Here is a 117199-nt window from a genome sequence, read left to right on the forward strand (position 1 = left end):
TCATTTTAAAGCTAAACTTTTTTTTTCTTTGAAAAGTCTTAAGCTAAACTCTTATCACTTCGCTAACACCTCCGATATATTATCAAAAATATTAATTCATAAATATAAAAATGATATTTTTTTACAATAAAATAACATAAAATTACAATCTTAATTAATAGTTTAAGTTCTTCAATTAATATAAAATATGAGAAGGTCTTCTAAAAAAAAGAGAAGATAATCATAAATATTAATGAGATAATATTTTTTTAGCTTGAGATAAACTCATTTGAATTAATCAAAAGATATTTAAAAGTTTTAGTAAAAAAAATTAAAAAAATAAATAAATTTAAAAGTTAATGATATAAATTTTATATTTCACTAATATAATACTAAATTAGTTGGAGTTTGTTCTAGACTTCTAGACCGGAACATATGTGGTTAAGTTAGTTGGTGGAGTTTGTTAATATTTAATTTGGTAGTTGATTTCTCTACATATAGAGAGATCTCCTTGAATTAATTTTTGGGAAATTCTATGGTGAAGTTGTTAAAATGACTTTTTTGGTAAAGTCATTAGAATGACCAATCATAATACATTTGTGTATTTAATGAATGCCACATTAAATTATATTGTGCATTGTACTTTTATTCATATGGTGTATCACTATATTTTTACTTATTGCAATTGTGTCATTGATTAAATCAAAATTAAACATTTTACTTATGTTTTATTCTTTTTACTTATTGCAATTCATGCCATTTTCCCCATCGGACAAATTCAGCTTCATCAAAATTCCAGATTTCTTCCTCCCTTTCTCTCCAAAATTTCAGATCGATATCTTCCTCCCTTTCTCTCCAAATTTCCTTAGTAAAACTTATGCATCAAAACATCAAAATCAAATAGTAAAATTAAAACCAGATATGAAAATTTGTTCATCTTCATCTTCCTTTAGGGTTTGCTTATCATACCGATTCCAGACCTTTGAAATTGTTCTTTAGGGTTCGCAAATCATACCAGTTCCAGACCATCAAAATTATTCCTCAGGGTTCGTAAATCTTTCGAATCCCTTTCATTCATCTGCTCCAAGAAACCTTCGCAGCTACTTCGGAACCGAATTATTTGCTAAACATAAGGTAAGATTGATTACTTATTATTTGCAGCTACTTCAGAATGTTTCATCTGCTCGTTTTAGAGGGAAAAATTGTTCCTTTTCACCATGTTGGTTTAGTTTAGGTTATGCTTTTTTGTTTTGATAAAAAGGGTTTTTTGAATTTTGTTTTTATTGTTGTTTGGTAGAGAGGGTGAAATTATGTTGTACTATGTTTCAGATATGACCTCTTTTGCAAGGGAAAGCATAACCCTTCTAGAATAAATAGTTGTGTATGCAAAACGCCACCTTCTTTTTGTATTGGTGTATTTGGAAGTGACTTTGGTGAAGGTATTGGTGATGTCAATGATCAACGAGGTACCATCATATTGTAGATTATGATTAATAGAGATGGTGGTATTTTACTAAAGCTTTAGAGAATGAGAAGAAATATCTAGTTTGAGGAAAGGACTAGGAAAGAACTTCATTTGTGAGTTACCTGATTGAATTTTTTTTTCACATTATAATTATGGTTTAGCATTTGATGATATTCATAAATTTGACATGTTTGTTAGAGGTTAGCATATTTGATCATATTTATAAATTTGATAATATTTATGCCTACATTCTGGAATATTTATGTTCTTACGGTTTGATAGGCCAGGTTTTACTGTGTTTGCCAATGTTTTGCTGGATTTATCTGTCCCAAACTGAGCATAACAGCTTTAGGAGTGGTTTTAAAATAGAAACAGAAATGTTACAATTTTAGCATTCTTGTTAAATTATATTGTCTTGTTGATTAGATTAGAATACTCAATTACTGATTATTAGGATTAGGATATAGTTTATTGAAAGAGAGGTTCATAGATAGCTGACAGTGTGTAAGCTATCATATTACTTCCTTCAAGTAAACAATTCATGAAAAAGAGGTCCACTACATCTTATATGTCACACCAGGAACCCAAGCTATTACTTCCTTAATGTTTGGTCTTTCCACCTTCTCAATCAAAGTTCACTTCTTATATAATGAATGGAAGTAATATAACACCTTTGTTAATTAGATAGCTGCAAGCAACTTGAACTATCTTGTTAATAGCAGAAATAAGTTCTCTAATGACAGCAGGTGTTGTAACAACAGTGCAGTGGGCGCTACTTTGGCCTGGGGGTTTTGGTTTTGTTTCCATTTTGTGTGTTGCTGTTTATGTGTACATTTGGGTGGCCCTGTATAATATACGCTGGAGTTTTTGTTTGTTTTCCTAGCACCTTCTTTCTTGTCTTAAGAAGATGGTTTTGCTTGCAATAATATATTGGCTATTGTTTTAAACAAAAGTATACATTAAAGATGGTTTTGCACCTTCTTTCTTTATGTTTTTGTTGTTACCTAATTTGGTCAAAGTTGGTTTTGCTTGCAATAATATATTGGCTATTTTAAGGTTGTCATGGAACACCACAAAGATTGTTTGGATGTTGATTCCAGTGAAGTAGAATACACAGATGATTTAATAGAGGATGAAGAACATCATAGTTCGTTTGATGCTGAAGATGATGTTGATGGTAATGCTGATGATGATGTTCATGATGAATCAGTTCAACTAGAGGGTTCAATCAGCGATGCTTTAGCAGGCGACAGGTTTGTGAATGTAAATTCCATTGCCTCTGATGAAATTCTTAAACTTGAATTTGGTCCTGCTGATGAAGCGTATGAATTTTATTATCGTTATGGAAAATGCAAAGGTTTTTCCATTAGGAAAGGTGATGTTAGGCGCAATAGTAGTGGAATAATTACAATGAGGGAGTTTGTCTGCAACAAGAATGGGTTAAGAGACAAGAAGCACTTATCTAGGAATGATAGGAAAAGAGATCATAGACGTCTCACCCGAACAAATTGCGAAGCAAGGCTTCGTGTGCATTACAAAGCCAAAAAAGGGAGATATGTAGTGTCTAGGTTTGAAGAGGGGCATAACCATGAAGTAACCCCTCCTAAATTTACACACTTGCACCCACTGTATCGTAAAATCTCTGAAGCAGACAGGGCCCAACTTGATGCTCTTCAATCACATGGAATCAGAAAATGCCATATAATGGGATATATGGTTGCTCAGAAGGGTGGATATGCTGATGTAGGTTTTACTAAGAAAGATTTGTATAACTATTTTGATAAAAAGATGCGTGGTGTCATTAAAGACGGTGATGTTGCTGCTGCTCTAAAGTATCTTAATGTGAAGTCTTCCACCGATCCAATGTTATATGCTGAATACGATGTCAACAATGATGGAAGAATGAAAAGTCTGTTTTGGGCTGATGGGAGTAGTAGGTCTGATTATTTTTGTTTTGGCGACGTTTTGGCGTTTGACACAACGTACAAGAAGAACAAATACAATTATCCGTTGTGTATATTTTCTGGGTGTAACCACCATTCACAGACCATTATATTTGGTGTTGCGTTGTTGGAGGACGAAACAATTGAGTCATATAAGTGGGTCTTGAACCGTTTTTTAGAATGCATGGAAAATAAATTCCCAAAAGCAGTGGTAACAGATGGAGATGGATCAATGAGGGAAGCTATTAAACAAGTATTCCCTGATGCATCTCATCGGTTATGTGCCTGGCATCTGCACAAGAATGCGCAAGAAAATATAAAGAAAACACCATTTCTGGAGGGTTTTAGAAAAGCAATGTACTCAAATTTTACACCGGAGCAATTTGAGGATTTTTGGTCAGAGTTGATTCAGAAGAATGAACTTGAAGGAAATGCTTGGGTTATTAAGACATACGCGAACAAGTCACTGTGGGCAACCGCATATTTACGTGATAAGTTCTTTGGACGTATTAGAACCACATCTCAATGTGAAGCTATCAATGCAATTGTCAAGACATATTCCAGAGCCAAAGGCAAAATTTTTGAATTTATGCATAATTTTGAACAGGTTTTGAGAGGTTACAGAAACAATGAGCTTGTTGCTGACTTTAAATCAAAATTCACAGAACCTGTGTTGTCAACTCACCTGCGTTTGATTGAGATTGATGCTGCCAGAATTTACACGGCAGAGATCTTTAAAGAAGTTAAAGATGAAATTATTGATTCTGGTGCAATACGTCTCGAGGACAAAAAATGTGTGGGGGATTCCATGGTTTATACATTGCGAAAATATCGTGACAAAGGCATTGAAAGAGAGGTTGTATACAATGCTGCAAGTTTAGAATTTCAGTGTTCGTGTAGACTATTTGAGTCACGTGGGATTCCATGTTGTCATGTCTTTTTTGTGATGAAGGAAGAGGACGTTGATCACATACCAAAATGTTTGGTTATGACACGTTGGACAAAGAACGCAAAAGGTGAGTTTCTGAACAGCGATTCGAATGGGGAAATAGATGCTAATATGATTGAACTTGCTCGATTTGGTGCGTACTGTTCTGCTTTTACTACGTTCTGTAAAGAAGCCTCAAAAAAGAATGGTGTTTTTAGGGACATAATGGATGAAATCTTGAATCTTCAAAAAAAGTATTGTGATGTTGAAGACTCTACTCGGTCTAAAAGTTTTACAGATGATCAGGTAGGTGATCCAGTCACTGTGAAAAGCAAAGGTGCTCCAAAGAAGAAGAAGAACGCAGCAAAAAGTGTCAGACACTGTTCAAGATGCAAAAGTACAAGTCATACCGCAAGGCATTGTTCGGTAATTTATCTATATATGATCTGATGAATAATATGTCCATGAATTAAGAATTATAATGTGCATGATAAAATACTTAAGCATTTTTTTTTTTTTGCAGGATACACACAACTCTGAACTTCAATATAATGAAGAATTGGTCTCTATCTCTATGGAAGATTCTTTAAGCCAAAAAGAGAAGGTATATTTGTTTGTTATGCCTTTTATGCAACAATATTAGATCACAACAATTAGTGTATTAACTTATATGGCATTCACAGAAAAAGAAAAGAAAACCTAATGGCAATGCTAGCACAAGCAAGCAAAAGAAATGTGAAGAGGCAACAAAAGTCCCAGAGATTCCAGAGACAGCTGATTCGCCAGTTACAAATGCAGTTCAACCTCCTGTGAATGTGTTGCAGCCTGGTATAATTCCAATGCAAATGCAAGCAATTTACCCCAACTATGGACTTCATGGTGGTGAATCATCAACTTCCTGTGTTGGGCTCTTGGCACAAGTCATGAATGTTGCTGGTTATGGACAACAACAGTCATCGCAGTCTTGTTTCTACTCTGCTCAAACTAGTTGAATCTGGCTGCTGATATATTTAGTTTCCTATTGTCTTATAATTTTTGGCTAGCTAATTTAAGACTCAATTGGGAAAGTTCTCTCTGTTGAACAAAATGTTTTTGAACAAAAAGTTCTCTGATATTTTAATTTGCATTTTACAGATACAATTTATGTAGCATTTTATTTGTTTGTACTTTAGTCATTGTATTTGGATGTTTGATCACATAGGGTTACAATTGAAGATTTGGTGCTGAATTGACTTTTTATTTAACTTATGAAAGTGAATGGTTCCGTTTGAGTGTTACTTATATTGTCATATGTTATCAACATCACCATGGCAGGGTAGATTGAGTTTACTTTCCATCTAAATTGTATCCCATGGTAGCCACAATACTTGGTTCAATTACGAGTATTTAATACGCTATTAATACTTGGAAATTTCTATAAATGAATATTTTGAATTTTTTAATCACGCAAATTTTTAAGTTTGGTGTTATGAATTTTTTTTATAGTAGCTATTAACTTGGATGCTATGAGTTTGTTCGCAAATTCATCCTTTACGTTTTTAGTGGTGTTCAATGATGTAATCTCTCGATTTGAATGAATGAATATCATTTTATTTTCACATAGATCTAGTTTTTTTTTTTTACATATTTACTGTTTATTTTTATAAACAATCTATAAAAAGAAGATATTTTTTTAAACCAAAAAATAAAATAATTTATGTTTTATATTCATGATCTTGGACAAAATATTTTCACTTTACAATACTATATATGAAAGTCATGAAGATAATTGGTTTCATAATATAGATCAATGTTTGTCATTGCTAAATAGGAAAAAACACGAGAGAAATGTTTGTCATTGATACATAAGAAAAAAAATACAAGACTAATATTTGATCCTGATACATAAAATACTTTGTTAGTGAAAAATATTAAAAAAGCAAAACACAAAAATTCATCCTTGGTTTAGGGTTTAGGGTTTAAAAAAGCAAAGCACAAGACATGTATTTTCCTTAAAAAAAACAAACTACTTTAGGGTTTAGGGTTTAACCTGAGAGCCTTGAAGTTTCGTCTGACAATGTTCATCATTCACTGTATTGTATTATTTAAGGATACGAAATAAAGAATAAAATTGTAACATTGCATTTATTTAGAGGTTGGTCCAATCAATTGAATGAATATATGTATCTTCTGTAAAAAAAAAACGAACTACTTTAGGGTTTAAGGTTTAACCTGAGAGCAAGTTTTATCTTACAATGTTCATCCTTCACCGTAGTGCACTAGATAGATTTTTATTTGGAAATGATAAATTAATTATTTAATTTAATCATTATTAAAAAGTATTTTCTTTGTCCCCAAGTTTTGCTAAAATATTTTAGAACGCAAGCTAGAATATTTTGGAACACAATCTGAAATATTTTGGTAGGCAATCTAATGTATTTTAGTGCTCGATCTAAAATATATTTTGATACTCAGTAATGTATTTATGTACTGAATAACATATTTATGTACTGAATAATATATTTTTGTACTCAATATGATATATTTTGGTACACAATTGAAATATTTTTGTACTAGATCTGATATGTGAATTACTTGCTCGTAAAGTTTCTCTTTTTATTAGTTGTGAATTTTCTCTATAAATAGAGAGCTCACACAATGCATTCTGGACACTTAAATTCACAGTTGATGCTTCCTGTGTTTTTTCTCTCTTCTCCCTCCTTCAACTTTTGTTGACGAATTTTTCTTCTTTTTATACTCTTTTCTGTCCCTTTCAGTTTCAAGGTATTTTAAATTTTTTCTTTTTGTTTCGTTTTAGGTCGTCCATTCTTTTTATTATTTATTTATTTTCGTAATTTTTATTTCAATTATATTAATTATTAATTTACACTTAGGTTTAGGAAGTGGTAACATCAAAAATCACAAAAATATTTAAGATACCAAATATTTATTTAGAAGTTGGTCCAATCAATTGAATAAATAGGTTTTCCAATAACTAAAAGAAATATACATTTTCTTGAAATTATTAATAGAATTTCTACATTGGTCTTGATGGTAAAAGAATTGTGTTGCTATTCTTACGCTGCAAGTTCGAATCTAAGCAATGCTATTTTTTTAATTAAATTCAGTTTCTTTGGTTACTCATAAAACAACAGAGAAAATATAATTTTTTTTTTTTGGTTACTCATATGGTAATAACATAATGATATCTTTCAAATTCCGTAATTTTTGCATAATTGCATCAAGAGTTTAATACGGTGTATGGTAAAAACATAATGATATCTTTCAAACTCCTTAATATTTGCAGAATTGCATCAAAAATCGTATGGCAATATCTTCCAAATCCCTTAATATTTGCATCAACGTAATTCTGAATAAATACACCTGCATCAAAATAAAAAAAAATAAAAAAAGCATCAGTGCAAAACATTTCTACAATTCCTAACCAGTTCTAAAAACAAACTTCAGGGCACATCATATCTTCTTGCCGCTATTATGGAGAAAGCTTCCTGCAAGAGATGCAGGTCACAGCAGTCACATGACTTCAAGTCTGAGTTAGTTATCCTTTCATCTAGGTAATCATTTTAAATATGCTGGATAATCATTTTTTTATTGAATTCGCATATTGAGTGTTAGTTTTGGTTATAATTTGTATATAAGAGGTGCATTCCAATAGTTTTGGTTATGATTTGTATCTTTTGGTAAAGTTCTTACACCTTTTTATGGTTTTAATTGGTAATAGTCAAAGTAGCCATGATGAGAGCGAAGATGAAAAGGTACAAAACTATGATTCTACGGCTTCAACGCCAGAAGTTTTGAGGAAAGTAGTTCATGAAGCTGCAAAAACCGAAAGGAAAGCCTCCAAGACTAATTCTACTGCTGATCTTGGAACCAATTCAGCACCTCCACACGTTAAGACTAATTCTCTGCCTGATTTGGAACTGACTCGGGTTAAGAAAAACCCTTTTTGCAAACCTGAAGAGGAAGATGATAACGACCTTTACCTGAACTATCATCCAGGTCATACGAGGGGATATGAAGGTTATGATGCTCCTTTTGAAATTCCTTCAGTAAGTAATCATTCAACCCTAAAGCATTAACTTCAACTCAATCTGACCGTTGCCTAATTTTTGACATGTTAAAACTTGTTTGACAGTGGATGCCATTTACATTCAGACCACCACCAGCAATGAAGCTTAATGAAATTTGTGCCTACATAGCTGCATATGTTTTTATGCCTGATGCTTATTTAAATGGGTAAAACATATCCTAAGCAATTTGAATATCATTTTTTTAGTTTTGTTTATATCAGTTTAGCTGATGGTTTTATCTATCTTCATTATAGGGAGGAAGAACTGATTCGCTCAACTAAAGAAGTGTCTGGATATAGGAAAACCCTAAAGTCACTGATGCCAAGGATTTTTGTGGATCAGGAGGTAATTTGAATATGATAATAACTACTTAAAACATCACACTGTATTATGATAGTATATGTTTATAATATTTAATATTACATTATACAGGTTATTAATTTGGTTGTTTCGCGCCAAAACTGGGTGATGGATTCATTATCCAAAACCAATCCCAGAAGAGTATGGTATCTCCCCACATCATTTGCGGTATTCACCACTACTGATCTTACTAGAAGTTTTTATTTATTTGTACTATTATTAAAATCAATTATGTTTGTGTTACTTATGCAGCAAATCGCACTCGGCTGTCGACACACTCCGCAAGAAGTGCGGAAAATCTTTCAAAAGGATTTCATACCAAAGGTTCAATCACCTTCAAAGGTTGTTTTGTGTTGATTCTGTTTGTATGATTATTGCCGTATCAAAATTAAAGCATCAACTGAATTATTTTTATTTTTTTCTTTCTTTCAGATTTTCGTTCCTATTAACGATCAGGGGGTGCACTGGTATCTCATGGTCGTCGACTTTTCAGAAAGAAAGTTGGTGGTGTTAGACTCTTTGCCTTGTCTTGAAAGAAATTACATAAGACAACGGGAGGTTTTGAAGCTGGTATGTATCCTACATGTTTGTTACTTTATAACTTATTATTATGCTTATGTTACTAAGGTTTGTAACTTATTGCAGGCTATATTTATTGAGGAGATATTGAGTATTGATTCTGTTGTTGATAATGTGGATTCAACCAACTCATTATCAAACTTTTGTTTAATTTCACCTAGAGCCTTTCCAACACAGCGCACCGGATCGTATATCTCATTCATTATACTTTGTTTATTTCTATTTTTAATCTATGGTTGTTGTCAGAGTCACTAATGTACTACTATTTTACACAGAAATGATTGTGGAGTGTGGGTTGCAAAATGGATGATTGAATGTCCATTCAGCAGTGAATATCAGAAAACCAATGTAAGTTTATTCCATGTCACTATCTTAATTACTTTCACAAGTTATCCTTTATAACTACCATGGAAGAATTTATAATTCTTACTATTTTTTTCAGGTTGTCACAGCCAGTAGGATGAAACTTGCACTTCATTTGGTCAATTCTGATAACAATACGTTGTTCAACTCTGTTGTATTGCCAAAGGCTGCAGATTATTGGAAGGTTCAGGAAAAGAATAGGAAAGCTTTGGTGAAAGTTTGATGCTGTCTGCTTGAGGACAATTTTACAATTTCTCCATGTTTTGTTTTTTTTCTACTTTGAGACAATTTTATAATTTCTGCATGTTTTGTTACCGCCTAATTCAAGACAATTAATTTTACAATTTTCCGCATGTTTTGTTTCTACGTGGATAATTGTGATTTCTTTTGGATAACTTGATGGATAGAGAATCTAGACTATGTTTGGATAATCCTAATGTAGTTTGTGCTTGTGCTTGTGGCTGTGTAATTGTAGTGAACAAATAATGTACAAATAATGAATACCTGAACATTAGGCTGTCTTTGGCTTAATTCTCTTCATTCTGGAAAATAGGAAAACACCATAAAAAGCTAGACCAGATCCTGCAGAGGATTAATAAGCACATAAATTTTTTAGTTTAAACAAGAGATATCTATGGCTAAAAAGAAGGAAGGAATTTTATTTTAGTACCTAATACGTTAATTGGTGAGACAGGTGTTCGCTAATAACATTACGAGATTGATTCGTTAAGAGCCATTGCACTCAAAAACCCTTTTCTATTAAATATTGCAAGGAAAAAAAAGCCATGTATTAGAATCCAATTGACAAAATGGTTCTTTTCATAATTGCATTTCTATCCTTCTCTTCCCATACAAGGAACACTCACCAATTGAAAGAGGCCTCTGTAGCACCTATTAACACCGACCCCTACTTCAAGAGACAAAAATTAGGCCTGTTCTCTAATGCAACTCAGACAATAAGAAAAACAACCTAAACCTGATGATCAAAATAATAGTGAATCAGATGATAAACAGAACAACCGTAGCTACTGATGCCATTAAAGAAACAGGATCAACAGTTTATCTCACAGAATGACCCGTGTCTCGGGTAAATAAAAGCTTATAGAATGCGTTCTCAATGCAGCATAAAACATTAAGTTCACTTGGTGTTAAGAACCAAAATTGTAGTTAATTTATTTATATGAAGAGGTATGAAACATGTGTTTGGTCCCCCATCGGCCCATCCTTTGCAAGGCCAAAGTCTGAAAGCTTTGCATTGAAATCCTGCAGATTTATGCCTCAATGTTTAGATAGCTGAAACCTATGCAATCTTTACTTTTATAAAAAGGATGAATTATGATGCTATTGAGTAGGACAGACAACTTTTCTTCTTCTGCTTGATAAATTTAATATTCTACTGGAGGTTGAAAGTCGATAAATATGGTTTTCGGGGATAAGATTCCTCCAAAAAAAATTCAAGACAACGCCAACTACATGACAGCAGAAAGACATATTAACGAAGCAAAGCTCAGCAAACTCTCTACAGTTGACAGTAATAACAATTAGCTGAGACCATAAAGATACTAAAATAAACTTCATCGACTGTTAACCTGACAAAATAGGTGACTGTTCTTTAAAAAAATCTGAAACAATTATGTTCTTGTAATGACAAGATAAACTCCTAATGACAAGATAAACTCCCTATCTAATGACAAAAGAAAGTTATGCTCTTGTAAGCTGTTTAGAATGGCTGCAGTTTGTTGGTCATATTTTGATCAAGAGTGTGAGAATTTTAGCAATAGAAACAACCCTCCAAGGTTCACCTTAATCTTATCTTGACTTGCAATTATGTGTTTCAATGATAGGCAAATTAAATAGTATTTTTAATTTTACAATTAGGGATGCATACACAGAAGTGATTGCCCACAAAATTGACCTAGATCAAGAACAGAAGCAATTGATGCATACACAGAAGTGATTGTCAAGTGCTTCTATTAATCATGCAATCCCAGGAGAATTTCATTTTTAGTTTGGCTACATCAAATGCAGTAGTATTTATTAGAAGCAGAAATGCAGCGGCACATGAATTAGGCATACACTCTGGAAATCAGTAATCAACTATGTCAAGACAGCTAAAACAGGGTAAGCCAATCTTACCAGGCAAAATTGCAGGCACTATCAACTATCAAATACGCTCAGAACTACAAACACAATCAAGGACAGATATTACGAACAAAAATTCAAAAACATAACAAAGATAAACAAAGGTTTGACATCACAAAACTGTCTTGTAAATCAAATGCAGTTACAACATTCCTCAGCAGCAAAATTAAGATGTAAAACCTTTTAAAACCCCAAAAAATCTACACAAAAAAATTAACTAACTGAAGGAACAAACAAACTAGAATAAACAAACTGAACCTCACCTCAATCTTTGTGATTTGAGAACAATTTGGGAACAAGGGCGGAGTGAATGATACGAAAAGCACTTACCCATCATCACCACTACAACAACGAAAAGAGAATCTCTGCGGCGAGCTTCGGCGAAAGCTTCTTCACCCCATGGATACCAATCAACCTTCAATTAAATATAAACAAATATTTCGATTAAGAAAGTGCTTTTGGTAATGATATAACAAGGGAGGACTGAATGATACGAACCGGTTCAAAGCGGAATTGCATTTCGATTTCAAACCGCATGGAAGAACATGATTTCGATTTTGAATGGAAGAATTGAATTTCAAATGGATTTCGATTTTGAGATGAGGAACTCAAGATTTTGAATGGATTTCAATTTCGATTTCGATTTTTGAATTGGGTTAAGAATGATTTTTGTGTGATGGTCATGTCTTCCATTTTGGGAAGAAGATGAAGAAAAATGAATAATATGCAGAGAACGTGAAAAAAGTTGAATAAATTGAAAAGATAAAGAATAAAAAATGATTTTATTATTGTAGAGATTTTAAATAAAATAAGTTAATAAATCAATTAATATTTTGTATGAGGACTGATTTGTAATAAAAAATAAAATTTAGTGTTACAGTGGTCCATCACAAAGACACTAGCTGACATGGCATGAACAACTATGCTATTGGTTAAACAAAATGACTTTTTTAAAAAAGTCATTTTTTTGACTGCACCGTAGAAGCTCCCTTAATTTTTTAATCTTTCATCAAAAAGATTCCTTATGAGTTTTATTCTCATTCAAGCTTTCAAAGCTCTTTTCACTAAATTTCTCACAAAATCTTCATAATTCTAATACCGATTGAAATTTAAAATATAAAAGTTTACACCCTTTATTCTCAAAACAGCAGCATTTTTCATTCTTGAATGGTTTGTGGAGCTTCAATTGTTAACAGTTAAGCATCCGTCATTTTGTGAAGAAGTGCCACCCAGTTTTGTGACAACATAGCCTTTTGGGAGATGTACTTTTCTTGTTAACATTAACCCATGCAACTCAATTATAGGACTCTTATTTATGCTAAATTATTCAGTTCCATGCATATATACAACACTTATTAAAGGCCTTTTTTCTTTAATTACAGGCATAGAAAAAGGACCTGAAAGCAACAATCAGCTCCCACATATGAAAACTCATTTACATGGTGATGTACATCCAAAAAGAATATTGACACACTGCTTCTATGCAATCTCCGTTAGTCACATCATGAACTACACAATCTTGTTGGGTTTATGTTATAATTTAGTGAAGTTGTGCCCTATTTATAACCACTATATTATACCACTTATCAATGTGGAGGCTAAACTCTGATTTCACCTTATAATCCAAACTTTAGACTTAATTCAATCTCAAATGTTAGCTCTTAAACTAGTGTTGCATCTATTTACAATCATTATTTCAATCATATCCTAATGAAAAATCATATTCAAAAGACCAAAATTAACCAGCTATTTGCTAGCCAGAGAGCCAAGCCTCCCTGATTCACATATTTCTCCTAGTAGATTACAACTCATGAGTATGATATTTATCCAAATTAAGGGAATGTTGACATACTAATTAGTTAGTCACATCATGAACTACACATATCATCTAATTTTATCATTATTGCTTTCCACACCACCCCATCTTCATCAAGCCAACCCATTATAAGTCACAGACTACAGTAAGACTTACCAACAACCTGGACCTTTCTTTTCATAGAAAAACAGCACAAAATTCCAACCCTATTGAAATAACTTGTCCCCCAAGATTGATATTGACCCTTAGAATAAGTGTGTTACCTTCATTGGTTTAGCATTGTAGCTAGGCCTATCTCAATGATTCAAATTTCACCATAACTATTTAACTAGGACCCATTATTACTTAATATCATTACATCAAACCCTAAGGTCCACAAATATTAGTTATGATAATAATAAGAATCTTATCTTTGATACTTTCTTCTTTAAGATAAGATGAAATATTTTCCATCAAAATGAGACATAATTTGACAAGCTTAGAAGGCACATGCTTGAACAAGCTAAGCTCACTTCCTCATTATGATTTAAGAGGGTCAATGATGATGTGCTCACGTGAAGTTTGTTGGAATTATACCAAATTTTGTGCTATAAAACAAGTCTTCACATGTGTCCCTCATTTGAACTACTTAGAAGCATATATGTTAATGAGGCCCCTAAGGTTTTGAAATGATAAATGATGTGAGGTTTACGCACTATTTAAGATAAGTATGACATTTTTTTTGTACTTGTTAATCACTTTTAAAAGAAGGGACAGCCACTAATTGCCGGCATGATTTAACTGAAAACTATGCATTTAAGATGAAATTTGGAAATATAGAAAGCACGTGTATTTGTGTCAAATATAATAACAAGTGGAGCCTTGGCATTGGATATGAGGAATTCATGGATGGAAATTTCAAATGTGGATTCAATAATCACGTTGTTTCCTACCATGAGATTTTTTATCTTCAATAAATTGTGTGCCAAGGGTTACTAGTTTGAGCAATTTTAGAGACTCAAACAAAAATGATGGGATGCATGAGTAAAAGATTTGCCAAGTGGAGAAGAATGGTGAGGCAACAACAAGGGAAGATTTATATTATGAGGATTTGCATCACTATGCTTCTTAATTGGCATAAGTATGCTTAGTCATAAGCACTTTTTTTAGTATTCTCCTAATCAGCGTTTAGTTTTAGGTGTTATATATATTATCTACCTAGATAGCTCAATGGATTGTACTATTTGACTGTTGAGCATAGTCACTATAGCATATAGTAGTACTAGTAAATGAATTTGTGTATGTAATAACATTAAGTGGTTGAAAACCAACCTAGAAATGTAAAATCTCCTCCTCATTATCTCTCTCTCTCTCATATATATATCACCACCCCCCAGCAGTTCTTTGTTTTAGTATTTGTTGTTTGTGTGTTCTCAAAAACATAATCAAACGTATCTGTTATGGCATAATTCTTTCCTTCTGTCATGTCTCACATCTTGAATGTTTTTTTAAACCAATTAATTCCAATAGAAATTACTTTTTACTTAGACAGGATTATCAATAATAATTAGAAGTCAATTACCTTTATCTAAATGGTATAATTAGAAACTTAGTTAGTTAGCACCATTAATTGGTATGTAATTATGTATGCTATTACTTGGTAAATTAATTCAACATTTCAATTCTTGATTTTCACTAGTACACGATACATTACTTCATCTTCTATAAAGTTATTAGTCACAACTCACAGGTTAACTAAAGCTAAGGTTGTTTCTCTATCACAGGTGAAATCCTTGCTGAACTATGATACATAAAATATATTTGGCTTGGCCATATCGAAAATATCTATCTAAGATACTTGTTTTTGAATATTCTACAAATTAAGTTAAAGGGGTAGATAACATTATAGGGTAATAAGGACAAGGTTGGCCACTCTTATTAGGATGTATTGCAGAAGGTCCCTTTCTTGGATGATATGGCAACAAGGACAGTGTGATATAGACCACTTTGGCATCTACGATTCCATTATCAGGCCGTTATCAAGTCACCAATTATATACTCTTCTATATATATAAAAATCATATCAAGTTCTAAGGAGCTAAAAAAAACATTTTTGTTGTCTAGGCTTTATTTGGCAGGACACTTCTTCTCAATGAAATTTTCAAAGTCTCAGTTATGCAAAAGGTGGTCAAGGCAATTAAGGGAGCAGAAAACAAGATTTTATATCATGTGGAGGTGTATGGTCATTCTTCTAATGTGGCAACAGTGACCTTGATGATACTTAAAGAGTAAGAAATCAAGAGTGACCGACAAAATCAAGGTAATATAACTTTTACCAAAGTTACAATGGTCCATCGTGATTCTACCAAACTTACCGTCAATAAAAACATATATGTACTCTTGTAGATAACTTCCTAGTATGTTTGGAATCACGTTGAAGAATCGCCTTCAAGAATGTTTTGACTCTCTCTAACGTGTAGCTTCTTTATGAGATGCTACACACTTTATTTTAGTGGTAGACAGACAGGTATGAAAATCATGGCTCTAGTTTGATTTCTCTTTTTGTTTTTGTTTAGACACTTGAGTCTAACTTGTAATTGTGAATTTTGTTTTATTCAATGAGAAAACTTATGATCATTGTCAACATGTACGTATTTGAGAAAATCTATGCATAATCCTTTTTCTTTTCTAATCTTCTTTCTTGTTGGGAATCGATCTAAATTTTTTCTACTCCATAACAAAAAAAAAATTCTACTCCATAACAAAAGATTTTTTCTACTCCATAACAAAAGATTTAATCAAAAGACATATACTAAATTTTTTAAAATATAAATATTGTCCTCTTCATTAAAGATAGTTATAGATTTAGTTTCTTATCTTTGTTAACAATACCCTTTTATAAATTTATTACATTATGTAAAGTTGTGTAAATGGATGATATTGAATAAATTTACTTATAAATCTTATGAAAAACATTATCACTTGGTCAAGATGTCATCACTTTTTCCGTAGCTTTGATAGACATTCACAAACTCTTATTGAGCTACTAAAAAAAAATGTATATATTATTACTTCCCTCATCTCTGCATTTTCCCTCATCATCACTCTATTGTCATAGTTTCTTGCTTCTTTAGTGTGAAATACATGGGTGTTTATTAGATAGGAAACCTAGACTTTGTACGTGTTTTTGGTTTTGCTTTCGTATGCCGCTGCCACACGTTTGAGAGAGACTAGAAGCTACTATTTGTAGCTTCTCTAGGGGCACGTTTAATATGTTTGGTAACATTCAAAAATGAGCTTTTAACTCTCAGCTTATAGCTTATAAGCTCGTTTGATAAAAAAAAGTTCTGTTTGGTAACACTTTTTTACCATGAGCTTATAAGCTATTTTTCAGAAGTTATTTTAAGTAACGTTTGAGCTTATAGCTTCTTAATTCCAGTTTTACCCTTATTATTTTAACTAAATTCCATTTTTAACCCTTAATCATTTATTATATTATATAAATTAAAATACATATGTTTTCAATATGAATGCTATTTTTTTTATGAATGAAAGATCCTTTTTTTCTCAATAGAAAAAGATATTTTTTTTACCGTTACGTATAAGTTTTTTTTCGTTACAATTGTTACGTTTTTTTTTTTTACTATTTCAATATTTAATGTCACTTTTTTTTTCGCGAAATGACACGTTATTTTTGTGTGATATATCAGAATTGTAGAGAATAAGAACCAGAACAATAATTTTCTCCAACAAAAAAAATGAGAACGATATATATATATATACAAACTATATTTTATTTATTGTTACGTTTAAAATTTTTTACACTTTATATCTAAAAATTTTAGGCAAATTAAAATAAATATAAATTAACATTTAGGAATTAAAAATGAATTTAATAATAATATTAAATTAACAATTTTTAATTTTTAAATACTTTAAACATTATTATATAAACTTTATTATGAATTAAAAATGTATTTTTATGTAATTTTACATCTATCGGCGAATTGAACCGCTAATTTTATCAAACACTTCAAGTAACTTATGAGCTACTAGTCATCGGTATAAGTCATCAGCTATAAGCTATCAGTTAGCTTATCAGTTATCCGCTATTTTTACCAAACAGAGTCTATGCCTCCACCATCAAAACAAACGCTTACTTACTTTGTGTTTTTTGGACCTCTCCATCAGCCACTGGCGGCGGAGTCACGACCCAAACAGCTAAAATACATTCATCTGATAAAGTGCGGGGGGACATTAATTCGATTATGGAAAGTGCAGCAATGCTTGGATTTAAGTCTAGGTGTCACAACAAATACACTAAGCATTTGTTGGTTTCAACGTTTAAGGATCTAGACGCACGTTTTTGCTAGAGCTAGTATTATTAACTTTTTGTTTTCACGGTAAAAGGGGTCCAAACGCACGATTATGGTGACCAGATGCACGGCAAAACACTCTAATACACATACACTAGGTATATAACCCGTGCGTTGCACGGGTTTGATCAAAATATAATTTGCCCATGAACCATACCCAAACAATATTTTTAACTGGATCCACCAATTTTCCCACATTATCCATCCCACCTTGAAATATAATATTGTTTCTAATATTTTAAATGCACCATATTGTTGCCAATCAAACCAATTGCTTAAATTTCTTTATATGACTTTGTTATAACAAAGCTCTAAAATGTTCTCTCGTATTGTTATGTATAGAACCTAAAAACAAAATTAAAAGAAAAACAACGTCAATCTTGTTAAAAATAATAATGTGTTCTCTCTAAAAATAAAACACAACAACAATCTTGTTAAGAAAATAATGTGCTCTTTCAATATATAATGATACAAAATTGAAGAATATCATCCAAAAGTTGGTTGAAGAAAGTGATAATGGTGATCCAAAACCAAAACAATACCATCGAAATTTATACACAAAAGGATATGACCATAGCCCCTAATTAAAATTATAACCAACCAATTTTCAACAAAAGTGTAAAGAAGTTTGTTGTGAAATTGATATTAATAGAAGGCATGGTGGAAACATCCCGGGATTGACTGAAAATGAATGTGGCATAAGTTGTAGTTAAACGGTGAGTGGGAATTATAAAAAAATACACTTTAAATTTTTCCATTTTGTAGGTTATAATTGAAGGAATGTTAAGATACATCCAATGATGATGGTGTAAGAAATTACAGAACATTTGAATAGTTTGTAGGTGCATAAACCGTTACTATTAGATTCTTAAAATATGGCTATAGAAAAACAATGATGTTTATGCTCATTAACCCATTGTATTCTAATGCATTGTATAATTGAGTTAGCATTATTGTGAAGAAAAAAAATGTGAGAGGTTACGTATTAGATTAGTTTATTAAATAGAATGATTAGAGAATAGAAATTAAACCCTTTGTCACATAGGCACAATCCTAGCATTCGAGATAGTCAAGTTTAGTTTACAAAGAGAATAAGATATAGATAGATAGATAGGTAGATGCTCCAAAGATGCGACACTCATCTTGTTCCTTATCTCCTTAAACTTGTCATGCTTCACAAATTTTGCTGAAACGTCTGCTTCATATATAGCAGTAGGACAATGTAACGGTTGTAGTCTCCTTTTATTTACTTGATCTCGTGATTCCTTGTCTCAATGTGTTTACGGTAAAATGTCACAATATTTTTTTAGATATGTAAAGTTTCATATTGTTTAATTTAAGTTTAACAATTAGATTGGAGAAAAATATGACAACTTATAATTTTTTTCTTGATTTACATTGTATTTCAAATGGTTCAAGTAAAAAATAATAATTTATTTAAGACCTAATAGGTCTTTACCCCCTATATATGAACAATTTCTTGATTTACATTGTATTTTAAAAACGAATTTTATTTTTTTTCCAGAATTTTTTGTTTTTGTTTGGCCTATTAGGGGGTAAATCAAAAAAATAATTTTACAGGGGGTAAATCAAAAAATTTATTTTACAGGGGGAAAAAACCTATTAACCCTTTATTTAATATGGTTCCTAATCTTCACACATTCTTTCCCCATAACTTATAATATATTAAAATAGACCTCGAAATTATTTGTTTACAACTCATCAATTATACGCTACATGATTACCTCACATTCTCATTCTCCTTTTCTTTTCTTTTTTTAACTCTTTCTCGCATTTTCTACTCTCTATGACTTTTTTAATGGAGGATAAATAATAACTACAGATATATTAAGAAAGGATGATAAGTTTTGTAACTTAAACTTAGATAGAATAAGAAAGGGTGAGAAATTATTATACTATATGGGAGAATGATTTTTTAGAGGTGACGCATATGCATAATCATAGCTTAAGAATAATGAGTCATATTTAATTTATAGGAATATCTTTGAGGTACCATGTCATCACAATGCTAGATCAAGAGTAACTCAAACTTACTTTACAATATAAGTATAGAACACAAATATATAATTGATATAAACACTTATACATTCAACCTTAACCTCATACTTTCAAATATATAAAATCCATATAAACTTTCTTAAATTAAATCTAAAAATATTGCTAATAAATTTATTAAACCTTAATTAAAAGAAAACAACTAAATGGCAATAATGCCATTTAATTATCCTTAAAATAAAGTAATAATAAAACTTCCCCAAAAGAATGTGAGTATAGTTAGACAATTTCATAAGATGCACCCAAATTTACTCTTAATTGTAGGAAACTCAATTGATGGAAAGTATGAAGGTCAACCAATTCCATGATCAAAGGTTAAATTTCCATGTAAATCATCAAAACATAATTTTGACTCTCCAATTTCATGAAGATCAAGAACATTCCATTAGAATTTTGAATAGATGTGTGCTTCTACAATTAGTTACCTAGGCCTTGAATAGATGTGTGCTTCTACAATTAGTTACCTAGGATACTTGATCTTATAAGAACCTATTCAATTAAAAATATAATAAGAGTATTTTCACTTATTACAAAGACACGGATACTTGATCAAATTAAACTAACACCTATGGATAAATATTCTTACTTTCTCTTATTCGACCTTTAGGATTTTTGGTGTTGAGAGTTTTGAGTTTCTTGTAAGATCCAACCAAATCCTCCTCCATCTTATGGCAATTAGTTGAGAAGGAAAAATCTCTAATAGTTATAGCAACAACCACATGTTGGCTTGGAATAAAAATGAATAAAAAAATATTCATTTTTTATGCATTTTTAATATGTTTCCTTCCACATGTTCAGTGAACTCTTGATCTCATAACAATGTTAAATAAAAAATAATAATGAAAAAATACTTTAATTTCAATGAAAAAAATACAATCACCATTTCATATATGAAGTGTCCTTTCAACAAAACTCTCTCTTTTTCAAAACCTGTGTATTTGAAATCAAAGAAAAAATATCCATCAGAGAATACGAAAAATTATAGAAATATTAACACACACACACACATAAAGCTTGAAGAGAAAATCAAAACTATCAAAAAATGAAATGGAAGAAGAAATGAAAAGGATAACATAAGCAACATATATATAAGCTTAGAAAAAAAATGAGGAGCTTTATAGTAATAAATTTGTGTGTGTAAGAGGATTGATTAAGAATATGAATAATTTTAAAATGTAACCCCTCAATATTAATAAAATGGATTATAATGCATTCATTGTGTAACTTGCATGAAGTGAAGTAAATGGAGAGTTTTTGTAACTGATGGAAAATGAAAGATAGATAGTAAATAAAATTCATATAAGAAATAAGAATTATTGGTGAGGTGACACATAAGCAAAATGTAGCTTAGAATGAGAGAGAATGCATGTAAAGAGATAGTTAGAAAAATAGTTAGAAAAGGGATGTTGGTGAGGTGACACATAGGAAAAATGTAGGTTAGAATACATGTATATATAGATAGATAACAAAGCATAGATGATTAAAATATGAGAAATGATATTTGAACATCTATTTTGCTACAACTTTTGAGACAACTTTTTCTTTCATACTCACAATATTTTTTACTTTATCTCTCTATTACTTTGATTTTCGTGCAAATACCTATTTTTTCCTTGTAAATTATAGTTGTTCCAAAAATTGTCAACCAAATGGTTGTTCAAATAACACTTCTCTTAAAATATCAAATATTTCATTTTCTCACTTCACTACTACCAGTGCTTACTATAGAGAAACCAAATTCTTTTTTTCCCTCTTGTCGTATTCCCACATGTGTCTCGTCTTCCTTATGATTATTATTATAATATCTAATGCAGTGTTTGGATTGGCGTTTGGTCATATATTCTCGCATTTCTATGCAAGTAAAACTTGAATTTAAGATAGCAAAAAACTGTAGGATCAGACTAGACGTGCGTTTGTGGAAAATCCCGTTATTCCAGACACACTATAAATCAATGCACAATCATCCAACTTTAGTACAGCAGAAATATAATCTATACAACATTAACTCACTAATCTTGCACTACAATGCAACAAATACACATTTTTCTGCGGAGTAGTAACCCTGCCATACTTTGGCCTCTCTGGATGGTTAAAATCATGAAGAAAAAAATCATAATCATATTTTTTTTTTCTTTAAAAAAGCAACTATGCTTAAATAACCAACATCATTCAATCTATTAAATTTATATCATTCTCCGACAAGAAAATTTCTAACTAAGAAAAGCTCGTGATATTATACAATCTTATATCTGTGAGGTGAACATAACATTAATTTGTGATATTTGTAGATATATTTTGTAGAAATTTTTTTGATTCAATGAAGATGATGAAGATTCAATAGAAGAAGATGAAGATGATGAACATCTTCATCATATTTCTGGATTTTTTTTCATTTTTAATAAAAATATATTTTAAAAAAATAAAATTATGTATTTTTTAATAATAAAAAATGAGAAAAATGATGTATATGTGCTTTTATGAGAGATAAAAGACCTGAACAAAAAAAATAAAGATAAAGGACTAAAGTGTTACAAATAAATAAGATAAAAGACCTCTAATGTAATATTGTCTATAATTAAATAAAAATTAAAAGTATTAAAAATTACCTTTTGATTAAAATTGATTTTTTTTTAGAAAAAAAATGACACATTTATTCACATTTAATGTTGTCAATGTATATTACATTTTGATTGGTTGATATCATGAAAGGTAAATACCCCCTAAACAAGAGAGGGTAATGTAGAAAAAACCATATATAATTTATTTTTTTTTGTTACAAGGCTAACAATTACAACAAAAAGAAAACTGAAAAATTGAAGGAAAAAAAACGGAACTAAAGCCTTAAGAAAAGCGTTCCTACTTCATCCATTTGTAGGAAAGGGAGAAGGTTATTAAAAATTACCTTTTGATTAAAATTTAATTGATAAAAGGAAAAATTTAACTGAACATAGAAAAGGTTATTAAAAATTTCCACTTACCTCTACTATTTGAAAAATCAAATGACTACAAAATATTTATCTTATATTCACTCTGTCACAAAACAAGTGATTCATTTAACCATTTCACACTTACTGTATTAACTTAAGTAGATAAATAAAAGAGAGAATTGTATTTTTACTAAAGCAACATTATTAAATATTGGTGTATTTATCATTACTATGAATACAAATTGGAAGATGTTGAATTGAAAATGATGCAATTAGTTTAAATTAGATGATACAATTAAAAAAAAATGGTTAATGTTGTATTAAAAATTAAAATGATGAGTTATTTTTAGAAGCTTATATTTGTGTGTAATGTGGTTCTCTCATTTTTGCACACAAATAAAAGCTCTCAATTAATTAACGACCTTCCTATTGTTGCTCCATAATTTCACCAGGGGTTAATAGGTCTTTATCCCCCTGTAATATAGGGCACTTTTGGTTTTGCCCCCTGTAAAATATTTTTTTTAGATTCCGTCCTTGTAAAATGAAGATTCTTCAAGATTGCCCCTGAGCCATGTGACTCAGCAGAATCTATGATGTGGCACCTACATGGCTTTTTCTTTTTATTTTTTATTTTTTTTGCTTGCCACGTGTAAAAAATAATTTACACGTCATTTTTATTTAAAAAAATTAAAATAAAAAATAAAATTTAAAAAAACGAAAATCATTTTTTAAAAAATCTGAAAATTAATTTCCAAAATTTTAAAAAATCTGAAAAAATTTAAACTATTTTTTTAAATCGAAAAAAATTTAGATTTTTTTTCCAAAAATTAAAAAACATTTAGATTTTTTTTCCAAAATAAAAAATTGTCTTATCTTTTTCGAAATTAAAAAACATTCAGATTTTTTTCGAAATAAAAAAGTTTTTTTTTAATTTTTTGTACAAAGAATGAAAATTCTGGAAAATATTTTTATTTTTAAAAATTTGGATATAAATGTTTTTAAATTCCAACTATTTAATCTGAAAAAAATTTATTTTATTTAAATTTTTAAAATCTTAACTTCAGATATTTTTGAAAATTTTAAATTTAGAAAAAATTCTGATTTGTTTTTGAAATTTTTTGTAAAATTCAGTTTTTTTTTTTAAAATACTTCCTAATTACAGAAAAAAAAAATGATTTTATTTTTTTTTTTTAAATAAAAAATAAATTCGTAAAAATTCAAGAATATATTTTTTGAAATTTTTTCTAAATGCTAACTTAATATATTTCCCATCAATGACAGGAAAACTCATATGGTATACTGTATCCATTCTCGAACTTAATATATTTCCAAATTTTTCAAAAAAATTATACTAAATTTTAAAAAAAATCCGAATTAAATTAAAATTATAAAATTTGGAAAAAAAAAAGTATTATCCAATTTTTTTGAATTTGTAAAAAATATTTGAATTTTTTTCTAATTATTTAATTTCAAAAAAGAATTTATAAAATTTCTGGAATAAAGATTTTGAAATATAAAATATTTTTTTTATTTTAAAAATTAAATTAAAAAAATCTGCATGTTTTTTCTGATTTTAACAAAAATCTGGAACTTAATTGTTTTTTAAAAAATCTGAATTTTTAAATTTTTTTCGATTTTTTAAAAAGAATCTGAAACTTTATTTAAAAAAAAAAATTCAATTTTTTAAATTTTTGAAAAAAAAATTTCTATTTTTTTTCTTCTGATTTTTAAATTATTTTTCGTTATTTAAAAAAAAAAATATTTTTTTTTAATTTTAAATGACATGTAAATACACTTGCCATCCAAAAAAAATGCCAAAGCATAGATTCTGCTGAGTCACAAGGCTCAGGGGGCAATCTTGATGAATCTTCATTTTACAAGGACGGAATCTAAAAAAAAAAATTTACAGGGGGTAAAACCAAAAGTGCCCTATATTACAGGGGGGTAAAGACCTATTAACCCTTTCACCAGAGTAACTTTGCACTCCACATTTAACATTTCATATTTAGATTTTCTTGATGTATGTACTGGATTCAAGACTTCAAGTAAATGGATGCCTATTAAATATGGTTATTGGATATGAAAGACGCAGTCTACATTGTCATGAGTTCAGGTACAAGTCTTAATCATGAATGTGGATGCAGGCATGAACACTCAAGTTACAAGTATCCTAGACGAACCTAACCAACTACTTTTCCTTATAAACAAAATTCTGCATGAAAATTATATAGCAAGGTAACTAAAGAAACTCAAAAATGAAGAACACTGCATTATTTAGAGAGCACAGATCACCGGATGTGAATGGTCTAATTTGAACCAAGAAGACCTACTTTTTTGTGTTAACTCTCAGGTTCTCGAAGAAAGAATAATATTTGTGTTCTTGAAGCATTTTGGTGGGGTCCATAAATGCCACGTATGTATTAAGAACATTCTTCTATTTTTACTCCAATGCAAAGAACAATATTTATATTCTTAACTTATATTATATGGACCTATAATTGACCTCACATATTTTTAATAATAATATATATGTGACTTTCTTTGCATTTGTGCTTTGGCTTTTTATGTTCTACTGTTCAGTACAAATGCGCAACTTTTTGTTATGTAGAACATGTTCTTGTGGTGCAACCATTCTCCACCTTGGATGACATGTGGATGTTCTCCAATGCTGAAAAAATAACAAGAACAGATTTTGAGTGTCCTTAAATTTGTAGAACAAAGCGTTGTAGTTGCTCTAAGTACGTAATGTCTGATAAAAAATTGTTCTTTTCATAAATCGAACTCAGTTCTTCTGAACAATTCATCGTTGATATAGCTCAACAACCACTTGAGTGGGAGAGAGGTAAAGAATTTTATTTAGCATTTATTCATTAATAACTTATCAATAAGTGTGTGTGTATTTTGTTTTACAATCAAACATTTGTGGATCAAACACCCATAGCTATAATGGTAAAATATTTAGGAAACTCAGTGATTGATGTAATTAAATCACAAGAATAATAAATCGTTATTTTATACCTCCTTACTGTGGATGGATACAAGAGCTTTTAGTTGACCTCATAGCCAAATCTAGAACCTGGACAAATATTAGTGAGAAAAGGAAACACTTGAGGTGTCATTAGAATCAAACAATCAATCTATAAGTTGAGCTAAATTAATAATATGAACGGTTATTAACAATTGCTCCTTAGGCTTCTAAAATTGCTCTTGGACACCCCAAAATTACCTATTTATCCTAAACGGCATGTAAATCGATCTAAAAAGTGATTGGACCGATTAAAAAAGTGTTGAACAACACTTAACTTGGCAGGCGAGTGGCATTTAAGTGCCACTCAGCCAATGACACGTGCATAAAAGAGCAATTGTGATGCTAAAGGGCAATTTCCAAAGTTATTTAACTTAGAAAAGATAGAATGTTAATGAACCCGGTTCCGGCCAAAAGCTATGCCTTATAACTAACAATAGTTCTTGTCAAAAAAAAAAAAAAATGAACATTAGTCAACACGTAAAATGTTGGGCCACGGAAGGAGCATAAAACACCGGGGAGATCTTCAAATTGATTTAAGAGCAACTATGGCTATATGAATCCCCTTATACACTCCAAACTAAAGTATATTCTTTTATACCAAACAAGACTATATAAAGAACTTGTTATTTTATATGCCCGATACATCTTTACCCATATTTTATACATTTATGTTTCATGGAAACATCTTGAGATGATATGGTATTTTTTTTTTAAGGATTGAGATGATATTCTATTAATTGTTTTTCATGTACATTAACTATATTATCCTGATTATCCATTGAAAATGAAAGAAATATAACTCATGCAGTTAAATGCATAAACCAACCACGTCAATAATTCATATATTAGAAGGATTTGCACTTCAAAGTTCATACGTCACTTTTCCAACATTATAAGCAATCGGATAACATATTATCATTAAAAGTTGTACAATTAGCCATACAAAGCTGGTAGCAACAGGTCGTATCTACTACAAATTGCTTGAGGAATAACCTGAAATCAGAGAGGAAAAATCGACTTCATGATATTCATTGGATGCAAATATTGATGCTAAACCCTAGAAATGTGAAACATACAAAAAAAAAAAATCGCATACCTACCCAAAAAACAGGACAAAAATCACATAGAGAATGATAACAACAAACTGATTGAACAACTTGTCTAGGTTTATCGGAAGTACCTGCAAATTGTACGTTTCAAAGCCAACAAATATTACAAGTTAGACATGATTTAGGAATCAAACACAACACAACCAATGATTCAACATAAAACATACAATATACCCATAACATAACCTCTACCATCCAAGAAGCTGATTCAACAATTAGAGCTAGCAAATGCAATCAACCATGCATTATGATCACTTCAAACAAGGTATTCTACTCGGCCTAATTATATTTTTTTTATTTAACACTTTTGTTTTAATTTAATCACGAAACACTAATTGCAAGAGGTTATTAACAAATTACAGATTCTTGCCAAAAACTTGCATGTGAGTGAAATTCATCGATTGAGTTATAATACTCACTAGAACAGAAGAGTAGTGATACATTGACCATCCCATATGGCAAACCCTGCATTCTACACCTGCATGTGACATGTTTGGTGAAAGAGAGAGAAAGGGAATGATAATAGGGAAGAGGAATAAAAAATAAAAAATGTCACATGGGATAGTATATGAGTGGTATGAAAAAAAGGGTGTCAACCCATAATTATCCAACACAAGAACGGAATCACTAGAAGCTAATAGTATTATTAAAATTCCCCAAGGTCTTCACACAAAAGTGCGGAAAACCACTTCAAATTCTCTCCATTTCTACATCCACAAGCTAAGCATATAGTATTATAAGTGTAATTTTGAAAGCCCTAAAAAAGCTCTAATCCTAGTGGTTGAGGGCCAATTAGTGATTTGGTAGCGCAATAAAGATATGAAAGAACTCTTCACCATTTGAAATCGTGGCAACCAGCATGTGAAGAAGAAATGTTGACCATTTGGAATAGGGCATGCATGTGTAACTCGCAGAAGTAAATACAAACAAAACATGATAACATAAGATAAAATCGTATTAGATAATCAATATTAATAAATATTTTACGTGCAATGTGTATGTAAATTTAAAAGGGTTGATCTTAGTTCTCTTATTTTCGAAAGTGTCTTATATATGTGTTCTATAAAAGTTGTTTGCATTAAATTTTTACATGGACTAACATATTGTAGATGAGGACATTAAATTTTTTATTTAGACCTTACAAACTAGTTTTATCCAAAAAAGACTAGCTTTATCCAGCTTGTTTCCGCCCCCAATAATGGAATATAGATAGATAATCTACAAATATCACTAATAAGATTCATCAAATGCGGACTACAAATATCACTAATAATACCCCCACTAAGAACACATGCTAGATGCTACGAACAAGTGCTAGCAAAATGTTACATATATCATGCCAAAGATAAAAGAAGAAGCTAGCTGGGAAAGTAAAGACAACGTAAAAGGCCAAAATATAAGGACAACTTCCGTAAGATATGCAACAAAAAGAATTGAAAGCAATTAAATTGCAATGTTCTATACTGAATGAACTTATACAAAATTGATCAGACTAACAAGACACGTACAGATGGGAAAGCCACACTTTTTGACTTCTGAATTTAGCTAAAACATGTACACGTGCAATATAATGTTTGGAAATCTAAAAATGACCCAATTCGTTTAAAAAAGATTGAAAAACAAATAAAACAGTCCAAAAATAACTATTAGCACCGTTTTTAAGGGCAATTCTAGGGTTTATCAAAAAAAGGAAATTCTTAGGAAATCAAACACTAAGAATTTGGTGCTATTTTGGTAGAATTTTTTTTGACAAAAATAAATGATATTTATTCATTCAAATTGATAAAGTATATCGATACAAAACAAATTAAAAGTCTCTAAAAAATGATGAATCTGCGAACAAACTCATTTCATCCGTGTTAATAGCATAAAATGATAGAGTATTTATGCCTACAAATATGATTATATTGAAGTCTCCAGAATATTCATGTCTTCGGATCTACAACGTTGACGACGTCAAAGTCGTTGATTGAATTTGCACTTGCTCAAAGATAATATTTCAACCTGAATCAAATAAACATGGCATTAAGATGAGAAATCAAAAACACAGTGCACAAAGACGAGAAATCAAAACAAACAGAGTCATGTAAAGATGACGAAATCACAAAAACAAACAAAAAAAAGATTGAAAATATATGAAAAACACTTATTTAACTAAAAACAAATAATGAAAAACAATTCCAAGGGGTAATTTGTGTCAAAATTGACCCTAAATCACCCATTTTCGGTAGGTCAAGAAGAAGAAAAGTTGTTACGGCTAGGATTTGAGAAGGAGAAAAGACAACCAAATTATTGTTTGTTGTCCAAATAACATTTTGTGTGGTAGAGCCTTGGGTTGGGAAATCTTTTACAAACATTTGGAAAGAAAATATTTGAATCTCTTGTTTAGGGAAATAGATTAAGAAATGGTAGAAATTAGGGTTTCTTGTTGAAGCTAATTGTTTATAATTCTTGTAACTCTTTGTTAAAAGTTCATTGACAGTGAATTGGAGATATATATGTTCTTCCTATAGATGTAGGTCAATTTGAGATAAACTGGATATACAAACTATATTGGTATTTACTCTTCTTCCTTGTTAATTATTATTTAACTCTGTTGATAACAAAAGGATAGATTAAAAATATATTTAAGTCTTTTTTTTTTACTGGATTGAAGAGATTGAATGTTTATTAAGTAATAATTTAAAAAAAAAAATCATAAATGGATGGTGTGCATATATGCGATGCATGTAAGCACTTAAAATGCTCTTAGGAAATGATCTCATTTGCCTATACCATGACAATGGTCGTTAACATTAGACTCCATTTAGGTCTTTTATGTAGCCGAATGTGGAAAAGCAGCATCGTATATATGGCGATATGTTACACAACTACACAAGAAGTTCATTTCAACATTATAAGTTCCTTTCTCTAGAAAAAGAAAAGAAAAAACATTTAAAGTTTATAATCATATATGTGTATACAACAAAATTAGGAACGTATCATGCTACACAAAGTCGACATTGGGATCATATCTCAATCAGGCTTTAACTTTCTTATCATGATAAGAGAAGACAAAAACATATGGTAAAAGAGGACAGCTCCATAGTACTCTTTTTCTTTTCTTTGTGGCTAGCACTTTAGGTGTGTGTTCACATCGGAAAGGTTAATCCTTTCCCACCATGAGAAAATTGGATTCAATGATTAGATTAGGTGAAGAACATATTCTTAACATGCTCTCTCAACACTAGATTTTTCTTCACACTATCTTCCAATAATTTAAAAATTCTAAAAATTAATTTTCAGAAATTAAAAAAATCGAAAAAAATTCAGATAATTTTTTTTTAAAAATTCTGTAATTCATTTATTGAATGTTAGAATTTTTTTTTTTGAAAAAAATATTATTTCAATAAAATTAAAATTTTGGAAACTATGATAAGTTTTTATTTTTCTAAAAAGAATATATTTTTTTAATTTCATAATAAAATAAGATATTCTGAAAAATAAAATAAAAATCCTAAAAAAAATATTTTGAAATTAAAGTTTTTTATTTTTCTAAGAAAATAAAATTCTGGAAAATAAGGTTTTTGAAAAAATTTTGAAATAAAATTCTGAACAATTTTTTTTTTTTCATTTTTTCAAAAAAAAAATTCTAACAATCAATAAATGAATTACAGAATTTAAAAAAAATATTATCTGAATTTTTTTATATTTTTTTAATTTCTGAAAATTAATTAATTTTTAGAATTTTTAAATTGTTAGAAGATAGTGTGAAGAAAAATCTAGTGTTGAGAGAGCATGTTAAGAATATGTTCTTCACTTAAGCTAATCATTGAATCCAACTTTCCCATAGTGGGAAAAGATTAACCTTTCCCATGTGAAATGCCACCAGCATTTTATGTGTACCATGTCATACAAAGAGATTCTATATATCCATGAAAATATTGTTTTGTATTTTAGGGGGAAAAGTACAAAATTGGTTTAATTACTCAAACATGCATATAGAATTTATCCCCAAGGTTGCAACTATCATATTAGATTCATCCCAAATTTGGATTCTTATTTGGTGGTCCAAATGTTGGAGAAATAAGATAAATGTGGCAACTCCTATAAATCAAAAAAGAGAAGACAAGTGTGAGAGATAGTTGTTTGGAGACAACCAAGAGCCTGAAAAAGAGCATAACTTTATATTTTGAGGCAGGGAGAAGAGCTTATTCAACTAGTATGGTCGTTTTGTTACCCCAATATAATTCACTCATTCATTTTTCAATTTATGCTTATTGGAAAAACCTTAAATCTCATATTGAATAGTGATGAAATCTGATAAAGTGTGTAAATTTATCAGAATAAGTTAGGTTTAACATAAAAAGTCAAGTATCATATAGCATGTTTGGATCATTTACCGTTTACATTCACACACCAGATTCAACGGAAAGAAAAAAAAAAAAAAAAAAAACTCAAATCACACATTAAATAAAGATAAGATTTGAAAAAGTTTATAAGAATAAATATCTCTCACTTAAATATCATTTTTATAAGCCTAATCCTATAAAAAAAAAAAAAAAAAAAAACTAATTTTAATCACATTCTGTAAGTAGCAAATTAGGTAAAAAAATTGGTACAAATCTTGTTATGTGTTGTTGTTTTATATCTAATCAAGAGAAATTACTATTTTTTTTTAATATATGAGAAATAAAACTATGCTTTCATCCTATATGTTCATATTTAATTTTATTTGCATAAAAGCAAACTGTTTTATATGCACATCTTGTTAATAAAAGTCTCGTATTAAATATCGGTCCTCACTCTAATTACAAGTCGGATTTATAAGACCAACTACAATGAGGGTGTTGAAAGCCATATTCAATAAGCAAACCATTGGAGAGGGGGGTGTTGAAAGTGAGCTGGAGGAAAGAGATGATGAATATATTCAATAGGTTGAATTCTGACGCCGGAAGCCACGTGGCGCGCTCGGATTGGGTCTTTTTTGGCGCGTGCGTTACACGCGCCGACAAGGCGCGTCGGTTGCAGTTGGACGCGGAGAGAGAATCTGTTTTGGATAGATGCTGCCACGCGTCGCTTTCTGGTTGGCTGGCCTGGATTTTTATCTTCTTAATACTTTGGACTCAATTATTTCATTGCAAATAATTTTATTTTATTTTATTTTTTTCACCAAAATTCGTGATTTTTTTTTCTCTATAAATAGAGACTTGGATCATTTGATTTGGACACAGAAAAAAAAACCATAATTTTCACTCTCTTAATCTTATTATTAGCATTTCTTTTGAAGTTTTAGTCTTTAATTAGTGAAATGGATCCCACTAACAATCAATCCAACACCCAAAATTCTTCTGATTACCCTTTTAGCTACCAAAATCAATTTCCCAACTCACATCCTCAAAACCCAAATCAATTTCCCAACCAATATCCTCAAAACCCAAATCAATTCCTCAACCAACATCCTCAAAACCCAAATCAATTCCCCAACCAAAATCCTCAAAACATGTCTAATTTTGGTTTTGCCTCAAATTTCAATCACCCATCCTCTGTTCCAAACAACTTTAATCCATATTTTAGATCTATGATGGGATATCCATCTCAAACACCCCCATTTAATGGTTATATGCCAATGGTGAATGAAAATTTTCAGAGTGTTGATGAATATCCTGAATTTTCATCACAAATAAATCGTGGTGGAATGACACGAGATAATGAAGTTGCTCCAACTCCAGAGGATACAACTCCAAAGAGCAAGAGAAACCAACAACCATCATGGAACACTGAACAAAATTTGGTGTTAATTAGTGGGTGGATAAAATATGGAACATGCAGTGTTGTCGGAAGAAACCAGACAAGTGAATCATATTGGGGTAAAATTGCTGAGTATTGTAACGAGCATTGCTCATTCGATTCTCCGCGCGATGTAGTTGCATGCCGAAACCGTTTTAATTATATGAACAAATTAATAAATAAATGGGTTGGTGCTTATGATAGCGCTAAGCGTATGCAAGGAAGCGGTTGGTCGGAAGATGATGTTTTCAAAAAAGCTCAAGAATTATATGGATGTGGGAAGAATGTTCAATTTACTTTAATGGAAGAATGGCGCGCTCTCCGAGATCAACCACGGTATGGTAGTCAAGTGGGAGGAAATGTTGACTCAGGAAGTAGTGGATCTAAGAGATCTTACGAGGACTCTGTAGGATCTAGTGCTCGTCCAATGGGTAGGGATGCAGCTAAAAAAAAAGGTAAGAAGAAAAGCAAGGGCGAGACATTGGAGAAGGTGGAAAAGGAATGAGTTCAATTCAAAGAATTAAAAGAGCAAGAGATTGAACAATTGAAAGAGTTAACTTTGGTGAAACAACAGAAAAACAAGTTGCTGCAAGAAAAGACTCAAGCTAAAAAAATGAAAATGTATCTAAAGTTAAGGGACGAAGAGCATCTCGATGACCGGAAGAATGAGCTGTTGGGGAAGTTGGAGCGTGAGCTGTTTGAAAATTAATTTTAATCAAATATTTGTTCGTATTCAGTCAACATTATCAGTGTTGTCTAGTCCCGACTGTTTGCTTTAATATTTGTCAGTGTTGTCTAGTCCGTAGTGTTTGCTTTAATAATTATCAAAGTCTTGTGTAGTCCTCACTGTTTGCTTTAATAATTATCAGAGTGTTGTCTAGTCCTCACTGTTTGCTTTAATAATTATCAGTGTTTGCTTTAATACAATACAATAACTTATTTCGAATCCGTTAGTGTCCACCACACAATGTACTTATATATAGGGACTCATGTCTACTTCCAATATCACAAATCTCATTCCTATCTATTTCCAATATCACAAATCTCATTCCTATCTATTTCCAATATCACCAAAGACTATCAATGGATCCTTTTGATATCGAAGCCTACAAACAAAAACGTGATATTGAAGACACTTATATCGTCAACCGATTTATTCAGCGTCGAAAAGAATTAGAGGAAGGTAGTGGATCTCGTAGTAGAAAATATTTAAATAGAGATCATGCAGCGGCAAACCAAAGACTCATTGACGACTACTTTGCCAATAAGCCTACATATGACGATGCAATGTTTCGTCGTCGGTACCAGATGCAAAAGCATGTTTTCCTTCGAATCGTTGGAGACCTTTCAATTACTGATAACTACTTCACCCAGCGAGTTGATGCCGCCAACAAATAAGGTATATCACCGTTAGCAAAATGTACTACAGCAATGCGAATGTTAGCATATGGCGTGGCAGCAGATGCGGTCGATGAATACATCAAAATAGGAGGTACTACAGCATTGGAGTGCTTACGTAGATTCTGTAAAGGAATCATACGATTGTATGAGGAAGTGTACCTGAGAGCACCAAACCAAGATGACCTTCAAAGAATACTACATGTTAGTGAAATGCGGGGGTTCCCAGGGATGATCGGGAGTATTGACTGCATGCACTGGGAGTGGAAAAATTGTCCTAAAGCATGGGAAGGTCAATTCACCAGGGGGGATAAGGGAACCACCACAGTTATTCTTGAAGCAGTTGCATCTCATGATCTATGGATCTGGCGTGCCTTTTTTGGATGTCCAGGAACGTTGAACGATATCAATGTTCTAGACCGGTCACCGGTGTTTGATGATGTGGAACAGGGAAAGGCTCCACGGGTGAATTTCTTTGTGAATCAACGTCCCTATAATATGGCATACTATCTAGCTGATGGTATCTACCCTTCTTATCCAACTTTCGTCAAATCAATTAGACTTCCTCAAAGTGAACCTGATAAGTTATTCGCAAAACATCAGGAGAGCTGTCGGAAGGACATCGAACGTGCTTTTGGAGTGCTTCAAGCTCGATTTAAAATCACCCGTGAACCAGCTCGCTTGTGGGACATAGCCGATTTGGGTATCATCATGAGGTCATGCATCATATTGCATAATATGATTGTTGAGGATGAACGAGATACATATGCTCAACGTTGGACCGATTTTGAGCAATCTGAGGGAAGTGGATCTAGTACAGCACAACCATACTCGATTGAGGTGTTACCCACTTTTGCAAATCATGTGCGTGCTAGATCCGAGTTGCGTGATCCAAATGTTCATCACGAATTGCAAGCAGATCTAGTGAAGCACATATGGACAAAGTTTGGAATGTTTCACGATTGAAGATGATTTGTATCGTACTAAGTAAATTACTTGTGTGTTGTGTGCTTGTTTGTTGTCTTGCATTTTAAGCTATTTGTGTGACCCGTACTTAGTTTGTTGTATTGCATTTTATTTATGTTAAGAAAATATAAATAAATTATTTAAATAAATTTTGTTTTTACAAAAAAAAAAAAAATTGTTAAGTGTTTCTTCATTTTAATTTAATTATAATCGATAATTGTAATTTTATGTAATTATAAAAACAAAAATATAAAATTAAATAAGAATAAGAAATAAAAGGTGGTGGGGTAGGGTGTTGAATGAAAAAACCATTGGAGAGGTAAAAATTGAATGGGTGTTGAATTAAGAGAGAGAGAAAATGATGTGGAGTGTTGGGAATTGAAAAAGTGGGTGTTGAAGGTTGTTGAATGTATTTTACCATTGTAAATGGTCTAAGATTGAATTAGACTCAATCCAAAATTCTAGATGTTTTAGACTCAATTTAAGAATTATTGGTATACGTGATGTATTGGGTCATCCCTATCAAGTTACTCAAATCACGCTCTAGATGTTCAATTATGGCGTGAGGAGTGTGTTAAAGATTCACACATTAGATAAGATCTGAGGTAGTCATCACTTTTCTAACCGATTTTATAAGACTAAGTTAACCCAATCAAAAAGTATATAGCACACCTTCTAAAATTAATCAATATGTTAATAATTGATGAATAGGGATGTCAATTTACCCTGTGACCATGGAGTAAGAATCTTCTCCATTTGTCAAAGTAAAAGGAGTCTATTATATAATGGCTTTGCCATTTCGTCTATCTACCAAAAAAAAAAAAAAAAAAGAGTCTATTACAACATTATCTGAATGAAGTTTAAGAATGGTGGTGAGTATCGTGCTCCCTATCCTGCGAGGTCTTCATAGAAAATATTACCACAATATTCTGTTGAAAATGTACAAATTGTTACAAGCACAATTTCTTTTAATCATTTTACCATTTAAAAACTCGACATAATTTAAAACAACAATCTCAATAGCAAAACAAACAATGGATTTAAGGTGTGGATATAAATGATGAGTGGTTCGGAAGACGGAAATATTAAACTTTAATATCATCTTAAATTTTATATTAGGTTTAACTCACTTATAAACACATATTTTGGTCTTATCACATATAATATGAGACTCTTAACATAATAGATAAATTTATTATTATTTTCATCTCTATCTTCAGTGCTATTTCAATTTTTAAATTATCTTAGTATCATTATATATATATATATCGTATATTATTGTCTTTGGTTTGTAATGTTTCATCTATTAATCTCAATAGAAATGGCAGGCGCAGAAGAAGCATTGGCAGCAACAATTTATTGATAATATACTGCAAGTTGTAATCTATATATATAAGTCACAAATGTCACGCACAGACCTAATTGATAACCTGATATAAATTGATAATAATATCTGCTAACTGAAATGCTTATACATCACTGATCTCTCTCCACACACTTACTCAACTGATAAAAAATTAAGAATAGATACTCTATTTTTATATTACAAACTTGGAAAATTATTTATTCTATGTATGTTTGATGTGGACCAAGATGCTAATGGAATCGTGGGAAAATCATTGCTCATACTTCCTTTACCTATTTTATATATATATATATATCATATGGGATGCAAAGCCAAGACTATGCCCCCTTTATACTAAAGGTGATTTTGACCATACATGCATTGTTAATGTGTGTGTTATAAATAAATGTTTAATTCTGCTTCCTTTTTATCAATTTTTTCAACGATTACTTCTCTGATATTCTTTATTATCATTTTAGCAAATTTGTTGATTTAGTACAACCAAATTTTCCAAAACCATAAATACTCTATAGGTATGTTTGGACTGCTTACTTTTCATTTTTAAAATTATCGGTATTATTGAATGTTTTTTATATAAATTAAGTGTGATTGTAGTATTATTTGATATTTTTTATGTTATTCTCTTAAAAAAATTAAATTTAAAATATAGACTTAGTTCTTGAAATCTTTATCTCCAATATTCAACTCAAAATACCTTAAAAGGGAAAAGGTTTGGGGAATTAAAATTGTAATGCGCTTACCTTTTTAAATATGGGGTGGTGAGTGGAAGCATAAAGGAAGTTGCATGTGTGTTATATCACGCACCTTTGAGTTTCTTTTTTCTTGATTCCCAATAAACACTTTGCATAAGAATACAAAATGGAAATTTATTAATGATTTTACTCACATTAGGCATAAAACTCGTTATATAGAAAGCAATTGAACTCAAGTAATCAACTCCACAAAAAATTAAACCATTTAGAAGAATCAAAATTCAATTTGTGAGTAAAAGAATTTGTGATCATTTGATACTTACATAAGGATCGAACTTTAGATTACCACCATTTTCTTCCTTTAAAAACAAAGGGTCAACATACACACAATAAAAAAAAACTTGGTTAGCTAACAATACTACCCAAAAAAATATCACTAGGAAATGTACCCTTCATTAATTGTACGAACCGTCAAAAGATCACCACATTTTAGTTCATATGGTTTGTATTTTAAAACAAAGAAAAACCTTTTAAATACAATAATCGAACCAAACTGTGTTATTTCTACTTAACAGCGTGCGATTTTGGATTTTTTTTTAACTAAAATGCGTCAATCTATAATATTAGTACCGACTTTAAAATAACTAAAATTAACAAAGAATGATCAATTTGGATGGATGAACATGAATTAAGATGTGTGTTAAAAGATCACGCATCTAAATTAAGAATATGAGTATTGTCAACTGAGTTGAGGGAGATCATCCAAACTCAACCCCCCTTAAATTTGATTGGATAAAATATATGATCTTCAACATTCTTTTTTATTTAATTATTTTAGATTTTAAATCGACTTTAACTATAATTAAGTATGGTAGTACCAAATATATTTCCTAGTAAATATATTTAGTGGAGTACTCGAGATGTTATTAAGGTCGTTTTCATTCCCTAAAAAAAAAAAGATTTAATTGTACTTTTCACCCCTATCTTTTGCCAATTGTGCGATTTTGCACCCCATGTTTTTAAACGAGCGATTTTGCACCCCATCTTTTTCCCCCTTTCTGATTTGGAGGCCCCCATGTGTTTTAGCGATGATGTGTCTGATTTTGATGGCGTGTCTTCATTTAATGTTTGCCACATGTGTAAATGTAATTTTTATAAAACAAAAATTGATTTTGGAAATTAAAAGAAAATGCAGATCTTGTTAAATTAAAATTAAATAAAATACAAACAAAAACCAATTAAAAAATTAAAATTAAAATTAAAACAAAAATCAATTAAAAAAACCTAATTATTTATTTTAATTTTTTTCCATTTGGATTTTATTCATAGAATTATTTTTAAACAAAAAATATCGATTACCGGTTCTGTTCATGGCAGAGCTGTCAATTTTTTTCCCTTTTTATTTTTGTCACCAATTTTTTTTTTTCTGTTTCTTTTAATTTCCAAAATCAATTTTTTGTTTTTTGAAAATTACATTTACACACGTGGCAAACATTAAATGAAGACACGTCATCAAAATCAGACACATCATCACTAAAATACGTAGGGGGCCTCCAAATCAGAAAGGGGGAAAAAAATGAGGTGCAAAATCGCTCGTTTAAAAACATGGGGTGCAAAATCGCACAATTGACAAAAGATAGGAGTGAAAGATGCAATTAAGCCAAAAAAAAAATTAAGGTCATTTTCATGGTGGGAAGAGACGGAGTACGGCTTATAGTCAAGTTTAACTCAAAGTCCAATCGGAAGATTGATTAAAAGAAAATGAAATTAAAAGGGGCAAGTGACCCACCATAATTAGTGGGGCATGGGACTTATACTTCCATTCCCATCACAAATCAATCAAGTTAATTCAAACTTTTTAATTGGACCCACCCTTAATCATATGCTTAATGCAGGCGCACCACAAATTATACCCGTACGGAAGGTTTTGCAAAAAGCATAAACTTTATTTTTCTAAAATAATCAAAACTTTAATTAACTTTATTATATTTAATATTATTATGCCAAAAATATTTTTAATCATGAAAATAAATTTTCATAAACTTGAATAAAAATATGATATTAAAAAAATATTTTTTAGTACAATAAAATTAAATGAAGGTAATTCTAATAGAATTCCGTGTTTTTCCTGTAGAATTTCAGAAAATATTCTATGGGAAATCTATTTTATGCGGATTTTAACAAGAATTTAGGTTTTCATGTAATACTTTTGTGCGTAATTATTTCCTGAAGATTTTAGGATTCGTAAGAAAGAATCTTGAGGATATTAGACTTTTAGGCCAGATCAGACTTTTAAATAGGTCAGGTCAGACAAAAAAAATAGGCCTATGAAAGGCCATAGGCCATGCTCAGGCCTGCAAAATTTTTCGTAGGCCAGGCTCAGGCGTATCAAAGCCTGACCTGGCCTATTCCCAACCCTACACACACACACACACACACACACACATATATATATATATATATATATATATATATAGTTTATAGCATTAAATATATATTACATTTTATTTTTGGAAGCAGAAATATACATCACAATTATTCCAATTATTCTCTACAATTTATCATTTTTTCAAAATGATATTATTGAACTCTTGAAGTTTTTGATCAACCACATGATAGAACAATTGAACTTGTCACAAACTTTCTCCAATTTGCACTTTGACTTTTTTTTCTTCTAATTTGTAAAACCATCTATTATTAAGGCCTCAACACTATCACTATTTCTAAATAATAATATCGATCATCCTTAAAATTTCTAATGAATTTAATTAAGTATTGATCCATGATAAACCACCTATTAAGATAATCTAGCAAAGAACTTACAGTGTGCCACATGTATAAATAAATATTCTAACAATAAGTTATTTAGCAGAGTAGTAATATAAATTGATCTCTTATATATATTAACTTTGCAAGACAATGAAATGAGACAATGATTTGTCAAACATTCATGTTGTAAGTGGAAAGACTCGCGAGAGCTCTCTATATGTAGTTAGTTTTAACTTTTACATTAGGAATAGAAAAACATCAAGGGTGCATAATCTACTAGAATTATCAATTACTATGAGCCATTATATATGTAATAGAAGTAATGAACTCAATTATGTTTGGGGATCATGTAATTTTATCAAGGCTATCTCACGTAATAATATAGTTGGTAAAAATAATTTGAGTAGGCAGAAGCCCACACAACCTTGTGTGTGGCACCACCATTGGACCGAAGGAAGAATAAAATTAGTTACACAGTTGAGATAAAAAAAAAAAAAAAATAAATAAATAAATTCTAATCTTTTTTTACGGAACTAAAATTCTACTTGTAAAAAATTTAATTAATATTTATTTTTAGAATTCACCGATGTGTAAGGCTCTTAAGAAGCATTTTTACACTTTAGGTTCACCACATTAGCAAATAATTTAAAAAATGGATCGTATATGCCATGCTCCATTAATATATATTTAATTAATTTATATGCAGTACACTCCAGTATATAACAGTATTCCAATCCCTCTCCAAAAAAAAAAAAAAAAAACAGTATTCCAATCCCGATGTAACCCAAAAGAACAAAAAATACAATTTTTTTTTTCTATATAATAACCTATCAAAAAGATACCCAAATAAGAAGGAAAGTAAGACCAAAAACAATGTAGAATGCATGGTGTGTCAAGCATGTCAATTGTGCAACCTTTGTATGTAGATTCCCTGTCCCACCACCTCTAACGGATTGCCGCCGCAACAGCAGGCAATGCCAGCGACTGCGGTGGTGCAGAAAAGTTGGCAATTACATTAGTTGGCGACAAAATTCTAGAGTGGGCGTGTGTTTCACCATAGAGAAAGTTGTAGAGTATCACAAGACTTTTTGCAAGCACATGATCCTCCCACACTTCCTTACTAGTGTGTGAACCACTCCTAAGGTGCGTTTCGGTGGCATCGAGACGATGCATACTCCTTTTCCACATTCCATTTAATCGACGAATCTTCTGAACTTGTCTATTTGCAAGCGTGCAATTATTAATCTTGAGCCTGCTAATGGCAGCTTCAAGAAGCCTCTTCTTAGTTCTTTCATCCGCTGAATTTGCTTCCGCTACAAGAAAATCATGAAATTCAGGCACCCCAATAGCTCTTCGAATCCCTTTAGTATAATCACCAAAAGGGTCAAAAAATTCACGAACTTCATCAACTTGACCAGCTTCAATCATACGATCAACGCGCGATTGAAGTGAAGAATGAAGCACTGGCAATGAAACATCAACCCATAGAAAACAACACTCATACCTTAACCTAAATTCAGTACAATGGTTCACTAAGGTATCTAAGTAAGAATTTGAACCACCAGCAATAATAGGTAATCCATCTTTTTCCACAATTGAATCAATGGCTGAACAAGCATGGTAACAAAAATCATTGGCAGTGAAATTTGTGGTAGGATCAAATACACCTAAGAGATGGTGTGGGACCCCATCACACTCTTCTTCTGTCACCTTATTTGTTGTAATATCAAGACCTTTGTAAACTTGCATTTTGTCTGAATTCACAATTTCAGCTGGCTGAAAATGTTTGGCCAATTCTATGGCTAATTTGGTCTTTCCAGTTCCTGTGGCCCCCATTATCACTACCACCTTATCTTTGTTTCGGTTGTGAAATAAAGACTCCATTTTGTTGAGTCCCTTTTGGAAATTTATTAGGGATACTTCTTGTTTGCAGGCATAGGATGATGTTGCTGGCACCATAATCATTTTTCTTCTTCTTTTTTAACTATATCTGCCAAGTTGACCAAACATATTTTATATTTTTAATTAGTCACCATCATGATATAAAATCATCAATAGCACTATAGCTTTAACATCTCATAATGGGACATTAATTTAGAAACAATTTGTTACTAAAGATTTTTTTATGAATACCGTTTTACAAATCAGTTCAAAGGAAAGGGACATGCACACAACTTCACAAGTGATATGATAAAAAAAAATTGTTTTGCAAGACAATATATACATATGTAACTTTCATAGTTTAATATGGAGAAATGATATTTATACAATAAATTTGTGATAATTTTTGTACAACTTACTCATAAAGTTGTAATGATTTATGAGTTCAATATTGGTAGAGTGTAGTGTAAAGAAATTTACATTATCAACAAATCACATCCACTTATACGAGTGACTTTAAAAATAATTATTAATAAACTCAAAAGTTTTTAATGATCAAACGATTATAATTCATTAAGGTATGAAAAATATTTGCGATCACGATGTATACAAATTGAATCCATAATTTCTTACAACCAAACACAAAATAAAAAAAAAATGATATTTGTAAAATCATTTTGTAACAATTTTCTATTGCTTTGATTTTCATGTCATTATCTATATAATTTTGTATATCTTTGATCGTTCCGTAAATTATCCAAAAAATAATTAGTTCAAATAACATATCTCAAATGAAAACCAGGAGAATCTAGTAAAGGAAGTGAGTAAATTGCTAAAAACAAACGAGCTTAGTCTTTAGGCAATATGAGACTTATGTGAGATATGAAGGAATTGAAGGAAATATATTTGCTTCCATATTTACCAAAACAGAGAAGCTAAAGCAGGGGATTTTATTTTTTTTTATCAAGTAAGTAAAGTATAGTAATAATAACTTTTTTTACATGTACCCTACATATATAATTTCCATGGACCACACGATAGTTATGGATATAAATGTATATGTACGTACCGTAGTGTCAAAAAAACGTGGCGATTGAGTGAAGATATGTAAAGTGAGAGAGATCAGAGGGATGATGATTTTGTGAAGAAGAGGCTCTTAAGACATTTGTGACTGATGATCACTTGATGCAGCAAAGGAAGATTTCACTTGCTATTTATACGAAACAAAGACTATGTGGCCCACTTATGCGAATTTAAAATTCTGTTGATTCAACGGCTTGAGCTTGAAAATAGTGAACTGAGATAAAATGTTTAATTAATAATCACAATCAATTTTTATCTTTGTTTATACTTTGGCCTGGAGGCTATCTATAGGCTCTCTATTATAAAAAGTATATATTCTCAACCTTCCAATGGTACCTAGATTTTCAACAACTAATGTAAGCCAGAACTAAACTCGAAGATATAATCTTCGAGAGCTTATGGAATTATTGAAAGGATTGTGTTAACTAGTGTCTCGGGCCAACACCATCAAATTAATAAAATAATTTTGGATTTTAAAAAAATTGAACATACCACTTTTTCAAAAGATTTAATGCAAAATTTTTATATTAATCTTCTTAATTAGTATCCCGGTGGCACCAATTAACATTTCCCTTATTGAAAAACATTCTCAAGAAATGTTGAAATTGTTAGGTCGAACTCTCTAATTGGAATTTGAATATAATTTCTTCATTTATTTGTATGAGTTTTAAAATAACTATTGTTATTTCGTTTATCTAAAAAGAAAATATATTTTTTGAAGAAGCTTACATTAGCCCACCCAAATTGACAGCGGAGATAATTAAACCTGATACGTTGATGGAGAGCATACTTCAATATCTCAAGCCAACACCATCAAACCAATTCAAATGGATTCAAAAAAGAAAATATTGAACCAGATACACTTATTCACGAGTTGCAGTAAATGTGTGGTAGTTTCGTGGAATTTAGGCATGCTGGAATTAGTTGAGCAAGTGTGAGTTTTGTATGGTGATTGGAGGGAATTTCTATTTTTTATGTTGCACAAAAACAAAAGCAAAAGATAAAGAGAGAAGAGAAATAAACACACCAACAAATATTTACTTAGTTCGGTCTAACAATGACCTACTCTGAAGGAGAGAGATCTCTCCGTTCTACAATCAATGAGTTCTTTACAAAAAGATACAAAAGACTTACAAGAAATTAGTTTCGACAAGTTCATAAGGAACAAAACCTAATTTCTATTCATTTCTCAATCTCTTCCCATGAACAAGACACTGAGTGATTTTCACTCACCTAAGGTCTCCGAACCTAAGAGAACTTCTCAAGAGAACCTCACCAAAGACACTCAACCATAAAGTCACCAAGAGAACAAAACCTAATTTCTATTCATTTCTCAATTTCTGAAGATTATTATAATATCCTTGTATGTATTGATGCCACTTTATTTAATCTTTTTTAGGAAAAGAAATTAGCCGATTAAATAACCTCTTCTGTTAAAATATGAGCAACCAAATTTGCTTATCATCTATTAAACTTCACCCTAGAGATTGTGAAAAGTATCGACGGTTGCCTTGAAATCTACAACAAAATCGCCTTATCAAACCGCATATCATGAATCCACTGCATAGGGTGATATAAACCAAGGGCTTCTCCTATTGCCACGGCACATACCGGTGTGAAAGTCATAGTAGTTAAAGAAAAAAAATCGTAACAGGGAATATATCACGTGCAATCTACAGTGCACGTGCTTTAGATGCAACCTCGTACGGCCATACAAAGTTATTTTTGTCTAGCACGGCTATATAAATTCACACTCTTTAATAAAAATATTCTCCTAAATATGGATATGGAGATGGTAAAGGTGAACATAGTGTAAATGTTTTTAAGTAAAGACTTTACCATCTCAGAAAAAAATTCACACCTTTGTCAATTAACAAAACTCACATCTATTCACCTAAAGGATATGAACCCAATCATTTTGAAGGCCTTTCCGTTCATTTTTCTCTTGTCTTTTTATAGAGATGTGACTCCTTATGATTCAATTCTTGCATCCACCATATCGACTTAAAAGAGTCGGCTTAACTATTAAGGTAAGAGATATTATAGTTGTTTTTTATGTAAAACTTTCTTTCCCACCAATGCCTCTTGAATGACTGATATGTTGAAAGATCAAGATATTCAAATTATAGAAATAGAACATTAAAAAAATCATAATTAGTTTATAGAAAAAAAATATTGTTTTCAATATTTTTTATTATTATTTACTTTCTTAACTAGTGCTCTAGTAGGGGTGAGAATAGGCTATTAGTGTGCAAGTGTGAATTATATGTTCTACATCGAATAGAAAAGTAAAGGTTCAACACCTTATAAATAAGAGGACCCATAAACTCATAGCCTTAAGGTTTTGGGTAAGAATATGGTGTCTCTCTCACTTGTGCGGTTGTTCAAGCCTCGATGTGAACGGTCCCCTGATCTCCCCTCGTGACCCAACACTGGTATCAAAGCCCAGGTTCGACGAAGGGTACGACTGAGGTAGCCGGTCCGTTGCGCAGAAAGCAGCAACGACGGTACAAGCAGTGTCAGGTCTGTTTACGGAGAAACCAACAACGACGATACAAGCAAGTAAAGAGCTTCCGCTTGAAGGGGGGCATGATGAATAGATGGACTCACACTTGAGAGGGAGTGTTGGTGTGCAAGTGTGAGTTATATGTCCCACATCAGATAAAAAAGTAAAGGTTGAACACCTTATAAGTAAGAGGACCCATAACCTTAACGTTTTTGGTAAGAGTGTGGTGTCTCTCTCACTTGTGTGGTTGTTCAAGCATCGATGTGGACGGCCCACTGGGCTCCCCCGATGACCCAACATAGGCTAGGCTGTGTTAGGCTTTGGAAAGCCTAAGTATGGTATATCAATTTTTATAAGGTATGCGGCCTATCATAGACTTATTTTTTAGGCCTGAGTCAGGCCTCCTGAAAGTCTGTTGTGGTCCTGGTAGTGTGTTTAAAAGCATATTTTATATGAACATATTTAAATAAGTAACGTGATCTGAATTTGAATAGACTATCGAACTAATATATCAATGTGATTAAGCCCCCTTTTGATATTTAACATGATTATTTAGAGAATTTGACTATATATTATATCATATTTCAATTATAGTTTATAATAATACACTTAAATATGCAAAAAAATAATACTAATAGGCTTAAATTACTGAAAAGGTTAACAAATTTATAATTTAATTCAAAGTACAAAATATAACAAAATTGATATTAGTAATAAACAATATTATTATTCACATTTACTTAAGTAGGCCGGTCTGATAGGCTTAAGAGACTTTTTATAGGGCTCGTGGCTCGACTTTTTTTTAGTTAAATAAGCTTTAAAAATAAGCCTTCTATATCTAAGAAAAAAGTTTGATTTAACCTATCCTCATCCCTATATTGTACGGGAACTAGTTAATATGACTCTTAGTTTATCTCTAGACATGTTTAAAACATGATAAGAACCAGCTCCATTTTGATGTTTTTATACAACAGACATACAATTATGATTCTTTTTAAAAAATTCATTATTATAAATAATGATAATTCATTTCAGTTTGTTCCTCATTTAAAAAATTCAAAACTTTATTGTGGAGGTTTGTATGATGTTATAAACATACTTGTAAAATTTAATTCGAGAACAAAATTTTACCCGTGAGTTTGTGCTTATTCGAAACAAAATTGCAATTTTGCACGTTTTGGTAAAAAAAAAAAAATTAAAGCGTTTTAGAATACTATGAAACTTTGCATGTCTTTTCTATATACTTTTGAAGAAGTCTTTGCAAAATATCATCTCAAAATTTGATTTCTAGGTTGAAGTTTACGTTGCTTTGGTTTTTGGCACTTTCAAAATTTATAACTAATCTGTCTCTTGTTGAAAATTTCTATTTTATGTGGAAGACCTTATTTTATTGATTTTTAATTTGTTTCATTTTCTTGCAATCTCAACTCAAGATGCCGGATTTGAATATTCACATTTGAATAAGCTAAATTAGTCTACACAAATTTATACCGAAGAGAATCGAACATGAAACCTCGAGGAGGAGCACACTCTTAAGTCTCAAGCCAATGCCACCAAGCCAACCCAAATAGGTTAACTATAAAGTGGTTATTAAAATCAATTAATAATAATAATTTATCTTTTTATATATGATATTTGTTATAGAGGATTGTATCATCATCTGTTAATACTTAATACTAATACTATGTGTATAACTCTCAAATCAATATGCCTAATGCTAACTGTGAATAAGCAAATATTTGAGAAGCAAATGAGCCGCTCATTAAATGTAGTTTATAGTTTTTCATTAATTAAGCAAGTGTATCATTTATAGTTTTTTTTTCCTTAATGTATGTGAATTAAGCAAGTGAGCCACTCTTCCTTAAAAAAAAAAAAAAGTGAGCCACTCATTAGGGATTGTGTAACAACAAATTAGCAACTAGCACCAAAGAGTGCGCAAATATTCTTTTTACTAGCAACTAATTAATCTCACATTGTTTTTTGAAGGGAATTAATCTCACACTTAAAAAACAAGACAAAAAAAGATCAACATCAAGTATAAAAGTCACCAGTCTAACTGTGAATAACAAAAATAAAAATAAAAAGCACTCAAACGAATTAGTCATGATACCATTCTGATAATTCTTAGTGAGGAGAATAATATACATTATCTGTACTGGCACCAACTTGTTGTAAATAAATTGAACTTTGTGAATGAACCCTAATATTATGAAATCCAATTGTGAAAGGATTGCAGTGGTTTTAGGGGTTTTCATCCATTTTAGGTTTCTTGAATTTCAAAGTTCACGCGTATTTTAGGGTCAGGGTATTTGACTATTCACTCCAAATTTAATTCTTACTCATATTGTTTTTATTTTTTTTTTACATATTTTCTCCACTGATGATGGGTACTGTAACAAAAAAAAATTAAAAAAATGGATAACTTTTTTTTTTTTTGACGGAAAAAAATGGATAACTATTCTATTTAAAACGTGTCGGACCTTAAATATGAATGCATCTTTCAACTAAAATACAAACATTGATTTACCATATTTTAGAAGTGTAACCCTTCCACTAAACTAACTCGTTCATATTGTAATGATTATTATAACACATCAATAACAGGGTAACCATTAATCATTAACTTAGTTGGGGGCGTGAAATATACTAGTATATCATCGATTCATCATCATATCATATTTTAGATTTTAGAACATTGCTTCTCCTAAAAAAATATTCCCTCCGTCCCTTAATACTTGACACAGTTGACTTTATTACGCATGTCAATGCATAACTTTGAGCTTAAATATCTTGAATAATATATTAGGAAAAATTATGAAAATTTGATATTTTGAAAATACTCATCGAGATGAATCTAACGACATCTTATATGATGTTATTTATCTTTGTATATTAGTTGAAAAATACGATCAAAATCAGTTAAATCAAAATTAAAAAAATTCCAAATGAATCTAGTATTAAGGGACGGAGGAGTAACGTTGCAATAACCCCGCTTGATTTCTTTCTTTTTATGGGCCTCCCCCTTTGCATCATAACTACACGTGTGCAGAGACTTATATGCAGTCCTTTCTGAAGAAATAAAATAATAATTTAACCACATTTGGTGAGCAATTACATAATTTGCACATAGTCAGTGCTTTCGATATACAATTAATTTTTCTTTTCCAAGACTCCTATTATGAGATCAAATTGATGTCAATAAGAGAGATAAGAACACATAGATTGATTGAATGATGTAAAATGAAAAGTAGTTAACATTGCTATATATACAAGTGAGTGTAAATTGAGTAACTTGTGTAGCAAGTTACACAAGTTTCCAACTATAACTAACTCCTAACCATCTAAAATCAATTCAACTAGCATTGGATTAAGCTGTTGAGCTCTTCAGATGACTTGTTGTAGCCGGTTGAGACTCTGAGGGTGAATGAGTGAAGTGAGATGAAGTATGGTAAGATGAAGATCGGTAAAAATTTACCATAATCATCTCGGAATGATATAAATTTATAATTGGTTTTGTTAACGAGTGTTTTTGAGACACTCTTTAAGTATCTTCAATTTAAAAATTATTCTTTTAAGACGTTAAATATTACAAATTACAATACATTTTACCTATGTTATTGTTTTCTTTACGATGATGATCAAGATCTCATTGGAGCTTTCGATGTTTGATGATATTATCATATATGTTTTATTTTATTTTTTTCAATTGGGAAGGAACTAGAACTTATCTACTTACTTTTGCCAATTTACTAGCTTTATATGAATATATTTTTTTCTAATTTACTAGCTTTTTTATGGAGATTTTTTTTTTTTTAACAAGTTGATTATGGAATTTGAATTTTTATGTTAACTGATATTTTGCTATATGTTTGTCATTTATGATTTTTTTAATATCATTTTTAATTTTACATAAACTTATACAAATTTATGAGTCGAGTCTACGAATCGAGTCTACAAACTCTTTAAATCTGTGTAGACTCACGTGAATCTTATAATCTTAGTTACAAAGATACTCGTTAATATTTCTCACGAATAAAAAAACAAAATGATATTGAGTACTCGTGCGAAAGGCATAGTTGTCAACAATTATGTTCACAATAATTTACCGTGTAATTAGCATATTGTTGCAATGATTTCTAGCCGATCTTTTCACTAGTTCACATCCACCAAATCATAAAGCATTATGGTCATTTTTCGACTATAACTTTTGATGTTTACTACTCCTATAGTTTAATTATTACAATAATATGCAATGTATTTATAGATAACATGACCATATCATAAAAAAATAACAATGCGGCTGAATTGAAAGGCAGTCATATCATAGATTCATACTCCTATATGAGCAATTATTGAGTCAATACTCCTATTATGAATCATGATTAATGATGATAGCCCCAAAAGGCTCTACCCGTGCAAAATTCCTATTTCATATACTATGATTTAATAATAATGAATAACTTAAAGAAACAAAGCAAGGCTTAGGCATATTCATATGCAGTACTAGACTTTATTGAAGGGTCGTTTCTTGAATTTTTGAGTCACTTTCTTTGATTCCTAACGACCCCACAGGCCACAAGTGTAGTGCGTTGTTCTATTTTTGCATCGGCCATATATGCGTTTAATTAATGGTAATGTTGATTAGTATATTTAAAAGACTCAAATACAACTTGAATAAAACAATTGTAGAACCTAGTTTAACCTTAAAATAATTAATCTAGAATCCAATATGCGAACATGATATTTATAATAATTATGATTAAGGGACATGTCAATTTAAGTGCATATTCCTGAGTCTCTATTGCCTAGTTGTGTGACTTAAATATGTAGAAACTGGTTTAACCATTAATTAATTAATTAACTCATGTAGAGAACTTAGAACTCCTCAATGGTTCTTCCACTTTGAGTTATTTAAGTTGACTCCACTTATGAATGTCAAATGAAATACTTAGCAGCCGGCCCTAGTTTTTTTTAGAGATACTAGCGAAAAGACGGGACATTTACGTGACTGTTTTTCTATTTTTTTTATTACGTTAACGTTTGAAAGTTATTAATGATGTTTTTATTTTTATAAAATTTTGATTTGGATTACAGCTAAAAATACAAATGTTTGTTGCTTTTAAGTTATAAGAGACCAACCTAATCGATTATTTATTTTAATGACACCAACAATATAACAAAAAAAATTAAATTATTTTTTTTAATGACACAAACAACGATCTTTATTATAGAAAAAGTTGTTTAAGAGTATAATTGGGATAGTGAAAAAGTAAATATAAATATACTCATCTAGTTTCTTACACTTTTTAAATGATAAAGGAAAAACACTATATATATATATATATATATATATATATATATATATATCGTGTTTGTTACATTTTTTTAATATTTATATTTATTCTTATTTATTTGTTACATGTATTATTTGTATTTAAAATTGAAGCCATTTTTGGAAAGAGAAAAAGTCAGCCCAAAAGAGCTAAAATGATTTATTTTCTTTATAAATAGTATAGATAAACTTCACATTCTTTTTAAATTTTCTTTCTCCTCATCTCATCATATATAGCAGGTGGTTTGAGTAATTTTTTTGTCTAACATCACTCATGTGCATATTTGCTCTATTTCTTTAATCTAATTAAATAAGTGTTTTCCACATAAATCAAGTTTATTTTGTGTTTATTCGTGTTTTCGTCGTTTTATAAATGTTGTTTAATTTCTCGTTGTGTTGTGGTGTTTATTTGATTCTTATTGTAAAATAAACTTCAATCTATTACAAATTCAATCAATGACTTGAGCGTCAACATTATAGATCTAGATGCATGATTGTTCTGATCATTTTGATTTCATCATATTATTCATAGACATTTTATCATTGTATGCTATTAACTTGGATGTTGTAAATTTGTTTGCAAACTTATCATTTATGGTTTTAGAAATACTAGATATATGTGATTGTATTTAATGTACTATCATTTTAAATGAACCAATATCATTTTGTTTTTGTCACCTAAAATAAAAGTTGACTCCACCATATATTGCACACCACTTTTATGAATTTAATATATTATTTGCTTAATGATAGACAATCAACAACAATTCAAAATGGATTCACAAGTAATTATTATCTATATAATTTCATTAACATTTAACTATCATAGCTTTTAGTCACGGGACTACCTGACAACAAAAAAAAACTATCATAGCAAAATTCATTGTGACTTCAATATGTGCATATTCCGGCCCGAGTCTAACCTACAACTCCAGTTAATTTTTGGCCCCTATTTAAGAAGATTATTATGACCACAACAGCTTAGTAAAAGATTTAGACCAAGCAACACAACTGGATAATTTGATGCAAGACATCACCATTTAAAGCCATAATTAAAATGAGTTTTATCTCTAATATTCTCCTCATTAGCAATTCCTAACCAATATATGAAAGTCTTAATTTCTTTATTCTCCATTACTCATCGAATTCGCAACAGAAAAGCATGGAGAATAAAAGGAAATTATGGCAGACACAAGGACTTATAATTTAATAGAATCTTCTTGATGTTTGATGTGCATAATTTTTTTTATTATATTTGTCAACACCATGGTCATGTGTAAAGGGTTATAGTTAGTATACATATAAATAAGGAATCCGGTTTGCATGCAGGTTGAAATTTTAGGCAGTTATATAGTTGCTGCATTTTGATCGTCGGATTAAGATCCAACGGTTTAGACTTAAAGCTATTATTTTTATATTTAATAAAAAGAATAAAATCTGCTTTAAATTTGGACTTTAAAAATGCACCGACTTCGTGTATTGTATAGTTTATGGCTTTATTCAGCCAAAGGGCTACTTTTATTTGTAATTTTAATCAGTCACAATTTGTATTTTCACAAGGTATCGTGGGTGCATCATTATGCGCATATGCAGCGCCAATTGACGAGATAAAAAAGAAAAATGATAGTATTTTTTTATTTTATTAAAAAAAAAAAGATAGAGTAACGTTGATCAACCGTTTAAGAGACGAATGAGTGGTTGAGGACAACAGAAGTGCCATATAGCACGAGGCGTAAGCAATCGAGTGGAAATAACGGAAATCATGAGGTGGAAAGAAAAACATGGGGAGAGAGAATTCAATTAGTTAGCAGAAAGATAAATGTCCAAGGGCGATAATGAATTTGTCGCTTCTCGTACATGTATTTTGTCGTTCCATAAAGCATTGTCTCTTGACCTAAGTCATGAGTTTTAAAGAAACTAGAGTTTTCAAATGAGAGATGCTACTTAGTATTACACTAACTTTAATGAAAAAACATGTTAATTCCCAACCAGCGGAATTCAGGCGCAATGGGTCATTAAACTTTTAATGTTTGTGCCACATACTTCGTTTTGATTTTGTTTCTCGCTACGAAGGTATTCTCTTTTCAAATAGAAACCCTAATTAGATAGTTGTCATCAGAGTCTCTTGTTGATAAATTAGGATATGATTTTTATCACATGATCCTGATTGTGTCTTTAGACTTATTTGAATATGGTCTAGGACATCTCGATAACATAATATGTGGTAGCTTGCTATCTTGATGCAAACTCATTCTTTTGTTGGATTTAATTGGACTTTCGCCAAATTTAGAACAAATATCGTTTTCATTTTTGTCAAAATACACAATTTGATCACTATTATAAGTAAAAATCTATTTTTTTTTGTTCATTCAACAAATGATGTATGTGGTTTATTATAAAGACCACATACTTCATTTATTAAATGAACCTAAAAAATAGATCTTTGTTTATAATAATGACGGAAAGATGGATACAATATCTTGATTTTGTATATTTATACGCTTAATTATAACCGAATTCATGTTTACAATTTCCGCACTTGCAACTTGCAAGTTTATCTATTCTTGTACATTCCTCTAAAAAAAAAAAAAATCTATCCTCGTACATTATACTATTTTGTTAATTTGCATGGCTTAAATATATAATAATTGTCTAGTTCACCTATTGTAAAAGTTTCTAGTTGAATTTAAAGACTTCTTTATATTCAAAAGTTTCGACAACTTTTTAGCAAAGACTAATATTGATTCGGAGAATCTGTAGAGCATACAAGGTAAACTCTCCTTTCCTAATCGATTTTTCTTCATATGCAAGAGTTTAAATCGAACTCCTAACCACTTCTTTAAAGATTCCAAGTTTTTTACCACTTGATCTAATTTTTTGGGTTAAAAAACAATATAAACGCTGATTTCTTTCCTTTTTTTTTTTGTTGGTTTCAAAACACAAGAATGATCAGAACGTGGGTTTGGGATGTTAGACCTTCACTCATCTTAAGTGAATTAATTAGAATTGGGTAGGGAGGAAGAAAACAAAAAAAGAGGCCAGTTTGGGATGTTAGACCTTTCATTTTTTTGGCCTGCAATAACGCTGCGATTTGTGTCATTTGTTGTGTTGGATTTGTTTCAAACATTCACCTACTTATATCCCCAACAACTAGCAGGCCCTTTTTTCATTAAAAAAAAAAAAATTAAGGATGAAAAGATATTGTTTTCAAGACATGAAGAACACTCGTAAAAGATTTAAATTTACCTTTCTTAATGAAACTAACGAGACTTGAACTCAAAACATCAAATTTAAGACTTATTTTTTTACAGTTGGAATAACCCTTTAGAGTTAATACAAAAATTCAAACTTTAAATAACATTATGTCGTGTCTCGTATAACAAACTCAACATCAAACGACCCAACCTAAATTTTAACAGCAAATTAATGTTTTTTTTTTTTTTTGTAGATAGACGAAATGGCAAAGCCATTATAACCTCACAAATCATGGTCATGGCATCCGGCCTAACAATTTCGACATTTTTGTCAATTGAGCTAGGACTTCTGGATTACATTTTATTTGCAACAATTGAAATATATTGAAACTGGAATTACATTTTTTCTAACAGCAAGTTATATAATATTTTTTAATCGGATTTGCAAATCAACTATAAATACATGGATCCGTCAACAAAAAGAAAAACTAAAAAAACATGGAACATAATACAGCTTAAGCCTATGAAAGTTTGAACAAGTATGGAGCACATAAAATGGTTAGCTTAAAATTTATCAAATTCTATCCAATGTGTCAAAGGATAAGAAAACTATATGAACATAAAAAAATGTCAACGGAATTCGGCATAATATTATATGCTACTTCATTTGTGTCTCAAAATTTGCAACACCCTAATCTTTACATATTTTGATTATGGTGAAAAGGCCACTTTGACAATACAAAGACGTCTATATATTATGTATGTTTCATTTGCCATTAAACTCTACCGTCTAGTTGGAAAACGACTCCTGGTTTACATATTGTGACTGGAATTAACATGTTTTCTTTAGGGGCAAAAATAAAATAAAATAAGAAAACTCAATTTTTTTCTAAATATACATCACAAATAAACTATCTCTTATTTTTTTTCTAAAATAAGATATTAGATTTTCTGGGCCTGATTTTTCCACAAATAAAATATGTATTGAATAAATATACATCACAATCTTTAGCCCTTCAACAGTCCAACTAGTTACTCCATCCGTTTCAAAATACATGTCCAATTTTTGCAATGTGCACTATTCACTTGACTTACTTTGACCATACTTTTTAACTAATATATAAATACAAATATTAGCATGTAAGATGTTGTTTGATTTGTCTCGACAAATATTTTCAAAATATTAAATTTTTATAATTTTTTACTTTAGAAAATTAAAGATATTAACAGTCAAAATTATGCATTGGCATATGTGAAGTGGTTGACTTGGACATGTATTTTGAAACGGAGGGAGTATTACTGATTCAAAATCAAGGGAAGGGAACTTCGTTGTGTAATAGATGCCAAGAAGTGAGCTACTGCAATGTTCCTTTGTATTGGAGTGTGTTTTTTGTTTACGAAAAAAGTTTAAGTGAATTGGATTTCGGAAGCTCATTTAGGGTTAGGGTAAAGTGACAAACCTCAATGTATATTGGAGTATGTTTTAGGGTGAGTCAACTTCTTATTAAATAAGTCAACTTTCATTGTTGAGTCCTAAGAGTTCGCCAAGATCAATATGGTGGTTCTCATGATTTAAATAATGTTTATAGAGATACTTAGAGATCACCCACCAAAGATTAAAGATGTGGCCACGTTAGTATTAAGAGTTGAACTCACATTCTTAGGAGAAAAAATTCAACTCTTTACCAATTAAACTGACCTACATTTATGATATTTAAGCTATTTTATTACTACAATAGTTACTTTTAGTATTAAGAGTTAAACTAAAGTTTTTGGGAGGGAAAAATTCAACTCTTTACCAATTAACCTGACCTACATTTATGATATTTAAGCTATTTTATTCCCCTATGTTTCTAAATAAAGTAAAAGAAAACAATGGCGCAAGGAATTTTAAGATGTGGGGGAAAAATTCCTCATATATATAATATCAAAAGTATAATAATTTTTTAAGAGTATAATTTTTTGAAAACATTTGGAAGAACCCGACTCCCTTAAGAACGGTGACTTTGAGTTAGAAGAACCTAATGCCTTCAAATCCTTTCAAAATAGGTGTTGCTTCACTCCTCTTGGTCTTTTGTAATGCTTGGACGAGATTGAATCCATTGAACAGCCCTTGAAGCTTTAAGTCTTGCATCTCCTGATGAACTTTAGCTTCTGGTGATCTTGCTTCTGATGAGATGCTTCTGATGAACTTGCTTCTGGAAGGTTATCTTTTGGGTTGAGATGCTGGTTGTTGTTCGATGAATATATGTTGGCAGGATAGAAGGGTTGTCATGTTGATTGTATATTTTGAAAGTTTTGGGATGGTCCTTTCTTTTTCTCTTAAGTTGTTTTTGTTTGATGATTGTAGAGAGATTTTCATCCATGTTTAGTTCCTGTGTTTTAGTCGTTTTTTTCATTTTTCATCCATGTTCACTTTTCTTCACAATTCATCTCGATTTGATTTTTAATTTTCGTTTGTTCACTTTATCATTTTTCAATCTTACGGTGAACCAAATTATAATAAATTACTCAATCTTTCTTTTAGTATCTTCACAAGGGATCCCTTTCTGAGCCAAACGAGTACGTGTAGGGAGACAACCGTGAGCCACACGCCACATAAAGGAACGAACTTTGGGCAGGACTTGTTGCCGGGACATGTAGTGACGGTACACTGTTTGCTTCCAAACACGAGAATCTACAGGGTTGCGGTCATGAAGAGGAAAAGTAAGTATAGAAGCAGCGTATGAGATGGAAAAACAAGAACAGAATAAATCACCTCAAAATTCCATGTTGATAAGGTTTTGAGAACTCATATCCTCATCCATGTGTAACCTGGATGAATGAATTTGTTCTTGATAACGTTGATGTGCGATATTGCTTTTGATATATGCTGCTGTGTTTGATAAGGGAAATCGTTGACGGTAACCACTGAATTTGTTCTTGTTGGTGGTGATGTGCTTGATCGATGAAATTGTTTCTAGAAAAGAATTATAACTCAACTTATCACAAAGAAGCTAACCACATTTTCATTTCCTCTTAGTCTTCCAAAGGGAGAATTATGTGGAAGTTTTTTATTGCTAGCTTCATTCACACCTAGGACAAACATTCATTTCAATTCCTAGAGGTGCAACTCATTGTATTGTTCCCTAACTTAAAAAAAAAAAAAAAAAACTTAATTAAATCCTTTTATGTTTGACACTGTCAATTTTTACTGTTAAAAATCCTCACCAAAAACAACACTTCGCCATAACACATTAAACATTGTAATATAAGTGCACCCTCGTTTTTTTTTCCTTGCAACCGATTTAGCAAGCTTCCCGCAATTAAGGAACTATCATTTCTTTTTATTGTGATACCATCAACTCATTATTTCTCTTCTAGTTGAATATGATGCAGCCTTCCACCAGCAAGATAAAAAAAAAGTAAAACACAGACAATTGGCAACCACCACAGTCTATATACCAAAGTACAATCACCAATCCTATCTTCAACTTTCAAATGGCAATTGACAGTTTCATTCCATCGACTATAACAACAATACACACTATCATATAGTACACGCATTAAAGATGGGACGAACAAAAACTTACGCACGGTGAAGAGGGGACACGACTAGTGGTATGCATGGTCGGATATTTTTATCGACCAAACTAAATCCATATAAAAACTATTTATATGGATTTGAATTCATGCATCCATGACCATATTTTATTTAGTTAACAACACAATTGAACCAAGAGAGAAAAAAAGTTCAAAAATAAACATAAACTCAAGAAAACATTTTTAATTTTTTTTTTTGTAGTTACAATGCTTAAAAAAATCTACAACTAAATGAATATTTTGTAAAAAAATGAATACATAATTTAAAACTTCAATCCAATACAAAAATAAATGAATTCAAATAAATAAAACAACACACACTTTTCTGTATACACCTACAAATAAATAAAATATAAAACAGTCAAATTTAAAGTCAGTCGAGTTCCCCTCAGTAAAGTGAAGGTTATATGAATGCTAAAACATCTGAATAAGTTAATAAAATATTTCTAAAGTCTACTAAGGTTCACGAAGGTCGCAGAGGTGTTAGAATCGGTGAAAACTCGTTAGAACTTGATGATTGAGAATTTTATTCCATTCAATGTTTATAATGCCACTAACTTAAAAACAAAAAAAAAAACTATTGACATAGAAGCACATTATGAGAAGAGAAAACATTTGTGGATGAAGAAAATCGGGAATGACGCAAAATAAGAAAAATCAAGGCAAACAAGGGGGCGTCACATACTCTCGGCAACATAAAGAGTCATGCACCACTCACATAATTAGTCGAACAATGCTAAATTTTGTAGGCCACGAAGCTTTGGTTAAATCTAAAGGTGCTTTTCCTTTTGCCAACCAACTCTAATTCAATTACTCCTTTAAAGTGTGTTTGGATGGAGTAATTGAGAAATTTTGAAGAATTTAAAATTCTAGGTAATTCAAATGATTCAATTAAATTGCTTTCATTCCTAAATATTATTGTTTGGATGGAAAAATTAAAAAAAAAATATTGTCATAATTTTTGGGCAACTTTTATAAATTTTAATTTTTTGGGCCAAATTTGAAAAATGAAATTAGGGGTCAATTTGCAAATTTCAAAAAATTGAGGGGTCAAATTCTAATTTTTGAAAAAATTGAGGGGTCAATTTGCAATTTTTTATAAATTTATTGGGGTCAAATTGAAAATTTTGAGCACCAAAATGCAAAATTTGAAAAATTATAACAATGAAGAATTTTGAAATTCTTAACTTTTAGGTGTCATTTGAAATTCTTTAAATTTAACTTGGACAAAATACTTCATAAATTTCCATCATTTTGAAAATTCTTCAAATTCTTATCCAAACAATGGAATTCACATCAAAGTATTTGAATTCCCTCATCCAAACACACTCTAAAGGCTTCAAAGATATCAAACGTGTACGGAAACGCCACTGCCCCAAAGTAAACAATTTACACCAACTATCTTTTAATCCATATTCTTTCATCACCCAAACATCAAACTTAATAGTTTCATAATTCAAAGTTTTATGGCTCACAATCATACAAAGACACTCTCCCAAAAGTGAAACATCAATGATATATGTCTCATTAGTGATGACTCGTATTTCAGGAAGAGAAGAGGAACCTCATTGAAAATCTCTTGTGTAAGGTTAAAAGCGACAATCAAAGAAGGTTGATGATACTTATCGAGTTTCGGAATCACTGTCCAATGAAGAGAATTCTCAACAAAGACCCCCTTGGTTTGATGAGATAAAACAGCGTAAAGCATATTGGGAAGTACTTTCCATGAGTTCATTTTCAAGTTGTAGAGTCTCACTTGTGAATGGAAAGTGAGGTGGCTTAGATGGACAGTACAATCTATTCTAAGGAGTTTGTAATTATCAGTGAATGGATCGAAAGCTAAGCCGTGAACTCAAACGAGCATGGTGTCAGATTCAGAACGGTGAGAAATAGGGAGATTAGGGATGGCCCTATGTTTACGGATGTTAGGGTTCCATAAAGCGATATCGTAGAAACGGTTGGAGATGCAGAGGATACCGTTACATGAACCGAGAATAGTGATGTGGGATTTGTAACGCGTCAAAGGATGGTTGAGTGAAACTGTTGTGGTTAGATTAGGGAAATCAATTTGGTAGAATTCGGAGTTGCGGCATAAGACGAGGTTGAAATTTAAAGAGTTTTTGAGGTGAAGGTTTGTGAAGTTGTGGGAATCAATTAAGGATTTAAGCGATTTAGAAATTGATCGGAATCGGAGGAGGGTTTGTACCGGTAAGCGAGAGAGGATTTCAGTGAATAAATCCAAGAAAAGATCAGACATGGGGTTAGAGAGTGATGAAAGCCGAAAGGATTAGGGTTATTGTGGAGTTCGGTGAATATTGAATTAGGGCTTTCAGTAATTTATAAACTCCAAGTTGACCTAAACCACGGTCATCGGTGCATTGGGTTGGGATCTTGGATTGTGCATAAAATGCTTATTTAAAATTCTATACAAAAATATTACTAGCACATATCCCTCCAAAAAAAAGTACTAATTGAAAAAGAAACTTTTTTTTAGGGAAGTAGAAAAAGAAACTTGTTAGCTCGGCCCTCCATAATTAGTTGCGATTTTGGTTCCCTATTAAAAAAAATCATGGATACAGTAAGATTTTTAAAATTAAGAGGAAATGGGGTCATTGTTTAAGACGGATTTGTATGTAACAGTTTTCAAATTTTTTACTTAACTTTAGATGTGGCGGCATTTTTAAAATTAAGCAGAAATTGTGCCAATGTTTAAGACGAACTTTGTTTGTAAACTGCTTCAACATTGTTACTCTTATGTTGGGTTGATCATGTTCAACATGGTTAAACACATCTGATATATATCTTATAGTGCAATCAAATGATTGATAGTTCAAATAATTGATCGTTTGATATTTTATCAATTTAGGTTATTCTCATAATCATATGCTCCGTTCACGTACTCCTTCACACGCATCGCCAAAGTTGTTCCCATTCTCAGAAGAAGTATTCCTTGATTTTTTTGGAAACGTTTTTTTACGACAAAGAGAACAATGCTAGTGTTTTGTTGGAGTGGTCTAGATTATATATGTATCTATTACACTTACTTGGTTTATTTGCATTGTTATAATGCTTAGACTATATCAAAGAATGTCAGTAAATAAGAGTGAGGGTGTGAGTGCTATTGCACTTGTTTTAGGTTAGGGAACACATCAGTTTGGCAAAGATCGGAGTTGTGATGGAGGATGAGGTTTGAATTTGTGACTGACGATTGGGCTAAGGGATAAAAATATGATTCATAGTTTAAATCAATCTTAATAAGAAAAAAAAAAATATTAACATACCAATTAACATTTTTCTAAAAATGTGGTGGTTGAAAGCTAAAAATGTTACTTTTGCTTATGGCACTTAATGATGTAGACAATGGGAATCACTAGGGTCCGAAAATGCCTCAAATGGTAAGAGATTTCAATCTCTTAATAAAGTGATAATGAGTTTGATCTCTAATTCTTATACAACGAAACTTTGTATTTTCTCTTCGATGTGCCAGATATCGAACAGTTACAAATGAAGGATAAATTTTCGACCAAATGATTCTAGGATAATCAATGATGTAGACAATGGGAATTACTAGGGTCCGAAAATGCCTCAAAACTCAAAGAACGCATATAAATATACTTATAGAGCACCACCAAAGATGTTATCACATTGACAACAAAAATTAATCACATAACTTAACGAATAAGTGAGCTATTTACCAAACTAAAAATTTCGAGTACGTAAAAGTAGTAATCTACACTAAAACAGATTAAATAATAGGTAGGTCTTATCCAAAAAAAAAAATTCCAAAGTAAAAAAGTTGGGTTAAATAAAATACCTAAGTTTTCTTTAACTTTGTGATTAATTGATTAATACATAAGTTTGCATTTTTTTTGAGAGTATCCAAATCCAATATCCATTCCAAGTATGTCGGTTAAGGGCACATGTTATGTTCGAGTGAAACCAACGCGTATAATGAAATGAAATTACACTTCTACCCTTTCCGATCTCCTTCATCTTCTTCTTCTCCGAATCTCTGTTCTCAATAAACAAACATTTTCATATCAAAAAACAACCTTAATCAATGTCGCATCCTAAAACATAAACCTTAAAAAAAAAAACTGCATTTATTTTTCAGTTGAAGATAGAAAGAGAAAATTTCAAACCTGGCAAATCTTGGAGGATTAAGGGCTCGTTCTTCATTGAAGCAACCTTCCCTTGATTTAAACGACGACGACGAAGAGTGTCGTCCTTGGCGTCGAAGATTCACCATGGCTTTTTCCTGGGCTTCTGCCTTCAGGATCACTCTTCTTCTTCTCCTTCTTCTTGCTGTTATTGTCGCTTGTTTCACTCTTCCTATTGAAAAGGTTTGCTTTTTCTGTTACCCTTTTGGATTTTCTATTCGATTTTTATTCTGGGTCGCTGAGATTTTTAGATCAAATTTATTGATTATTATTGATGTTTTTCATGTTTTTTTGGTGTGTAGATTATGAAGGATTTTCTACTATGGGTTGATCGTGATCTTGGGGCATGGGGGCCACTTGTTTTGTAAGTCAGTTTTCATTTTTTAGCTCTAAAATTGGTGTATTGTTGGAAATTTTGGAGTTCCATAGTTGTGGGACCTTGTTTCAATCTGTGTAGTTATAAACAATTGCAATTTGTAGAATTATTTGCGAAGACTAGACGGGATAGGACTAGAAATGACCACATTAGAGAGACTTGGGGTAACACCTATAGTAGAAAAGATGGTGCAAACTAGGGTTAGGTTGTTTAGACATGTAGATGCTTTAGTAAGTAGAGTATATCTGATGGAGGATAATCATATCACTAGAGGCAAAGGAAGACCTAGGAAAACTATTAAGAAAGGTTTAGAGATGAATGAATTGGATAGAAAATGGTATATGATAAAACATTATGTCGTCATTTGATCCGTCTATCCGATACCAATTAGTGGGATAAGGCCTGATTGTTGTTGATGTTGTTGTATAGTTGTGAGACCTTGTTTCAATTTGTGAAGTTTAGTATAATTGCAATTGATGGATAGAAAATTGGTGTATAATTGCAATTATTGTTGTATAGTTGTTGTTGTTGTTGGTGTAACTTACTAGCTTGGTTGAAATATGTGTTGCTAGAGCTCTGATACTGTACCGTGGCTAACATAAGGATGTTGTAGTTCTAACATCATTTAGGTTTTATGGTAATGCTGAAGAACAATGCGATTTTTGACGTGGTTAAGTTGGCTAAGTGAAGGAGGACATTTTTTTGGTGTGTTATATCTTGTTTCTATTGATAAGTGTGATGATTCAATCTTCAATTTGTTAGGGAGCTATTCTTTTCTGCTAAGCCTATTTTGGAAGCTATTTCTTATCATATATGTTCATGTGTCTGAAATGTTACTGTATGCTTGAAGTAGAGTTATTGGTTTGTATGAATGTTGAGTTGAGCGTTCTTTAGATTGTAAGGTCCTTGTGTCATGGGTGTTGATACTTGACTGTGTTGTTCCAAATTTGGAAAGGCTTTTTTTGTAGGTTTTCTTTTTTGGAAAAAGTAGGAGGAATGTATTGTAACATATTGATCTTAATTGTGGTGCTTTGGGTTATGTGAACCAGTTGGCGCAATTCATAATTCAATATTTTTTGGTGGTTTTCAGGGCTGTTGCTTACATTCCCTTGACTGTCTTGGCAGTTCCAGCTTCAGTTCTTACTGTAAGAACTAAGAACTATTGTTTCTATGGCATTTCTTGCAAAAGTTGTTTATTTTTTGTGAAATGATATTCTCAAGTAGTAGCATAAATTGTTTATGTTTACAATGTTGCTTAGGATTGTTAGACAATTGTATCATCTTTATGCATTTTTAAATTCACAAATTGAATTCATCATGGGTTATCATGTGATAGAAAAACGGGTATCTGTAGTGATAGATTTGTAGATGCAACTATTTATTTATAACAATCTCTATACTGTTATCTCAGAACGGAGAATGAGCTATCTTACTATGCAACAAATTAGGAAATAAAACATAAGCTAAGGAAAGAGATGGTCTACTGTTGGAAGGCAATTCCTTTCCAGGAAATTCGAGAGATCTTGGTCACTCCCTCCCATAACCACTCAATGCTATCCAATCCTAAATAAATAATTCCCTATTTATTAAATTACCAATTTATAACATAACTTCCTCATATTAACATAATAACTGTCTAATTGGTTCAGACCATTCACTTTGAACCTCTAGGCTGCCTCTCGTAATGTTTACTAATAAGTGGTCTAAAATCATGATGTTGCTGAGATGTGGCACCACTGAGAGTGGGGAGTACTGACCTGCTCCCTGCCACCATCCTTACCTGTCTCTAATCCTCATCATAGGGTATTATGAGCTTACAATTTCTCCCTGTCCCTGTTCTCTGGCTTTTCACATATTTCTTTGAGCCCCTAAAATTGTCACAAGAAATAAGAAAAATAAATAACATTAACAACTATAACTGAAACTATGATCGACGATAATGCTTACCGGTACTAAAATCCACCACCAATACTTCTAAACAATCGATTGATCCAAACAAGTACTTGTTCCATAATGTATGGTTCTTATCACATGGAACTCAATGTCATTAGGATTTAAATGCTAAATGTGCTTTATCTATTCCAACAAAGCATAAATCCGTTTAAATAATGAGAACAGAGAGGGAATGGATGAGTAGTTCTACTGCAGCAGATGGTCGCTAGACAACATGAATGACCACTTCACAGCTACCATCCCTAGTATTAACTATTAAGTTCTATAAAGTCAATCATTTTTTTCAACGGTTGACCTTTGATATTTGTATTCAGTTTGTAACTCTGGATAAAGGAAGCATGCATCAACAATGATAGCAAAATAATTAATCAGAGTGATGGTTTCCCTATGCAAGGACTTGCATTTTGTCATTCTTTATAGATTTTATTCATGTTACAACTTTTTTATTGTAATTTTTATTTTCAGTTTTCACCCGTCTATTCATTTCACACTTCTATTTTCCATCTCTATTACAATGCATTTTGAATAAGAAGAAAGCTTTTATAAGCAAAGTAAAAATTCAAGTTCTATCTAGTTACACTATACTCTTTTTTCAGCTTGGTGGTGGTTATCTTTTTGGGCTTCCAGTTGGCTTTGTTGCCGACTCTATTGGTGCAACTGTTGGTGCAGGAGCTGCATTTCTTCTTGGTAGAACAGTAAGTTTTCAAGTTTAACATTTATGATTTTTGTCAAAATAATACAAAGTTTTGTCCCACTACTTGCTGCTGAATAGCTAAATGATAGGTTTTTGTTGATTTTTGCTATTTTCTTTTCATTTCGTTTGGGTTCATTGTGGATCACATCATTCTATATAAAGGTATTGTTATTTGTGTCCTGTGAGGTTACTTATTCAAATCGTTGTCAAATTTTACAGATTGGAAGGCCGTTTGTTGTTTCTAGATTGAAGGATTATCCAAAATTTAAATCAGTGGCAATTGCAATACGGAGATCTGGCTTTAAGGTTTGTATGCTTCTTATTGATTATTATTCTTGAGTCTTTTGTTGTCCCTTTCAAATTTTGTCTTGATTTTACCTTTTACTTAGGATCCTTGTTTCCGAACTCAGAACTCTAAACCGTTTTTGTGATTTTGGTGTATAATTAAGGGTTGAATACGTTAGTCCCTAGAAAATCGCAAGCTTTCAAATTAGTCCCTATTTTAATTTATTTTTTTTGCAAAATGGCTACTGTTTTAGGGACTAAACTTGAAAGCTCGTGATTTTGTAGGGGCTAAATATAATATTTAACCCTATAATTAAAGTAGCATTGTTTGATGGCCTGTTAAAACAATAACTAAGCTTAAGCCACAGTGTCACCTAAGAGCCCACTTGGGACAGTTTTTTTTTTTTTTTTGTGAAAAAAATCACTTTTTAAAACAAAATATTCACTTTAGAAGTTTTCATCCGTTACGAATTTAAAAAAAAAAAAAAATTGAGAATCTGGAAAAAATCTAAAAACTGCTTCAAATGAGATGCTGTCTTTAGTAGCTTCTCCAGAAAATCATTTTTGATAACTGCATTTTTATTTTTTAAAAAAAAAACGGGGGGTTTTCATACTGGTAAACAAACACAAAATAACTTCTGTTTTTTTTTTAAAAAATCTCTAAATTATTGAATATCAAAATCAATTTTTTTATAATCCGTTACAAACGGGTCCTAAATGGACCATTGATGCCATCTGGCAATTAAACTATCAAAAAACCGTAATCGGCTTTTAAATTAGCAAGATTACTTTCTAATTAAAGGTCATCTAGGTATGATGTTGGTTAATGTTACTGAGGCTCGCTAAACCAGAAATCATCTGTAGTGTCCCTTCTTTGGTGGCAGCACCACAGACACAGTGTATAATTTACTTTCCCTTGCATGCCCTCAATCTTGGTGTCCTGTAGACCCCACTGCACAAAATTATACTCCTATATTTTATTTGGTCATAATATTACTCAAGTCATAGATCTTAATTGCTAATAGTTATTGTTTAGCGGAACTACATATCTATTAGTCATAAAGATCCTCTGGGGGAGTAATTGGGGGAGTAATTATAACCGGCATCTGATTTGAGGCAATATAATATCTTATCCAGCTATATGATTTGGGGATTAGAGTGTATAGATGTTTAATAAGAGATTGTATTAGAATGTATAGATGTTTAATTAGAGATTGTGTCTTTCCTCTAGGTGTTCATAAAACTATTTATCCCTATTCCACTGCCAATGGCTTATTTTCTGACATTTTATTGACGTTGCTTAAGAAGTCTATTATTGTAATATTTCTTTGCTTCATTTTGGTATAATATTATTCCTATCGGTTAGTTTTTTATCATCTGATATTTTTCTTCTTTGAAAATTTTCTTATTTGTCCTTACAGATTGTATTACTGCTTCGGCTTGTTCCACTGCTACCATTTAACATGTTAAATTATCTCTTATCGGTGACTCCTGTTTCACTTGTGGAATACATGCTGGCTTCCTGGTTAGGAATGATGGTATACTCTTCTCCCTCGAGCAATTATATATCCGGGAATTTCCAAATGATAAACTTCTATTGAAACTTCTATTGTGATCTTGATACTCGTTCTACTGTTTACTAAAAGATGCATGGGCTTAGTTATGATCTTGAAACCTTTGAAATCTATCTTGAAATCTCTTAAAGCTATTAGCGTTGTTCCTTACATTTTGTACCTAACTAAAAAAGAGCCAGTGTCATATAAAAAACACATATTTCATGGATGTGCATGTCATGGCTGTGAAATCTTGTTTATTAAGATTAATCATAAAATTTAAGATTAATTACTCAAATGTCAAAAATAGCATAGATGCTTCTTTTGCATAACACTAAATTGAATTTCAATCTAAATAGCACGTCATGTAACCAAGAGTTAAAACTCCGAACTCCTAACAGGGTGAATTGTGAAAAAACAGATCACAACTTTCTAATCTCTAATCAATATAATTGTGATTTGAATTGTCAAATCATGCAATTCAGCAGACTATACAATACAAATACATATCGTGAAATGTTTTGGATTTTGCTCTACGGGGAGAGCCATAAATATAGATGAATTCTGCATATTGCCAATCCATTATAGCCAATCCATGATTGATATGACTGTGGCATAAATTTTAAGCCGATAGACGGTACATTCAATTAGCTTTTATAAGGAAGTGCATTTGCCTTTGGTATTCTTATATATGATTGTATGTTGGTTGAATTTCATTTGGGTTTGAAGAAGCGCTTTAACTTCTCTAGGCGAATAGATCTATATGAACGAGTAGAAATACAGCCATAAAATTATTATTTCTTAGTACTTTGGCTGTCATTATTCTTGTTGCATATTTGGGATTGACTCTAGAAATCAGCTAGTTTGTACTGTAAACTCACGCCATATGTTTTTACAGCTTACTGACATACCAATTACAGCTATATGTTAATACTTGATGCTGTTATTATTGCAGCCAATAACACTGGCACTTGTATATGTTGGAACGACCCTTAAAGATCTTTCTGACGTAACACATGGTTGGAATGAATTCTCGAAGTCTCGTTGGGTATGAGATACTATCGTCAATTAGATATACTAATGTCTTTCAAGTACTGTAGTTTACCTTATAATTATTGAACATCTAAGATGCTTTATAGAGACATTCTTTCAATTTTCTTAACCAGATCAACTAGGTGTTTGTTTATCTTCAGTAGATATGAATCATGATATACATTTCTTTCTCTTGTTGATGCAGGCATTTATCATTATTGGTCTCATAGTATCTGGTAAGTTACATTGTTTTGCATATTTGTTATTTTAACTTTATGTTTTCAATATACTGTTTTATTAGGCATAAATAACAAATAGTTAGTATTAAATTAATAGGTTCTGTACTCTTAAGTTGGGTTATTTTGGGTTATGTGCAGTGGTTCTTATGATATGTGTTACCAAAGTTGCTAAGTCTGCTTTGGATAAAGCCTTGGCCGAAAACGAAGATATTGATGGGGTTACATCCTCACCGGAGTTACCAATTGTTGCCGAGCCACCATCAGATCTGAACCAACCACTCATAATTAAGATAGATTCTACTGAAGACAATCATGAAAAGTAAATTCATTTTTTGTGTAAATTCTTTCTTCCTCTCCTCAGTCCTCATAGTTGTTTTTTTTTTTTTTAAAGAGATAGCTACCAGCTCCACCTATTTATTTGTGATTTGTACAGCTCCAACATTAGAAATATAGTTTGTGACAGGAGTTTTTAATCCTACAATCAAGATTACATTATTGACTATGTCGAAGAAGTTCATGATATTATCAACGATTCATGATTCTCTTAATTATTTTGCACTTTCTACGCAGCATAATGGCTTGGTGTTTCCGTTCCTTTTTTATAAGCATCCATCCCTCTGTCGTGCAACCATATCTGGACTGTTAATTTTTGCTGCACTATCCAACATAGTTTTTCATTTGAATATGAGGATTACTCAGCAACTCATATTTTGAAATTGTAGGAATTCCATCTATTTTGCCATTTAGGCTTTTAGAATATACTAATTCTGGGAGAATTTCAGCTATTATTATTGCAAAATTCTGCAAGTAGTGTGCTGAATAAAAATGTAAATAAAATAATGAATCACGTTGCTTCTTTAGGGGAACCAATTAAATGATCTTTTAACCTTATTTATTTATTTGTTTGGATAACCGGTCCTTTATACAAAATTAATGTAAGAATGAATTGTCATACTATAGAAGTATATGATACAATAATTGTACCCTTTGAAAGTGACTTGTCAATTTGCCTCCTACCAAGTTGCATACATACATGTGGCACTGTTCATTCACATGATCTTTCATTATTTATAGTGTTGTCACCAACCATGACATCACAGGAAATAACTAACCAGCTAGCAGAATGAAGTTTTTGTTTTTACATAGGCGCCTGGGTTTCAACCCTACACCATTTTGGGACTTTTATCCTGGCTAGTTGTTCTACTGTCATAGAAAAACAGTCTCATACAAGATTCCTTTTCTCTGATAAATCAGGCATGATCACAATATTATTTATGTGTGAGTGTTTAAATAATAAAAGTCTAAATTAGTAATTCCAAAATTATATTAAAAATCTGTATACCTCAACAAAAAAAAAAATATATTAAAAATCTGCAAAATTTTAAGAAAAGGATTGTTGGTGGTGGTGTGAGACAACAGTTCCATTGTTACATTTTTTTTATTTTAAGGAAGTTCCATTGTTACATGTGTAGCAAATATTGTGCAATTGGACCACTGGCCACTAGGTAATTGTCTAATGGGGAGTAGTTCAGAACAAAAAAGTTGGGTTGTCTTTAGATTTTTCTTAAAAAAAAAAAAAAAAAAACTTAATATCCGGTTCAAGACCAACTACTCAGAGAGATCAATTTCACTACCCAGTAAAGAGAGTTCAATTAAAATCAAAGTAAAACTATATAATGACTAACTCAACACATAAACTATTAACATAAAGGGATTTGAATTTAAGAAATATACTCTCCAAAGTCCTAATCCTACACCCCATGCCAATTCCTGAGGGCTGGGTTGTCGTTAGATGGCTACAAGATTTGTCCTGCCCTGATAGTGAACAGATTAGTTCACTTTGTTTCGTTAGAATAGTAAATTTCATGTGACACAAGATGCATATCATAACATGTGTGTTTGCATCATTTGCAAATCAGAATAAATATGCATGTCTGTACTTTCCTATGTTCTATGTGTATTAATTCGCATTCTATTGTAGTAGCTCACATGGTTAAAGAAAAAGAAAATCACATCAGCAATATATATGATTTCATACATTATACATAGTGAAGGTTAAACTATATTTTTGGTTATGACTCGTGACACTTGTTGTGTCCATTTTAGACTTAGTTCCCGTATATTAAAAAAATATTATTTATCTACATAATCAAATAAATGTTTTCTAACTAAGTCATTGATGTTAAATGGTTGATGACTTTCAACAAACCGTTCGATATAATCGGAGTTTCAAGTATTTATCTTCCAATTGAATTTAGGTTAATATGCTTCCTTCTTCGAAGAACCGGAAGATTAAGAAACAAAAAATATTAAGAGTTTATGGAAATAAACTAATAAACAATTTATGAAAATATCATAAATTGTTTTCACAAATAGTTCTCCAATTTGTAACTTTCATGGCACCTGTTTAATATTTTTCACTAACACTAACTACTATAATGTATAGTCCAAAAAATTTAGGAGCTCAATGCTTACCTAAGAAAATGAAAAGCGTTTCTTATTGGAGGGGAAAGTGATTTATTTTGAAACTTGAATTGAATAAAAGACGACCCTTGTGATAAAAGATGAGGCAACACCATATGCTGCGTAATCATGAATCTGTGAATCCCTTATATGAGGGTGCCAATAGCATCATTTCCTACCCCAAAAAATCAAAGAAAAATACATTTTCTTAGGAATTTTCAATTTCTTTGTCAGTGCAAGTTAAGTTAACTTTTCCACTGTTTTCTTGTGTTGAAATGAGGGGTCATAGGGTCCTACCATTTCCTTAATGGAAGGGATAAGAATTATTCTATCATAGTGAAGGAAAGGGTTCTAAAGTACACGTCTCTACATAATCTGCTTTATTTTCTTTTATGATCACAACCAGTAGAAAACACTAACCAACCACTAGAGTGAGCCACAAGAAAGAGTTAAAAGAATTTCAAAATACTAGTTTAATAACATTTTTAGTGTGACTTTTTACTTTGGTCAAAAATATATTTTAAGTAGATTTAAGTTAGAAACATAATAATACTACAGTGTTGGTGTTATTGAAAATGATAAACATGATTTGTTACAAAAATAGCGAAACCCATCTTTGCGCTACTAGTTGATAAAAAGAATATGTAATCAATTAGGGTTTAGGTTTAGTAGAAGAAGCTAGTCTTCTACAACGTAGCACATTAATGTTCAAATTCTGATAGAGATGCTCACATTTTATGTCCTTGTACGACTATGTCATATATTGGATCTAGCTAGAGTGAGTGAGGTTCTTACATTTCATGTATTGATTATGTCTTGAACAAGATTATGTCCCATAAGTTCTTCTAACTCAACCGACAAAAATGCCGAAATTGTTAGGTCATACATCATGACGGGGGTTCGAACCCTAACACTTCCACTTTGTATTCGCAAGTTTATGATAGTTTTGTCATTTCGTCTATCTACCAAAAAATATTATGAATTTATAATCTAAATTATAGTCATATTTCTTCATACTAGTATGTCATAAATATCATTAAAAAATCTGAAATAAATATTGATAAGATATGCTTGGACGTTATTATCAACAAAAATAAAACAATATGATTGGACGTTTGCTTAAAGAATTTCATATTATTGGTGCTTAGTTATTGAACTCTTATCATATTAATACATATTGACAAGTCAAAGAAATCATCTTTATTACAAGGACATGAATAATTTGATGAACCTTTATATATAGATATAAATGAAGCTTCTTTAGCACAAACTTTTCATAGGAAGCCTAAGATGACTAAAAATCAGTTGGAGTCTCTCATGGGGAAAATGAGAGGTTTGAGCCTTCAATCTCTTGGAGGTTGCTTTGATACCTGCTATGATCAGACTCAAGCCTATGGATTAGGGACAAGGATTTGGAACCTGAGTGATAGGCCAGTGGAGCTACAAATAAGGGTAGGATCAATACTGAAGAAGGTTCATATTTTGAAGCCAGGGTCTTCAAAGAGAGTGAAAAGTAAACGCATATATAAGACATATATGCCTAGTAGAAGTGGAAGTGATAATGTTGGAATGAAGAGTTTGTTGTATTACTATGATGAGACTTGTCACCCTTATATATGGATTCATGATATAGAGGGTGATTCCTTAAGGATGGTAAAGCAACAGTATATTAGCCTTGAAGATTTGAAGATGTCTTCTGAGATTAGGATCTTAAGGGATCACCACAGAGGTTGCATTTCTGTTTGTAAGAGAACTAGGCCTGATTTATGCTGAATTTGAATTTAACTCTAGTCTATCTTCTTTGTATTTCCATTATCATGCTTAATTGTGTTATAATATGAATTTTCTTAGATGTATAATAAAGGCCACATTAGATTAAATATTTAAAAATTGCATGGATTAACATTGATTAATTATTTATAACTCTGATGAACATTTATATGTTGTTTACGGACTGACATTTATGAACATCAGGTAAAGGATAGTTTTATCCTCATTTTTCTCTGAAATCTATGAAGCAGCACTGTCTAAATTGCACATATTCAAGGCTATCATAGTAGTGCTTGACAAATTATCAAATTATGCTCATTTCATACTTCTCAAACACTCTAAACATGTCATTTTTATAAGATTGTGATTTAAGATTATTTGGCTTTTGCCACATTTTTTTTTGTTGAAGAAATTGCCACAAATAATTTCTAACCCATTATTAATAGCAAGTTTTGGTAGGAAGGTAATAAAATCCAAGAGGTCATTAAAAGTTATCACCTTCTAATCACCCACCTTATCATATCATCATTTTTGCAAATGAATTATAAAGTTCGATGAACCCTAAAGCTCAGTTCATATCTTATCATAGGCCACGATCTTCCCCATCAATATATAATTTTACATTTTTACTCTTATAATTATAGAGAATTTGTAAACTAACTACCTATTTTAGTGTTGAAATTTATTTTTTCTTCTCAAATTTAGATAATATACTATACAAAAAACAAGCTAATTAAATTAAAATAAATGATAAATAAACATACTTATGAAATTAAAATAGATAAGGCAGATACACAAACACGTTAGTGCCCATCTTTCCGCTGGTCACAGCAAAGATAATTAGAAAAACTAAGATCAAATAGAGGAGAGAAGAATTGAGTGGGAGGGAGAGAGGGAAAACATTCAAGTTTTTTTTTATTAAAGAGATGGAAAATATTCAAGTTGTCAATGCTAAATCAATCCTACGCTTGCAGTAAGATATTCAAAGGAAAACCCATGGTTACTGGTTACTGTAGTGGTAAACTAAGTCCATAGATGAAGTGACTTGGGAGGATGCTCTTCTTATTCAATGCCAGTTTTTATCTAGATTTACCAATCTGAAGAACAAAACAATGGTGTTTTATTTATTTATTCATCCGATGTGGGGATTGATGAAAGAAGCTCGAAGTTTTACAAGAGAATGCACAAATTTAATGATTTGAACGAAAAAAAATGCTGAAATAAGGGTGTTTGTTCACGTAAATGTGGTCCATGGAGTACATAGCTACGTGCCTACATTTGTTGAGGGAGAGTGTCTCCCTCCCTCCCCTGCAATGAAAAGCTTATTGATTTTGGGAACTAATACTTTTTTTTTTAGCTTAGGTAGCATTCCGATAGCTACGCCCTAGTCTTCTGCCTGACCCTTACGTAAGGGCGGTGGAACTCTTAAACTTCCTTTATCCGCTATCGCTATGTCACAAAGTTGGGTAAGCAGTAGAACTCATTGCCCTTTCTTCCACGCTAGTAGTGAAAGCTGCTTGTGCATTTGAGAACTTTGTTCTCTTTTAATTTTAAGACTAAATAAATCACCCCATATTTCCATAGAATCTATGTTTTAGTGAAACAACAAAATAAAGATAAAATTGTAACTGATAATAAATAAAGTTTCAGACTTTTTTACATTATGTCCTATAGTTACTCCTTGATAGAGGGTTAAACTAAATGCTCCTTGATAGAGGGTTAAACTAAATGTAATTTTTTCCCTTAAGCATACATGGAAATCAATATTTTTTACTGTAAAAATAATAATCAAACATAAGTAGATCACCTAATCGGACTCCTTTCACAAAAGTTCAGCTACACAACAAGTTTAACTACTTCAGAACTTGTATATTACACAATACCACATCACTACATGAATCTGTATGGCAGTGCAGTGTACATATAATGCTATAGAAAGGAAAGTAAATTAAATTTATTCAAATAGGGAATTTAAATCTAGAATTGACAAAAGGATGGAAGAAGGCAGAAGCAGAAAACCCTCCAGTCCAAGCACTTGATGGATTGATTATAAAGGGCATGTCAGAAGAAAACTTGCTTTACGCGATACCGGAGACTGAGCCTCGTATGAAACAGCTGAATTACAAAGACTGACATAATTTCAAGGCTCAGTTTAATGTAGCACGAAGTTGTTTGTCTCCTTTTTCTTCTTAATGACTTCTAATCATTTTGGATATACAAATCTATAAATGAATGGAGTAGTCGTTTTAGTTTGATGTCATGTCAGGACCTCTAGGCAGGACCTGGACCCATTGCACCTGCCCGCAATCTCAACATTTCAGTCCTCTTGCTTCGTTCCATCACTTCCACAAGCCATTCTGCACTTTCCCTGATCCCCAGCCTGCAACATTTCAAAGGAAAAAGTGATGTGAACTGGAAATGTAATACAAAGAATTAGGAAAAAAAATTCCCTAGACTGCAGGACAATAACACAGAACTTCAAGGTTCTTTGCCCCCTCCCAATGGCCAAAGGCCCCGATTCACTCAAATGATTAGCGACCCTTTCAACCCCACTTATTATTTATACGCAGCATGTCTTATTTCTCCTATCACTCATTAATTAATAATAAAAAACAGACTGACTAACTAATTCCCTCCAGTAACATGCACATATCAGAATAAAGTTCATTCAGTAATTACTTCATTATGTACCTTAAAGGTTAATTTTTTTTCTTATATCAGATATCTCAATCCTTATTGAAAATGAAATGGTAATGGATTATCACAGGTTAAGATTTGAAAAGTTTATATAACCTCTCACTTACCCATCATATGCTGACACGGCTTCAAACATGTAGACTCTTTCGTCCAGCTTCTTTAAATCTAGATACCGAGCTAGTTCTTCAGATGATACTGCTTCAGGAAGATCCTGCAATAAGAAGAATGTTCAGCATGCAGCCATCACTGATACACACACCAAAGAGGGCGAAAAAAAATAGGATCACAACAAAAGAGGAAACCAAACATTTTATAGGACAGGGAGTGAATAGTTATACTCACTTGCTTGTTTGCTAATATCAAAAGAGGGGCTCCTTTGAGATCCTCATGTCGAAGCACCTTTTCTGGTAAACAGATCGGTTATTAAATTATCACTGTGCTGTTCAATTTCAACATATCTAGTACTATTGCAAACTTGCAACTGCAAGCCAACTCCTTAAAGAAGTATATATTTAGTTATTTACAAATACTAAAATCAAGTCTCACTAACCAAGTGCAGACTTTGCATCTTCAAATCGTGAAGGACAAGATGCATCTATAACAAATACAACAGCGTGTGCCTCTTCATAATATTTCTCCCAGATTGAGCGAAGACCAAGCTGATATGCAGGGAAATTAAATTAACATCTTACTATATGAAAAGGGGCATAGTGATAGCAAGATCAGTATAAAGAGGGTCAAGTATGAGAAGTGCACAAAATGATACATTCTATTCCTGCTACTACAAGTGTGCAGGCTTACATTTCAGTTAAAAATGAAGTACTGAATCAAATGTACGAGATATTGGACTAATTTTGTAAACTTCAGCCATAAATTCAAACTTCAGCCATAAAAAGGGTGAAATAGATGGTCCAAATAACATAGTTCTTATGCATTGAAGATAAAATAACAAACCTATAATTTAAAATAAAAAACACACACTAAGCTAATTAGGTTAGTGGAGTAGCCTTCCCAAAGAATTTTTTAGAGAGCAAAACAGTTTCTTGTTCTTTCATTAATTAATTGCATTTTAACTTTATAAAGAAACATAAAAAATAAGACATCGGGAACTATGTAATGCAGAGGTTTATTATATTAGCTATTGAAGTTCTAGAATGAAATGATTTTGACAAGCAGCCCATAAAGCTAGAGTTGATGAACAAAATTACTTTGCCAAATCAAATTAACAATTCATCCAAATATCATAATTATAGAATTTACAGAGATAAGTATTGACTATCTATTTCTGATACCTGACCTCCCAGGTCCCAGAACACAAGTTTTCTATTTGCCACTTCAATTCGACCAATATTCAATCCCACAGTTGGAACAATTCGATCAGGAGGAAGACCTTCTACGTTCGTGTACACTGACTTTATCTTCTCAAGTAAAGTCTACACAATTATTCATTATATAGCAATTATAAAACAACTCAGAGACAAAGTTCAGTAGTTTCTTAAAAAATATGGGATTGAAAGATATATCACCGTTTTGCCGGCCTTGTCAATCCCTAAAATGAGTACACGAAGCTCTAACTTGCTGAACATGAACTGCCAAAGTCCATAAAATAACGAAAACATCCTTATCCTGTTTAAGTTAGATCAACCTTCAAGGATAGAAGAACATGAAGTTCATGCCATATTACTTGAAAGCTCGAGCCCTATTCATCGATTCACAATTTCATAAGCATAAAAGGTTCCTACACACCAAAAAAATAAAAAATAAAAAAAAATCAGCAACCTTCATTGACTAAGAATGCCTCCTCTAATTAGAAACACACCAATTTCAATTTAAGAGTTACATCAGAAATTTCCAACATTCACTTTAATGCACAAATCTGATCAAAAAACATTATCACCATAAAAACAAGTTTTTTTTTCTCTCATTTTTAGTGTATGTTTGGTTCCACTTTTGGAGGAGCCAAGATTGATTCTAGAGGTGTAGAATTGATTTTGTCATGTTTGGTTCCTCACTTCCTCTAGAGTAGAATTCACTTTTCCTCCAGAATTGATTCTAACTTGAAGCTAGAGATTAGCTTCTTACTCTAGAATTGATATTTACACTCAAATTCATTGTTCAATTCACTTTTACGAAAATATATCCAAACATAAAATCACTTTACATTCAACTCACTTTTACATAATCAATTTACTCAAAATGATTTATTCTCACATCATGAACAAACATACGCTTATGTTTGGTTCCACGATTGGAGCATCCAAAACTGATTCTGGAGGTGTAAAATTGATTTTGACATTTTGATTCCTCTAGAGTAGAATTGGTTTTGCCTCCATAATTGATTCTAATGTGAATCTAGAAATTTTAGCTATTGATTCTAATGTGAAGCTAGACATTGTAGCTTTTGATTCTAGAATTGATTTTTCCACTCAAGTACATTGTTCAACTAACTTTTACACAACCAACTCACTCAAAATTATTTTTTATCACGGCAAAATCAAACATACACTTATAGTTAGTCTCACGTTTGGAGCACCCATAATTGATTTTGACATGTTTGGTTGCTTTCAAGTAGAATTGATTTTGCCTCCAGGATAGATTCTAACTAGCTAGGATTTGCAGCTTGAGTCCATAAATGAATTTTACACTTAAAGTTATTGTTCAACTCATTTTGACATAAACTATCCAAACATTCACATAACCCACATACATTCAACTAAAATCAATTTTACAAAATCAATTCATTCAAAATCAATGTTTGTCGAGAACCAAACTACACATAAATTTTCAATCAAGAGATTTCTGAATCGCTAGAAGCTGCACTGGATCTTAGTGTAATTCATTCAAACATTCACAATTCACATAACTACCAATATACTACATGCATGATACGAATACAGAAATACGAATCTCTAATTTCCATCAACTCGTAAGAGATATATGAAAAAGAGTGAAATTGATGAAAATATCGAATCAGAAAGTGGTGCTATCGGAAACAGTGGAAATTCGACAGAATCAATTCAGTTGCAATAGATCAGAGAATTACGTTACCGGCGGTGACGGTGGCAATGAATGGCGGTAGACGGTGGTTGAAGAAAGATCCGATGATTACGGCAGAATCGGATCGGAGGTGTTGGGCGATTTTGTCTCGAAGCTCTCTATTTTTTGCAACGCGTAACGTAAGAAAAATAAGTATGAACTTTTTTATTCCTCAAAAAAAAAAAAAATATAAACTTTTTTTATTACAAAAGGACTAAAATCCCTTATTCGTGCTTTAAAAAAAAAAAAACGTGATCATACTTAATTTATCTGACTCAAAATCATACTCACTTTTTGTTAGAATTCAAAATTACACCGTAATGTATAAACATATTTGTGAAAAGTATTTATCTTATCAATTAGTTAGTAACTAAAAAAAAATATCTTTTTTTGAAAGAAAAATAAATTATTTCTACACCTTTTCTTGATACAATTTAAATTAAAATTTGTACCCCTCTTTTTCAAAATCTATAATGTATTTTTCTTTACGTAATTTACAATCTATTTTATTAGAAATTATACTACACTTTAATCTTAATAACAAGTAATAAATTTTTATGACATAAAATAAATTCAGACACGTCGATCTTTTTATTAGAGTCTTTTTATATTGTTGATGTTATTGTGGACGAAAGACATTGAACCTATTTTTTTAAAATAATATAAAGGAATTCACTCTTTAAAAATAAGAGAATGAATGAATTGGTGAAAAATGTTGAAGGTAATTACAAAAAAGTAGTAGTACCCAAGAAAAGTATTTTCCTTTAATTAATATTTGTTTAAACAATAAAATCAAAAGGTAGTCAATTATTTAATATATTTTCTAAACAAAATAAATAAAGTGTACACTGTAAGGATTAAGGAAACTAAATAAAGGCAAAAGACGACAACAATACGTTACGCGCTTTGTTTAACCACCGAGTCGTGCTCTTTTCTTTTTTCTTTCTCATAGAAAAAAAAAAAGACTAGTCTAGGATACTTCACCGCCGTGATTTCTCACCCACCGTCACCACCACCGCATCTTGTTATTTGCACCGTTTTTTCTTCAACCATATCACACTCAAATGGGTATTACGTGGAGTAACAGAAGAAGAAACAATTTCATTCAAAACCCACCTCCACAACCACCACAACTTCCACCACCACCGCCACCACCACCTTACTATTACTCATCAGAATCACACCATCCACCACCACCACCACCACCTCAACAAAGTTACTACTATCCCCCCTCAACTACTCCTTACACCCCACAACCTCAACCACAACCCCATTCATTCTACTTCTCCAACCCTAACAATAACTATCCTCCCAATTCTACTACCAATCGTATTCAATATCATCCTTCTTATCATCTCAATCAACAACACCAACAACAACCGCAATATGCATGGCCTCCACCGCCTCCCTCTTTTTACGCTCCTGCTGCTGCTTCTTCCACCCCACCTCCTTATGTTGATCATCAAACTGCTAAAAAGATTAGAAACAATGTTAATGTTCATAAAGATACGCTTCGCCTTGAGGTTGATCAGCATAACCCTGATCATTACCTTGTTTCTTTTGTTTTCGATGCCGTCTTTGATGGAAGGTAACTCAATTTGTTTCATCCTTTTCGATGTTTTTTTAGTAGATTTAGTGTATGTTTGGATCTGCGTGGCAATAATTGATTTTGAGTGAATTTATTCTGATTAAAAGTGAATTGAAGGTAAAGTGATATGTGTTTGGATACATTAGTTGAACTAAAAAATTGAATTTGTCTGTGAAAATTAATTTAGAATTGAAAAGCTACAAATTTTAGCTTCAAGTAGGATCAGTTCTACTCGAAGGCAATCAAACATGTTGGAATCAATTCGACACCTTTAGAATCAATTTTAGCCACATTAGAAGTGGAACTGAACATACGCCATGTCTCAAGAATTAATATTAACTTGAAGCTAGGATTTGTAGCTTTTGACGATTTTTACACTCAAGTTTATTGTTCAACTCACTTTTACAAATATGTATCCAAACGTAAACCACTTTAAATTCAAATCACTTTTAACTAAAATCAATTTTGTAAATTCATTTAACATTAAATTTTTGTCACCGCACTAATAGTTTTGTAACCCTTGTGATGTGATGGAGAAATGATATGTTTCTAAGTAGTAACAAGCAACTAATTCTTATTGATTCAAAACTCTTGGAAATTGTTTATGTAATCTGCAAGGGAATGTGTAACTTAGTGTTATAAGATACTGGATAAGATGTTGATGAACAAGGGAATTTTTTGCATTTGTTTGTCAATTCATCAATTGAGTTGAGAGTTCAGAAATTACATATACTCTGTAGGTCATACTAATACCATAACTCAGTTTTTAAAATTCTTATCTGGAATCAGTGGAAAAGTTGGTGTGGAATGTATTGTAATGCACGGGGGTGGGGTATATTATATAACCATGTGAATTGTTTTGTAATTTTACATCCTCTTTAACATGTTAGGTTGTTGAAATCTTCAAATATGTCTGTCATTATAGGGATTTTTGTCTTGATCCTAAATTCAGAATGACTTCGATCTATGTCATGATTACAATTCAAAAATAGACAAGCCTTATTTCACTAGGTTGGTCAGCTACATGGATCAAACGACGTTATATTGCATTATCATATATCATATGTTTATCCAAACAATTGACCTCTAGGTCTTTCTTGATAGTTTCTCCTGTAGGTTTCTTGGTTTTCCTTTGCCTCTAGCAATGACTATCCTCGACCTGATGTATTCTCCTTTCTATAGAATCCATGGGTCTCCTACAATATACTCATTCATCTTTTCTACAACATGTGCTACCCCAACTCTCTCTAATACTATCATTTTTAATCCTATAACCTAGTATTTTCAGACATCCTGCGTAGCATTTTCATCACTGCTGCACTTAACTTACTCTTGTATTGTTATCTTACCACACAACAAATGTCTCATACAACATTGTTGGTCTTACAGCTATATAATGATCATAATAATTAGGACAAAACTTCCATTTTCTTAAACAAACATTACTCCTTTCTTGTGCGTGTGTGTGTGTTTATTATATACATCCCTGCATTATGCAGAACAGACAGGAAGTCTCTGCAAAGTCATTAACCCTAAGAGACGATCAAAGCCATATCCAAAGTCGGTCTCCGAGGTACCAAATGTACAGCCACAAGTCAGGTTTGGGTAAAACATTGTTCGTGTGTTAAGAAGTGTGAGGATCTTAATAATGAACACATGATCTGGGACTGGGTGGATATCAGTTATTTTGGCGACCATGGTATATTAATGAAATTGTGTTTTTATGTTGCTTTCATCCATGTAATTCAAAAGTGCCCTGCTGATGATGGAGGTTTTTAGAGTCCACTTAATACCTGAGATCTCTAGAGCAATTTTCAAAATAGGATATGTTACCATTCATAAGATTAGAATCTAATATCTCCATATTTTGTCTTCTCTGTGTCTAACATAGTAACATTAATACAAATATTGATACTTGTACTTCTTTGATGCTTTTGGATGAATTGCTGTAGTTCAAGATCACAGTAAAGTTATCGACTCTCCGACCACATTTACTCTTATGCTTCTACAAATGTGATATTGGGCCCGTTTGTTTTAGATTTTAAAAAAATGGATTTTTCTTTGTATTTCTAAAAATGGATTTTTTTGGAAATTTACTCAAATAGTAGAAGTTATTTCAAACTCAATTGGTATTAGTTAAAAAAGAGATTTTGATATTCACTAACTTAAATATTCATTGTTTGAGATTTTACATAGTAAAAAGCACATATTTTTTCAAAATGACATCTTTCAAAAATGATTTTTATGAAAAGCTATTTTGAATAGCTTTTTTTTTTAGAGATTTTTTCAAAATTTTAGCTAAAAAAAAATTATAACAAAATGATGAAATACTTAGAATGACATTTTAAGTTAAGCTATTCAAACGAATTTTTCATTTAAGCTTTCCTTAAAAATGTCTTTGTTAAAAAAATTATAACAAAAATCTACTTTAAAAAAAAAAACTATAACAAACGGGCCCATTATTTCTCCCTCGGTCTCTTAACTAGAACAGAATAGTTGTTGTTGTGCTGATATTTTAAGAACAAAAGGTAGCAGGATAGAAGATAAAATCATGGTTACAAAATAATTTATGCAATTATATTTCAATTTTTGAACCTACTAAGATACTATTTTATATCAATTAGCAATATGAAGAATTGATTAAATTCTTTCTGAATCTGAAACTCATACCTTTGACTCTCAACTTGAATTAAAATGGTTTGTTACTGGCAGGGACTTAGCTCCTCTAACAATAGGATGATCCATACCCCTCTAACATATCCATAAGGGACTGCGGTGCTGTTTATAGTTTGAATTTTTCTACAGTCACTGTTGAATTAGGATTTATGTCTTCCTCACCATTTTAGATTTTAGTGAAGGTGTGGTAAGCATTAATTTTAGCTGAGTTTGAAAGTTCCTAATTAGGAGTTTCGTGATATTGTATAATATACCAAGTATATGTTGGAAGAACTTTTAACTTGAATGAAGGTTGCTATGGTTGCATAAGCAAGAACTCCACTTGTTATTCTTGATTCAGTAAACTCTTGATTTAGAACCATATTGGTATCTCACCAGTCACAAAGTAACCAACTGATAGACAGTTGTGTCTAATAGACACTTTTCCTTGCACCTAAAAGCTTCTCCAGCTTTTCCATCACATGCAATATAAGCATGGTTTTATTTCTTGTGAGAGGTATTTCCTTTAAAAATTACAAGAAACATGTTTGATGCACTGAGATAACTCGTTGGTGACTTGGTGTTTATCATGATTAATCTGTTTTTTTTTTTTTTTTTTTTTTGTGAATTTAGTAGAAATTATCTTCTTGGTAGGCTATTAAATCTTAGAAAAAATAAATCCACTGCTGTTAGAATTATTGGTTGAATGAACTTGAAATGTATAAATACATATTTTAGCTGTACACTAGTTCATGTAAATATACCTTTACGTTGTTGACGTCTAAATGTAGCCATATTGGCAATTTAATAATTTATGCATCATTCATTGTAAAGAACTCGTCACAGCAACATTCTGTATAACAACTGCTTGATCTCTCAAATTAGTTTTACCTGTGTTCTGGCTATGAGCAGTTTCATGTAACTTGTAAGCTTACATTCCTAACAGAAGAGAACAAAATAGAACCACAGTTTATGGGTTGAAGTTGCAATTAGTTTGATTGGCTAATTGTATGAAATGATTGTATTTGTACTAAAATGAGACCGTTTGAAGATGGATAAAATGTATAATGGAATGTTTTTGCTTCTCTTAACTTCTTTACTCATTGTATTTGTAATTTGCAGCATTACTGTCTTTTACTTTGCGAAGGAAGAAGATAAATGTAGGTTTGTTCCACTCTTTCCTGATGCATTTGTGCCAGTCAAAGTCCCCTTCAAGAAAGGAGTTGGCCAGAAATTTGCTCAGCCTTCAGGAACGGGGATTGACCTAGGCTTCTTTGAGTTAGATGATCTTTCAAAGCCTTCACCTGGGGAAGATGTCTTTCCTCTTGTAATATGCGCCGAAACATGTTTGGAAACTCCCTCGGAAAACGAAACTCCTAAAACTCCTGATGATTCCGTGCTAGATGCATCCCCTCACATGCAAATTACTCAAGCTGTCTTGGAGAAAAGTAATGGTGGTGGTGCTTTCCAGATAAAAGTAGTTAGACAGATTCTTTGGATTGATGGTGTTCGTTATGAGTTGAGAGAACTATATGGAATAGGAAGCTCAGAAGCTGCAGGCTTTGATGACAGTGATCCTGGGAAGGAGTGTGTAATATGCATGACGGAACCAAAGGATACAGCTGTCTTACCTTGTCGACATATGGTAAGATTTTATTTCAAAGCTACTTACACTTACACATATATAGAGTAGATTATCAATTTCCTGGAATGAACGCATTTTACGGTCTTAGCACTTCTACTGCACATTATGTTTAAATATAATAATAGTCATTATGGCTCATACACATCATAGTTGTTAAATAGCGCCGTAGTGTTATAGCATAGCAGAATTTGAAGAAATCGCAATTGTTCTGGGATACGCTATTTAGTGCAAAATATTGTCAAACAACACTATAGCACTGTCAGAATTTGACCCCAGGTGCTATTTTCTGGCATATGCGAATGACAACACTAATACACGTATATAATCGCCGATGTAGCTTCAGTTGTATGGGTGGGTTAGCTTATAGAAAACCAATGTCATTGCTAATATTCCTGAAAGTGTAAAATGGATGGGGTTTGTTCCTTAATCTTTATATTACCTTCAATTTTTGCTTTCTTCATCTCCTGCGGTATAATCTTAATTTATTTTCAGCGATGGGAACTCTTTGTATGTCATGTCATCATACATGTATTGTTTGAAATCATGGGACATAAAATTGCATGTCAGAACTTATTCCACTGGCTAGTGGCGAATGCTAATTACTTAGTAGAGATCCTTGCATTACATATAATTGATATGAGATGATTGATGATCATTTCTCCATATTTCATTTTCTATTGTGACTATTCTCATATTACATCTTTGTACTTTACAGTGTTTGTGCAGTGAGTGTGCGAAAGCTCTGCGGCTTCAATCCAATAAATGCCCTATATGCCGTCAGCCAATTGAGGAACTTATGGAAATCAGGGTGAAGAGTAGCGATCCATGACAGTTTTTTCTCTCCCCATGCTAAGTTGAATTATATGACGATTCCCTTTGTAAGAAAACTTTCCTCCCCCCTTTTACATGTCTGCAGTAGGGTAATATATGGCGATTCCCTTTTCTGTGAACTGTAGCCAATAATTTGTCTATAATTTGGGTGCGTATGTGTTTGAGGGAAGATTTGGCCATGTACACTTTTGCAGTGGTTGAATGTTACGCCTGTGTCATCTATACTGTATAGGTCGTAATTTTTTGTAGTGATGTTTGAGAGATTATTTCCCTAATGGTCGCCGAACAAGGGAAGCGAACAAGGGCTAAATATAATGATACCTGGCTTGGTCCGTATTGAATTCGTGTTTGTAAATTATTGCTTATATTTAATCATGTAGTCGTTTATATTTCTAAAAATATACATGTGTAACAAGGGCAATAGTAATGGCAAGGTACCAAACCACCCAAAGATCATCTAAACTCTCTACAATCCTGAAGCCAGGGACTCAATACATTTTGGTATTTTGTGGAATCTTTTGCAAATAAAGAAGAAATTAATTAACTTAGTGCACGAACCTTAGAAAATTAAAATCTTTAGATATTTTCAGGCTGCCTTTAGCATTTGCTTCTTTACTATGTTTGGAATAATGGTAAATAATTAAAGGCATTGCTTTAGCTCTTCCAACTAGTACTTTACAAGTATATAACAGTACAAGAATCATGAATTCTCCCTTCTGGTAAAAGCTTCCCCACACCTGCACTCCATTATTAATTTCCATATTTATATAACATATGCTTAAATCTGATGCCATAAAGAACAGGCCATGTGCTAGATGCAACTACAACTGTACTCTTCTAGATGAGGCTCAATAAATACACTCCCTTCTCCTTCTCTTAATATGTGCAAAATTCTTATTCTTGGTCATCAATCACTGTCTAAATTAAGGCAATATGTTGTTGTACTCTTCTGAAGCCTTCAGTGTAAATAGCAATGGCTTTGCATGGTTACCCAAGTCATTCCTCAATAGAATCTTTAAGACAAAATGTGTAAAATCATCTCCCCAAATATGGAATGTCCTATTCAACTCAGTAAGAATTAGCCACCATTACTTCTCGTATAAGATCTATGCTATATCATAGCTGTGCCAATCATGTATGTAGCAAAGTTTAGGCTAGTGATACGACCACTATCCACCAAATACCATGTTTTAGAACCGTTAGATCAAATAGGTTTACGGATGTTATTATACATTACAAACACTAATAAATGGGAAACTCAAGCGGAAAATCACATCTTCATTGCGAAACTCGAGCGAGGAGAAGTGTGACTTATTCGCGCGGTGCGAGTCCCTAGCTCTGGCTGCAGCGACACCATTTGGTAACAAGGAGACTCAGCATACAGAAGGGGAAAATAGAAAGGAAAAATAATTTGGTAACAAAACAAGTTAGACAATAGGATTTGGTAAGACAACAAAATCTAGCAATGAAAATATAATTCATCATGGACCACTTAAAATGATGGTCCGTACCAGAATTTCCTCAAATCTATTGTTGTTATTATTATTATATTTCATTCGTGGGTTTGGTGGTGTTTGAAGGGCATACCTATTCCTTAGCATGCGATCAACCATTCCCATCTAAAAGGTGTTGCATTATTTGTACAAATTAGGCTATGAGCACCACAGGACAAGCAGACATATAATAGACATACTTGGTTTGGTTCACTTTCAACTACCCCAGTTTCAATTATAGCCTTATACTTTCAAGTACCAAAACCTCTTGAACTATACACAATTGGGTCTCATAAAGAACAAATGAACAATGCTTTATAAAATTAACTCTAATGTCTCTCTCTTTAGACCAAGGGCAAGAAAAAAATCAAGTTGTTATGGCTTCTTATTTTGCCACAAATAAAAAACTCTTTGACTAGTAACACGACATAATTTAAGCTTTGAAAAGGGCAAAAAAAAAAATCTTGGAGAAAGGGTAGATGGATAAATAAAAGGAAAAAAACAAGAAGTCTGAAAACGTGATTCATCAAAGTCCAAAGGGTTAGATAGTTTTGAAGTTGATTTTATATGTTCAATTGGTGTTAAAGCATGGCGTGCATTATTTAATCTGAAGAGCACTATTATTAGTTGTGTAACATACGACATAAATGACCAAACTCTCAATTTTCAATTCACACAAGTTTTAGTACCAATGCTTTTGAGCAAAGACCCCATAATTTCAGGTGCTCCCGCTGAATTCCGTTTTTATTTTATTTTAAAGTAATTGGACATTAATACTTCATTTGTCCATATTATGTGTCTTTTTCATTAGAGACTATATATTATAAGATTTTTATTATAATTTATAACTTAAAGGATAGTCCTTTTAACTCTTAAATGATACACACTAATAGCGGCGAACCTGGTTATGTTTTTTTTTTTTGACAAAAATAAATGATATTCATTCATTTAAATTGATAGAGTACTTGGTTATCCTTTTATATATCATTCAAATCGATAAAATGCAAATTCGCTAAAAACAAAAAGAATGAATCTGTGAACAGGCTCACAACATCCATGTTAATAGCATAAAACGGCAAGGTACAAATGCCTACACATATGACTATATTTAAATCTCCGGAATAGCCATGTCTCCGGATCTGCAACGTGGATGACGCCAAAGTCATTGATTGGATCTGCACTGGATCGAAGCTGATCTGACAATCTGAACCGATCAAATACCTGAGAGAAACAAGAAAGACAAACAACGTCGCACAAAGACGACGAACAAACCAACGTCGCACGAAGACGACGAAATCACAAAATAAAAAACGTAACAGATGTGAAAATCACTTATTTCAATAAAAGGGAAATAGAAAAACGAGTTAGAGGGGTGATTTTGGGTCAAAAATTGACCCTAAATCACCCCTCCAACGAAAAGAAGAAAGGAGTGACGGCTAGGGTTTGAGAAGGAGAGAAGAGAAAGAGAAAAAGAACCTGGTTATGTTTTTACGAGTGGATCAAATCTAAATAAATGAAATAAAATATAATTTAACTGTTTTTTGACAATTTTTTTTGCTAATTAAGCTCTCTTTTCAGTTGTCCCCGTGAGCTTAACTCAATTGGTAAGGACAATACATAATATATGTAAGGCCTGAGGTTCGAACCCCAGACACCACAAAAAAAAAGCTCTCTTTACAGTTAGTAGTTGTTTAAAAGATTAAAAGTGTTAAAATAATACGAAATATATTTATTAAACAAGTGTATATATTTTGGCTTTGCTATTTCTATTGATCTTTCTTTTGAGATATTATTATTGGGGTAATTAATTACAAAATATGCTAACTTAGTCCATAAAAAAATATTTGTTGGGGTAGCCAAAGCTACTCCTTAACTACAAATAGCTTCACCCATGTACACTATTATATTAAAGTTCAAACAAAAGTAGTCACTTTTTTTATATATGTCTTAGAGGTATCGGTTAGAATGATCCAATCTTAAAATAATGCACACATAAGGCACAGATGAAAAGAAAATGATTATTTATGTTGAATTCTAGTAAAGTAATGTATATAATCCAAGGGTTAAAACAACTAAACTATCCTTGACCTAATTATAATAGAAATCTTATTACATATTCTATAGGGTTAATTAGGTGGTATTCCTTTCAAATACTTGGGGTTATCGGCGGGGACTAGAGCTTCAAAGATATCAACATGGGAGTTGTTATTGGAGCAAATGACGCGACAACTTCACTCTTGGGGAAACAAGTTCATTAGCCTTCGTGGTAGCATTGTCCTTTTAAATTCGACGTTAAATTTGCTCCCAATTTTCTACTTATCCTTTTTGAAGATGTCGGTTAAGGCGTGGAGGAAAATTATTAAAATTCAACGAGAGTTTCTTTGGGAGGGAGTAACATGTGGTCACAAGATAAGTTGGGTCAAGTGAAGAACGGTGTGTGAACTGAAATGCGATGGAGGTCGATGGAGGTCTAGGAGTGAGGGGTGTAAGGGTGGCAAACTTAAGCTTTCTTGCAAAGTGAAGATGGAGAATAATCAAAATGATAAAGCCATTTGGAAAGATGTCCTAATTGAAAATTACGGGCATTGTATTGGTAACTTGGTGGTGGACGAGAATGGGGTATGGCCACGCTATAAATCCAGTTGGTGGAAGGATATCCTCAAGCTAAAAAAGGTAGTAGGTTCGAATTAGTTTAATTCGGAGGTGGTAAGGAAAGTGGAAAATGGGATAAGAACTAGATTTTGGAAGGACCCTTGGAGGGGGAGATCTCTTTTTGTTTAAAATATTCGAGACTTTTTGAAATTTTAAACCAAAAAGAAGCAATTGTAGAGGAGTGTAGAGGCCGGGGAGGGAGGGAGATGGCGAGTGTGGATTCTTGTGGAGGAGGAATTTATTTGTTTCCAGAGGAGGAGCTTCTTATTAATTGGATGGAGGATTTGTAGGGGTGTAGATTGAAGAATTATGAGGACATATGGGTTTGGAAAGCGGGGGAAGGGGTGTTTTCTCGGTCAAGCCGACTTACAAAAAGTTTGAAAGTTTGATGGTGTTGGAGGGTGGTAAGAGTGGTGAGGAGAGGAGAGTGTTTGATTACATTTGGTGAAGCCTGACATCGTTAAAAGTAGTGACATTTTTTTGAAAACTTCTTCTTGATTGAATTCCATCGAGATGAAACCTTGCAAGAAGGAATATTTTACTGTCGGATTTTTCTGCGGTACATGTTTTATGCCATAGGATGGAGGAATCTTCAAATTATTTTTTTCTTCATTGTAATGTGGTGAATAACATTTGGGGAGAAATATTGGGGCGGCTGGAATTTTAATCCATAACATCGTTAAACATGTTTGTTCATTGGCAGTGTTGGAGTAAAGAAGGTAGAAATAAGAGGATTCATAAGGGTTTATGATTAATTTGGCGCACGACTATTTGAGAAATTTGAAAAGCAAGAAACCATAAAATTTTCAAGATCATGGATGTGGAGACTATTGTGGAGGATATTAAAGTGTTATCTTGAAAATGGAGCTTGAGTAGGTTAAAAATTTGAACGTGTCTATATTACGAATGAATGTGGAATCCAAAGGATCGTCTCGTTAGATAACTGTTTCGATTGTCAGCGACTATATAGAGGTGGGGGCTGTTTTTGGTGGGCTGTGGAGTTCCGGCTACTATTCTGGTTGTAGCGGATCAGCATTGTAGTGGTTGAAGTTTGCAAGTTGTTGTTGGTGGCTGCAGTTTTTTTTTTTTTTTTTTTTATGGTTTTGCCTCGGTTACCCTTTTTGGTGGCAAACATTTCCTACTGCAATGTTGAGTATGGGTGTAGTTTTCATAACATACCGTGACTGTGTTTTGGCCTACGAGTGTTATAGTTTTAATTCTATTTTCATTTGCTTCTGGTTTTAGGTGGTATAGCCTAGCGTGTGTTTGGTTCGTTTGGGGTGCAATATGGGATTTGTTTGTGTGGTTATATGAGGGTTTTTTTTTTTTTTTTTTGTGGTCAAGTGTTTCGTCTATATACATAACTGTGCGTTTCCTTCTGCTTGTGCAGCCGAGTGTGTCTTACACCGGCTAGCCTTAATGAATTTCGCTGTTTAAAAAAATTTACTTCCGTCATAATTAAAGTTTCTTTGATATTGTCTCGAAGTTGAAATTTGTTTTATGAGAAGCTAAAACCCACGTATGTTTATAATACTTGTTCTTTGGTTGGAAGTCACAGCATTTTTATTGTAGTTTTTGTAATTTTTTACATTTCTTTTAATTTTTTTCTTTCTTGAATTTGGTTTATGTCTAAGAGATTTTCGCTCATTTTCCTTTTTTAGCCTAAAGAAATAATGTATTTGTTAAATAAAAATAGGTGTACCCTAGGAAAATAGTACACCATTCATTCCTTTTTCTAAACATATTGAGAAGAAAAAATTGTCTTATTATTCCCGTAAAAAAAAATTATTATTATTATTTTTGTTGTTGTATTTTTTCAGATGAAATCCTTATGAATACCATAAAGTGTTTTGGATTATGAAAAGTTAATGTTAACCATAGTGTCTTGCAAAAGAAAACATATCTTGTTTACTTTTGCATGTCTATACTTATAGTTACAATAGACACGTTATATATATGAATTCAAAATATGTAAAATTCATTGAATCCCCAATTCGGCCATTCACTTGATTGATTGAAGTAATACGTATACTTCACATACTTTGACTGAAAACATGGGAGCATAGCTTCATTTTTGGCTTTGATAAAGGGTTCACATGATGTTCCCTGATGTAGATACTAATACGAATTTTTGTCATACCATCCTTAATATATGCAAAAGAAAAACACTTTACAAAATGTGCAAAGGGAGTAATGAAAAGAGATATTTCCTCCCTAGCAAAATAAGCAAAAGTAAATGTTTCATGTTTTGCATACTTTCTCTAAAATATAAACAAGAACATCTCACGTTTTGCATACGTTAAGCAAAATAAGCAAAAGTAAAGTATATTTAGTTCAAAAATATAGACAAAGAACATTTCACATTTTGCATACTTTTTCTACAATGTAGTTATGGAAAAGTAAGTAATTTGGTTGATCTGCATTTGAAGCATTTGGAGAGCGTAATAATCGACTCTTTTTACTTTAAAAAGTTTCCTTGCAAACATATCTTGGGGTCGTTAAAGGTGAAAATTAAATGTGATCGTTAATAATTAATATATATAAGAATTGAGGTTTGAAACTCAGACACGTTATCGACCAAAAAAAAAGGTAAAAATCAAATATTTTAGTTATGACTTAGATCAATGGGCAACCTATATACAAGCTTCCTTTATTATTTTTTTTGTCATATTTCTTGAAAAAAAAATGTTGTTCGTGCAAGCCCAAAACAAAGTGTAGTTACAACTTTTCTTAATTTGTGAGACTCTTAAAAACAATTTTTCTCAATTAGTATACATTATTAATGTAAACTTATTTCAAATCAGCATCAAATGATATGACAATACATCATTAGATTTATGTATAAAAAAATTACATTGTCGGTGTACAACAATTAAATATTACTCCGTTCGTTTTAAAATGGGTGTCGTTTTAATAAAAAAAAAATTAAAATGAATGTCACTTTCAGTATTCAATATAATAATAACTTTTTCTTTTCAATTGTACCCTTCAATTAATATCTCTTTCTTTTAATTAATACATTTCTTAATATACATATGTAAAAACCTTAAACGACACTCATTTTAAAACGAATGAAGTCATATATAAACTCAAAAGTTGGCAAAAGCACCGAGCTTATCTTTTTATCACTTCATTTCATTTAATATATACATATCGAAAGCACATTAAAGTCATGAAATTAATAACTTACAACATTTATATGTATTTATTTTCTTTAATGGCCCTGAATGTAAGAAAGATATTTGTTCAAAGGAAGTAATGACGATAAATTGGTTTGTCATTTGTTGACGCGGAGTGAGTGATGGATGCTGATGGAATCTCACACCAAGTCACAGATATTCAGCAAGAGAGTTAAGATAGAAAAAGAAGAAGAAAAACTTACGAATATACTCATTCACTTTAAGTTTATCTTTTTTAAATTATTTTACACATACAATAATACTAATGAAATACTCCCTCCGTTCAAATTGTTAAAAAAAAAAATAAAAAAAAAAATCACACTTATTAAGAAAACTAAAACATAAGAATTTGGAGTATAATATTTTGTGTTTTCCTTAGAATAAATTTCATGGGAACATGTAAAAACAATTTTCATTGGCTATTAATTATGGAGAAAATGGTTAATTATAGAGAAAATTGAATGTAATTTGCATTTAATTTCATGAGAATAAACAAAAAAAATTCTTAAAAAAATGGTTAATTAAAAACACAAAATTAAATGGGATAAAAGTTATTCCCTCCGGTCACATTTATAAGCAAAAAAAGACTTTTTAGATTCATGAAATAATTAATGTATTTGATCACATTTGTAGACCAAATACATTAGTTATTTAATGAACCTAAAAAATTATGTTTTGCTTAAAATCTGACCGGAGGGATTAGTCTTTTTTGCTTACATTTTAAGACAAAGAAAGTGGGATTTTTGCTTATATTTTGGGATGGAGAGGTTACTTTTTATTGATATGTTGTTTTTTTTTTTTGTGGTGGCCGAGGTTTGAACCCTGGACTTTGCATATATTAATACATTGTCCATACCAACTGAGTTAGGTTCACGATGATTATTGATGCGTTGTTTACTCATGGTTCATTAATATTGGTGTATGTATAAAATTTTAAGGAATTACAAAATGAAATATTTTCTTGGAAATTGTGTATTATATTTTTCGAAACTTGAAATTGCTTTTAATTTTGACTTTGTCTTTTCATTTCATTTTTAACTGTTTAACTAGTGTCATGAGGCACTGGTTAACATGACCCAAAATTTATTTAGTAAATAAAGTATAAACTTCTTCTGAAAAAAAGTATAAACTTAATAAGATAAGTGTAAAATTGACAAAAGAAAGAGTTAATAAAAACTTAAAAGTTGAAACTAGGTAATAAATAAAATAATTTTTTCTTCTAAAAAATGAGAATTGAAAAGAAATAAAGAGACTATAAGCAATATATATACTTTTGACCCTATTTGTAAATTAATTTCACATTTTTTCATATATATACTGTACTTCAATTTATGTACTCCGATGTGTAAGTCGGCCCTAGTTTTCTAGTGGGAGAAACTCCAACTTCTCTCTAAACTTTCTTTCTCCTTCGTTCATCGAGGAGGGGTGGTTTTAGGTCATTTTTTGACCTAGAATCACCCCTCTACATCTTTTTTTCCCCTTTTCTTTCGATCTAAATAAGTGGTTTTCACATCTACCAAGTTTTTCCTTTTGTGTTTTCTGTGATTTCGTCGTCTAAGTGCGGCGTTATGTTGTTCGTCGTCTTGTGCGGCGTTTGATTTCGCGTTTTGTCGTGGTGTTTGTTCAATTCTTTTTGAAAGATCTACATCAGTCAATTACAAATTCAATCAATGATTTAATTTGGACGTCAACGTTGCAGATCCGGAAGCATGAGTATTTCGGTGACTTAAGTTTTATCATATTATTTGTAGGCATTTTGCCGTTGTATGCTATTAACTTGGGTGTTGTGAGTTTGTTCGCAGATTCACCTTTTACGTTTTTAGCGATCTTTATATTTGATGTACTTTATCGATTTGAATGAATGAATATCGTTTTGTTTTTGTCAACAAAAAAAAAATTATGTACTCTGATTTGAAGTATAAGTAAAAAAATCAAATGTAATTTATCTAAATTTGATTAAGTTCATTTGATTTTTTTGCTTACTTTTAAACTTTGATGGAGTATATATCTTTGGTATCTAGATTAACAAAATTATCATTTGTACATAGATGCTTCTAATAAATGTAATTAAGAAAAAAGATGCTTCTAATATTGATTTATCATCTCCCAATAATAATGATTTTAAATCTGAATTAAATACATTTCAGTTTTGCTTACTCCATCCAAATCCAAAACTGATCTGCTCCGACGTAGTATTAATGGATGGTGGTGCGACGAGCTTCACCCTCCGCACCACCAGCGTCCCTCTCCCTGTCTGTCGATGGCTAGATGGGGATATTTGAGATCGACGTTGTCGCCGGAATGAGTTTCTTGCGCCGCCATCGTTCTGCTTGTATTTGACAACAACCATCTGGTTCAGTTGTGGGTTGTTGTTTGCCGTTACGAAATGGGTCAATTGTCGTCGTCTGTGGCGGCGGTCGTCCCACTGTTTTCCTTATCAAGTGCGATTCGTTTTGGTTTTCTTGTCGTCGGGAACTCGTTGCTGTGTTGATGCTCCACCTGTCAAATTATGATTCTTCCAGACCTGTTGAGGTCTACAGTTTTCTTGGTATGGTTCGTCGACAGACACAACAAAAGTGTTTTTGGTGGTTGTACTCGTTATTGAATCCGGTTCGGTCCGTAGTGATTGAACTTGGACTGTTAGGCCAGAAATGGCTATGAATTTGTTGTGGATTATCACAACAAATGGTTGGTGATGTGGATTCGTTAACTACCGTGTTGGCGGTCGAATGCACTCCCCACTCTCAAGAATTTTGGTCTGATGCTAAGTCGACTCTAAAAGGTTAGTTCAGACTCTTTTGGACTCGAAAGAGTCGGTAATGCTTGTTGCTAATGGTGCAGGGAGCTGATGGCACGTGATCCTTTCTGTGTTGACAGCGGGTTCATTCGCCAACTTATAGGCCTAGTTGGTGCTCACAAACATTGTTTGTTAGTCTTACTAGGGTTGAATCGAGTGTATGTTCTTAACATGTTTGTAATGCCCGTTTGGGTTGGCTTGCACGTCTTTTTTTACTGGGTTAGGTTATGCCCCCCATGTTTTTTTTCTGTACTTTTTCCTTTTTTAATAATATATATGAGCATGTGACACAAGATTAGAGTATAGGTGAGATATCGCTTTCTTTTTCTTGATGTCACTCTGCTCTGGCCTTATCAAAAAAAAAAATATTGACAATTATTTTACCCATGAAAGTATTTATTGCAAATATGATTTTTTTTTCTTAAAATATTTAGTGACATTTTTTGAGAGGAACTTATAATTATGAACAAATTAAATACGACTTTTAATTAATGTAAATTTTCTAAGGATTTCATTAAATTTATATGAAACCCAATTTAATGAGTTCCTCTCATTCAACAATGAAGACTACATTTAAAAAGTGTGTGAGAGAGTATCTCTTCCAAGTACTCAATACTCATGTCAATCTAGTTAAAAATTCATCTCACTTTATATGTCATCCTAGGATGTTAATAAAATATAGTTTTTATAAAGAGAAATGATATTTGAACATCCATTTGTGACAATTTTTGTGACAACTTTTTCTCTCATACTCATATCATTTTTACTTTATCTCTCTATTGTTTTGGTTTTTGTGCAAATACTTCTTTTTCTTTGTAAATTATGATTGTTGCATAAGTTATCAACCAAATTGGTTGTTCAAATAACACTCATCTTCTATAAATGTCTGATAGATATAATTTAATGAATGTACATGGTTTGAGGAACACCGGATGTAACCAAAAAGTCACAAAAAAAAAGCTCACCATACCTCGAGAAAACTAAACATATGTAACTAGATCAAGAGAGGTTCTTATCTTTTAAATGACAAATATTAATAATTAGTTGTTAGATTAATTTTTTTCTTCTTCGTTCAAATTTGAACACATGATTTCCAACTTCTTAAAGAGATCTCACTTTTTCTTAAAGTGGAATCTTCTATCTTATGTTAAGTCTCATTGAACCCACAAAAAGAACGATTTGAATCATACAAAGCATAGATATTTTACTAACATAAATGTAATGTGAAATATATTGAATTGGGAGTGATGAAAATAGTATTAATTAGAATTATAAAGGGAAAAAGTAATTAATATTATAATAACTCAGTTATTTTGAGACTTTTTTTTTTTTGCAAATGACTCAGTTATTATGGAACGGAGGGAGTATTTTTTAATCATTATCTTCTCTCGTGGCATATAGAAAGAGAAAAACCAAGTGTATATTTGATTTCACTTTTAAAGAGACCAATAATTCTTAAGGTGTAAAATTGATCTTGAAATCTTTGATTACTCTCAAATTGAATTGATATTTCCTCCAAAATTGATTTTATCTGAAGTTAGATATGTGAGTTTTTTATTCTATAATTGATTCTAATATGCAAATCGTTTGTTCAACCAACTTTTACATAAATTTATCCAAAAATAAATCACTTTACCTCCAACTCACTTTTAGCATAATGAATATAACTTAATCAATTCGCTCAAAATCCGTTTTCATCAATACAGAACCAAACATACACTAATGTTATTCCAGCTAGTTTTTGTTTTAGCTCGAAATCATGTCAGGTATTTCTCGTTTATGTAGTGTTAGTTTGGTTCTACTTTTAGAGGGGGCAAAATTAATTATAGATGCAAATTTGATTTTGACATGTTTTATTTCTTTTGAGTATAATGGACTCTACTTGAAGTTGTGATTTCTCCTTTTTGATTTTAGAATTGATTTTTACATTCAAACTTTTTTTTGTTGCTACATTCATATTTTTGGTTCAATTTACTTTTGCATAAATGTATCCAAACACAAATTATTCTACCTTCAAATCACTTTTAAACAGAATTAATTCACTCAAATTCAATTCATATCATCGCAGAGTAAAATATACAAGCAGAATCTTCGTGTTGTAGCTTCTAGCACGACAACAATACAATTGTGCATGAGTTTTGGGATTCAAATGCCAAAATAAACACACACTAAATCAAGTGTGTTTTGTATTATACTCCCTTCGTCCTGGATTAACTCAGTCATTTGCTCATTCCACACATATTAATAAAAAATGTATAAATGAAGGAGAGCGCAAAATATTTTAAGTGCTCTTGTTAAGTACTGATGCATTCTCCACTATCATAAATGCAAAGTGGAATATATTGAATTGAAAATGATGAAGATAGTATTAATTAGAGTTATAAAAGGAAAAAAGTAATTAATATTGTATTTAAAAGTGAAATGATTCAGTTATTTTAAGATATTTTTTTTTGCAAATGACTCCGTTATTATAAAAGGAAGAGAGTACTCCCTTCGATCACTATTGTAAGCAAAAATCAACTTTTTAAGTTCATTCATTAAATGATGTATTTGATCAATAATATAGGCCAAATACTTATAATTGTGATAGATAGAAGGGAGTATAAGTATTGTGCCCCATTTTGTGGGTCCAAATAACACGAAAGTTTGTTAGATTGTGTATTAGAAAGCTTCTCATAGAATATCAGTCAAACCAAAAGTTAACATGCCACATGGCATAGTTAAAATAGGGTGTTAGAAAAGATAGAAGTCTCTGAAGACACCCATGGTTGCCAAATACCCCCCTGATATACTTTCCCCTTTTTGTTCATATTCTTGCTCATGTCACATTTATCATATTTCTCTCCCTATTTCTCTCCAACTCCAAGCCTTCTTCTTCACACTCCCTTTCTCTTGCTTATATTCACACACCCTTCATTTCTTTTCGCCCATTGCTTCCTAAACATTCATCTATAAAACCAAATATCATAAACACATTCTACACAATATTCTCTCATCAGGGTTTCCTAGATACATTCTCACCCTTTCCTAAACATTCCTTTGATAAAAAAATGAGTAAAGAAGAGATTTTGAAGATACAGGTACAAAACAATTCTTCATATCAACAACTTTGAACTATTATTCTTGAAGCTTTTTAACTTGTTAAACTTAGTGTATTTTCTGTTTTAATTTTAATTTTGTCATGTATGGTTCTTTGTATGTGTATATATGCATATGCCATTTCCAATAAAGTAAGGTGTTTTGTTTTATCCTTTATGTAATACTAATTCTTGTTAGTTTACAATGATGAAATTTTCACTTTATTTTGTTTTTGGTGTTATTGTTTATGCATGCAGAAATGTGTTCTCAAAGTGAACATGCACTGTGACGGTTGCAAGAAGAAAGTTAAGAAAACCTTGCAGAAGATTGATGGTATGAAAATCCTTCTATTCACTCTTCTGAATTGGCCAACAAAAAAAAAAATCTCTTTTCATCACGTTTATACTCTAAAAAAAACTCTTTAATATCAAGAGAAAAATATAAAATATATTATTACCACCATTGATTTACATACATTTGTTTTATTATTTTTATAGCCCAAGAAAAAAATACTCATGAAAAGCTTTTATTTTTTCTCTCTCACTCTTTTTTTTTTTTTTTGAAGAAACTCTCTCACTCTTAGAAATATGTATTTACCCCATATTTCATTCACTTTGATACTCAATATTATTTTAAAAATTCTTTTATTATATGAAAGGGAAAAATAACACAAAACTCATACCACCATTAGATCCATATTTTATTTCTTACTCTTTAAAAGCTTTATTTATTTATTTATTTATTTATTTTCAATTGAAGTATATTGTTTATTTATTGTGTAATTTAATTTTGCAGGGGTTTATACTATTGAGATAGATATTGAACAAGGAAAGGTGATTGTTGCTGGGAATATAGACCCAGATGTTCTCATCAAGAAGCTTGCAAAATCAAAGAAACATGCAGAACTTTGGTGTGCTCCAACGGAGAACAACAACAATAACAACCATAACAACATGGCAAACCAGATGAAGAACATTCAAATTGACACTGGAAAAGGTGGTGGAGAAAACAATAACAACAATGGGCAAAAGGATCCTATAAATAACCAAAACCAACCAAAGGGAGGTGGACAACAAGAGCAGAATCCTCAACAACAGCTTCAACAACTTCAGCAGATGAAAGGACTTGAAGATCTTAAGGGGACTCAATTCAAGGACATGAACATGATGATGCCACCACCAAATCAAAATCCAAATATGAAAGGTGTTAAGGTCAATTTGCCTAAAGAGGATGATGCTTTTACTGATGATGAGTTTGATGATGATGATGATTATTCTGATGAGGAGTTTGATTATGAAATAGAGAATACTTTGAATAAAATGAAACTATCTATGGGGAGTAATGGTCCTGCTCACATGATGATGAATGCTCAAAAGATCAGTGCAGGAAATGGTGGAGGCATTGAAATAAAAGGTGGTGGCGGAAGTGTTGGAGGACCTATGCCTGTTCAAGTTCATTCCTTGGCTGGTGGAAATGGGAATGGAGGAAAGAAAGGTGGTGGTGGCGAAGGTGGAAATAATCAGATTCAGAATCAAGGTGGAATGCCAGAAGGTAAAAATGGAAATAAGAATGTTGGTGGTGGAGGAGGTGGGATTCCAAATAACAATGTGGGTAAAAAGGTAAATGGAATGGGAGAAAGTGGTGTTCAAGGTATGATAAATAATGGACTTCCAAACATGGGTGGTGGTCATCCTAATGCATGCCACATTGATGGTAATATGAGTGGTATGGTAATGGGAGGAGGAGCAATGGAAAACAACTTGCCAATGATGGGCCAAATGGGAGGTAACATGCCAGCTGTTTCAGGCATACCGGAAGTTGCAATTAACGACAATGGAGGAAGAGGCGGCGGTGTTGGTGGTGGATATGGTGGTCCTGAAGTGATGATGGGTGGAAACCCATACCACCAACAACACCAACACATGGCTGCAATGATGAATCAACAAAGGGCAATACCAGCTGGTGGATATGATATATTGCAACCAATGATGCATGCAAGACCACCAATGGCTGTTAATTACATGTATCCTCCACCTTATAGCTACCCTCCTCCACCACAATATCCTCATGATCAATACTCCAACTATTTCAATGATGAAAATACTTCAAACTGCACTGTTATGTGAAAATGCTGGATAGAGAAGAAAAGAAAAGAAGAAATGAGAACATCCAAGTTTGTAAAAAGTTTTTTAAAAAAAAAACCTGAACTTTAAACTACTATAGGGGTTTATAGATTTTATTATTATATAATATATTTTATGATTATCTTGGGAAAAATTATGAGATGTAATGGGATATGGTAATCCATATGAGATGCCTTTAAATATGTGTTTATTAGTTACAAAAATATCAATAATAAGAAAAAGAAAATGACATGGGTTCAATTGTTTTCTTCTCCCTTCCTCGTCATCTTAGATATAGGTCACATAATTATCATGATGATTATGGGGTCATCTAAGTTTATCCATCCATCTAAATCTAATAAAAACAGTGATTGTCTGGTTCTATTGGGTGGGCTCCATCTAGTGACCATTGTTCAAAATATTTTTTGTCTGTTTTTATAAAATCAATGGACTAATTAAGGATTAAAGTGAAGTCAAATTCTAACTTCAACAAAATATGACAAATTTTCTCTAAAAAAGTGGCAAATTCAATTCTTGATCAATTTTTATGTAGTCTAATAATCTCACTAAGTGTTCAAAAGTTACTCGACATTCTAAGGACAACTAAAAATGGGTATAACTAATGAGTGGTAAAATTAAATGTTTGGTTCTACGATATTAATTGATTGTAAATAAATTGATTTTTTCAAATTGATTTTACTTAAAGATTAGTTGAATTTAAAGTGGCTTAGGTTGTATACAGATATATAGAAAGTGAATTGAACAAAAATTCAAAAACTATAAATCTTAACTTCAAGTTAGAATCAATTTGGGAGGATAAAATTAATTGTACATGATAAAAATCGAATATGTCAAAATCAATTCTACATTTTCGGAATCACGTCTCCCTTGTCAGGGAGAAAAAACAAAGTGTATATTTTGTTTCACTGTTAGAGAGCAAATGTTAATTCTAAAGGTGTAAAATTTATCATGAAATTTATGATTGCTCTCAAATTGAATTAATTTTGTCTCCAAAATTTAGTATGCTTGAAGCTAGATATTTGAGTTTTTTATTCTATAATTAATTCTATCACTCTTTTTTTTAAACACTCATTCAAAAAATTTGTTCAACCCACTTTTACATGAATATTTTTAAATATAAATTATTTTACCTCCAACTCACTTTTAGCCATAATGAATATAACATAATCAATTCACTCACTTTCCTTCTAAAAATAATAATCAATTCACTCAAAATCAAATTCCATCAACGCATAACCAAACTTGCATTAATGATATGCTTGATTTTGCGGCAAGTTTTTTGTGTTAGCTTGAAATCATGTCAAGTTTTTTGCATTTATGTAGTGCTTGTTTGATTCCACTTTTGGAGAGGGCAAAACTATTTATAGAAGAGTAAAATTACTTTTGACATGTTTAGTTGTATATTGTTCAATTCACCTTTACATAACTAAATATACATTTCATATCACCACAGTTAGAAATATACAAGTAGAATCTTCATGTTGTAGCTTCTAGCACGACAACAATACAATTGTGCATGAGTTTGGAGACTCAAATACCAAACCAAACACATGCTAAGTCAAGTATATTTTGTACGATATCAAATATCGGGCCGCATTTTGTGTGTCCAATAACACGAAAATTTGTTACATTGTGTGTTAGAAAGATTCTCATAGAAACTTAGCCGAAACAAAAGTTGAACATGCCATAGTTAAAATGAGAAATTCATGTAAAGATAGGCACGTCTTTTTTTTTTAGGGAAAAAAGAATGACGCCTCATTTATATTAACAGAAATGCAACAAAAACAAAAGTAAATAACAAAATAAAAGAGAAACCGTATATATTCCCTTTTTTTTTTCGTTGATGGATCATCATCAATCTATATGTACACTCTTCAAAACACGCTGATGAGGCCTGACGCAAATTCTAAAATGAGACTTTTCATAAAAATAGGATTAAATATGTTTCTGATGCTTATAAAATTAAAAACTTATAAGTTTAGTTCTTACTTAATTTTAATCGGTTTTAGTAATGTTCTTAATATGTTTGCAAAAAACTATTCAAAAACTCAAGAGTTTAACCATAAATTAAACAAATTTAAATTGAGAAGGGACTAATATTGAGTGCGGAATTTTTTTTTTAGGGACTAATAGAATTATTAAAATTAAGTAAGAACTAAACTTAAAAGTCCCAATTTTATAGGGACAAAAAACATATAACCCTAAAAAATATTTTAGTAAACTTATTTCTTTTTTGAAGAAATTTTTTTTAATGAAAGATTGTTTATTATATTATAATAATCAATTTCGTTTATTTTTTTAATTGATAATAAAACAAAATTAATTAATCTTTGTTGTTGAGAAGTTGTAGTTGTAGATCTTAAAAACTTCAACTAATTTATTTTGTTTAGTTTAGAATTTTCTGATTCAAATTTTAGAGTTGACATTAATTTAAAGCAAAGACTATAAAGGTTTCATGGTAAACAAAAAATGTAAAAAAGTTAAAGATTATAAATGAACATCGGATGATAAAAAGTTAGAAAACAAAAAAACTTGATTGTTAAAATATTATTTAGAGATAAATGAGATGTGACACTTTTATTGGAAGTTTGTAAAAACTAATGTGTTATGCACACAAGAATTTCAAGGTTAAAATAAAGATAATATTCGATGATATTGTAGTTGATGATATTAGTGATATTGACAAACAATAATATCACAAGATCACAAGTGTACAAAGAAATAAAAAATATTATGAAAGAGAAAGAAAATAAATACTTGTGACATTATGGTATCCAATTTTGTCACAATGTCATCAACCATAATGTCACAGAGGACTACCCTAAAATAAGGTGTTAGAAAACTTGGAAAGTCTCCCAAGACAACCATGGTTGCTAAATACATACCCCCCCCCATAAATAATGGCACAAAAGAAAAAGTGAAAGCTTACAACACCATCTCTCTTCTCTCTCTCTCTCGTTATACTTTCCCCCTTTCTGTTCATATTCTCACTAATGCCTCACATTTCTCATCTTTCTCTCTCTCTTTAATGACTACCCACCATTTTTCTCTCCATATTTCTCTCTAACTCCAAGCCTTCTTCTTCACACCCCCTTGCTTATATTCACACACCCTTCTTTTATTTTCTTTTCTCTCATTGTTTCCTAAACCTTCATCTATAAAACTAAATATCTCAAACAACTTCTACACAATATTCCCTCATCGAAGTTTCTTAGTTATGTTCTTACCCTTTCTACATTTCTCCCTCTTTGTTACAACCCTTTGATAAAAAAAAATGAGTAAAGAAGAGATTTTAAAGATACAGGTAAAAAAAATCTTCATAGCATCAACTATTGAAGCTTTTTAAGTTGTTAAACTCTGTTTTTTTAGTTTTAAATTTGATTTAATTTTGTCATGTATGTTTCTATGTATGTGTATACATGCTTATGACATTTTTTCTAATAAAGTAGTAAGGTGTTTTGTTTTTACCTTTTATGTAACACTAATTCTTGTTTTTGGTTTTGGGATCACTTGTGCATGCAGAAAAGTGTTCTCAAAGTGAACATACACTGTGACGGTTGCAAGCAGAAAGTTAAGAAAATCTTGCAGAAGATTGATGGTAAGAAAATCCTTATATTCACTCTTCCAACTTACCCAAAAAAAAAAAATGTTTTTTTCCCTTTTCATTCACATTCATAGTCTTAAAAAAAACTCTTTATATCAAGAGAAAAATAACTTATATACCATTCTCACTACTGTAAAAATTACATGTAAAACAATTACTCTGCACCTTGCACCATTCTCACTACTGTTTGTAACATTTTGACTTTTCTTGATTTACTTTTTGCAAATGGTACTGATCTGCTATTGGTAATAGTGAGCATATGCATAACTTATATACCATATTTTATTTTTTACTCTTGAAACGCTTTAATTTTATTTATTTGTAGAAGGAAGAAAAAAAAAATCTGATTTTTACCACCACCTATTATCATATCTTAAATCATTTGAAGTATGTTGCTTATTTATTGTGTAATTTAATTTTGTAGGGGTTTTTGCTACTGAGATAGATGCTGAACAAGGGAAGGTGACCGTTTCTGGAAATGTGGACCCAAATGTTCTCATCAAGAAGCTTGCAAAATCAGGGAAACATGCAGAACTTTGGGGTGCTCCAAAGGCAAACAACAACAATAACAACCAGAACAACATTCCAAATCAAATGAAGAACATGCATATTGACAATGGAAAAGGTGGTGGAGGAAACAATAACAACAAGGGGCAAAAGGGTCCTGGAAATAACCAAAATCAGCCAAAGGGTGGTAGCCAACAAGGACAAAATCCTCAACAACAGCAGCTTCAGCAACAGTTACAACAGCTGCAACAACTTCAACATATTAAAGGATTTGGAGATCTGAAGGTGCCTCAATTCAAGGACATGAACATGAAAATGCCACCACCAAATCAAAATACAAATATGAAAGGTGTTAAGTTCAATTTGCCTGAAGAGTATGATGATTTTTCTGATGATGAGTTAGATGAGTTTGATGATGATGAATATTCTGATGAGGAGTTTGATGATGAGATGGAACATCCTTTGAATAAGATGAAACTACCTATGGGGGGTAATGGTCCTGCTCACATGATGATGAATGCTCAAAAGGGTGTTGGAAGTGGTGGAGGCAATGGAAAGAAAGGTGGAGCAGGACCTGTGCCTGTTCAAGTTCATGGCTTGGGTGGTGGAAAGAAAGGTGGTGGTGGTGGTGGCGGAAATAATCAGAGTCAGAATCAAGGTGGAGGTAATAAGAACAATGGTGGCAAAAATGGAGGTGGAATGCCAGAGGGTAAAAATGGAAATAAGAATGTTGGTGGTGGTGGTGGTGGTAATGGTGGGATTCCAAATAACAATGTGGGTAAAAAGGTAAATGGAATGGGAGAAAGTGGTGTTCAAGGTATGATAAATAATGGACTTCCAAACATGGGTGGTGGTCATCCTAATGTGGGCCACATGGTTTCTAACAATATGAGTGGTATGCCAATGGGAGGAGGAGGAGCAATGGGAAACAACATGGCAATGATGAGTCAAATGGGAGGTAACATGCCAGCTGTTCAAGGCCTACCGGCAGCTGCGATGAACGGTGGTGGTGGTGGTGGTGGTGGTGTCGGCGGTGGATATGGTGGTCCTGAAATGATGATGGGTGGAAACCCATACCAACAACAACAATACATGGCTGCAATGATGAATCAACAAAGGGCAATACCAGCTGGTGGAAATGATAGATTTCAACCAATGATTTATGCAAGACCACCAATGGCTGTTAATTACATGTATCCTCCACCTTATAGCTATCCTCCTCCACCACAACATCCTCATGATCCATACTCCAACTTTTTCAATGATGAAAATACTTCAAGCTGCAGTGTTATGTGAAGAAATGAGATGTTGAATTCGTGATGTTGGCAAGAGAAGAAAAGAAGTAGAAATGAGTTTTAATTTTAGTTTGCTTTTCAATTTTCTTTTCTTTTGTGCCTTTTTTTCATCCATGTTTTTTTATAAGTTTATAAAACCTGAACTTTAAATTACTATAGAGGAGCTAGTAATTTATAGATTTTATTATTATATAATATATTTCATGAGTTTATATCAATAAAAATATTTTAAAAAATTGGGGGAGAATGGGGCCAACAAAAACAAAAGACTATCGCACTCATTTCTTTCAAAACTCAAGGACTAATTGTTCTTTTTCTGGACAATCATTATTAGGAGTATTATTTTTTAGCTTATGTTATTTTTCTTTATTTATTTATTCTGCACTAATGTGACATTAATTAATGAATGCTATGCATAGCTTTTTTTATGGTGGGCCATATAAAATCATCACCATCACTATAATTGTGATAAACACCAAATTCTTTTGTCATGAGTGAATTTATCTATACTATTAATAATAATGCTACACCCCATTAGAGATTGTAAGATTTTTTATTTAGATTTTTTAGCATACACAAGTTTGGATTAGTGGTGAGTGGTGAAGGAAGAAGTGTCAGAGAAAGCACCCGAAAGAAGATAGAAGCCAACGGGGTATTAGCTGTGGAAAGTGTAAAAGCACTTAAGCAGTTAATAAGCCAGTCCTAGATGGTTTTTTCACGACAGAGACAATCTAACAACTTTTTTATTTCTCAAACAAAAATCTAACGGCGTTGACACTGGGACAAATTCAAGTTTTTGTAAGTGTCTGGTCTTGTCAATACAATGGCACCAAGTAACAAAGGAGTATCTTTCTTCTTTTTTTGAAAAGCAAAAAAATTATGTGGTCCAATGTTTTCTTGTCCCTTCATAATCATCATAGATAGGTCACATGATTATCATGATGATGATGGGGTCCTCTAAGTCCATCCATCCATCCAAATTTAATCAAGAGAATGATTTTTGATTCTATTGAGTGGCCTTCATCTAGTCACAATAGTTCAAAAATATTTGTATATTTTTATGAAATCAATGGACTAATTAAGGATTAAAGTGAAGCCAAACTCTAACTTCAAAAAATATGGAAAATTCAACTCTTTGATCAATTTTTAAGTAGTCTAATAATGTCAATAAGTGTTTAAAAGTTACTCGAGACTCTAAGGACAACTCTAAAATGGGTATAACTAATGACTGTTAAAATTAAACGTTTGGTTCTACGATATTAATTGATTGTGAATAAATTGATTTTGTCAAATTGATTCCACTTAAAGATGACTTGAATCTAAAGTGGTTTATGTTGTATAGTTATGTAAAAGTGGGTTGAATAAAAAATCCAAAAATTATAAATCTTAACTTTAGAATAAATTTGTGAGGATAAAATCAATCATACACGATAGCAACCGAACATGTTAAAATCGATTGTACAACATCAAAACCACTTCTCGTTGCTCCAACTGTAAAACCAAATATAGGCTAAGCTGTTTATCTTTTTTCTTTTCAAATATGATCAAATTAATCACTTTCTCCCCTAGTAAGAAGAAGGATGATTGACCAACAATTAATTGGTACAAATGGTAAGAGAATTGTAGTCTTTAAGTAAATGGTCGTAGGTTCGATTCAGACTCTAATGTATAACAAAATTGTCGGAAGGGGATAATTCATCTCGTGCGCTTCACATATTCTTCGTCTACAAAGATTAATCACTGCTAGAATGGTCGTTGAAACATCATTATGAAAACTTAGTAACCAAAAATAAAATAAAATAAAATAAGGATTACTGTATGCGAGCTTGTGTTTTTAACAAACGATATTATTTCTGTTTATATTATGAGTAATTTTGTGTATGTTTGATATTATGATAGATATTCTGACATACTCATCGTGATACCAAACATAAACTTCAACTAATTGCCTAAGCTAAACCATTTGTAAAAGTGATTTATCCTAAAACATGATTTGATATAAATTGTAATATTGAATGGAAATAAATGTAGATTATAGTTTATGGTGGTATTCCTGTATTGGTTTGATTCAAATTCAACTAAATTCATTTGAGAAATCTTGTATTTGAGTTAAATTTATGTAATTTATAAGTTCAATCCAACAAAAATTTAGTTGATTAGGGTTAGATCAATCACATCATGAGATATAACCAATACAAAAATAAAAAATTTAAAATTTAAAATATCTCCATTCATTTATAAAAGGTGTGCTATTTAGACAATGGTTGACTAGATCATCTGACTTGTTTTGTCAAAAAAAAAAAAAAAAAAACTGACTTGAGTTAAGGGATTAAATGAGTTGATGAGCTAAAAGTTTAAGGTTCAAGTCCTAATAATAAAAAACCAATATAACAACTAACATTCTCATTAAAAAAAAAATTAAATTAGCCCATTCAAATTAGTCCATTAAAAAACACAATTAAAACCACATATCTTCTTAAAAACAAAGTTAAACAATATATCATACACCATAAAAAATATAACTCATTTGTGTGTGATGTCAACATTGAGAAAGAGAGAAAACTAATATAAAAATGAAAATCTTGTATATGTAATACATGCAGTATTTAAGTCAAATTTCACATATGAGAAGAACCATTACCGTTTTATAAAGTTATTGTATTCTAAAGATTCAAGCTATAAAAGTAATGAAAATTAGTTGAAATCTTAGCGCTAAGAAAAATACTTCATAGATGTAGGTTCTTTTTTTGGTGGTTATGGATGTAGGTTCTAAGAACATAGTCTAAAACTTGGGGGAAAGTTCAAACTAAATTATTGTCTAGAAAGTAGAAAACGGAGTCTCTATTTTGTACCGAGTTATATGATATATATCATTTTTTTTTAAAGATGTGATATCTATCATTCTCCTTTGATACATGAACAACATAAATTTCAACAAATTATTATAGATTATAGACATTAATTTTCTCACATCCATTAGAATTTTTGAAGTTGAAGCGAGTGTTTTCCACCATCTAATTGTTATGCATTTACGGTCTGATTTTTGCTGAACATTTGTGAAAAGGTGAGGTGTTTGGGGTTTGAATCTGACTCCTGCATAAATTATGCAATGTCTCTATCAAGTGAGCTAAGCTCACGGGACTGCTGACAACATTTTTAGTGCAAAGCTAACCAAGTAGTTGATAGTGTTATCAAATATGATCTTAGTTAACTTGTTCCTTTAAAAAAGTATTTATTTAATTTGGTTTTGGATTTCTCATCTCTACTCGTATAGAGGAATAAACTTGTATTTCATTCCGTAAAATTTTTTAATTTGCTTCGAGTTTTTAGCTCTTTTTATCCAAAAATAGTAATAGTAGTATTATTACTTTATTTTATTTTATTATAATGCTGATATTGTAACTGTAGTACTAATAATTGCCTCAAAAATAAAAGTGCAGTACTATATGACATTAGATTAGGATTAGATATGAGATGGGTTATGGTAAAGTGAAATGAGAGTCATCAAAAGTAGCAAATGTACTTGCATGGCGTTAGATTTTAAAGAGAGAATTCACAATTCAGTAGTAAAAATAAGAGTCGTGCGCCACTGTGTGTGTGCTTACGCAACTTGCGGTACAGCCTACGCTTCGCACGGGTGCTGCTACCTGAACCAACAACATTTAATGTGGGGCACTTTTGCTTCGGATCCGAACCCTAAATTATTCGCACCCGGTTTTTTTTGCTACGGAGTTAACCCCTCATCTATCTTCCGTTATGTCTCATGATAATTGAGTTTTTTTCTTTTCTTTTCGAAAAACTATAATGAGAATGATGCATACATTTAAGGGTTAATTAAATTTTTTGTCCATGTAAATTTCTGCAATTTTGTTTTTAGTCTTTATAAACAGAAATCGCACTTTTTAGTCGCTACAAAAGTTTCCGTTACTGTTTTTAATCCTTCTTAAATTAGAATTTGTTTAATTATGCTTAAAATTTTAAATTTTTTAATGACTTTTTACATACTTGTTTAAAACATTATAAAAGGTTTCGCCACAATAAATTAGCTTAAAATTTTATTTTTAGGCTCAAATTTTCGTTAGTTTTATCTTAAATTTTTGGCGTTTTAAAAAAATTATATTTAATTCATTACATGTTAAAAAAATTCTAATTTTTTATAAAAAGAGATTATTATAATGTTATTAACATGTCTGTGAAAAATCATTTAAAAATATAAAATTTTAAGTATAATTAAACAAATTTCAATTTAATAGGGACCAACACCTACTTTTAGTCCTTGTAAAATTAAAATTTGCTTAATTGTGCTTAAACTTTTAAATTTGTAACATATTTTTCACATACTTACTTAGAATATTATACAAAGTTCCTCCGCAAAAAAATAACTTAAAATTTTATTATTAGGTCCAAATTTTCATTAATATAATCTTAAAAATTTGGCTTTTAGAAAAATTCATATTTAATTTATTACATGTTAAAAAACTAAATTTTTTATAAAAGAGTGTCTTACAATGTTATGAACATGGATGTAAAAAATCTTTTAAAAATTTAGAAGTTTAAGCATAATTAAATAAATTTTAATTTAACAGGGACTAAAAATACTAAGAGATAATTTTGTAGGAACTAAAAAGTGTGATTATTTTTAAAGGGCTGCAGATATTTGTAGGGACCAAAAACTTAATAAACCCTACATTTAAAAATCAAAATTATTGTTTTACACAATTGTTAATCCTTAAGTTTGGATTAAAATTAAAATGTTCAATTTCTCTTCTTTTGTTTTGTTCGTAGACAAAGCATAAGTACTACTCAAATTTATACACGCAACTACAAGATTTTGCATTCGAATTGAAAATATTCAACTTAACAATATCAATTCATTTTTGTCTGTAAAAATGCATGCTTGGAGCTGGCTGAGACATGACACATGATGAAGGAGTTAACGTTTAACTAATCACATTCATATTCACATGGGAACGGGGATCGAGAAGAGGGAAAACATAAGTAACTCATAAGAAGAAGTTAAAATTCTTTTCATTTACATAAATGTGTAGCGTTACGTTTGAACGTAATGCATGCAGTGCAATAAGCAAAAAAGTCACATAAACCTAACAACACAAGTAATTGCGTGCCTGTGTCGTTTCTTTTGGTTTCTAATTCTCACACATATGACATAACAATAACAATTACACTGACACACACCCACACATCCTTGTTCTTCTTCAAAACTTAATTGCCTTTGGTTACGTTTTCACTGATGTTCGCTTGTTTTGCTGATTCAAGAAATCATTAATATTCAAACTACAACGGATGTAGTGTGTGTATGTTCTGATTTACATTGACTTTGGCTAAATCGTATTTACACAGCGATTCTGTTAATTAATGGTATAAAATATAAAGGAGTAGATTCTTTTATTAAAATCACATTGATAGTGCATTATAATTTTGACAAAATCACTTTCAAGTCATAGGTTCAAATCGAGCCTTGCACGTAAAGAGACTACCCGATTTAAAAAAAAAAAAAAAAAACTACCTATCATAGTAATTGATAAATTAATAGTACGATGACAATGATTGAATGTTTTAAGTAATATTATTTGAACATAAAAAAATTGATACCATATATCAATAGAGTTGTGTTATTTGAACAATCATTTAGGTGACAATTTTATGACAACCATAAATTTACAAAGAAAAAGAGGTATTGACACAAAAACCAAAGCAATAGAGAGAGAAAGTAAAAATATAAAATGTAAGTATGAGATAGAAAGTTATCACAAAAATTGTCCAAAAATAATTGTTCAAATATCATTTCTCATATCAATATGTATAAAAACACACCACTTAATTTGTGATGTGATTGAAATCGATAAAAAGAATTAATAAATATTAAAACACACCCTACTTACACCATTAAAAAAATAGGCTTAATTGCACTTTTCCCCCCTATAGTTTATCAATTGTGCGATTTTGCACCCCATAGTTTTAAACGAGCGATTTTGCCCCCTATAATTTTCCCCCTTTCTGATTTTATGGTCCCCATGATATTTAGTGCGTTTTTTTATCAATTAATGTGTGCCACGTGTGTAATTCCATTTTTTAAAAAATAAAAAAAATGGTATTTTTCAGATTTTGAGAGAAGGAACGCGTGATTTTTCAGATTTTAAGAAGAAATATCACGTGCCTCCTTCTCTCAAAATCCGAAAATACCATTTTTTTATTTTTTAAAAAATGGAATTACACACGTGGCACACATTAATTGATAAAAAAAACGCACTAAATGTCATGGGGACCATAAAATCAGAAAGGGGGAAAACTATAGGGGGCAAAATCGCTCGTTTAAAACTATGGGGTGCAAAATCGCACAATTGACAAACTATAGGGAGGAAAAGTGCAATTAAGCCAAAAAAATACGATGGTGGACATTATATTTTATAGTTAACTTCTTTGAGCCAATTCATATTAGTAAAAGGAAAAACTTTTTAGAACCATATTTTTAATACTTGGTTTGAAAATTAGTTTTTGTTTTTCATGAAAGCCAAAATCAAGCAGAAAATTGAGGGGGAAAGGCAAAAGAGTTCTGGTGTATGTCTACATATAAGTGAGGTGAGAGACAAACATTTTAATCATGTAGAATGCATCAGTGGTTCATGTTTTGTGCAGTTATTATTGTTATTTTGTAAGCACTTTTTCTTGCTTTTAGTGGGGTCATTGGTTTTGACTTTTGACTAGATGGAAACCTCCTGTATATTCACGTGGATACTTTCTGTTCTCAAACTACTTACTATTGATGAGTTGCGCTACCTGGTGTATAATTCCTGGAGAAGAATATAGTTAGCAGATTCTGCTTGACCATTTGTCAAGGATGTTTCATCGAAGTGAAGTGTTGTTTAACTTTTAAAGTTGTTAGAAAGTATTGGAACTTTTTTATTGGTAAATTGGATCCCATTGTATGTGACTACTATCTTGAGGATGTCCGATCGGGTGAGCATGTTTCGCTTGAAGAAACAAAGTACGTTGTAGCGGTGATTTTTGGCTAGAGTTTATGCTTATATCGCTTAGTGAAGTAATACGCAACTATGACAAGATACTTGAGTTGTCCTGGAGCACCGGTGGAAAAGGGTTTGGAATATTTATTTATTCCCAGCCATGCGAATGGTCAAGGCGAAGTGAGAATGATGAGTCTCTTGGTGAATCTATGTGCATATCTCTATATTGTTGGCATTTGTCACACTTTCTGTCGTATTTTTTGGTGTATTACGGCATGGTGGACCAATAGTATCTTGCTCTAACTATATTCTTCCCTACAACTTTCCCGTCGAGATGCTAACCATTGATGCCTTCGTGCATTTCTCAAAGCACGTATTTTACTTTCTCGTCATCCTGTCATTTGAGTAAGAGTATCGGAAATCCTCTTCGTTATATGATATGTGTGACAAGAGACTAGGAGCATGCTTTTTTTTTTCTTCGACGCCTATTTTAGAAGCACGGTTTTTCTTTCGACGAGAAATTAGGACACAATTTGAGCACACTCAAAAAAAATGGGAAAATGTAAAAAGATAAAAGAATTAAATAATTGTAATGAATAACTTATGAATGTTCATCTAGTGATTGCCATGTATTACATGTTCATTGCATTCCACTATAAATATGATTCTTAGTGTAACATAAGTTACACCATCCAAGAACATATACAATCTTCTTTCTTCTTTTCTCTATTTCTCTTCTCTATCTCTATTGTTTTTTTGAGAAGTTTCATATCAATAATGAATATATTTCAAAGTATTAAATTAGTAATTTTATAATGTGCATTATTCATATAATTTACTTTGACCATATATTTTATCTAATATATAAATACAATTGTTGGTATGTAAGATATTATTCAATTTATATCAATAAATATTTTTAAAATATAAAATTCTCATAATTTTTTACTATAAATAATAAAAAATACTACCTTCGTTCCTAATTATAAGACTCTTTTGAGAATTTTTTGTGTCCCTTTTTATAAGACGCATTTGCTATTTCCAACTACATTAATTATTTCTTTACATACATGTCCCTATTTATTGTACATCTTTTTCTTCAATCAACAATAAATAACATGTTGAAAACATATACCAACCTTCACTCTTAAAGGATAAAATTGTAAAAACAATAGTAATTACAAACATATTTAATATAAATATTCATTATCTTAATTTCCGTTATTTTTTCAAAGGACCTTAAATTAGGGATGGAGATAATACCAATAGTCAAATTTGTATATTAATATATGTACAACAATTAACTCCGACATGTAATTAAAAGCACGGGGAGTAAGTATTTTCATATGTACAACTTGTTTATTCAACTAGTATTTTTCTTGACTCTCGAAAATAGCACCATTTAATAAAATCTACATAAATTTTTGGAAGATAACACCATTTATGTTGAAGAGTAGGAATAGAATAGAATAAATTAAAGACTTACAAAGTGAGAAGTCATAATAACAAGTTAACATGAAACCACGAGTCCGTACGGATCGTAAGAATGAAGCAAACGATCAAATAGATCAAAGATATATTTTAAGACTAATGTCGACAACATTCACCCTTTCTCTAATTTTCACTTTTTTGTTGATTTAAATTATTGTAGATCTACAATCTACATAAAGTGGTGAGATATATATTAATTTCATATAATAAAAAGTGAATGTTAGAAAGCGTATTGAAAAATGATTGTTGCTGACATTCCTCGTATTTTAATCTTTTGATAGTAGACTAGTTGGGAGTATGGTAAAAAAGATAAATGATATTTATACAATTATGTTCTAACAATTTTTTTTGACAATTTTCTTTTTCATATACATACTATGTTCTTAACTTTTTTTAATGTTTTGATTTTTGTGTCAATATTTAATTTTCTTTGTAAATTTATGGTTGTACTAAAATTTATTACACAAATAATTGTTCAAATAACACACTTAAAAAAAAGATTAGTCGAGAGTTCGAGACGACGGGTCCCTACCATTCATGAGCTGGAGTATACAATCTTTTGGTTTAGAGCATGTATTTATATAAAGATTACTTCCTTCGTCTTAAATTATAAATCGTATTTTTTTTAAGAAGTTAAATTAGTCCATCAAAATTGACATTAGTAAGAATCGAGCCGGAGATCTCAAGGAGGAGCACACTCCCAAGTCCCAAGCCAATATCACCCGACCAACCCAAGTGGATTAATTATAAGCCGCGTATTATAATATCAATAAAACATTAATGTGACTTTTCTTTTTATATTATTAAATGATGTATGTGGTTCATAATAGAGATAATATACATGATTAATTGCTTGAATCTAAAATGTAAATTTTTGTTTATCATAATGACCGAAGAATGTATTTTTTTTTTTCCAAAACTATTAAATTTTCTTAATTCAATCTTTCCAATAAATTTAATTAGATCTCAATTAGTATCCGATAGTATAAGTCATAAATGCCACTCCATTTTTGTTATAAATCATAATATATCAACTCTATTTTTCCACATTTTTGTTATATCTTTCTCTCTTTTAAAAAAGGAAAAACAATTGAAAATAAGATGCTACTCCAATAGACATTCATTTCTAGACAAGATGTCCTGTCATTTTTGTTCATTCACGTGCTACTGGATTTCGATAGAGAACATGAAACAGAATGATTGTGGCTACCTAGCTGAACAATGTAGCAAAAAGCAAACAAATAATTTTAGTCAAACAACTTTAGAAAGTTTTGAAAAAGTACTGGGGAAAACCAAAATTGAACTCGAATTTTGGGATTACTAATTAGTCAGCATTATTTTACTCACATGAGTGAAAAGCATCAAGTTGTTCTTGTTGTTTGGTGTTCAGAAAATGTTGACATTAGAGTCAAAAAAGCACATAAAGGTTTGTTTATACCACTTTTATCGTTAGTGCTTTTGAGCTATCTACAATGTCAAATGCTTCACTTCTACTCCACTACCACACCATGACTAATAATTGCTATTTTTGACACCATCAATTTGAAATTAATCAACATTTTATGGTGCATTTCGTGGAGAGAAAATACAAAGGGTAGGTGGTTTCGGTGCCTCGATCTGCCCCAAGTTTTATCGATGAATCAATTCTTAACTTAACCCAAACATTAACTCACATGTGCTTCATGTTACATACAATATTGTTTTGGTATAATATTTGGAGTCAGCAGTCACAAACCACTAAGAAACATGCAACTAACGATAACATAATTTAGACAATAAGTAAATAAGTATTCAATCAATAAACTGATGCCGCCGTATACTTGGACATACGAACAAATTGGTTGAGCTTTTCATATTTTCCATAGCTTAATTCATATTGATCAACTCTCTTTTATGCTTCCAAGTAATTTTTTCCAAGAAAAAGTTTGACGAATTAAGCAAGGAAGTCTTTAAACTTGCAGTACTAATTTTTTTTCTTCCATAATTACAAATTATCCACAAAAAGTGGTCATATTAATCAGCAATAGAAATTGAATCCACGACTTTACGAATATTTTACTTCTTTTATAAAGAAAAATGATATCATATAAAATATTGTCGGATTTATCATGATAAATAATTTTAAAATATTCAATTTTTTACTATATTATTTGATATTTTAAAATCAAAATTATTCATTAATATGTAGATCAAAGTCAATTGTATCATCCAATAATATGAGAGGAGTGGATACTCATTTATTTTTAATTTATTAATGATAGTAGAAAATATTATTTTTTCTTTTACATTTAAGAGAATGCTAACTAGTGCCACAAAGATAAATTAAGCATTCAAAATAAATAAATTTTTATAAAAAAAAATTGTATAATTATTACTTTATTAAAAACATTTAACATCTTATATTTTTAAGACAAAATTTTTATTTTTAAATTTCTTAACCATTATTTCAGAGGTACTTGTTAACAAAATTGTACGTTTAAATAGAGGAATATTCTGTAGAAGTCAAAAGGAGGAATTGTTAAGTTCAAAACACGAGGGCTAAGGAGGTGAGGTTGTGCAGGAAAGTCACATGGGGTCATCTGCCACAAGCCCATAATGGTTAGGGTTGCGGGCCCCTGCACCCTCTCTAGCCTTCAATTTTAAATTCAAGAATAATTTGTCCATGTTTCCGAGGCAGTGCTAACTCGTGTAATTTAGTTCCAGTTGTTTGTGCAAGGATTACTGGAGTAATAAAAGTAGGGAAATGTTAATGAAATTTATTTTGAAAAAAGAAACATTAGTCTATAAAATTTGTGTATTCAATCTATAAAATATTAAATAAATAACTTTTTCTACATATTTTTTTATATCATTTTAGAAAAAATATTTGTCATAAATTATATGTCGTTTTACAATATCGATGAAACATTAATGCTACTTTTCCTATTATATATATATATATATATATATATATATAACTATTTATTACTTTTTCTTCTTTCAATTCTTTCATTCTTATTTCCCATATCATTTATTAAGGACAATTTTGTAAAACAACTCATAATATCTTTTTTTTACACAATATTAAATACATTTTTTAATATGTGTGAAATGCCCAAAACGTCATACAATTTAAGACGAAGGGAGTAAAACTTATCAATTGTTTCAATTTTTTGAATCCTTAACAAGTGCCCTAAGAGAACTTGTTAACAAGACCCATAAAAGTATTAGTAATCTATATTTTTTTATTTTATTAAATAATTAATGTATTTAAACTAGTAGGAGTATTATACGTTAAACATATGATTTATTAATGAGAAAAATGAATCTTCTTTTATCTAG

The 117199-nt window shown here is 31.3% G+C and overlaps 10 protein-coding genes and 2 long non-coding RNA genes across 22 annotated transcripts; 9 read left to right on the forward strand and 3 right to left on the reverse strand.

Moving 5' to 3' along the window:
• The first annotated feature begins 721 nt into the window (after window positions 1-721).
• On the forward strand, window positions 722-5592 carry LOC112419141 (protein FAR1-RELATED SEQUENCE 5). 3 transcript variants are annotated; one of them, XM_024776168.2, is made up of 5 exons: window positions 722-1113; window positions 1309-1557; window positions 2501-4741; window positions 4839-4919; window positions 4999-5592. In XM_024776168.2, exons 3-5 carry the CDS (start codon window positions 2507-2509, stop codon window positions 5305-5307), a joined length of 2625 nt encoding a protein of 874 aa, XP_024631936.2. In that variant the 5' UTR covers window positions 722-1113; window positions 1309-1557; window positions 2501-2506; the 3' UTR covers window positions 5308-5592. The 3 variants fall into 3 exon arrangements, with proteins under 3 accessions (XP_024631936.2, XP_024631935.2, XP_024631937.2); XM_024776167.2 differs by having other exon boundaries at window positions 1309-1445; XM_024776169.2 differs by lacking the exon at window positions 1309-1557.
• A 1843-nt stretch (window positions 5593-7435) lies between these two features.
• On the reverse strand, window positions 7436-12570 carry LOC25486075 (uncharacterized). 7 transcript variants are annotated; one of them, XR_003009605.2, is made up of 7 exons: window positions 12328-12568; window positions 12093-12244; window positions 11824-11867; window positions 10554-10950; window positions 10358-10443; window positions 10192-10269; window positions 7436-7678 (listed from the first exon to the last, which is right to left on the reverse strand). It is a non-coding gene; the product is annotated as an uncharacterized lncRNA (long non-coding RNA). The 7 variants fall into 7 exon arrangements; XR_003009606.2 differs by having other exon boundaries at window positions 10554-11867; window positions 12160-12244; window positions 12328-12570; XR_003009604.2 differs by having other exon boundaries at window positions 10554-11867; window positions 12328-12570.
• A 3075-nt stretch (window positions 12571-15645) lies between these two features.
• LOC25486076 (uncharacterized) lies at window positions 15646-16268 on the forward strand. The gene is made up of 2 exons (XR_003009264.2): window positions 15646-15944; window positions 16031-16268. It is a non-coding gene; the product is annotated as an uncharacterized lncRNA (long non-coding RNA).
• Window positions 16269-32748: 16480 nt separating this feature from the next.
• Window positions 32749-33414, forward strand: LOC25486077 (glutathione S-transferase T3). The gene has a single exon (XM_024776882.2). The coding sequence runs from the start codon at window positions 32749-32751 to the stop codon at window positions 33412-33414; it is 666 nt and encodes a 221-aa protein (XP_024632650.2).
• Window positions 33415-34340: 926 nt separating this feature from the next.
• LOC112419037 (uncharacterized) lies at window positions 34341-36636 on the forward strand. The gene is made up of 2 exons (XM_024775783.2): window positions 34341-34935; window positions 36593-36636. Exons 1-2 carry the CDS (start codon window positions 34341-34343, stop codon window positions 36634-36636), a joined length of 639 nt encoding a protein of 212 aa, XP_024631551.2.
• Window positions 36637-40985: 4349 nt separating this feature from the next.
• On the reverse strand, window positions 40986-43262 carry LOC25486078 (adenylate isopentenyltransferase 5, chloroplastic). The gene is made up of 2 exons (XM_013607272.3): window positions 43051-43262; window positions 40986-42090 (listed from the first exon to the last, which is right to left on the reverse strand). The coding sequence occupies exon 2, from the start codon at window positions 42063-42065 to the stop codon at window positions 41046-41048; it is 1020 nt and encodes a 339-aa protein (XP_013462726.1). The 5' UTR covers window positions 42066-42090; window positions 43051-43262; the 3' UTR covers window positions 40986-41045.
• Window positions 43263-61807: 18545 nt separating this feature from the next.
• Window positions 61808-68535, forward strand: LOC25486082 (TVP38/TMEM64 family membrane protein slr0305). Its single transcript, XM_013607276.3, has 9 exons — window positions 61808-62021; window positions 62141-62202; window positions 63305-63359; window positions 64764-64862; window positions 65081-65167; window positions 66568-66684; window positions 67655-67747; window positions 67937-67967; window positions 68109-68535. Exons 1-9 carry the CDS (start codon window positions 61926-61928, stop codon window positions 68291-68293), a joined length of 825 nt encoding a protein of 274 aa, XP_013462730.1. The 5' UTR covers window positions 61808-61925; the 3' UTR covers window positions 68294-68535.
• Window positions 68536-71653: 3118 nt separating this feature from the next.
• LOC25486083 (uncharacterized) lies at window positions 71654-72343 on the forward strand. The gene has a single exon (XM_013607277.3). It carries the CDS (start codon window positions 71724-71726, stop codon window positions 72204-72206), a length of 483 nt encoding a protein of 160 aa, XP_013462731.1. The 5' UTR covers window positions 71654-71723; the 3' UTR covers window positions 72207-72343.
• A 1564-nt stretch (window positions 72344-73907) lies between these two features.
• LOC25486084 (ADP-ribosylation factor-related protein 1) lies at window positions 73908-78094 on the reverse strand. Of its 3 annotated transcripts, none has more exons than XM_024775567.2 (7): window positions 77949-78094; window positions 76427-76638; window positions 76193-76333; window positions 75451-75559; window positions 75243-75304; window positions 75008-75111; window positions 73908-74583 (listed from the first exon to the last, which is right to left on the reverse strand). In XM_024775567.2, the coding sequence occupies exons 2-7, from the start codon at window positions 76517-76519 to the stop codon at window positions 74475-74477; spliced, it is 618 nt and encodes a 205-aa protein (XP_024631335.1). In that variant the 5' UTR covers window positions 76520-76638; window positions 77949-78094; the 3' UTR covers window positions 73908-74474. The 3 variants fall into 3 exon arrangements, with proteins under 3 accessions (XP_024631335.1, XP_024631336.1, XP_013462732.1); XM_024775568.2 differs by having other exon boundaries at window positions 76427-76599; window positions 77949-78084; XM_013607278.3 differs by having other exon boundaries at window positions 73918-74583; window positions 77944-78091.
• Window positions 78095-78843: 749 nt separating this feature from the next.
• LOC25486085 (probable E3 ubiquitin-protein ligase LUL3) lies at window positions 78844-85054 on the forward strand. Its single transcript, XM_013607279.3, has 3 exons — window positions 78844-79524; window positions 83302-83824; window positions 84540-85054. The coding sequence occupies exons 1-3, from the start codon at window positions 79001-79003 to the stop codon at window positions 84651-84653; spliced, it is 1161 nt and encodes a 386-aa protein (XP_013462733.1). The 5' UTR covers window positions 78844-79000; the 3' UTR covers window positions 84654-85054.
• A 12499-nt stretch (window positions 85055-97553) lies between these two features.
• LOC25486087 (heavy metal-associated isoprenylated plant protein 33) lies at window positions 97554-100219 on the forward strand. Its single transcript, XM_013607281.2, has 3 exons — window positions 97554-97856; window positions 98112-98187; window positions 98650-100219. Exons 1-3 carry the CDS (start codon window positions 97827-97829, stop codon window positions 99978-99980), a joined length of 1437 nt encoding a protein of 478 aa, XP_013462735.1. The 5' UTR covers window positions 97554-97826; the 3' UTR covers window positions 99981-100219.
• A 2677-nt stretch (window positions 100220-102896) lies between these two features.
• LOC25486088 (heavy metal-associated isoprenylated plant protein 33) lies at window positions 102897-105599 on the forward strand. Its single transcript, XM_013607282.3, has 3 exons — window positions 102897-103302; window positions 103521-103596; window positions 104027-105599. The coding sequence occupies exons 1-3, from the start codon at window positions 103273-103275 to the stop codon at window positions 105403-105405; spliced, it is 1485 nt and encodes a 494-aa protein (XP_013462736.1). The 5' UTR covers window positions 102897-103272; the 3' UTR covers window positions 105406-105599.
• The last annotated feature ends 11600 nt before the right edge of the window (window positions 105600-117199 follow it).

The sequence above is a fragment of the Medicago truncatula genome, chromosome 2 (genome assembly GCF_003473485.1).
Source record: "Medicago truncatula cultivar Jemalong A17 chromosome 2, MtrunA17r5.0-ANR, whole genome shotgun sequence".
NCBI lineage: Eukaryota > Viridiplantae > Streptophyta > Magnoliopsida > Fabales > Fabaceae > Medicago > Medicago truncatula.

Coding starts and splice junctions, on each gene's coding strand:
- LOC25486082 (XM_013607276.3), top strand. CDS start 61,926: ATGGCTTTTTCCTGGGCTTCTGCCTTCAGGATCACTCTTCTTCTTCTC. Junction 64,863..65,080: donor CATTTCTTCTTGGTAGAACA/GTAAGTTTTCAA, acceptor CAAATTTTACAG/ATTGGAAGGCCGTTTGTTGT. Junction 66,685..67,654: donor CTTCCTGGTTAGGAATGATG/GTATACTCTTCT, acceptor TTATTATTGCAG/CCAATAACACTGGCACTTGT.
- LOC112419141 (XM_024776167.2), top strand. Junction 4,742..4,838: donor ATACCGCAAGGCATTGTTCG/GTAATTTATCTA, acceptor TTTTTTTTGCAG/GATACACACAACTCTGAACT. Junction 4,920..4,998: donor CTTTAAGCCAAAAAGAGAAG/GTATATTTGTTT, acceptor TGGCATTCACAG/AAAAAGAAAAGAAAACCTAA.
- LOC25486083 (XM_013607277.3), top strand. CDS start 71,724: ATGACTAAAAATCAGTTGGAGTCTCTCATGGGGAAAATGAGAGGTTTG.
- LOC112419037 (XM_024775783.2), top strand. CDS start 34,341: ATGCGAATGTTAGCATATGGCGTGGCAGCAGATGCGGTCGATGAATAC. Junction 34,936..36,592: donor CTGTCGGAAGGACATCGAAC/GTGCTTTTGGAG, acceptor TAATCTCAATAG/AAATGGCAGGCGCAGAAGAA.
- LOC25486088 (XM_013607282.3), top strand. CDS start 103,273: ATGAGTAAAGAAGAGATTTTAAAGATACAG. Junction 103,303..103,520: donor AAGAGATTTTAAAGATACAG/GTAAAAAAAATC, acceptor TTGTGCATGCAG/AAAAGTGTTCTCAAAGTGAA. Junction 103,597..104,026: donor AATCTTGCAGAAGATTGATG/GTAAGAAAATCC, acceptor TTAATTTTGTAG/GGGTTTTTGCTACTGAGATA.
- LOC25486077 (XM_024776882.2), top strand. CDS start 32,749: ATGGTGAATGAAAATTTTCAGAGTGTTGATGAATATCCTGAATTTTCA.
- LOC25486087 (XM_013607281.2), top strand. CDS start 97,827: ATGAGTAAAGAAGAGATTTTGAAGATACAG. Junction 97,857..98,111: donor AAGAGATTTTGAAGATACAG/GTACAAAACAAT, acceptor TTATGCATGCAG/AAATGTGTTCTCAAAGTGAA. Junction 98,188..98,649: donor AACCTTGCAGAAGATTGATG/GTATGAAAATCC, acceptor TTAATTTTGCAG/GGGTTTATACTATTGAGATA.
- LOC25486078 (XM_013607272.3), bottom strand. CDS start 42,065: ATGATTATGGTGCCAGCAACATCATCCTATGCCTGCAAACAAGAAGTA.
- LOC25486085 (XM_013607279.3), top strand. CDS start 79,001: ATGGGTATTACGTGGAGTAACAGAAGAAGAAACAATTTCATTCAAAAC. Junction 79,525..83,301: donor GATGCCGTCTTTGATGGAAG/GTAACTCAATTT, acceptor TGTAATTTGCAG/CATTACTGTCTTTTACTTTG. Junction 83,825..84,539: donor TCTTACCTTGTCGACATATG/GTAAGATTTTAT, acceptor TGTACTTTACAG/TGTTTGTGCAGTGAGTGTGC.
- LOC25486084 (XM_024775567.2), bottom strand. CDS start 76,519: ATGTTTTCGTTATTTTATGGACTTTGGCAGTTCATGTTCAGCAAGTTA. Junction 75,560..76,192: donor TCTGGGACCTGGGAGGTCAG/GTATCAGAAATA, acceptor CCTGCATATCAG/CTTGGTCTTCGCTCAATCTG. Junction 75,305..75,450: donor AGATGCAAAGTCTGCACTTG/GTTAGTGAGACT, acceptor TCTGTTTACCAG/AAAAGGTGCTTCGACATGAG.